General features: G+C 47.0%; 1 protein-coding gene across 1 annotated transcript; it reads right to left on the minus strand.

Moving 5' to 3' along the window:
* Nucleotides 1-3,948: 3,948 nt before the first annotated feature.
* On the minus strand, nt 3,949-115,864 carry LOC139255441 (phosphorylase b kinase gamma catalytic chain, skeletal muscle/heart isoform-like). Its single transcript, XM_070873921.1, has 10 exons — nt 115,735-115,864; nt 95,476-95,629; nt 85,139-85,314; nt 64,929-64,983; nt 28,447-28,512; nt 21,340-21,503; nt 20,295-20,385; nt 19,309-19,462; nt 8,487-8,612; nt 3,949-5,887 (listed from the first exon to the last, which is right to left on the minus strand). Exons 2-10 carry the CDS (start codon nt 95,556-95,558, stop codon nt 5,618-5,620), a joined length of 1,185 nt encoding a protein of 394 aa, XP_070730022.1. The 5' UTR covers nt 95,559-95,629; nt 115,735-115,864; the 3' UTR covers nt 3,949-5,617.
* Between the last annotated feature and the right edge of the window lie 28,315 nt (nt 115,865-144,179).

Below are 144,179 nucleotides of genomic sequence, written 5' to 3' on the forward strand. Positions count from 1 at the left end.
TCCCAGCGATTGGAAGATAGCAAATATAATTCCGCTATTCAAGAAAGGAGGGAGAGAGAAAACAGGGAACTACAGGCCAGTTAAGCCTGATATCAGTTGTCGGGAAAATGCTGGAACCCTTTATTCAGGAAGTGATAACAGGGCATTTCGAAAATCCTAACATGATTAGGCAGAGTCAACATGGTTTTATGCAAGGGAAACAGTGTTTAAGAGAGTTTCTTGAGGACGTAACTAGCAAGGTAGATAAAAGGGAACTTTCCTACTGTCGGAGAGTGGCGGCCAATTTGCACCCAATGGCCGCCATCAGCAAAATTCACCGAGTTGATTTTTCCAGCGGTCCCCACTTCCGCCCCACTGCTGCCGACCGTTCTATGTGCGTCATCAAAGAGCGCTACAAAAATCTGGGCCACCGAGCCATGCCCCTGACAGCTGTTTCTGTTGGTGCACTTTGCTTTCAGTGTGTGTGTGGCGCGGCAGTGCGGCGGCCATTCAAGGGGAGGGCGCACTGCTGCGGCCTCCATTTTTTTTTGTCGGCCGACTGCCAGGTCGGTCCGACAATTATGCCCCCCCCCCCGGGTTCGTCCGGGCCGCCAACAGGCAACTTGGCAACCCTCTTGGGTGCCAGGCCGCTGCTGATGACTGACAGCGACGGAGACTCGGTTCCGCCTCCACTTCCGCCCCTCTGGAGTGCTCACCACCGCACTTCCACCCCCAGTATGACCGACTTCCGGCCCGCTCCAAAATAAATGCCAAAGAGCTGAATTACGCGCAGGAGGCTACCTCACCCACCGCGGCGGGGAAAACACATCAGAAGCTGTAGGTGCGACCCGTTTTGGGCAGCGCTGAATTTCTACCCCACCCAGTGGATGTAGTGCATTTGGATTTCCAAAAGGCATTCAATCAGGTGCCACATTTAAGGTTGTTATGCAAGGCAAGGGCTCATGGGATTGGGGGTATTATGGAAAATGGAGAGTAGGGCTAAAGTGGTCATTTTCCGGTTGGCAGGCTGTAACTAGTGGGGTGCCGCAGGGATCAGTGCTGGGGCCTCAGCTATTTACAATTTAAATTAATGGCTTAGATGAAGGGACTGAGTGCAATGTATCCAAGTTTGCTGATGATACAAAGCTAGGTGGGACAGTAAGCTGTGATGAGGCCCCAAAGAGCCTGCAAAGGGATATAGAGTGGGCAATGAGGTGGCAGATGGAGTATAATTTTGGAAATTGTGAGGTTATTCACTTTGGTAGGACGAATAGAAAAACAGAATATTTTTTAAGTGGTGAGAAACTGTCCTCATACAGGAAACACGGAGCTTTAGCATGCAGGTACAGCAAGCAATTAGGAAGGCAAATGGTATGTCAGCCTTTAATGCCGGGGGTTGGAGCAAGGAAGACTTGTTACAATTGTACAGGGCTTTGCTGAGACCATACCTGGTGCACCAGGTTAATTCCTCAGATGAGAGGGTTGCCCTATGAAGAGAGATTGTGTAGATTGGGCCTATATTCTCTGGAAATTAGAAGAATGAGAGGTGATCTCATTGAAATATAGAAGATTTTGAGGGGGAGTGACAGGGCAGATGCTGAGAGTTTGTTTCCCTTGGCTAGAGAGTCTAGACCCAGGGGTCACAGTCTCAGGTCATTTAAGACCGAGTTTAGGAGGAATTTCTTCACTCAGAGGGTTGTGAATCTTTGTAATTCTCTACCCCAAAGGGCTGTGGATGCACAGTATATTCAAGGCTGAGATAGGTAGGATTTTGGACTCTAGGGGAATCAAGGGATATGGAGATCGGGCAGGAAAGTGGATTTGAGGTCGATGATCAGCCATGATCTTATTGAATGGTGGAGCAGGCTCGAGAGGCCATATGGTCTATTCCTGCTTTAATTCTTATGTTCTTATCTCTCCTCGTAACTTAATCCTTGGAGTCCGGGTACCATTCTGGTAAACCCACGCTACACTCCCTCCAAGGCCAATATATCCTCCCTCAGGTGTGGTGCCCAGAACTGCTCACAGTGCTCCAGGTGTGGTCTAACCAGGGCTTTGTACAGCTGTAGCATAACTTCTACCCCCTTGTATTCTAGTCCGCTAGATATAAAGGCCAGCATTCCATTAGCCTTTTTGATTATTGATTACTTGTCCTGACAATTTAATGATCTGTGTACAGGGACCCTTAAGTATCTTTGGACCTCCACTGTTTTGAGCTTTTTACCATTTAGAAAGTACCATGTTCTATCCTTTTAAGGTCCAAAATGGATGATCTCACATTTACCGATATTGAAATCCATTTGCTACAGTTTTGCCCATTCACTTAATCTATGAATATCTCTTTTATAACTCTGTGCTTCCATCTACACTGCTTACAATGCCACCTGTCGTCGCCAAACTTGTAAATGCATCTCTCTATCCCATCATGTCGTTAATAAATAGTGAATATTTGACGCCTCAACACAGATCCTTGTGGACACAACTCGTCACATCCTGCCAATTAGAGTGCCTATTCTTTGTCTCCTGCCGCTCAGGCAATCTCCGAACCAGGTCAATAATTCGCCCTCAATTGCATGAGCTTTAACTTTAGCTAACAGTCTCTGGGTTCCGCCAGGATCACTTGGCTCCATGACTCAATACAGTCATGGTCCAAACATGGACAAATAAGCTGAATTCTAGAGGTACGATGAGAGTCACCAAGGCAGCATTTGACCGAGTGTGGCATCAAGGAGCCCTAGTAAAATTAAAGTCAATGGGAATCGGCAGAAAACTCTCCACTGGCTGGACTCATACCTAACACAAAAGATGGATTGTGGTTGTTGGAGGTCAATCATCCCAGCCTCAGGACATCGCTGCAGGAGTTCCTCAGGGCAGTGTCCTAGGCCCAACCATCTTCAGCTGCTTCATCACTGACCTTCCCTCCATCATAAGGATGTTTGGCGACGACAGGTGGCATTGTAAGCAGTGTAGATGGAAGCACAGAGTGGGGATGTTTGCTGATGATTGCACAGTGTTCAGTTCCATTCACAACTCCTCAGATAATGAAGCAGTCCATGCCCACATGCAGCAAGACCTGGACGACATTCAGGCTTGGGCTGATAAGTGGCAAGTAACATTTGCACCACACAAGTGCCAGGCAATGACCATCTCCAACAAGCAAGAGTCTAACCACCGCCCCTTTACATTCAACGGCATTACCATCGCCGAATCCCCCACCATCAACATCCTGGGGGTCACCAGGCGAGTGTCTCACCTTCTGACTCCCCAAAGCTTTTCCACCATCTACAAGGCATAAGTCAGGAGTGTGATGGAATACTCTCCACTTGCCTGGATGAGTGCAGCTCCAACAACACTCAAGAAACCATCCAGGACAAAGCAGCCCGCTTGATTGGCACCCCATCCACCACCTTCAACATTCACTCCCTCCACCAGTGACGCACCATCTACAAGATGCACTGCAGCAATTCACCAAGGCTTCTTTGGCAGCACCTCCCAAACCTGTGACCTCTACCACCTAGAAGGACCAGGGCAGCAGGCACATGGGAACACCACCATCTCCATGTTCCCCTCACAAGTCACACACCATCCTGACTTGGAAATATATTGCCGTTCCTTCGTCGCTGGGTCAAAATCCTGGAACTCCCTCCCTAACAGCACTGTGGGAGCACCTTCACCACACAGACTGCAGCGGTTCAAGAAGGCGGCTCACCACCACCTTCTCAAGGGCAACTAGGGATCGGCAATAAACGCTAGCCTTACCAGCGACGCTCACATCCCTAGAATGAAGAAAATGCACTCATTCACCCCAAACATCTCAAATGACCCGTGAATGAATAAAAATAAGGCACACACACAGTCACACAGATCATCGCACGCATACAAACACACGCACAGAGAATCACGCATACAGATATATATCACCTTAGTAAGCGAGAAGAAATATTAGAAAGACTCCACACAGCCTCAAAATTGGTTTATTTTTCTGTTTATTCGGGTCTGAACAGGAAGAGGCTGCACTCCATACAAACAGCCAGCCATAGAGGCCATGCAATGAAAGCACGAATCGTGCACCAAAGGGCAGACCCTATCCATCCCCTGCACATCAGTGGGCTTTCTCCTTGGTTCCTTGCTGCACTGTTCTGTTTAAAGGCGAACTACCTTCACAGACTCAAAGGCAAAGTACGTCTCAGCAAGAAGTCAGTCTGTCGTTCCAGGACACTCCTGGACATCCTGACTTTATCTGGCAGGCCTTTTATATTATCTAGCAGTCTCATGCAATGTTTTACTTTGCAGCAGGCTCTGTTTACCATCCAGTGCTGTGATGGGGTGAGGGCCACTGGCTGTAACCCCCACCTGTCTGTTTCTCTCCAGGACGCTGACTGACCTGCTGAGTATGTGCAGCTTTTCACTTTTTGTGGGATTATAAACCGAAAGCTGCTGTTTACTTTGAGATGTTTCCAAATGCAAACTCGGATTTTCCGACAACAAATCTTTTAGCGTTTAGTAAAAGCCCAAAGCACCAACATTTCCCTGGCAGTTGCTTACTTGCATTTAACTTTGCCACGTGAGTAATGAGTCTCCATTTTAGCACAGATTTTAAGTGGTTGAGTTGAGAATAAGGCGTTTTTAATGTTACACACACGGAGCAGAATGGGACTGAAACAGAGCATGGATCGAGAGCGTCTAAAATTAAAGTGAGGGTCAGCCATGAACTCATTGAATGGCGGCACAGGCTCGAAGGGCCGAATGGCCTACTCCTGCACCTATTTTCTATGTTTCTATGTCCCAGAAAAAAATATGTCTAGAAAAAATGAGAGGTAACTGGGGGAAAGGGCAAAAGCTCACCAGAAATGGAGGAGTGGACGATTAAACAAGAGTGAGGCCAAGAGAGGAAAATAGGGATATATAAAGGGAGCATTGGAGAAAAAAAGAAAAGGGAGCTATTGAAAAAGTCTGCAACAACTTGCATTTATATAACGCCTTTAACATAGAAAAATGTCCCAAGGTGCTTCACAGAAACGCAATCAGACAAAAAATTGATACCGAGTCAAAGAAGATCATATTCAGAGGGGTGACTAAAGGCTTGGTCAAAGAGGTAGGTTTTCAGCAGAGTCTGAAAGGAGGGAAGAGAGGAGGAGAGGTTCCAGGAGGGAACTGCAGAGTTGTGGCCTCGATGGCTGAAGGCACGGCCGCCAATGGTGGAGCGATGGGAGTGGGGAAGCACAAGAGGCCAGAGTGGGAGTTAGTTGGTGTGGCCAGGGGCAGGGAGAGGGCCCTTAGGATGGGAGAGTTGAGTTAGAAAGGGCGGGGGGAGGGGAGGTCGACCTGTGTAGTGGCTGTCAGTTTGCATTGATGAGATAGAGCAGGCACTGTGAGCACAGTACCACTGGAACACCATCATAAAGGCAAGGACCCACACTGATACCCAGCTCTGCACCGAACACTCAGCTCCTCACACATGGCTGCCCTGGATATAATCGTGTTGCTGGGGTCACACTGGTGCTGGCTTTCTATAAGCATCAAATTAGCGATTGGTATTGATAAGGTTACAGAACCCAAAGAGGGAAGCGGGGGTCAGAGGTTATTGCCAGAGACTCACGATGGTTACGCTAAACTATTAGCAATAAATGAAGTGTATCTATTCCACCGGATATTCAGATGCACCATCGAAGTCTGAGCTCAGAGAAAACAGGACGGCTTTTGGAGAATTCTCAAACAAGGCTGCTCGGTTCTGCTGCAAACCTTTCTTCACCCAGTGTCCGTACACCTTAAAGGCACAGCCATCGATCACTTTACGAATCCCCTTAATAGCGTAAGGGTCTCGAATCAGAACCTGCTTGGTGACGGGCTTCGCTCGGCGGTAATTGTAATAAATGCGAACTGAGGCCAGGACAGTCCAGATGATAGTCTAGAAAACAGAATCCAAGAATCCAGAATAGTTATCCCTCGACATACTACACAAAACCCCTCCATTCTCTGCATCTCCTTCCATCCCTCCATTCATAAGAACAAATTAACATAAGAAATAGGAGCAGGAGTCGGCCATTCGGCCCCTCGAGCCTGCTCCACCATTCAATGAGATCATGGCTGATCTTCTACCTCAACTCCACTTGCTGCCCGATCCCCATATCCCTCGATTCCCTTAGTATCCAAAAATCTAACGATCTCTGTCTTGAATATACTCAAAGACTGAGCCTCCACAGCCCTCTGGGGTAGAGAATTCCAAAGATTCACCACCCTCTGAGTGAAGAAGTTTCTCCTCATCTCAGTCCTAAATGGCCGACCACTTATTCTGAGACTGTGATCCCTGGTTCTAGACTCCCCAGACAGAGGAAACATCCTCCGTGCATCTACCCTGTCAAGCCCTGTAAGAATTGTGTATGTTTCAATGAGATCACCTCTCATTCTTCTAAAATCTAGAGAATATCGGCCTAGTGTACTCAATCTCTCCTCATAGGTCAATCCCCCCATCCCAGGAATCAGTCTGGTGAACCTTCGTTGCACTCCCTCAATGGCAAGTATATCCTTCCTTAGGTAAGGAGACCAAAACTGTACACAATACTCCAGGTGCAGTCTCACCAGGGCCCTATATAATTGTAGTAAGAAGTCTTTATTCTTATACTCAAATCCTCTTGTGATAAAAGGCCAACATACCATTTGCTTTCTTAATTGCTTGCTGTACCTGCATGTTAACTTTCAGTGATTCCTGTACAGGGACACCTAGGTCCCTCTGAACACCAACATTTCCCAATCTCTCACCGTTTAAAAAATACTCTGCTTTTCTATTTTCCTACCAAAGTGGATAACTTCACATTTCTCCACATTATATTCCATTTGCCATGTTCTTGCCTATTCATTAGCACCCCACCAGTTACAGCCTGCCAACCCAAAAATGGCACGTTTATTCCTACTCTCTGATTTCTGTCCATTAACCAATCCTCAATCCATGCTAGTATATTATCCCCAATCCTATGAGCCCTAATTTTGTTCAATAACCTCTTGTGTGGCACCTTATCGAATGTCTTCTGAAAATCCAAATACACCACATCCACTGGTTCCCCCCTTATCTATTCTGCTAGTTACAACCTCAAAAAACTCTTAACAGATTTGTCAAACATGATTTCCCTTTCATAAAACCGTGTTGACTCTGCCCAATCCTATTATTATTTTCTACGTGTCCTGTTATCATGTCTTCAATAATAGATTCTAGCATTTTCCCGACTACTGATGTCTGGCTAACTGGTCTGTAGATTCCTGTTTTCTCTCCCCCTCCTTTCTTAAATAACGGGGTTACATTTGCTACCTTCCAATCTGCGGGAACCGTTCTAGAATCTATGGAATTCTGGAAGATGACAACCAATGCATTCAGTATCACACTATAGCCACCTCTTTCAAAACCCCATGATGAGGCTATCTCTGCACCTCCTTCAATCCCTCCCTCTCTGCACCTCCTTCAATCCTCCACACTGCACAGGGGCGGGGGGGGGAGGGGGGGGGAAATTGGCTAAACCCGGAAAGCGGGGGTGGGGACTGCGATGCACAATTAACCAGCGCCCGTTTAGTGCGTTGTGGGTAGCGAGGTAAATTCGTGCTGCCTGCTGCTTTCCACGATTGCTGTGTGCCGCCAGCACTGCCTGCCCTGTTCATTGGCTGCACGCAGCAGCAGGGATATCGCAATTGGCTAGCACTACTTAAAGGCAGCCTGCACCTCTTAAAGGGAAGGTACATTGTGGCTGCAAGAAATGTTGGGAGTCATTAGAAATCTGAATTGGTGCTGATACCTTGAGCAATGGCTGAACATGCGAGAGAGCGGGCACCAAGATTTTCAGACACCGCAGTGGAAGTCTTCGCGGGAGAGGTGAAAGGGAGGTGAGACATCCTGTATCTGCAAGGGGGCAGGAGGCAATGTTCCCTGTAAACCGCTCGGCTGCATGGTTGCTCAGCGCTCCAGGGACCCCGTGCAGCAGGTTTGCCGGCATTACAATGAGAAAAACCGTGCATGGGCGGTATTTTGAATGGCTGATGCAGCCCCTGGGGCTGTGCGGAACAAAACAAAATGACAGGGAACATCGGCAGGACGGCCTTCAGGTACTTGCTCAGGCGATGAGAAGAAGTAGTGCGGAGGTCAATGCCAGGAGTAGTGCAGGAAGAAGTTTAATGATCTCACACGCGTTGTCAAGGTGAGCGAGTTCATCTACCTACACGGTGGTTACATTACAACAGTGACTTCACATCAAAAGTACTTCACTGGCTGTGAAGGTGCCTTGAGACACCCTGATGATGTGAAAGGAGCTGTAGAAATGTAAGTTTGTTTTTTATTTCATTTATGAACGTCTCTTGTGATTGGGCATGGGTGTTCGGGGTCATTGGTCCTCAGAGTTCCAATCTGTTACCTGAGTCAATGGGAGGTCATTGGCAATTTACAGGCTGCAGTCTGGCACTAGCTCTGCTGATTTTGGGTGCTGCTGATGGTGAACATGCTCTGCCGTTATCGCCTCAAACTTTACCTTAAACTTCCTGTAGGGACTGAAATAGCGAACCTCCTCCACCACGTACTGTTGGAAGAATGGGTGTGCCAGGGCCTGATCCGCTGTGAAACGTTCCTCAGGCTTCACCACCAACAGGTGAGAGATCTGTTCATCACAAAAAGAAATGGATAATCATCGTATCACGCACTTCAATACGGCAGCAGTATCACTGCGCTGTAGTTTAAAGTCCTCCTCTCTCTTTACTCCATTCTCCAGCTGAAACTGATCTCAATCTACATCAATTAACCTCTGCCTTATTCTCCAATACGGCTGATGCTCTCTGCTCAGTTCCTGGTTTACCCTCTCAGGCAACGCATTCCAAATCCTAACCACTCGCTGCATAAAAAAGCTTTTCCTCATGTCGCCTTTGGTTCTTTTGGCAATCACCTTAAATCTGTGTTCTCTGGTTCTCGAACCTTCTGCCGATGAGAACAGTTTATCTCTATCTACTCTGTCCAGTACGACTGGAGCTCTCCTTCCCCACTGGTGACCTGGCCTCTGCTCCTCCTCCAACACGTGGTGAGTTCCATGGCTGTGACCCCCCTGACCTCCCACCCTGAACCCCAGTGAGCCACTGACTCTCCCAATGCCTGCCCCCAGCCAGGCCTCGGTCCACCTACCATCAAGGGCGCTACTCAGCGCTGAGCCTGCAGCCAATATCTCACCGTAGGCAACTAGGCCCAAACTGAAGTGCCTGGTCTTCAGTTATCTTGGACCCCCTTGCCACTGGACCAAGACCTTGCTCAGCTAAGCCCGTGTGGTAGCCTGTGTGCAGCGGCCACCCCACATTAAAGGAACTCATGCACAGGCATCTTCCACTCCTCTAACATGAAGTTTGGGACCTGGAACCTGGGACCTGAACAACTCCAGACTCATTTTAAGAATAGAAGCATGTCTCTCGATTCCGAGGGACTGCCTATGATGATGATAATGATGATGACTCTGTCCAGACCCCTCATGATTTTGAACACCTCTATTAAATCTCCTCTCCATCTTCTCTGTTCTAAGGAGAACAAGCCCTGATAGTACGCTCAAACAGGTTAATACGTGTCTGGGGAAATGGTGCAGGAGGGAGGGCTTCAGATTCTTGGGGCATTGGGACCAGTTCTGGGGCAGGACGGACCTGTCAAGGTGGGCGGCTTGCACCTCAACACAACTGGGATCAATGTCCTCACGGGAAGTTTAACTAGCGCTGTGGGGGAGGGTTTAAAGTAATTTGGCAGGGGGCTGGGCACCTGGATGAAACCTAAGACAGGAGAAACAAGGTGCACAGAGAAGTGGGAGAGGCCATTAGAGTAAAGAATGGTTCAGAAATGGGAGGCACCAAACAGGGGCAAATGCGAAGCAGTCTGAGATTGGTCTGGAGTGCCTGTACATAAATGCACGCAGCACGGTAAATAAAGTTGGTGAGCTGCAGACACAAGTCACCACATGGGACTGTGATATAGTGGCATTAACAGAGACCTGGCTCAAAGAAGGGGAGGATTGGGAACTTAATATTTCTGGGTACAAGATATTCAGGAAAGATAAGGAAGGAAAAAAAGAGGGGTGGCAGTACTGATGAAAGAAACTATTGTAGCACTGGAGAGGGATGGTGTAGTTGAGAGGTCAAAGACAGAATGTACTTGGTTAGAATTAAGGAACAATTGAGCTATTAGGCTACTGGGTGTATACTGTAGGCCACCAAACAGTGAGGAGGGGATAGAGGAATACATTCACAAGCAACGTTACAGAAAGGTGCAAGATCTACAGAGTAGTGATAATGAGGGACATCAATTATCCTAATATAGACGGGAATAGTTACAGTGTAAAGGGCAAAGAGAGGGAGGAATTCCTGAAATGTGTACAGAGAATACTTGATCAGTGTGTTTCCAGCCCAATGAGGGAGGGAGCAGTGCGGGATCTAGTTCTGGGGAATGAACTGGGGAAAGTGGAGTATGTTTCAGTGGGGGAGCATTTGGGGGAAACAATGATCATATCATTAGCTTCAGAATAGTTATAGAAAGGACAAGATACAATCAAGCGTAAAAATACTTAGCTGGGGGAGGGCTAACTTCAGAGAGTTGAAAAGGGATCTGGCCTAGGTGGATTGAAATCAAAGATTGATGGCAAAACTGTAACTGAGCAATGCGAGGCCTTCAAATAAGAGATGGTTCGAGTACAGAGTGGACACATTCCTTTGAGGGGGAAAGGAAGGGCATCCAAAGCTAGAGCTCCCTGGATGACTCAAGATATAGGGGTGAAAATGAGACAGAAAAAGACTTGTAACAATTGTAAGCTTAATAATACAGTTCAGAACCAAGCTGAATATAGAGGTGAGCTAAAAGAAAAGAATAAGAGAGGCAAAGAGAGAGTATGAGAATAGATTAATGCTTAACATAAAAGAGAATTCAAAAGTCTTTTATAAATGTATAAATACTAAAAGGGTAGTCAAAGTAAGGGTGGGGCCGATTAAGGACCAAAAAGGAGATCTTCTTGTGGAGGCAGAGACTGAGGTACAAAATGAGTACTTTGCATCTATCATCATTTGAGAACAAGCATTCTGTCAATGCAGCAGTAAAGGAAGAAGCAGTACTGATATTGGATTGGATAAAACAGATAACGTGGATGCACTTCAAAGGTTGGTCGTACTCAAAGTAGAAAAGTTATCCTCGATTACTGAGGGAAGTAAGGGTGGAATTTGGCCACAATCCTCCAACCCTCCTTGGATATGGGGGTGGTGCGAGAGATCGGGAGAATTGCCAATGTTAGAGATGTTTAAAAAAGGGGGAGGGGGGCAATCCCGGCAACTACAGGCCAGTCAGTCTAATGTCGGGAAACTTATAGAGACAATAATTGGGGGCAATGTTCAGTGGCATTTGGAAAAGTATGGGGTAATAAATGAAAGTCAGCAAGGATTTGTTAAAGGCAAATCATATTTGATTAAGTTGATCGAGTTCTTTAATGAATTAAAAGAAAGGGTTGATGAGGGAAGTACAGCTGACGTTGTGTATATGGACTTTCAAAAGGCGTTTGACAAAGTACCACATACTCGGCTTGTTAGCAAATTTAAAGCCGATGGGAATTAAAGGGGCAGTGGCAGCATGGATACACAGTTGGAGAGGGAGAGGAAAGTGATGAAGGGTTGTTTTTCAGACTGGAGAAACGTATGCAATGGTGTTTCCCAGGGGGCGGTATTAGGACCACTGCTCTTTTTGATACATATTAATGATCTGGACTTGGCTGCACAGGGCATAATTTCAGTTTGCAAAATGACACAAAACTCGGAAATGTAGTGAACAGTGAAGCGGATGGTACAGACTTCAGGAGGACATAGACAGACTGGTGACATGGGCGGGCATGTTGCAGGTGCAATTTAATGCAGATAAGTGTGAAGCGGTGCATTTTTGTAGGAAGAATGAGAAGCAATGTAAACTAAATTGTACAATTCTAAAGGGGGTGCAGGAAGTGAGAGACCTGGGGGTAAAAGTGCACCAATCATTGAAGGGTGAGAAGGCTGTTAAAAAAAACATATAAAACATATAAAACATAAAAAGCTTTATAAATAGAGAGATAGAGTATAAAAGGAAGTTATGTAAACCTTTCTAAAACACTGGTTAGGCCTCAGCTGGAGTACTGTGTTGTATTCTGGGCCCCACTTTAGGAAGGTGCCAAGGCCTTGGGGAGGGTGCAGAAAATATTTACTGGAAGGATTCCAGGGATGAGGGACTTCAGTCACGTGGAGAGACTGGAGAAGCTGGGGTTGTTCTCCTCAGAGCAGAGAAGGTTATGAGGCGATTTGATAGAGGTGTTCAAAATCATGAAAGATTTTAATAGAGTAAATCAGGAGAAATGGTTTCCAGTGGCAGGAGGGTTGGTCACCAGAGGACACAGGTTTAAGGAGATTGGCAAAAGAACCAGAGGTGACGTGAGGAAGCGTTTTTTTACACAGCGAGTTGTTGTGATCTGGAACGCGCTGCCTGAAAGGGCGGTGGGAGCAGGTTTAATAGTGACTTTCAAAAGGGAATTGGATAAATACGTGAAAGGAAAACATTTACAGGACCATGGGGAAAGAGCGGGGGAGGGGAATCATTGGAGAGCTCTACCAAAGAGCATGATGGGCCAAATGGCCTCCTTTGCTACTGCATCATTCTATGATTCCATTATTCTCTCTCTCTTGCCTGCATATCCTTCTCTCTCCTGTACATCCTTCTCTTTCTCTATATATATTTCTCTCTCATGTATGTCCCTCTTACTCTCTCCTACATGTCTCTCTCTCTCTTATCTCTTATCGTGGCCGGATCGCGGGAGTGCGTGGGGCTGATGGGGCTGGATCGAGGCTGCTGTCAGGGACCAGCTCACTGGCCTCAGTGCAGAGCCTGCAGCGACGGCCCGTCCCTTTAAGGGAGAGAAGGAGCCTCGGAACACGGCAGTGCTGCACACCCTCCGCCCTGCCTGCGTCCTGTCGTGCTGCAGGAGGGAGCTGGAGCGCTCCACTTCCTTCCCAGAGCCCATCCTGTCATTTTTTTTTAGAGTTGTAAAATATTAGCAGCTGGTGCTAATTTTTTCAACTTTTAAAACTTAACGCCCCAAAGTTCCTGAATTTCTCTCCCAAAACCCATTTGGTTGGAGTTGAGAAACAGTAAAGGAGATATTACGCTGAACCAAATAGCAGGAAGGAGGTAGAGGTGCCGTTTGACAATAGAAATTATTGAGAGATGCAAGAACTATAGAATAGTGATAATGGAAGATGTGGGCTAGAAATTTGGTATTTTCCTGGTTGGGGCGTTAAGCTTTGAGAAGTTGGAAGTTTATCGCCAGGCGCTAATCAATCTCGCTGCCCACTAATTCAGTCTCAGCGCTTAAAGAATGCAGGGGAGCGCTAAATCAGACGCCAATGGCCTTGGTGAGTTGCGTTAGGCACCAGGCGATAACGAATATGAGATATTGTGTAATGGGGAGTGAGCATTGATGAAGGTGCCTTCCAGCCCTTAAAGGGGAGGGTCACTGGAGTCTGCACACCCACCCCCAATGATTTGGGGAGTGAAGTTCGGCGATATGCTGTGGGATGAAAGGGACTTAGGCGTACAGGACACAGTTTCAAAATTTGCAGATGACACGAAACTTTGAAGTGTAGTAAACAGTGAGGAAGATAGTGAGTAATAGAGGTCAAGGAGACATAGGAAGCTGGCAGACACATGGCAGATGAAATTCAACGCAGAGAAGTATGAGGTGATACATTTTGGTAGGAGGAATGAGGAGAGAGAATACAAGCGAAATGGTACAATTCTAAAAGGGGTGCAAGAACAGAGAGACCTGGGGTGTTTGTGCACAAATCTGTAAAGGTGGCAGGACAGGTTAACAAAGCAGTTAATAAAACGTGTCGATCCTGGGCTTTAAAAATGGAGGCCCAGAGCACAAAAGCCAGGAGGTTATGGTAAACCTGTATCAAACACTAGTTCAGCCCCAGCCGGATTACTGTGTTGAATTCTGAGCCCCACACTACAGGAAGGACGTGAAGGTTTTGGAGAGGGTACAGGAGAGATTTACTGGAATGGTTCCAGGGGTGAGGGATTAAAGTGACATGGATATTCTGGAGAAGCTGGGGTTGTTCTCCTTAGAGCAGAGAAAGCAAAGAGGTGATTTGATCGAGGTGTTCAAAATCATGAGGGGTTTAGATAATGACTAAAGAATCGATAACCAGAGGGCACAGATTTAATGTGATTGGCAAAAGAACCAGGGGCGACATGAGGAAAAACCTTTTTACATAAGGAGTGAATTTGGAACTCACTGATAGGGCGGTGGATACAGAGTCAATAGCAGCTTTCAAAAGGAACTGGATAAATACGTGAATGAAAAAGAATTGCAGGGATATGGGGAAAGAGCGGGAGTGGGACTGACTATCGTTCTCCGATGGACTGAATGTCCTCCTTCTGTGCTTTACTATTGTAGGATTCCACGTCCCTCTCTCTCTTTCATGTCCCTCTCTTTCTCTCTCCTGTATATCCTTCTCTCTCTTCTCCTGTATATCCTTCTCTCTCTCCCCTGAATATCCTTCTCTCTCTTGTCTTTCTCTCTCTCTTACTGTCAAGACAGCTCCTGGGTTGGCAGCCCCCCGGGAGCACCACTGCTGTGCAACTCTCTCCTTGGCCATCCTTTCCCTCCCAATCTCCTCTCTTCCACTGTTTCATTTTCCCTGACCCCAATATTGGATGCCTTAACAAGATAAAGCTACACGTTTAAAGTTACCTGGGTCCATCACCCACCCCCCTGACCCTGCTCTTCCCCCGACCCTCCCAGACCCTGCCCACCCCTGACCCTGCCCCCCGACCCTGCCCACCCCCCGACCCCCCCACGCTGCCCTTCCCCGACACCGCCCTTCCCCCGACCCTGCCCTTCCCCCAACCCTGCCCTTCCCCCGACCCTGCCCTTGCCCCGACCCCGCCCACCCTGCCCTTCCCCGACCCTGCCCTCGACCCCGCCGCCCTTCCCCCGACCCTGCCCCGCCCTCGCCCTTCCCCCCCGACCCCCCTGACACTGCCCTTCCCCTCAGCCCCCCGACTCCTCGACCCTGCCCTTCCCCCTACCCCCGACCCTGCCCCGCCCTCGACCCCACCCTTCCCCTTCCCCCGACCCCCCCGACCCTGCCCCGCCCTCCCCCCTTCCCCCCTGACACTGCCCTTCCCCTCAGCCTCCCGACTCCCCCGACCCTGCCCTGCTCTCGACCCTGCCCTTCCCCCTTCCCCCTGACCCCGCCCTCGACCCCGCCCTTCCCCTTCCCCCGACCCCACCCTTTTCCCTTCCCCCGACCCCCCTGACACTGCCCTTCCCCTCACCCCCCCGACTCCCTCGACCCTGCCCTTCTCCCTTCCCCCGACCCCCTGACCCTGTCCTTCCCCGGACCCCCCCCGACCCTGCCCTTCTCCCTTCCCCCCAATCCTGCCCTTCCCCCGACCCCCCCATCCCCCACTAGGCCTGCTCATTGTTTCCATTACTGAGCACTGGGTCTTTGCTCAAATTTGGTTCCTAAAATCTGGGACTTCTCTGCCATCAAGACTAAGCTTCTCCACTTGACTCAACAGTGAGGCTCAGCTGCTGTGTCTCTGATCTTCTATTCAATCATTTAAGTTTTAATGTAACTTTGTCTAGCCCTTTCCGCACTGCTGCTGCTACCTGCTGATAACATAAGAACACGAGAAATAGAAACAGGAGTAGGCCATTCGGCCCCTCGAGCCTGCTCCGCCATTCAATAAGATCATGGCTGATCATCAACTTCAACTCCACTTTCCTGCACTATCCCCATATCCCTCAATTCCCTTAATATCCAAAAATCTAATGATCTCTGTCTTGACTATACTCAAAGACTGAGCCTCCACAGCCCTCTGGAGTACAGAATTCCAAAGATTCACCACCCTCTGAGTGAAGAAATTTCTCCTCATCTCAGTCCTAAATGGCCGACCCCTTATCCTGAGACTGTGACCCCTGGTTCTAGACTCCCCAGCCCCAGGAAACATCCACCCTGCATCTGCCCTGTCAAGCCCTGGAGGAATTTTGTATGTTTTAATGAGATCACCTCTCATTCTTCTAAACTCTAGAGAATATATAGGCCTGGTCTACTCAATCCCTCTTCATAGGACAATACTCCATCCCAGGAACCAGTCTGGTGAACCTTCGTTGCACTCCCTCTGTTGTGTTCCTAACACAGTTGAGACAGCACACAGGGAGGTTAAAGTAACAGTGACCTCAGTCTTTATTAAGACACTCCAGAGTGAGGAACAGACCTTAGGGGCCAGCTTATATACAGTGCTCCCAAGGGATGCTGGGATCCCTTGGGACTTCAGGGGATGCGCTCCCTGGTGGCGGAACATGGGAAAGGATGCTTTACAGATATGCAACACCCTCAATGGCAAGTATATCCTTCCTTAGGTAAGGAGACCAAAACTGTACACAATACTCCAGGTGTGGTCTCACCAGGGCCCGATATAATTGCAGTAAGACATCTTTACTCTTGTACTCAAATCCTCATGTAATAAAGGCCAACATACCATTTGCTTTCTTAATTGCTTGCTGTACCTGCATGTTAACTTTCAGTGATTCGTGTAAAAGGACACCCAGGTCCCTCTGAACACCAACATTTCCCAATCTCTCACCATTTAAAAAATACTCTGCTTTTCTATTTTTCCCACCAAAGTGGATAACTTCACATTTCTCCACATTATATTCCATTTGCCATGTTCTGGCCCATTCACTTAGCCTGTCTATATCCCCTTGAAGCCTCATTGCATCCTCCTCACAACTTACATTCCCACCTAGCTTTGTATCATCAGCAAACTTGGATATATTACATTTGGTCCCCTCATCCCAATCATTGATATAGATTGTGAATAGCTGGGGCCCAAGCACCGATCCTTGCGGTACCCCACTAGTTACAGCCTGCCAACCCGAAAATGACCCGTTTATTCCTACTCTCTGTTTTCTGTCCGTGAACCAATCCTCAATCCATGCTAGTATATTACCTCCAATCTCTGAGCTTGTGACCCGGTTTCTCAGCCTCTGCTACAGGCTGGTTCCTGTCCACAATTTAATTTCCCTGGGCTGCAGTCCATTTCTATGCTGCCTCTGGATTTTATGGTGACGTACAACTTCATCACTGTTTTTCTGCCCCATGATCGATTCTCCCCCCCCCCACCCCCCGGCTCTTCATTACCATGGAAACACCTCCAACAGTGCATCCTCCAATACCTTAACCTTCAAATAACTCTCTCGCTCTCCACACCGGTCTCCGAACCTGGACATCAGTTCTCTGATGCACCAAGCTGTCTCCTCCCTCTCTTCGTTATCTTTCTCTCACCTCTGACTCTAACTCCAGACTCCTTCCTCGTGTCTGCTCTCTATCCCCCGATTATCACCAGGACATATCTATCTAATCTTGCTATGTAACCAGGCATTTCTAAATTGACTTTTGCTGCGTCCGTTCGCAAATGCATGTTGGCTCCAGACCCGAGACCAACACTTCTATTTCAGTACCACGCCTAGTTCCTCACTGGTATCTTCACTGCTTTCCTCCCTCAGTCTCTGCATTGACTGACTTCTCATCTTCAGTCATTTCACCTTCCCTTAATCTCTTCCTCCATGTAAACCTCCCTACCCATAGTCATGGCCACCCCATTGGCCTTCCCATTTCATGTGGCCTATTTACTCCCATTGTGTCAATCACAGATAAGGCCATCTCCAATCACTTCCTGGTCGCTCTCCATCCACGCTCCCTTTTCCCCTCCCAAACCCACTTCCTTCTGTGTCCACCCCTGGAAAAGAAGTCTCTCTTAACTCACTTGCAAAGGCACTTTCAAATTCCGAACAGTCTAGCTTTGGGCCCTGCATCCACCATCACATTCCTGCAGCCACCGATCTGCTCAATCACATGCTCACCTCCATCTTTGATGCCCTTGTCCCCATTAACCATTACTCTCTCTCACCCTGGCTGTTCCCCCTGATATATCCCTCATCTCTGCACCCTTACATCCAAGCGACGCAGACTTGCACATTTCTGGCGGAAAATTAGTTTAGCCATTCATCGCCAGATCTGACTGGACCACATAAAGCATTGTCGGGTCCCGCTCACTTCTGCCAAACTGCTCACTATTCCATGATCATCCCGGAATGCAAAGATAACCCACGGTTTCTCTTCACTAAAAACCATCTTCTTAAACCCTGCCTCCTCCACCCTCACCTCCAACAACGAGCGTGAGGAACTCATGGACTACTTTGTCACTAAGATTGAGACCATCCGCTCAGCTGCCTCTGCCATACCCACCCTCCCCAAGCCCACTGGGCCAAACTTCCCCTGTGGTTCCCCCCGAACTAACACTGAACATGTATCTTTCCCTAGTTTCTCTCCTAGCTTTCCTCGCCAAGCTCATCTTCTCCATGAGATCCTATTCCCACAAAACTGCTGACCACCCAACTTCCCTTCCTGCTCCCCATGTTAGCAGATATTGTTAACGGTTCTCTCTCCTCAGGTACTATCCCCCTCCCCTTCAAATCTGATGTCAACATATCCTCCTCAAAAAAACCTTCCTTTGACTCCTCCGTCCTTGCAAACTACTGCCCCCTTCTCCAACCTCCCTTTCCTCTCCAATGTCCTTGAAAGTGTTGTCATCTCCAAAGTCTGGGCCCATCTTTCCTTCAACTCCATGTTTGAAACTCTCCAATCAGGTTTCCACCCCTGCCACAATACTGAAACGGCCCTTATCAAAGTCACAAGTGACATCCTATGTGGTTGTAACCATGGTAAACTATCCCTCCTCGTCCTTCTCAACCTGTCTGTTGTCTTTGACACAGTTGACCACTCCATCCTCCTCCAACGCCGCTTCTGCATTGGAGGGTGGGGCTCTATGCTTCTCATCACTGTCTATTATATCCCTGTATAGCACATTACACTGTCTGCTTAAAACCTACATCTTTGTCCAAGCTTTTGGGCATCTGCCCAAATATCTCCTTCTGTGGCTTAATGTTATATTTTGTTTGATAATCGCTCCTATGAAGCGCCTTGGGATATTTTACCACGTTAAAGGCACTATATAAATTCAAGTTGTTGTTGTTATATCCCTGTGCTGCACATTACATTGTCTGTGAAAGTGAAAATTTAAAACCCACTTTGATCGTGATTGAGAAACAGTTAGTGAATAAATGAAGTATTTACTGAGACACATTTACAATTGTCGGATTTTATTGGTTGCTCATACGATTTTAAGTTTTGAACATAAATAATTGAGAAAACAGTTGAATAAACATGTCACTATCTAGTCCGTGTAACACCTACCAGATCTTTCACCGTGTCCGATCGATCCTGCCACTCCAGAGAGTCGAAATTGTAATTTCCATCCATGATCATCCTGAGCATCAACATTTGTTTCCGGTGCCAGAACGGTGGTGAGCCACTGAGCAGTGTGTACATGATCACTCCACAGCTCCACCTACACACAACGCACACCGTCACAGCGAGCGCTAACAGCAGGCGCACACCCACCCGATTCCTCCCCCTTTATTATATTTAAAACCTTATTTCCGACATTAGAAAGTTCAGAGAGTGAAAAAATGGGCAGATGTAGTTTAGCTCAGGAAGTATGGCGAGTGATTTACCGTGCCATGTTAGTGGTGTGACAAGGGGCCATGACAGAAAATGAACACTGGAACACCTATTAGAGTGTCAAGTACCAAAAGGGAATCAAACCAGGGATAAATGTAACAGCAGTACAGCAGGAGCGGTGAGGTCGGGGCGAAGGAGTGATGAGAGATTGTAGAGCGATGTGATCGGGGCCCAGGAGAGGCGAGGGCCCAGGGGCAGCACGGGCCAGCCCACACTGCGCTATGTGTGCGCACTAGGCCCGTGCAGCAGAGCAGGTCTCCAATCGTCCTGGTCAATCCTTGCCACTGGACCAAGACCTAGCTCTGTCAAGCCCATGTGGTGGCTGGTGTGCAATGGTCACCACACGTTAAAAAAATCCATCCACAGGTATCTTCCACCCTTCAGGATGTCGTTTGGGACCTGGAATATTAGGTCCTTCATTGAAACACCTGTGTACACATCCCTTTTTGGTGGGTCATCCTCGATACGAGGGATCGCCGATGAAGATGAAGTGTAACAGGTACTTGTGGACATTTTATCATTGAATCTCCATGGGAAATATTTACATAAGAGATTTAATGAAGCGTGTAACCGACATGAGGATTTTAATATGCTGTAAATAGCCATATTATTAAAGTTAAACAATCTTTAATATTTAGCTGTATTTAGTCATTACTTACAAATCCACTTCTTTGCTGTATCCAGGGTGCGTTTCATCCATTGAACACAGTAGAATTTCTGGAGCCAGGTATCCTGGGGTCCCACATAATTCTGTATTAGAGGCGCAGAAGAGAAAGTTTCTGAACAAAAAGCAGAGTGGGTAGCAGCAGATACTTCCACAGTATGGACTGGGGTCCGACACACTGGGATCACACACTGGGGTCACACACTGGGGTCTCACACTGGAGTCACACTGGGGCCCCGACACTCTGGGGTCACACATTGGGCCCGACACACGTGGGTCACACATTGGGCCCGACACACCGGGGTCACACACTGGGGTCCGACACACTGGGATCACACACTGGGGTCCCACACTGGAGTCACACTGGGGCCCGACACACTGGGGTCACACATTGGGCCCGACACACTGGGGTCACACATTGGGCCCGACACACCGGGGTCACACATTGGACCCGACACACCGGGGTCACACACTGGCATCCGACACACTGGGGTCACAGGCACTGGGCCCGACACACTGGGGTCACAGGCACTGGACCCGACACACTGGGGTCACACACTGGGCCCCGACACACTGAGGCCCGACACTGGGGTCGTCACACACTGGGGTCACCACGCACTGGGGTCATCATGCACTGGGGTCACACACTATATCCAACACACTGGGGTCACACACTCTGCAGGTCTCTCGCACTCTTGACCTTTCACTGCCTTTTGGTCTTTCACCTTATCCTCGACTCGCGCTCTATCCTGTTCTGTGACACTCTTCTCATCTCTCGCACTCGCCTGGTCTCTCTCACTCCTCTAAATCCTCCCCTTTCTGTCTGTGACTCAGTCTCTGACTCCCTGTGTCTGATGCTCAGTCACTGCCCCGACTGATGCTCATCGGTTGTTTCCTGGTTGGATGGTGAAGTAATTATTTGTTACTTTTTTTCTTTTCATCAGGTGAACCAGGCCTGGTCAAAGGTCACAAGTTATCTCAGGTTAATCCTTCTCTGAGCCCACTCACCTCGTTCCCCAGATAGGAAGCTCTTTGCTTACCTCGCAATTTCTTGCCTGGGCTAAGTTGTAATGAAAACCCAAAGTCAGACAGCTTGATGTTCATGTCATCATCAAGGAGGACATTTTCAGGTTTGAGATCTCGGTGCACGATGTTCTTGGAATGGAGGAACTGCACCACCTCCAGCAGTGCTCGCATGATGTTCCTACAAGCAGAAATTAGAACTCTTTAATTGTATCAGTGTGCGAGGAGGCCATTTCAGCCCATCATGACATGAGGCTATCCAGCCTAATCCCACTTTCCAGCTCTAGGTCCGTAACCCTGCAGGTTACAGCACTTCAGGTGCACATCCAAGTACTTTTTAAATGTGGTGAGGGTTTCTGCCTCTACCACCCTTTCAGGCAGTGAGTTCCAGACCCCCACCACCCTCTGGGTGAAGACATTTCCCCTCAAATCCCCTCTAATCCTTCTACCAATTACTTTAAATTTATGTCCCCCTGGTTGTTGACCCCTCTGCTAAGGGAAATAGGCCCTTTCTATCCACTATATCCAGGCCACTCAAAATTAGTTTAATGCATCGCCCCTTTAATTGTCCACAATGCCCCATGGCTGTAAGAAGTTGTTAATGCCGACTGTGGATGGGAACTTCACGTCAGAAGCCTCCATTAACGCCACCAAGAGGGTACGTTAGCGCAGTGCTCCACATTGCTAACCCGGAGCGCAAATTTTTCAATGGTAGGTAGCCCTGTGACCATTTTTGGCGGCCCTTAACTCGAGTTGCCGGTGACACCGGCACGCACAAATCCCTCCCCCTGGGCCTCGAGGGAGGGACAAGGGACGTGTTTATTTCCAACAGAAAAATGCTCTGATTGCCTCCCCTTGATCACATGACCTGATTGCTGATTGGGCCCCTTAGAGGATAAGCCACACCCAACCGCCCTACCTATGTCATCAGTGACTTTGCAAAGTGTAATTCGAGCCATTCTGACTGCCGACTCCAGACAGGAGAGAGCTCACAGGTTAAATCCACCCACCCACCCAGCCCAAGTTCCTGACCCCCCAGCCCAAGTTCCTGACCCATCCCAGCTCAAATTCCTGATCGAACCCCCCCCGCCCCCGCCGTGCCATAGATGGGGCATTGTGTGTGAGTCATGGATTGTTAACAGGTTTATTGGCTATGAAGCGAATAGTGACAGTGTCGTGACTTCCGGATTTTGTCCAGCCCAATGATGTCACTTGTCATACACACACTGAGCTTTCCGAGAAATCAACCTGTGGTGCGGGTGTAAAGGGGGTGGGGCTGGAAGAACGTAATCCATCTTTCCTGAGTTCCCCCTCTCTCTCTCTCCCCCGTCCCCTCCCTCCCCAGTCTTTCTCTCTGACCCACTTTCTCTCTCTTCCCCCAGTCACTCTCGCTCTTCCCCCCCACTCTCTCCCCCCCAGCTTCTCTCTCTCTCTCCCCCCACTCTTCCCCCATCCCTCCCTTCCCCCGCCTTCTCCCACCTCCGATTTTTTTCTCTCCCACCGAAGGCCACAAAAATGTTTGTGGATGTTATGTATTGATGCTTGGGGTCACCAGACACCAGAGGGCGCCACTGTCGGAGATCATCGGGCTGTACGGGCGTGTGCACGGTCACTGGTGTATAAACCCGGGTACTATGACATGCGGGCACTTTGGGCGCGAATAAAGTTGGATCAGGTTTACACCTGAGGCCATTTACAGTAACAAGGCTCTTGAGTCATTACATTTGGCGACGAGGTAACTTAAGAACCTTTGCCTGCACAATGGGCACTATTGGAATTCTGGAGAGATTCGCGGATGGCGAGGATTGGGTGGATTTTATCGACCGCCTGGATCAGTATTTTGTGACCAACAAAATGGAGGGGGAGGCTGACGCAGTTCGGCGCAGGGCGGTTTTCCTCACCGTTTGTGGTCCGAAAATTTACAGCCTTATGAAGAACCTTCTCTCGCCTGTACGTCCAACGGACAGAGTACGAGGATTTGTGTGCTTTGGTGCGTGACCACCTTAAGCCAAAAGAGGGGATCATCATCTCATGCTACTACTTCTATACGCATGTTCGTGCTGAGGGGCAGGATGTGTCAAGATTCGTCGCTGACCTGCGACGTCTTGTTGAGCCGTGTAAGTTCGGGAACATATTGGAAGATGTGTTGCGAGCTTTCTTCGTGATAGGCATCAACCATGATGTGATTCTCCGTAAGTTATTAGCCGAAGAGAAGCTGGATTTGAGAAAGGCCATCGCGACTGCCCAGGCATGCATGACGACTGATGATAATTTGAGGCAGATATCATCGAAGAATTGGAGCTCCACGGTAGGTACTATAAACAAGATTGTGTCGTCGTCTGGCAGAGCTGCTTATGGCAGAGCCTACTCGATTGTTTATGTGAAACCTGTAGCTGCTCAAAGTCCGCCAACTGGTACGAATCCGATTTCACCTTGTTGGCGTCGTGGGGGCAATCATCGGCCTCATCAGTGTCGGTTTAAACAGTACTCCTGTAATGGCTGCTCGAAAGTGGGGCATCTTCAGAGAATGTGCCCACAACTGAGCAAGCGTGCTGCTGCTCATCACATTGTTGATGATGACCAGTCCAGTGCTGGCCCAGATACACAACTTGGGGAGGAAATGTATGGTCTGTATTCATTGATGGCAAAGAGCCAGCCGATAATTGTTAATGTGAAGCTGAATGGCTTGCCTGTATCAATGGAGCTGGACACGGGTGCGAGTCAGTGGATAATGAGCCAAAGGACATTCGACAAGCTGTGGGACACTGAGGCTGTGAAGCCGAAGCTGAGTCCAGTCAATGCCAAGTTGTGTACTTACACTAAGGAACTCATACCGGTGATTGGCAGTGCAGTGGTCAAGGTGTCATATGATGGTGTGGTTCATGATCTACCATTATGGATCGTCCCAGGTAATGGTCCAACACTGTTCGGCAGCAATTGGCTTGAGAAAATCAAGAGGAATGACATCAAAGTGTTGTCCTCGGTGGATGACACTTTGTGTGCTTAAATGTTGAAGAAGTTTCCTTCTTTGTTTGAACCGGGCATTGTTAACTTTACAGGAGCCAAGGTGCAGATTCATCTGGACTCCAATGCAAGGCCTGTCTATCATAAAGCTCGGTCTGTTCCTTACATGATGAGGGAGAAGGTTGAAATTGAGCTTGACAGACTCCAACGTGAAGGGATCATATCACCGGTTGAGTTTAATGAGTGGGCCAGTCCCATTGTTCCTGTGTTGAAGAGCGATGGCACTGTCAGGATTTGTGGAGACTACTAGGTTAGGATTAATTGATTTTCGAAACAGGATCAGTATCCATTACCGAAGGCTGATGACCTGTTCGCCATGCTAGCTGGTGGGAAGTCGTTCACTAAACTAGATCGGACGTCGGCCTATCTGACACAGGAGCTTGTCGGCACTTCAAAGAAACTCACCTGCATCAACATCCATAAAGGACTGTTTGTCCTTTTGGAATTCGTTCAGCTGCAGCCATATTTCAGAGGAATAAGGAGAGTCTATTGAAGTCCGTTCCTATAAAACTATTGTGTTTCAAGATGACATTCTGGTCACAGATCGCGGCACTGCTGAACATCTGAACAATCTTGAAGAAGTCCTACAGCGTCTAGACAAAGTGGGACTCAGGCTGAATCGTTCGAAGTGTGTCTTCATGGCACCTGAAGCTGAATTCCCGGGGAGGAAAATTGCTGCTGATGGCATCAGGCCTACTGATTCTAAAACCAAGGCCATCAAAAATGCACCCAGGCCTCAGAATGTAACAGAGCTGCGTTGATTCCTTGGGCTACCCAACTACTTTGGTAATTTTTTACCCGGATTGAGCACTTTACTAGAGCCACTGCACATGCTACTCAGAAAAGGCGACAACTGGGTCTGAGGTGTGTCTCAAGATAGAGCCTTTGAGAAAGCTAAGAATCTGCTATGTTCAAACAAGTTGCTTGTTCATTATGATCCGTGTAAGCGTCTTGTATTGGCCTGTAGTGCTTCATCATATGAGGTTGGCTGTGTACTCCAACAAGCAAATGAGTCGGGTAAGCGACAATTTGTTGCGTATGCTTCGAGAAATTTGTCAAAAGTGGAAAGAGCTTACAACATGGTAGAAAAAGAAGCTTTGGCCTGTGTGTATGGGGTCAAAAAGATGCATCAGTACTTGTTTGGTCTTCGTTTTGAACACGAAACGGATCACAAGCTCTTTTCATTGTTTACGGAAAACAAAGGTATTAATACCAATGCATCGTCCCGTATCTAGAGGTGGGCGTTGACACTGTCTGCCTATGATTATGTTATTCATCACAGACCTGACACTGAGAATTGTGCCGATGCATTGAGTCGTCTGCCTTTGCCTACACCAGATATGAAGATGCCTCAACCTGCAGATCTACTGTTAGTAATGGATGCTTTTGAGAGTGAAGGAACTCCTGTCACTGCTCAACAAGTTAGGATCTGGACCAGCCATGACCCTATTTTATCGGTTGTGAAACGTTGTGTCCTCAGTGGTGATTGGTCTGCCATACCTATGGAGATGTGTGATGAGACCAAACCTTACAACCGTCGCAAAGATGAGCTGTCCATTCAGTTAGATTGTTTACTGTGGGGTAATCGTGACATCATGCCTAAGAAAGGTTGAGAAAAATGTGTACGTGAACTACATAGCACTTATCCCGGTATTGTCATGATGAAAGCCATTGCTATGTCTCATGTATGGTAACCTGGAATTGACTCTGATCTGGAATCATGTGTGCATCAGTGCAATACTTGCATGCCACTATGTAAAGCACTCAGAGGAATCTCCGCTGAGTCTTTGGTTGTGGCCATCTAAACCATGATCGAGGATCCACATTGATTTTGCGGGCCCTTTCCTGGGAAAGATGTTTTTTATTGTGGTGGATGCATATTCAAAGTGGATAGAGTGCATTATTATGTCATCCAGTACATCTACACCTACTATTGAGAGCCTTCGTGTCATGTTTGTTACTCATGGTTTGCCTGACATTGTTGTGTGCGACAACGGACCTTGCTTCACAAGGATTGAGTTTCAGGAGTTCATGAAACTCAAGGGTATTAGACGTGAGGTCAGCTCCATTCAAACTTGCTTCTAATGGTCAAGCAGAGCGTGCTGTTCAAACTATCAAAGTATGAAACGTGTAACTCAGGGTTCACTGCAGACTCGTTTGTCATGTATATTGCTCAGTTACAGGACAAGACCTCATACACTTACTGGGGTTCCTCCTGCTGAAATACTGATGAAGAGAAATCTCAAGACCAAGCTCTCTCTTGTTCATCCTGATTTGAATGATCGTGTTGAAAACAGACGTCAAAAGTCAGCAATGGTGTCATGATCGTGTTGCCGTGTCACATGACATCTCGATCAACGATCCGGTTTATGTACTGAACTATGGTCAAGGTCCAAAGTGGATCGCCGGCACTGTTACAGCCAAGGAGGGTAACAGAGTGTTTATTGTCGTGTTCAAGAATGGGCAAACATGCAGGAAACACCCTGACCAGGTTAAACTGCGGTACACGGATGAGCTGGAACCGAGTGAGGAAGATGTAGTCAGTGACCAACCAACCATTGTTCACTCATCAGAGGACTCTGCTGTCATTATTGAAACTGGATCTCCAGTCTCTGATGTGGTCATTACCACTCCCATCAGATCGGTTACTCAGCCTTCAGTCACAACTGATTCAGAACGCTCGCCTAGAACTAAAGTTGAACTGAGACGATCAACTCGTGAGCGGAAAGTCCCATAACGTCTTAATTTGTAAAGAGACTGATATTAAGATCTTGAAAGGGGGATGTTGTTATGTATTGACACCAGAGGGCGCCACTGTCAGAAGTCATTGGGCTGTACGCACGTGTGCGCGGTCACTGTATATAAGCGTGGGTACTATGTCACGCGGTCACTTTGGGCGCGAATAAAGTTGGATCAGGTTTACACCTGAAGCAGTTTATCGTGACCAGACTCTTGAGTCATTACAGTGGAGATAATCACCGCGATATTTTAGGCAAAAGTTCTGGCGACAATCCAAAAGCTCTGGAAGCAGCTCGAGCGGCGATGAACCCCACAGGGTTCGTGGTTCGGCCGCAATTCCGGCTTCCTTGTAATTGCGCTGCGCAGGCGCGACCGGATCGAGCACGTGGGCAAAAAGGGGGCGCCGGCCAAGGCACGCATGCGCAGAAGGACACAAAATATTCACCCTGAGGGACTAGGCCCGTCAGGGGGGACAGGCCTCTTGCGTTAAAAGAGCGCAGAAGTTTTAAAGGGCCGGAGAGCCGGTGGAAGTTTGCAGAGGACGGTGAGATGGATTTGTGCAGGACGGATGGTAATGTTCAGGGTGGAGCTCAGGAAACAGGCGAGTAGGTTGGAAAGTTTGAGTGGGAAGGTGGCAAAACGATGGGTGGAAGTTTTAGCAGCAGCTACAACAATTTACATTTATATAGTGTACATAAACACCCAAGGCACTTCACATCAGGCAACAATCCCTCCCCCCAAGCCAAAGGATGCGATATTGGGAGGTATGATGAAGGGTCAGTGAAAGAGGTGGGTTATAGGGAGGGTGTAGAAGCTGGAGAGACCGTGAAGGTGATTGAAGGGGCAGAGACCAGCGATGCAGCAAATACCTTTACACTTGGGAAGGCTGGAGAAGGAAAAGTATTTTATTTTAGGAAGAATCAGGTGAAAAGTGCAGAATCTGATAAATGGAGCAACTCAATTATCAAACAAACATTGTAAAGAGGATGGCAAGGTTGGGGAGGTAGCGGGAGATAAGTGGCAGCACCACTTCCCCTGCCCGATATCCAGGTGGTGTGAATTTCTATCTAAACAGATCGGTCAAAGGAGATGCAATCATACTCATGGTGACTGAATATGTCACAATGGCGAGTTACTGGAGTTGATACCAATACTCTGTTATCCTAACTGCCTGCAAATCACTCCACCTCAGACTGTGCTGAGCTCAAGGCAAACGCCAGGCCTTAACGCACCTCGAGTGTTCTCGTGGCAATCCTCACCTGGTGAGTGAGATTCACCTGAGATTCAAACGAGTCTGGTTGATGAAGTGTTCACTGGGATGTTTACATAGGACATTCAGAGAGACAGAGATATTTACTTACCTGGCCTCCTTTTCACTGAAAGTAACTTTCTCAGTCAGGTAGTCAAACAGTTCCCCTCTCTTCATCCTGATAACATAAGAACATTTTAAAGTTGTCACGTTAGAAGTTGGAACATTTCCCTGACCCGGTTACTCCACATACACGAGAGAATACCAACAATAACAATATAGCGCCTTTAACGCGGTAAAACTTCCCAAGGCGCTTCACAGGAGCGTGATCAATCAAAATTTAACACCAATCCATATAAAGAGGCAGATTAACTAACGCTTGGTCACAGAGGTAGATTGGAAGGATTGTCTTAAAGGAGGAAAGAGGTAGAGAGGCGGAGAGGTTTAGGAAGGGAGTTCCAGAGCTTCGGGCCCAGGCAGCTGAAGGAACGGCCACTGATGGTGGAGCGATTAAAATAACAGATACTCTAGAAGCCAGAATTGGAGAACTGCAGATATCTTGGACGGTTGTGGGGCTGGAGGAGGTTACGAGATAGGGAGGGGCAAGGCTATGGAGGGATTTGAAAACGAGGTTGAGAATTTTAAAGTTAAAATACAACTTTCTCAATTCGCCCACTTTCCCGCCGCGGCGTGCACGCACCGGCCCCTTACCGATCGGCAGGTACCCCCTCATGAAATTGCCCCGCAGGAGCGGCGCCACTGACAGCTGTTGCCGTCGGTACACGATCTGTGGCTTGACGGCGCGGCCGCCCTTAAAGGGGAGGTGGCGCTGCCGGCGACCCCATGTTATTTTTTTTCCCGGTTGACTGCCATGTCGGGTCGACAATTATGCTCCAGGGTTTGGCCAGGCCGCTAGCAGGCAGCCTTGGCGCCCCCTCTTGGGTGCCAGGCCGCTGGCCCGGTCAAAACCCTCCCTGGTGGCCCAGTGTTTGCCACTAAAGTGGCTGCAGAGTTCGCAGCGGCCCTCCCCTTTAACTGAAGGGGTGGGATGGTGTGACATGCCAGCGCGATGATGTCATCAGCATGGCGCTGATGACTGACCGCGTCGGCCACTCCGCCCCGCCCACACGATGAGACCACTTCCGCCCCGCTCCAGAAAAATCTCAGAGTGCTGAATTTCGATGGTTAGCCTGTCCCGGTGCATTGGGGCGGCCACAACACATTGAAAGCGGTGGGTGCGCCTCGTTTCGGGCGGTGGGCAATTTCAGCCCCTGTATGTTTTTTTAACCGCTTTCTCAATCTGCCCTGCCATCTTAAACAATTTGTACACATATACCCCAGGTCTCTCTGTTCATGTACCCCTTTAGGATTGTACCCATTAGTTTATATTGCCTCTCCTCGTTCTTCCTACCAAATTGTATCACTTCACACCTTCTGCGTTAAACTTCATCTGCCACGTGTCCGCCCATTCCACCGGCCTGACTGTGTCCTCCTGAAGTCTATCACTATCCTCCTCACTGTTCACTATATTTTCAATTATATGTCATCTGCAAATTTTGAAATTGTGCTCAGTACACGCACGTCCAAGTTATTAATATATACAATAAAGCAGTGGTCCCAGTACTGACCCCTGGGGAACACCACTGTATACCTTCCTCCAGTCCGAAAAACAACCGTTCACCACTACTCTCTGTTTCCTGTCACTGAGCCAATCCCGTATCCATGCTGCCACTGTCCCTTTTATTCCATGGGCTTCAGCTTTAGTGGCAAGCCTATTATGTGGCACTTTATCAAACGCCTTTTGGAAATCTATGTACACCACGTCAACCACATTGTCCTCATCAACTCTCTCAGTTACCTCATCAAAAAACTCCATCAAATTAGTTAAACACGATTTGCCTTTAACAAATCCATGCTGGCTTTCCTTAATTACTTGTCCAAGTGACTGTTAATTTTGTCCCGGATTATCGTTTCTAAAAGCTTCCTAACCATCATGGTTAAACTGTGGCTACAAGAGCAGGTCAGAGTCTGGGTATTCTGCGGCGAGTGTCTCACCTCCTGACTCCCCAAAGCCTTTCCACCATCTACAAGGCACAAGTCAGGCGTGTGATGGAACACTCTCCACTTGCCTGGATGAATACCGCTCCAACAACACTCGAGAAGCTTAACATCATCCAGGACAAAGCAGCCCGCTTGATTGACACCCCATCCACTACCTTCAACATTCACTCCCTCCACCACTGGCGCACCGTGGCTGCAGTGTGTGCCATCTACAAGATGCATTGCAGCAATTTGCCAAGGCTTCTTCGGCAGCATCTCCCAAACCCGTGGCCTCTACCACCTTGAAGGACAAGGGCAGCAGGCACATGGGAACACCACCACCTCCAAGGTCCCCTCCAACTCACATATCGTTCTGACTCGGAAATATATCGCCGTTCCTTCATTGTCGCTGGGTCAAAATCCTGGAACTCCCTCCCTAACAGCACTGTGGAAGCACTTTCATCACACGGACTGCAGCGGTTCAAGAAGGCGGCTCACCACCACCTTCTCAAGGGGCAATTAGGAATGGGCAATAAATGCTGTCCTTGCCAGCGACACCCACATCCCAGGAATGAATAAAAAACTATTATCACTGTTCCCTAAATGTCCCCCTACTGACACTTGTTCCACTTGACCCCAGAACTAGATCCGGCAATGCCTCCTTCCTTGTTGGGCCTTGCTGATCAAGAAAGTCGCCTGAACAAAGTTGAGAAATTCTTCCCCGTCTCTGCCCTTTACATTATTACTATCTCAGTCGAAATTAGGATAATTGAAGACCCCATTATCACTACTCTATAGCTCTTGTAGCTCTCTGTAATTTCTCTGCAAATTTGCCCCTCTATATCCTTCCCACTAGTTGGTGGCCTATAGAATACACCTAGTACTGTAATGGCACCTCCGTTGTTTAACTCCAACCAAACAGGTTCTGTCCTTGACCCCTCCAGGACATCCTCTTTCTCCAGCATATTCTCCTTAATGAATACATAGAAACATAGAAAATAGGTGCAGGAGTAGGCCATTCGGCCCTTCGAGCCTGCACCACCATTCAATATGATCATGGCTGATCATGCAACTTCAGTACTGCCAACGCACCTCCTTTCTTTCCTTCCCTATCTTTCCTGAACACCTTGTATCCAGGAATATTTAGTATCCAATCCTGCCCTTTTTTGAGCCAGGTCTCCGGTATCGCACCATATTCCCATGTGGCTATTTGCACCTGCAGCTCACCAATCTTATTTACCACACTTTGTGCATTCACACACACGCACTGTAAAGCTATCTTAGATCACCTCGTATCCTCTCTTAGTCTGACCCCACCTAATACCGTTCTATTTCTTACTCTAGTGCTATCTGTGAGATTCAATAGTTTTCAATGATAGAAAAGGGTATGAGAAGGGGTTCTGAACAGGCAGGAGGTGTCGAAGACTTCGGGAGAATTCAGGGAATTTGAAAGACTTAGGAAACAAGCCAGGGGTTTTGGGCCAGAAGCATAAACGGGGTAATATAACTCTCAATTATACCTTGAAAACTATTGCTGAGAGGCTGTATACATCCAGCCTCGCCGAATAAAGTTTACTCACTACCACCAATACAGGCCAACGTCAAATCATTGGGTATCAGGGGTTCATCGAAACCGAACAAACTGGCCAATGCTGGTGGGACGTTGACGGACAGTTGATTTATTTTTTAACATATTCAGTGCAAGTGAGTTCCTCGGGCTGGCGTGATTAGCACGACCTTGCCAGATGGGAGGGAACCGTTGGAAGTGTAGGGCAATGCGATCTACCGGTAGTGTTAGGGACAGGATATTAAGAATGGCAAACTTGACTGAAGTCAAGCGTGCCAGAGACAAAGGGGTCGAAATTGGGTAGCGCCTCGTTTGGGGCGGCAAATGTAAAAATGATCGACGCTTTAGTGCCCGGCGAGATGGGCTGCAAAATTGTGGGAAATTGGGGACTTTGCCTTGCGAAATGCAGCGAGGTGGTATCGGAGGCGCTAATGGCCTCAGGGGGGCGCTGCAGGGGCACTATTACCGGGGCTGCACCTAATTTCAGCCGACTTTCATTCACTGATCATTCCAGTTCTTAAAGGGGATGTGGTTTCAGGCAGCAGCTGGTCATTCTCATCATTTGCTCACTTGGCTGAGCTACAAGGAATGGGCGATGGTTGCTGCAAGGCCTTATGCAAGGGCCACTCGGTTCAGCAACCTGGCATTGGAGACATTGGTGGGGGCAGTCGAGGGAAGGAGGGAGGTACTGTTCCCCCCCATCTGGGAGAAGGCCAATGCTACAGGCTTTTAGGGCCATGTGGGCAGAGGTGGCCGCGGAGTGTCAGCCAGCATGGTCGTGGATAGAACCCCCACACAGTGCCAGAAGAAATTCAGCGACCTCAGTCAAGTGGTGAAGGTGAGTACATGTTTGCACAACTCTTGCACAGCAGCCTCTGAGCCTCTGTCTGTGCACATTCTGCAAACCAGCACTTAACCCAGCAGGCAACCACCAACCATCTGTACCTACTCACAGTCACATCCTCATTTCACACTTTGCCTACATTTGCAGGCATATCTTCCACATACATAACTGGACCCATACTCACACAGGTTCCTGCCTTTTGCAGACCAAGATGGCACACAACAGGATGGAGCAGCAGCAGACTGGAGAGGGTGGGAGTGGAGGGGTAGGGAGAGCTGAACTGCGGCAAGTTTCCGACCCAGAGGAGCAAGTGTTGCAGCTCATTGGCCCGCAGGTGGTGGACCCTGGGGCTGCTGGAGACGTCGCTGGGGACAACAATGGTATCTTTATCCCCTTTTCTCATCCCACTTCCCCGTTAAACCAGAAGGCCTTATCACTTTCCACTCCTCATTCTGTCTGCTTTCCTTGCTCCATTCCTGCCCCCTGCCCTCACCTCAACACAACTTTTGTGCCATTTATGCGTTCAGATAACCATGCAGCTGATGACCAGCCTCCCGCAACTGAGTCACGAGGGGGAAGAGGGGGAGGAGCCACTGCGTCACTGCTTCTCCCATCCGCAGGCACCAGCTCAGAGACTGGCACTACGCGGTCCTTAGAGGTTAGTTTCGGACACGGGTCTGCACTGGGTGATGTACTGGGGCCTAGCGGGCCTCGCAGGGTCAAGGGGAAAGGGAACTTCGGGAGCCAGCTCCCCGGGCGAGTTCTGCTCCACAGGACTCAGATCAGGATCTCGACAGGGAGGCGTTCACACAAAGGGTGATGGCCATGCACTCCGACATGATAGGTGCAATAGCAAGGGTGCGGAGAGCCTGTCGGAAGTGGTAAGAAGTGTGGAGGAGTCCGCCTCCAGCATTGCACAGAGCTCCGTGCACACCATGGAGCCTGTCATTGCCAGTGTGCAGGCGATGGTGGACTCCCAGAGAGACCGTGCGGGCCCAGATCTCGTGACTCGTTTCATGGGCGATGTGGCAGCTTCCATTGCGGCACAGGTGGAAGCCACGCAACGTCTTGGTGCTGAAATGGAGTCAGTGGCTCACATGGATGCTCAGACTGCTCTCATGTCTTGGTGCTTGTCATACAGACAGTGACTGCTGCCATCCAGTCTCCGACTGCTCTCACCCAGGCTCAGCATGATGCCACGCAACGTCTTGGTGCTGTCACGCAGTCTCCGCTGGATGCCACGCAAGCTCTGACTGCTGCCTTCGCCGCTGGGTCCACCATAGTCGACCGGGGATCTCACGGTGTCGTAGCAGCCCAGCAATCTGTCCTGCAGCAGACTGGTGGAGATGCTGAGGTGCTGCCCCGGGGCAGTGGCAGTGGGTCAGTGCAGCAAGAACCTGCTGTCCTCTCTCAGGATAACAGCATTCCTGATCCCACCACTGCCACTCCACCATTGCCCTTGTTGCTGCCCGTCACCCAGCCAGCCCAGACTGCCGCCGCCCAGCCTGAGGTGGTGCAGCCTACAGCCGGGCCTTCCAGGCCCAGAGCTGGTCGAGGGCATCCTGCAAGGCCATCTGTAGTCTCTGGCCCTGACACACTGCAGCCTTCCACTAGCCGTGCTGCAGCCACAGGGGACTCGCTGCGGAGGGGTATTAGAATTGGGCAACGAAAGGGAGCAAATAAGGAAATGCACACGGGTGACGAATAAATACACATTTATATATTTTATTGTTTGATAAATGTTGATTGGAATGTTTAATGTTTGCTGTTGACTCTCATTTCAGTCTTGGGGCTTTGGTATGGAAGGGCATATTGATGTGGTGATGGGGGAACGTCCCAAAGAACCGGGAAATGGGATGGAAATCCGTGGGAACGAGCTCCGATGAGATGGTCGCAGACCTCCCTTGCAGGAACTCGATGGACTCACTGCCTCCTCCGTCGCGGCTGCTGCTGCTCCTTCTCCTCCTCATCCTCCTCCACCTCACCCTCCTCATCCTCCTCCACCTTATCTTCCTCCTGCTGATCCTGGTCCTCCTCCTGCTCCTCCTGCTGTTGGTCCTCCTCCATCTCATCAGCTCCTCCTCCTCATCCTCCTGCTCGTCCTCCACCTCATCCACTCCTCCTCCTCATCCTCCTCCTGCTCCTCCTCCTGAGGTTCTTTGGGACAATGCCTGGTGACAATGGCTGTGCCCTCATGATGGTCAGGTTGTGCAGCATGCAGCAGACGACAACGAATAGGGACACCCGCTCAGTCGAGTAATGCAGGACTCCTCCCGAGTGGTCAAGGCAGCAGAACCGTTGCTTCAGCACTCCGATGGTCTGCTCAGTGATGTTCCTGGTGATGACATGGCTCCCATTGTACGAGGCCTGGGTAGGAGCGGTGGGGTTGTGGAGGGGAGTCATGGGCCGGGTGGAGAGCGGATAGCCCTTGTCTCCGAGCAGCCAGCCACGAGCTTCATTTGGGGGCTGGCACACCGGTCTGGCGCAGGATGAAAGCCACGTGGCTGCTGCCAGGATAGCGGGTATTGACGGTGAGTATAGTGTGTGTGGTCGCACACCGACTGATCATTCAATGAGCGGGAGCCTTTGCGGTTACGGAAGATCTCAGGATTGTGATGCACCGTGGGTGCAGTCAATGGCGCCCTGCACCGTGGGGAAGTCCGCTATCCTGGCAAAGCCACATGTCGCTCGAGCTGCTTCTCTCGCTCATGGGGAAGGAGATGTAGTCCCTCCTCCTTCTGTACAGAGAATCTGTGACCTCGGGGATGGAGCAATGCACGGCAAACTGGGAGACGTTGGAGATGTCTCCTGTTGCTCCCTGGAAGGATCCATTGGTGTAGAAATTGAGCGCGATGGTGACCCTGACTGCCACTGAGAGAGCTGTCCTCGCCCTGGTCTGAGGCTCCAGGTCTGGGTGCAGCAGATGGCAGAGCTCTGTGACCACATCCTTGCTGAAATGCAGCCTTCGCACACACTGCTCCTCAGTGACATTGATGCAGGAGAACTGCTGACGGAATACCCGGGGAGGGTAAGGGCTCCTGTTGGTAGCCCTGTGGTGCCCTCGTCCTCTGGCAACATCTTCATGTGCTTCTCCCTGTGGTGCTGGATGTGCTTTTCTGTGCCGCTCCCTATCCCCGTCCCTCTACCCAGGCCTCTTCCCGTGCCTCTCCCTGTCCCCCTCCCCGTGCCTCTCCCTGTGCCTCTTCCTCTCTGTTGTGCCCTTTCTCTCTCCCTCTCTCGATGCCTTGCCCTCTGCAATTGCCGGCGTCGTTGCCTTCGGCGAAGCATCGTCTGACGATGAAGTCGGAGCAGCAGCCAACTCCCAGCACAGATCCCAGGAAGGGCACAAATGGTACAACATCGAGTGATTCAGGGGAAAAGGTAGGAGTCAGAACAATGGTCCAGCAAGAAATCGCTGCGATCGGTTCAGCAGCCACACTCAGTAAAAGTTGTGAACGAAAAATGGGTAATTGCCGACAAAAAAATAAATTGCAAGATGGCGCCTTTAAATAGTGCCTGCGCAACCGCTTCCCGACTGGAATGCGACAGATCAAACTGTCCTCGTCATCAGCAGGCGCTGAGATCGCTGCGTGGGGCAATTTACCTTCCAGGGCGGTAACGGGGCGCTGCGCGTGATGTCATCATCGCCGTGTGCCGCCGAGCGAGGTGCTATCTCCACAAACCACTGGCTCACCGCGCCGGGGGGATTCCCTCACCGCACCGGGGGGATTCCCTCACCGCGCCGGGGGGATTCCCTCACCATGCCGGGGGATTCTCTCACCGCGCCGGGGGGATTCCCTCACCGCGCCAGGGGGATTCCCTCACCGCACCGGGGGGCGATTCTCTCACCGTGTCCAGGCGGAAACCATTTTGCGCCCCATTATTGCCTCCCGGAGGCGATAATGGCTGTCGCTGAAAAGGGCAATTTCGGCCCCAAAGAGTTTGCGAATTCATATGTAACAGATTTAATGACAAGTCCAGATGGCGATCAAATGGATCCAGAGCCAGGTATCTCTGCGAAGGGGTAAGTTCGACAATGGGGTGCGGTTATTGGGCCACGCGGCCCATTTCTGCGTGTGGCACAATGGTATAAAGGTCAATGCCGGGAGCAAGAGGAGGAGTGGACGCTGGAATGGGAGCAGTTGGAGAGTGGAGGTGTACGGTGACCAACTGCAGCCAAGCACTGTGGTAGCGGCTGCACCAGCATTAGGTGCACAGCAAATGGAAGCAAAGAATGAGGTGGTAGAGAAACTAGTCAAGGGGCTATGGGGGGGAGGAACTTAACACAATCACAATCACTAAGGAGGTGTGCTCAGTAAGATAATGGGACTAAAGACGGATAAATCCCCTGGACCTGATGGCTTGCATCCTAGGGTCTTAAGAGAAGTAGCGGCAGGGATAGTGGATGCATTGGTTGTAATTTACCAAAATTTCCTGGATTCTGGAGAGGTCCCAGCAGATTGGAAAACTGCAAATGTAACACCCCTATTTAAAAAAAGTAGGCAGACAAAAAGCAGGAAACTAGAGACCAGTTAGCCTAACATCTGTGATTAGTAATGAACTCCAACATTTTCTCAAAGAAGCAGTAACAGGACATTTGGAAAAGCAAAATTTGGTCAGGCAGAGTCAGCATGGATTTATGAAGGGGAAGTCATGTTTGACAAATTTGCTGGAATTCTTTGAGGATGTAACAAACAGGGTGGAAAAAGGGGAACCAGTGGATGTGGTGTATTTGGATTTCCAGAAGGCATTTGATAAGGTGCCACATAAAAAGTTACTGCACAAGATAAAAGTTCATGGGGTTGGGGGTAATATATTAGCATGGATAGAGGATTGGCTAAATAACAGAAAACAGAAAGTTAGGATAAATGGTTCATTCTCTGGTTGGCAACGAGTAACTAGTGGGGTACCGCAGGGATCGGTGCTGGGACCCCAACTATTTACAATCTATATTAACGAGTTGGAAGAAAGGACCGAGTGTAACGTAGCCAAGTTTGCTGACGATACAAAGAATGGAGGAAAAGCAATGTGTGAGGAGGACACAAAAAATCTGCAAAAGGACATAGACAGGCTAAGTGAGTGGGCAAAAATTTGGCAGATGGAGTATAATGTTGGAAAGTGTGAGGTCATGCACTTTGGCAGAAAAAATCAAAGAGCAAGTTATTATTTAAATGGAGAAAAATTGCTAAGTGCTGCAGTACAGTGGGACCTGGGGGTACTTGAGCATGAAACACAAAAGGATAGAATACAGGTACAGCAAGTGATCAGGGAGACCAATGGTATCTCGGCCTTTATTGCAAAGGGGATGGAGTATAAAAGCAGAAAAGTCCTGCTACAACTGCACAGGGTATTGATGAGACCACACCTGGAGTACTGTGTACAGTTTTGGTCTCCGTATTTAAGGAAGGATATACTTGCATTGGAGGTAGTTCAGAGAAGGATCACTAAGTTGATTCCGTAGATGAGGGGGTTGACTTATGAAGATAGGTTGAATAGGTTGGGCCTATACACATTGGAGTGCAGAAGAATGAGAGGTGATCTTATCGAAACATATAAGATAATGAGGGGATGTTTCCACTGATGGGGGAGACTAGAACTTGGGACATAGTCTCAGAATAAGGGGCCGCCCATTTAAAACTGAGATGAGGAGAAATATCTTCTCTCAGAGGGTTGTAAATCTGTGGAATTCTCTGCCCCAGAGAGCTGTGGAGGCTGGGTCATTGAATATATTTAAGACAGAGATAGACAGATTTTTGAGCGATAAGGGAATAAAGGGTTATGGGGAGCGGGCAGAGAAGTGGAGCTGAGTCCATGATCAGATCAGCCGTGATCTGATTAAATGACGGAGCAGGCTCGAGAGGACAGGTGGCGTACTCCTGCTCCTATATCTTATATTCTTATGATGACCGAGGGGCTGTGCTGTGTGGCGGGGTCAGGTTGGTGGAGGACCTTTGTCTTACGGATGTTTAGCGTAAGGCCTATGCTTTCATACTCCTTGGTGAAGATGTTGATGATGACTTGGAGTTCAGTCTCTTAATGTGCGCAGGCATCTCCAGCATCGAAGCACCGACCACACTCGACCAGCTACGTTGGGCGGGCCACATCGTCCGTGTTATGTATAGAAATATTACCAATGTGTAAGACTTGCCACCAGGGGGTGCACTTGTGGGAGACCCAAGAGTCACCTGCACACCCTGCAGGTATAAAAGGCAGTCTACCATGCTGCCTACTCACTCTGGAGTTACAATAAAGAGAGCAAAGTCACAACAGTTTGAGCTTAAGATGTAGTCTTGTGGAGTTATTCTAAATGTAACAATTGGCGACGAGTAACAGATCATGAACTTTCACGTAGTTATGGCTGCCGTTGGTATTCTTGAGAGATTTGTTGAGGGTGATGATTGGGAAGCCTTCGTTGAGCATCTTGACCAGTACTTCGTGGCCAACGAGCTGGAAAAGGAAGAAACCGCGATCAAGCGCAGGGCGATTCTCCTCACTGTTTGCGGGTCCACGATATATGTCCTCATCAAAAATCTGCTAGCACCGACGAAACCAACGGACAAGACATATGAAGAGCTCTGCACGCTGGTTCGGGAACAGCTCAAGCCGAAGGAGAGCATCTTGATGGCCAGGTATCGCTTTTATACGCACCATCGCTCCGAGGGCCAGGACGTGGCGAGCTATGTCATTGACTTAAGACGCCTTGCGGGACCGTGGGTATTTGCTGGATTTTTGAGGGAAGTGCTGCGGAACTTTTTCGTGCTTGGAATCGGCCACAAGGTCATTCTTTGCAAACTGCTGTCTGCCGAATCCCTAGATCTGAGCAAGGTCCTCACGATAGCCCAGGCTTTTATGTCCATGAACGATAACACTAAACAGATATCATTGCAGCATCGGAACTCACCGGCAAGTACTGTGCATAAAATAACGCATTCAGCAGGCAGAACTGTACATGGCAGGGCCTACACGCCCGCAGAGGACAGACCTAGGATGACTGAGAGTGCGGTGTGAATGCGAATTCATTAGCACCACGTTGGCGCTGCGGGGGTAATCATCGGGCCCATCAATGTCGATTCAAGCACTACGTGTGCCAGGGCTGTGGAACAATGGGGCACCTCCAGCAAATGTGCAGACATACTGCGACTCACCACGTGGCAGAGTTGGCAGAAGATGACCGATCCGGCACAGATCACGCTGAACAAGAGAGGCAACTCAACCCGAGGCTGAAGAGGAAGTGTATGGGGTACAGACTTTCACCACCAAAAGCCCTCCGATAATATTGAAAGTCAAATTAAACAGCATTCCAGTTTCTATGGGGGCGAGTCAGTCAATTTTGAGAAACTGTCGGGCAACAAGGCACAAAGGCCAAAACTAAGTCTGATCCACACCAAACTGCACACTTACACCAAAGAGCTCATACCAGTCATTGGCAGTGCAGCAATGAAGGTATTGTACGATGGAGCTGTGCATGATTTATCACTATGGATTTTACCAGGCGATGGCACAACACTGTTCGTCAGAAGCTGGCTAGGAAAGATCCAATGGAACTGGGACGAAATGTCTTCAGAGGATGACGCCTCGAGCACACAAGTGCTAAACAAATTCCCGTCGTTATTCGAGCCAGGCATCGCAACTTCACAGGTGCCGAAGTGCAGATCCATCTAGTCCCTGATGCACGACCCGTTCATCACAAGGCCCGAGCGGTTCCATGCATGATGCGAGAGAAAGTCGACATTGAGCTGGACAGACTTCAAAGAGAGGGGATCATATCGCCAGTCGAGTTAAACGAGTTGGCCAGTCCAATTGTTTGATGGTCAGAATCTGCGGGGACTACAAGGTAACGATCAACCGAGTCTCGTTACAGGACTAGTACCCACTACCCAAAGCAGATGACCTGTTTGCAACGCTAGCAGGGGGGAAGTCGTTCACCAAGCTGGACCTAACCTCTGCTTACATGACACACGAGCTGCTGAACCTTCGAAAAAATTGATGTACATCAACTGTTCATATACCACAGATGTCCCTTTGGGATTTGTTTGGCAGCAGCCATCTTCCAGAGGAACATGGAGAGTCTGCTGCAATCGGTTCCGCGCACCGTGGTGTTCCAAGGCGACATCTTGATCACTGGCCGCCGAACACTTGCACAACCTGGAAGAGGTTCTAAAATGACTGGACAGAGTGGGACTCAGGCTGAAACGTTCCAAGTGTGTTTTCCTGGCGCCAGAGGTCGAATTTCTGGGGAGAAAGATTGCGGCGGACGGCATCAAACCCATGGACTCCAAGACGGAGGCCATCAAGAATGCACCCAGACCACAGAATGTGATGGAGCTGCGTTCGTTCCTGGGACTCAACTATTTTGGTAACTTTCTACCGGGGTTGAGCACTTTGCTGGAACCATTGCATTTATTGCTACGCAAGGGTGACGACTGGGTTTGGGGTAAAGCTCAAGAGACAGCCTTTAACAAGGCCAGAAACCTGCTACGTTCTAACAAGTTACTTGTATTGTATGACCTGTGCAAACGTTTAGTACTAGCTTGTGATGCATCTTTGTACTGGGTCGGTTGTCTGTTACAGCAAGCCAATGGGTCAGGCAAACTGCAACCGGTTGCATATGCGTCCAGAAGCTTAACTAAAACTGAAAGAGCCTACAGTATGGTTGAAAAAGAAGCATTGAATGCGCGTACGGGGTTAAGAAAACGCACCAATACCTATTTGGGCTCCGGTCCGAGCTCGAAACCGACCACAAGCCACTCATTCGTTGTTCTCAGAAAGCAAAGGTATTAACACCAATGCTTCGCCCCGCATCCAAAGATGGGCACTAACGTTATCTGCGTATGATTATGTAATCCGCCACAGACCAGGCACGGAGAACTGTGTTGATGCCCTCAGTCGGCTACCATTGCCCACCACCGGGTTGGAAATGGCGCAACCCGCAGACTTGCTCCTTGTAATGGATGCTTTTGAGAGCGAGGGTCACTTGTCACGGCTCGCCAGATCAGGACCTGGACTAGCCAGGACCCTGTGCTATCACTAGTAAAGAGCTGCGTCCTTAATGGGAGCTGGTCGGCGGTCCCAGGGGAAATGAAAGACGAAATTAAGCCGTTCCACCGATGCAAGGATGAAATGTCCATCCATTCGGACTGTCACCTATGGGGGAATCATGTAATTTTGCCAAAAAAAGGCAGGGAAACATTTATACGCGACCATCACAGTACCCACCCAGGCATAGTCATGATGAAGGCTATTGCCAGGTCGCATGTTTGGTGGCCCGGCATTGACTCAGAATTGGAGTCACGCGTACACCAATGCAACACTTGCTCACAGTTGAGCAAAGCACCAAGGGAGGCCCTATTGAGTCTGTGGTCATGGCCCTCCAAACCGTGGTCAAAGGTCCATGTAGATTTCACTGGCCCCTTTCTCGGAAAAATGTTCCTAGTAGCAGTGGACGCTTACTCTAAATGGATTGAATGTATAATAATGTCGTCATGTATGTCCACTGCCACCAGTGAAAGCCTCTGGGCCATGTTCGCCACCCATGGTTTGCCCGACGTCCTTGTTAGTGACAGCTCGGAATTCAACGAGTTCATGACCCGCAATGGCATCAAGCATATCAGGTCTGCGCCGTTTAAGCCCGCATCCAATGGTCAAGTGGAACGGGCAGTCCAAACCATCAAGCAGAGCTTGAAACGCGTGACGGACGGTTCCCTGCAGACCCGGCTATCTCGGATTCTGCTCAGCTACCGAACGCAACCCCACTCGCTTACCGGGGGTCCCCCTGCAGAATTGCTAATGAAGAGAGCACGCAAAACCAGGCTCTCCTTTGTCCAGCCGGATCTCAATGATCATGTAGAAACCCGGCGTCACCGGCATAACATGTACTATGATCGCGCGGCTGTATCACGTGACGTTGAGGTTAATGACCCTGTGTTTGTCCTTAATTATGGTCATGGTCCCAAATGGGTTGCTGGCACTGTGTTAGCCAAGGAGGGGAATAGAGTGTTTGTTGTCAAACTTTTGAACGGACAAACGTGCAGAAAGTACTTGGATCAGACCAAACTGCGGTTCACTGACAACCAAGAACAGTTTGAAGAGGACATTACCATCATTGATCCACCAACACACACCCAACAAGCAATCGATCTCGCTGTCAACCACAAGGATGAACCCACCATGCCCGACAGTCCGATCAGACCAGCCACACCGCAGTGCAGCAATGATCCGACCGACTCACCTATGCCAGGACTTCAACTCAGGCGATCAACCCGGGAATGCTGAGCCCCGTATCGCCTCAACTTGTAAATAACTTGTATCTAAGACTTTTGGGGGGAATGATGTTATGTATGTAAACATTACCAATTTGTAAGACTTGCCACCAGGGGGCGCACCTGTGGGAGATCCAAGGGTCAACTGCACACCCCGGGCAAGCAGGTATAAAAGGCAGTCTACCATGCTGCTTCCTCACTCTGGAGTTACATTAAAGAGACCAAACAGTTTGAGCTTAAGATATACAGTCTTGTGGAGTTATTCTAAACATAACAGTCCGCATGTCCAATACGAGTTTCCCAAAGCAAGTGCTCTACTCGGAACTCCTACATGGCAGTTGAGCACCAGGTGGGCAGAGGAAACGTTTCAAAGATACCCTCAAAGCCTTCTTGATAAAGTGTAACATCCCCACCGACACCCGGGAGTCCCTGGCCAAAGACCGCCCTAAGTGGAGGAAGTGCATCCAGGAAGGCGCTGAGCACCTCGAGTCTCGTCGCCGAGAGCATGCAGAAATCAAGCGCAGACAGCGGAAAGAGCGTGCGGCAAACCTGTCCCACCCACCCTTTCCCTCAACGACTGTCTGTCCCACCTGTGACAGAGACTGTAATTCCCGTATTGGACTGTTCAGGCACCTGAGAACTCACTTTTAGAGTGGAAGCAAGTCTTCCTCGATTTTGAGGGACTGCCTATGATGATGATGATGACTAATGACTACGGTAGCGTAGCGTACGAGAGCATGGGCCTTACACTAAACATCCGTAAAACAAGGGTCCTCTATCAACCTGACCCCGCCACACAGCACCGCTCCCCGATTATCAAAATCCATGACAAGGCCTTGGACAAGATGGACTATTTTCCATACCTCGGGAGCCTACTATCAGCAAGTGCAAATGTCGATGACGTGATCCAACACCGCCTTCAGTGTGCCAGCGCAGCCTTCGATCGTCGAAGGAAGAGAGTGTTCGAAGACCAAAACCTTAAAACCGGCACAAAGATACAGGGATGGTGCCAGAGGATTGGAGGATTGCAAATGTTACACCTGTGTTCAAAAAAGGTGAGAGGGATAAACCTGGCAGTTACAGGCCAGTCAGTTTAACGTCGGTGTTGGGGAAACTTTTAGATTGGGAGAAAATTACCAGCCACTTGGGCAAGCATGGACTGATAAAGGAGAGCCAGCACAGGTTTGTTAAGGGCAAATCGTGTTTGACTAATTTGATTGAGTTTTTCGACATCCAGCCCTACCTCTCCACCACTTCTCATGACCCTGCCACAGTCTCTAAATTGTCAGACTGCTTGTCCCACATCCAGTTCTGGATGAGCCGAAATTTTCTCCAATTAAATATTGGGAAGACTGAAGCCATTGTTTTCAGTCCCCGCCACAAACTCCGTTCCCTAGCCACTGACTCCATCCCACTCCCTGTCTGAAGCTGAACCAGACTGTTCGCAACTTTGAAATGAGCTTCCGGCCACATATCCGCGGCAGAATTAAGACCGCCTATTTCCACCAGTGTAACATCACCCGTCTCCACCCTTGCCTCAGGTCATCCGCTACTGAAGCCCACATCCATGCCTTTGTTACCTCGAGACTTGACTATTCCAACGCACTCCTGACTGGGCTGCCACATTCTACCCTACGTAAACTAGAGGTGATCCAAAACTCAGCTGCCCGTGTCCGAACTCGCACCGAATCCCATTCACCCATCCTGGTTTTCAAATGCCTCCATGGCCTCGCCCCTCCCTATCTCGGTAATCTCCTCCAGCACAACCCCCCCCCCCAACCCCCGAGATATCTGCACTCCTCTAATTCTGGCCTCTTGAGCATCTCTGATATAATCGCTCAACCATCGGTGGCCGTGCCTTCTGTTGCCAGGGTCCCAAGCTCTGGAACTCCCTCCCTAAACCTCTCCGCCTCTTTACCTCTTTCCTCATTTAAGACGCTGCTTAAAACCTACCTCTTTGACCACTTGGTCACATGTCCTAATTTCTCCTTATGTGGCTCGGTGTCAATTTTTCTGTGTTATAATATTGTATAATGTCTTATAATGTGAAGCGCCTTGGGACATTTTACTACGTTAAAGGTGCTATATAAATACAAGTTGTGTTTTTTGATGAAGTAATAGAAAGGGTGGATGAAGGCAGTGTAGTTGATGTTATGTACATCGACCTTCAAAGTACATTTGATAAAGTACCACATAATAGGCTTGTTAGCAAAGTTGAAGCCCATTAAAAGGGGCAGTAGCAGCAAGGACACAGCATTGGCTAGGGGATAGAACAGAGAGTTGTGGTGAATGGCTGTTTTCCAGATTGGAGAGAGGTATACAGTGACATTCCCCAAGGGCCAGTACTTGGACCACTGCTGTTTTTGATATACATTAATGACTTGGACTTGAGGGTACAGGGCACAATTTAGAAATTTACAGATGACACGAAACTTAGAAGTGTAGTAAACAGTGAGGATGACAGTGATAGACTTCAAGAGGACAAAGAGAGGCTGGTGGAATGGGCAGACACATGGCAGATGAAATTCAACGCGGAACAGTGTGATGTGATATATTTTTTTATTTGTTCACGAGATGCGAGTGACACTGGCAAGGCCGGCATTTATTGGCCATCCCTAATAGCCTTCAAGAAAGTGGTGGTGAGCCGCTTTCTTGAACCACTGCAGTCCGTGTGGTGAAGGTGCTCCCACAGTGCTGTGAGGGAGGGAGTTCCAGGATTTTGATCCAGCGACGATGAAGGAACGGCGATATATTTCCAAGTCAGGATGGTGTGTGACTTGGAGGGGAACGTGGAGGTGGTGGTGTTCCCATGCGCCTGCTGCCCTTGTCCTTCTAGGTGGTAGAGGTGGCGGGTTTGGGAGGTGCTGCTGAAGAAGCCTTGGTGAGTTGCTGCAGTGCATCGTGTAGATGGTGCACACTGCAGCCACGGTGTGCCGGTGGTGGAGGGCATTCCAATGAAGCGGGCTGCTTTGTCCTGGATGGTGTCGAGCTTCTTGAGTGTTGTTGGAGCTGCACTCATCCAGGCAAGTGGAGAGTATTCCCTCACACTCCTGACTTGTGCCTTGTAGATGGTGGAAAGGCTTTGGGGAGTCAGGAGGTGAGACACTCGCCGCAGAATACCCAGACTCTGTCCTGCTCTTGTTGCCACAGTATTTATGTGGCTGATCCAGTTAAGTTTCTGGTCAATGGTGACCCCCAGGATGTTGATGGTGGGGGATTCGGCGATGATAATGCAATTGAATGTCAAGGGGCGGTAGTTAGACTCTCGCTTGTTGGAGATGGTCACTGCCTGGCACTTGTGTGGTGCGAATGTTACTTGCCACTTATCAGCCCAAGCCTGAATGTTGTCCAGGTCTTGCTGCATGTGGGCATGGACTGCTCCATTATCTGAGAAGTTGTGAATGGAACTGAACACTGTGCAATTATCAGCGAACATCCCCACTTCTAACCTTATGATGGAGGGAAGGTCATTGATGAAGCAGCTGAAGATGGTTGGGCCTAGGTCACTGTCCTGAGGAACTCCTACAGCGATATCCTGGGGCTGAGATGATTGACCACCAACCACCACAACCATCTTCCTTTGTGCTAGGTATGACTCCAGCCAGTGGAGAGTTTTTCCCGATTCCCATTGACTTCAGTTTTACTAGGGCTCCTTGGTGTCACGCTCGGTCAAATGCTGCCTTGATGTCAAGGGCAGTCACTCTCACCTCTCCTCTGGAATTCAGCTCTTTTGTCCATGTTTGGACCAAGGCTGTAATGTGGTCTGGAGCCAAGTGGTCCTGGCAGAACCCAAACTGGGCATCGGCGAGCAGGTTATTGGTGAGTAAGTGCCGCTTGATAGCACTGTTGACGACACCTTCCATCACTTTGCTGATGATTGAGAGTAGACTGATGGGGCAGTAATTGGCCGGATTGGATTTGTTCTGCTTTTTGTGGACAGGACATACCTGGGCAGTTTCCCACATTGTTGGGTAGATGCCAGTGTTGTAGTTGTACTGGAACAGCTTGGCTAGAGGCGTGGCTAGTTCTGGAGCACAAGTTTTCAGCACGACGCCGGGATGTTGTTGGGACCCATGGCCTTTGCTGTATCCAGTGTGCTCAACCAGTTCTTGATATCACGTGGAGTGAATCGAATTGGCTGAAGACTGGCTTCTTGATGGTGGGGACCTCGGAGAAGGCCGCTATGCATTGTCCACTCGACACTTCTAGCTGGAGATGGATGCAAACGCTTCAGCCTTGTCTTTTGCACTCATGTGCTGGGCTCCGCCATCGTTGAGGATGGGGATGTTTATGGAGCATCCTCCTCCCGTTAGTTGTTTAATGGTCCACCACCATTCACGACTGGATGTGACAGGACTGCAGAGCTTTGATCTGATCCGTTGATTGTGGGATCACTTAGCCCCGTCCATAGCATGCTGTTTATGCTGTTTAGCATGCATGTAGTCCTGTGTTGCAGCTTCCACGGGTTGGCACCTCATTTTTAGGTATGCCTGGTGCTGCTCCTGGCATGCTCTCAATGAACCAGGGTTGGTCCTCTGGCTCGGTAGTAATGGTAGAGTGAGGGATATGCTGGGCCATGAGGTTACAGATTGTGGTGGAATACAATTCTGCTGCTTCTGATGGCCCACAGCACCTCACGGATGCCCAGTTTTGAGCTGCTGGATCTGTTCTGAACTTATCCCATTTAGCACGGTGGTAGTGCCACACAACACAATGGAGGGTGTCCTCAGTGTGAAGATGGGACTTCATCGCCACAAGGACTGTGCGGTGGTCACTGCTACCAATGCTGTCATGGACAGATGCCAGCTCAGTCAGTAGTGGTGCTATTGAGCCACTTTTGGTGATGGACATTGAAGACCCCCACACTCTGTGCCCTTGCTACCCTCAGTGCTTCTTCCAAGTGGTATTCTACATGGAGGAGTATTGATTAATCAGCTGAGGGAGGGCGGTAGGTGGTAATCAGCAAGAGGTTTCCTTGCCCATGCTTGACCTGAATCCATGAGACTTCATGGGGTCCGGAGTCAATGTTGAGGACTCCCAGGGCCACTCCCTCCTGACTGTATACCGCTGTGCCACCACCCCTGGTGGGTCTGTCCTGCCGGTGGGACAGGACATACCCAGGAATGGTGATTGCATTCCCTAAAGCACATCAGTGAACCAGATGGGTTTTTATGACAATCTGATCGTTTCCTGGTCACCATTACTGATACTAGCTTTTTATTCCAGATTTATTTACCTGAATTTAAATTCCCAGCTGCCATGGTGGGATTTGAACTCATGTCTCTGGATCATTAGTCCAGGCCTGGGGATTACTGCTCCAGTAACATAACCAACTACCATTCCTGAGACAATGGAAGGAGTTCAGCATTTCCTGGTCCTGCACGATAACCAAGTGAAGGTTTGTTGTTGTTGTTGTCTTGGGGACGACCATCTTGTAAGAAGCTGCCCAGACCTGTACTGTTATAACCTGTACGGCGAGTCGGGACACATCGCTCGGAGCTGCAGGGCGGAGAGCTGTGGGGTGTGTCACAAAGGACCCACCCGCTGTGAACTTGAGGCAGAAGGAAGCCCCTTAAGTGACGAGGAGATCGAGAAGGAGCAGGAGATGAGAGAGGAGTGGCCGGAGGAGCGGAGCAGGCAGAGGACACAGCCGGCGAACGGAAGGAGAAAAGAGCACAGGAAGAGGCAAAAATTGCAGAGCAGAGAACAGGATGGAGAGGATGGAAAATACACCGAGTGTGGTGGAAAAGGGCAGAGACAGTGCAGGGGAGCGCGGGTCGAGGGCAGAGTCGGGCCACAATATGGCTTGGTTCACCCTAAAGAATCTGGTGTCTGCGGGGGGAGCGGGGTGTGGGGTGTGGGGTAAGTGTAAGTACTCCATAGAAAGACGGAGGGTCTGACATCTCGGGGAGCAGGAGGGGGCAAGACAAGGAGAGGGTGCAAGAACATAAGAAATAGGAGCAGGAGTCGGCCATTCGGCCCCTCGAGCCTGCTCCACCATTCAATGAGATCATGGCTGATCTTCTACTTCAACTCCACTTTCCTGCATATCCCTATATCCCTTGATTCCCTTAATATCCAAAAATCTATCGATCTCTGCCTTGAATATACTCAACGACTGAGCATCCGCAGCCCTCTGGGGTAGAGAATTCCAAAGATTCACCACCCTCTGAGTGAAGAAGTTTCTCCTCCTCTCAGTCCTAAATGACCGACCCCTTATTCTGAAACTGTGACCCCTGGTTCTAGACTCCCCAGCCCCAGGAAACATCCTCCCTGCATCTACCCTGTCAAGCCCTGTAAGAATTGTGTATGTTTCAATGAGATCGCCTCTCATTCTTCTAAACTCTAGAGAATATCGGCCTAGTCTACTCAATCTCTCCTCATAGGACAATCCCCCCATCCCAGGAATCAGTCTGGTGAACCTTCGTTGCACTCCCTCAATGGCAAGTATATCCTTCCTTGGGTAAGGAGACCAAAACTGTACACAATACTCCAGGTATGGTATCACCAGGGTCCTATATAATTGCAGTAAGACGTCTTTACTCTTATATTCAAATCCTCTTGTAATAAAGGCCAACGTACTATTTGTTTTCTGAATTGCTTGCTGTACCTGCATGTTAACTTTCAGTGATCCGTGTACAAGGACACCCAGATCCCGCTGAACACCAACATTTCCCAATCTCTCACCATTTAAAAAAATACTCTGCTTTTCTATTTTTCCTACCAAAGTGGATAACTTCACATTTCTCCAATTATATTTCATTTGCCATGTTCTTGCCCACTCACTCAGCCTGTCTATATCCCCATGAAGCCTCTTTGCATCCTCCTCACAACTTAATCATTGAATTAAGCACCGATCCATGCAGTACCCCACGAGTTACAACCTGAAAATGACCCGTTTATTCCTACTTTCTGTATGTTAACCAATCCTCAATCCATGCTAGTATATTACCCCCAATCCCATGAGCCCTAATTTTGTTTAATAATCTCTTGTGTGGCACCTTATCGAAAGCCTTCTGAAAATCCAAATACACCACATCCACTGGTTCCCCCTTATCTATTCTGCTAGTTACAACCTCAAAAAATTCGAACAGATTTGTCAAACACGATTTCCCTTTCATAAATCCGTGTTGACTCTGCCCAATCCTATTATTCTTTTCTAAGTGCCCTGTTACCACGTCCTTAATAATAGATTCGAGAATTTTTCAAACTACTGATGCCAGGTTAACTGGTCTGTAGTTCCCCGTTTTCTCTCTCTCTCCTTTCTTAAATAGCGGCGTTACATTTGCTATCTTCCCATCTGCGGGAACCGTTCCAGAATCTATGGAATTTTTGAAGATGACAACCAATGCATGCATGATGTCTATAGCTAACTCTTTCAAAATTGAATTGGCTAGGATAGACTAGCAAATGATACTTAAAGGGTTGACAGTGGATAGGCAATGGCAGACATTTATAGATTACATGGATGAACTTCAACAATTGTACATCCCTGTCTGGAGTAAAAATAAAAAGGGCAAGGTGGCTCAACCGAGGTTAACAAGGGAAATTAGGGATAGTGTTAAATCCAAGGAAGAGGCATATAAATTGGCCAGAAAAAGCAGCAAACCTGAGGACTGGGAGAAATTTAGAATTCAGCAGAGGAGGACAAAGGGTCTAATTAGGAGGGGGAAAATAGTGTATGAGAGGAAGCTTGCAGGGAACATAAAAATTGACTACAAAAGCTTCTGTAGATATGTGAAGAGAAAAAGATTAGTGAAGATCAACGTAGGTCCTTTGCAGACACAATCAGATGACTTTATAATGGGGAACAAAGAAATGGCAGACCAATTGAACAAATACTTTGGATCTGTCTGCCTTCTGGAAATACTAGGGGTTCGAGGGTCTAGCGAAAAGAAGGAACTCAAGGAAATCCTTATTAGTCAGGAAATTGTGTTAGGGAAATTGATGGGATTGAAGGCTGATAAATCCCCAAGGCCTGATAGGCTGCATCCCAGAGTACTTAAGGAAGTGGCCCGAGAAATAGTAGATGCATTGGTGATCATTTTCCAACATTCTATCAACTCTGGATCAGTTCCTATGGACTGGAGGGTAGCTAATGTAACACCACTTTTTAAAAAAGGAGGGAGAGAGAAAACGGGTAATTATAGACTGGTTAGCCTGACATCAGTGGTGGGGAAAATGTTGGAATCAATTATTAAAGATGAAATAGCAGCGCATTTAGAAAGCAGTGACAGGATCGATCCAAGTCAGCATGGATTTATGAAAGGGAAATCATGCTTGACAAATCTTCTGGAATTTTTTGAGGATGTAACTAGTAGAGTGGACAAGGGAGAACCAGTGGATGTGGTGTATTTGGACTTTCAAAAGGCTTTTGACAAGGTCCCACACAAGAGATTGGTGTGCAAAATCAAAGTACATGGTATTGGGGGTAATGTATTGACGTGGATAGAGAACTGGTTGGCAGACAGGAAGCAGAGAGTCGGGATAAACGGTTTCTTTTCAGAATGGCAGGCAGTGACTAGTGGGGTGCCGCAAGGTTCTGTGCTGGGGCCCCAGTTGTTTACATTGTACATTAATGATTTAGACGAGGGGATTAAATGTAGTATCTCCAAATTTGCGGATGACACTAAGTTGGATGGCAGTGTGAGCTGCGAGGAGGATACTATGTGGCTGCAGAGTGACTTGGATAGGTTAGGTGAGTGGGCAAATGCATGGCAGATGAAGTATAATGTGGATAAATGTGAGGTTATCCACTTTGGTGGTAAAAACAGAGAGACAGACTATTATCCGAATGGTAACAGATTAGGAAAAGGGGAGGTGCAACGGAACCTGGGTATCATGGTACATCAGTCATTGAAGGTTGGCATGCAGGTACAGCAGGCGGTTAAGAAAGCAAATGGCATGTTGGCCTTCATAGCTAGGGGATTTGAGTACAGGGGCAGGGAGGTGTTGCTACAGTTGTACAGGGCCTTGGTGAGGCCACACCTGGAATATTGTATTCAGGTTTGGTCTCCTAATCTGAGGAAGGACGTTCTTGCTATTGAGGGAGTGCAGCGAAGGTTCACTAGACTGATTCCCGGGATGGCGGGACTGACATATGAGGAGAGACTGGATCAACTGGGCTTGTATCCACTGGAGTTTAGAAGAATGAGAGGGGATCTCATAGAAACATATACAATTCTGACGGGATTGGACAGGTTAGAGGCAGGAAGAATGTTCCCGTTGCTGGGGAGTTCCAAAACCAGGGGTCACAGTCTAAGAATCAGTGGTAAGCCATTTAGGACCGAGATGAGGAGAAACTTCTTCACTCAGAGAGTGGTTAACCTGTGGAATTCTCTTCCGCAGAAAGTTGTTGAGGCCAGTTCGTTAGATATAGTCAAAAGGGAGTTAGATATGGCCCTTACAGCCAAAGGGATCAAGGGGTATGGAGAGAAAGCGGGATCTTATTGAATGGCGGTGCAGGCTCGAAGGGCCGAATGGCCTGCTCCTGCACCTAATTTCTATGTTTCTAAATCCCTTGGATGTAGGCCATCAGGTCCAGGGGATTTACTGACTTTCAGTTCCATTAATTTCTCCAATATTATTTTTTTTACTAATACTAATTTCTTTCAGTTCCTCATTCTCACTAGACCCCAGGATTATTTTTGTGTCTTCTTCCGTGAAGACAGACACACAGTATTTGTTTAATTTCTCTGCCATTTCCTTATTCCCCCATTATAATTTCTCCTGTCTCAGCCTATAAGGGACCCACATTTACTTTCGCTAATCTTTTCCTTTTTACATACCTATAGTAGCTTTTACAGTTTGTTTTTATGTCTCTCGCTAGTTTACTTTCATATTCTATTTTCCCTTTATCAATTTCTTGATCCTCCTTTGCTGAATTCTAAAATCCTCCCCATCCTCAGGCAACATTATAAGCCTCTTCCTTTGATCTAATACTGTCTTTAACTTCTCTTGTTAGCCAGTTGGACTTCTTTTCCTGTGGGGTTTTTGTGCCTTAAAGGAATGTATATTTGTTGTAAATTATGTATTAATTCTTTAAATGCTCGCCATTGCTTATCTACCATCGTACCTTTTAATGTAGTTTTCCAACCTACCGTAGCCAGCTCGCCCCTCATACCTACGTAGATTCCTTTATTTAGATTTAAGACCCTAGTTTTGGATTTAACTAAATCACTTTCAAACTTAATATAAATTTCTATCATATTATGGTCACTCTTCCCTCAGGGCCCCTTTACTACAAGGTTATTAATTCACCCTTTCTCATTGCACAATACTAGATCTAAAATAGCCCGTTCCCTCGTTGGTTCCTCAACATACTGATCTAGAAAACCATCTTGTATACATTCCATGAATTTGTCCTCCACACTATTACTGCAAATTTGGTTTGCCCAGTCTATATGTAGACTAAAGTCCCCATGATTACTGTATTACCCTTGTTACATGCGCCTCTAATTTCCTGATTTATACTGTGCCCTACATTACCACTACTGTTTGGGGGCCGATAAACAACTCCCACCTGGAGCATTAAAGGGGCAGGACAGGAGCGGGGAGACAAAGACGCCAGAAGGGAGTGAGAAAAGTGAAGATGACCATTGTCCCAGAGAGAGGGGGAAAGGGTCAGCGATGGAGGGGAGGCCGAAGGGAGCGGCACTGTGGGAGAAACCCCCATAGCAGGAAGATTCTCCAAGGGAGATTCTGTATCTGACGGGGAGCAGGGACGGGAGGCTACAGAAAAGCGAGAGTGAGGAATCAGAGGGGGACGGAGACATGGAAGTGGGGGGTGGGGTGGCATCGAGTGGAAAGGGAGAGATTAGTGAGGGGCAGATCGATGGAGAAGGGGTTGCCCCTCGACCCAAATCTAATGTAAGGAAGAGGCTGAAACTGCAGGGAATGTTCAAACAGGAGGTGAAAAAGAGTCGGAAGCTGCTGGAGAAAGGGGCTGGACTGTGGACAACAGCTGCCCGGGGAGGAGCATGAGAGGAGGGAAGGGCCGGAGATTAAATGATGGGGGGGATTATCAGGCACACTTCCTTTATTCTGAGCCATGATTATATTGGTCCCGATTAATGTCAAGGGACTGAGGGGGGAGAAGAAATTGCAGCAGTTGTTGCAGTGTTTGAAAGGCACTGACCAGTTGTGTCTGCAAGAAATCTTTCAGGTTGAGGATATCCCAGAAAGGGTTAGGAAGGGAGAGGTGTTTACAAGTTGTGCAAACAATAACCGGAGATGGGTGGCTGTTTTGGTGAGTCCATCCATAAAAGAGAGCATTACCTTGGAGGGCAAGGACTCTGAGGGGAAATTTTTATGGCTAAAATTAAAAATGTAAGAATTTAATTGCGATCTCTTTAATATTTATGCATCGAACGACCGTTGTAAGTGTTGTGAGTTTTTTCAATGGTTATTCATAGGAAGCGGCAGAGGCGGAAAACCCTTGTATAGTGGGGGATTTTAATGTATTTTTATCTCAGATGGACATTTCAGCTTAAAGAACATTAATGGATGATAATTTCAGAGGGATGATTGTAAAAATGATGGTAAATTTAAATTTGAGAGACTTATGGAGAGATCAGAACCCCATAAATAGGGAGTTCTCCAGAAGTGCTTGGGTGGCTGAAGAGAGTTTGTGTCAATGCAGGAAGGGTTAAGTCCTGAGCTGATGGGGAGTTATTACACACAAGTATTTTTAGTGACCACTCGGCTTTGGTTCCTAGAATTAGGAACAGCAGAGTGAAGAGCGGTCGAGGGGTGTGGGTTTTAAACAACCAATACCTGAAAGGAATTGCTTACACAGAAGGGATTTTAAATATAATAAAGAATGCTCAGAAGGAACCTTTATTCTTGAAAGAAAGAGTTTGGCGGGACAACTTCAAATATGAGTTAGAAGTTTTCTCGCTACGTTATGGGAACGAGAGAGCGGCAGCTAACCGGCATCGAGAAGAGAATATAAACAGAAGGTTTACGGATATCTGACGGAGGGGATAAGGAAGCAGAGACTAAGTGGGTGGTTTTAAAGGAAGAGTGGGAATTATTGCAAGCTGTAAAATGCAAGGAGGCCATTCTCCGTGCAAAGGCTAACGATGTGCTGGAGGGAGAAAGATGCCCCAGATACTTTCTAGAGCAAGAGAAGCTGCGACAAAGATTATCATTAATTGCAGAGTTGCAGGTTGGGGAGAAGATCATTAATGAAAGTGGGGAGATTGTAGAGGCACCCAATAGCTTTGAAACAAAAGAAGATATTTCCAAATTGGCGATGGAGAAGATAGCGCTTTGATTGAAAAGGGTTTAAAGGAGGATGTGAGAAGCATGTGTGACAAAGAAGTAGGATTAGCAGAAATAAAAGTAGCAATGTGGAATGAAGGGGGAGGGGGGAGAGGTAAGCTCAGGGTCCGATAGACTAAGTGCAGAATTTTATAAAGAATATTTAGAGATTTTAAGCCCATCTCTCTTAGAGGTTTTTAAGGAGATTAAAATTGTGGGAAAGCTTGGCTCTATCTATGTACATCCAAGTATTTTCCAATGCAGGGATCAGTGAGACAGGTTTGCCCCTGGTCCCCATTGCTGTACACATTGGTTGCAGAACCATTAGGTTACATGATGCAGAAAGAACAATGCGCAGTCAGGATTGCGGTTCCCAGTTCCGGGCGGGTGTCGGTGATACACCAATATGCAGATGACACAACCTTAACGTTGGGATGGGGAGTCAGTGAAGAAAGCTATGGGAGTAGTAGAGGAGTATTGTTGAGTGAACTATAGTCAGTCTCAATGTCTGGTTGTGGGAAGGGGTGGGGGCAGTGGTTGGGGGAAAGCCCTTTGAGGTGGCGGAGGTTTTGAAAGTTCTGGGGGTGCATATGGGGTGTATGAAGGACAGGGAGGGAGTGAATCGATTAAATTGGGAACCAAAGGTTATGAAAATTAAAAAGATTTTGGAAAGGTGGGAAAGGTGTTTGAAAGTGCAAGGAAGAGCGACAGTGGGTCAGCTCTCCTGCTATCCAAACTATGGTCCATATTGATGGTGGAGGGTATTCCTGAGTGGGCAGATAAGTCCATTCAAGAGGCTTGTGTGGGGTTTTTATGGGAGGGGAAACCAGCCTTGGTTGCTTAAAATACCATCATTGGACGGAGAATCAGGGAGGACTCAATTTCCCAGATATTGAAGAAAAAATCCTTTAGAATCAAATGGGTGAAGAGATTTCTTCAGAAATCAAATCCAAGTTTCTGGAAGCGCCATTTTGAGCATTTATTTTATACTAAGTGGGATGGGAGGGCAGGGATAATTTATATGGAATACAATAATATGTTTTTGAAATCGACTAAACCTCTCCCTCGGTTTTATAACTGGATTATAGAGACTTGGGCCTAACTTTTTTTTTTAAAGTGTGCCTTTTATGCCCGAGGGTTCTGAGGAATTTTTTGAACAGCCCTTATTTTTGAACAGGTGGGTAAACATTGAAGGTGAGGTATTATTTAATGAAGCTTTTATAACAGCTGGTATTATATGTGAAAGATGTATTACATGAGGTGATTCCCGGTTGGTTGTGGGAAGCGGTAGTGAGGGACATGGTCTGGGAGGAGGATCAGGAGGTAGAGGAAAAGACGGTAAGCGTCATGTATGAGACAATTGTGAGGGCAATGCCACAGGATCGGATGGAGGAAATAAATGGACAAATCTCCAGAGGAGGTAAAATGCGTCCCGCTTTTCCAAACTTTCTGTTGGAGAAAGCGGAGGAGTTGGTCCAATTTGTCGCCTGCAATACTCGAGATTTCTATCGGGTATATGGAGAATGGTCAGGTGTTTCAGCAGAGTATATACCCACAGCTGGACTTTTACGGGAAGGGAGTGTGGGTGAATTTTAAATGTCCAGAGTAGATTGAACTGGATTTCAAATTGGATCAGAAGTGGATTGTTACCGGGACTGTCCTGTGTAAGATTGGGCGAGTGGAGGTGGCAACTTGCCCAGTGTGTGGGACACAGGATGGGACTCTGACCCATTTACTGGTGTTATGTCCGCAGTTAAATGATTATGAGCACTATGTTCGATGGATGTGTGAGGACCGAAGAGCGGGAATGGGAATCCTGTGGGATTCAATTCTGAGATGGGGATTGCTGGAGAGTCTGCCCGAGTCTAGCGGAGCGGCGATTAATTTAATGTTCAGCTTGGCTCGATTCATGAGTGTGGAAAGAAGGAATGCTCTGTTTTATAACGGGAGGGGAATAAACCTAAAAGGGTATTTTAAATACAAGCTAAAGGATCATTATATGGCTCTGTGGTTGTTTTATTAACAAAGAAATTTATAGATATTTTATGATCAATTTGTAAAGTACAATAGATGAGTACAGGTTGAACCTCCCTTAGCCGGAACACTCGGGACCTGGCCTGTTCTGGATAAGGGATTTTTCCGGACGAGGGTTGGTCACGTTAAATTGGATGGTACAGATACTGAGCAAGGGGATATCGGGGCTGGTTGGCTTGGGGCTGGGAGTGCAGCAGAGATATCATGGCTGGGGGGGTGGATCTCGGGGTCAGGCCAGCGATTGCGGGAGTCGGCAGCGAGGAAGGACTTCAATTTGTTCATGTTGGAGTTCTGCGCATGCGCCACCTGGTGGCCGGGAACGGTTCTGGATGAGGGGTGGTTCCGGATAAGGGAATTCTGGATAAGGGAGGTTCATCCTGTATATGTCATGGGAGAGAAATTAAACTTCAGTTTTTGATGTTAATATGTGGTGGAGGAATGACTGTGCAGAGGCACGGAATAGATTTGGATGATACAATGGAATGATTATGTTGTTGTAAATGTTTTTAATGTTCCACAAGTATATATTTTTTTAAAGTGAGTAGCAACCTCGCCTCTGGAGTCAGAAGGTTGTGGTTTCAAGTTCCAGGCCAGAGACTTGAACACAAAAATTTAGGCTGACACTCCAGTGCAGAGCTGAGGGAGTGCTGCACTGTCAGAGGTGGCGCCTTTCGGATGAGACGTTAAACCGAGGCTCCGCCTGCTCTCAAGTGGACGTAAAAGATCCCACGGCACTATTTTGAAGAAGAGCAGCGGAGTTAGCATAGAATCATAGAATGCTTACAGTACAGAAGGAGGTGTGGTTTGGGGGGGGCGGGTGAGGTGTTGGGGGGGGAGGCGGGTGTGGTGTTGGCGGGGTGGGCGAGGTGTTGGCGGGGCGGGCGAGGTGTTGGCGGGGCGGGCGAGCTTTCGAGGGGCGGGTGAGCTTTCGAGGGGCGGGCGAGCTTTCGAGGGGCGGGCGAGGTGTTGGCGGGGCGGGCGAGCTTTCGAGGGGCGGGCGAGCTTTCGAGGGGCGGGCGAGGTTTGGAGGTTTGGAGGGCGGGTATAACTTGCTTTTGAACCTCTAACCAGTCACTGATCCTCGATCCGGTGCGCTGCCCATGTGACCATTAATGGACGGAAGGTTTCACGTTGATTTGCTGTGTGCTCTGCTCCTCTTCATTCAAATTTGTTTATTCAAATTATCTAATAATTCAATTTTGTTTATTCCTAAATTTCCATTTTACTGTGCTTAACTCAAGCTTTTTAGTACACACTTTGAATTTTCAGAAGACTGTTATCCATCTGTGTGAACGCTGCAAAAATAAAGGCCAAAGTTTGACACTATTTTTAAACTGGAGCTTTGCGAGAGTGGACGGAACTGGATAAGAGCAGTTCCCGAGTACATGACACCTTGGCCAACCTTTAATAGCACCACACACATCTATAAAAGCTTATGATTGGTATAATTCAATTTGTGGTGCAAATAATGATACAAACTTTGGGCAGTGGGGCCGGGCAGTGGGGCTGGGCTGTGGGCAGTGGGGCCGGACAGTGGGCAGTGGGTCCGGGCAGTGGGGCCGGGCAGTGGGCAGTGGGGCCGGGCAGTGGGGCCGGGCAGTGGGCAGTGGGTCCGGGCAGTGGGTCCGGGCTGTGGGCAGTGGGGCCGGGCAGTGGGCAGTGGGGCCGGACAGAGGGCAGTGGGGCCGGACAGAGGGCAGTGGGGCCGGACAGAGGGCAGTGGGGCCGGACAGTGGGTTGGAGATGGCCATGTGACAAGTGCGGTTGATGAGAATGGCGGTCGCCCCCCCGCCCCTCGGGGCTATCAGCATGTTTACCAGAGGAGATGCAGACTCACACAAGGTACCTTTCGAGTACTTGGCCTCAGTTCCACTCATTATGGGAGCTACAAACCCCGCTGTTACTTCCCGTCATTCACTCATACTCCAGCCCCGGAGTGTGGGTGTGTTCTCCAGTATGTTATAGAAACATAGAAAATAGGTGCAGGAGTAGGCCATTCGGCCCTTCGAGCCTGCACCACCATTCAATATGATCATGGCTGATCATGCAACTTCAGTACACCATTCCTGCTTTCTCTCCATACCCCCTGATCCCTTTAGCCGTAAGGGCTACATCTAACTCCCTTTTGAATATATCTAACAAACTGGCCTCAACAACTTTCTGCGGTAGAGAATTCCACAGGCTCACAATTCTCTGAGTGAAGACGTTTCTCCTCATCTCGGTCCTAAATGGCTTATCCCTTATCCTTAAAACTGTGTCCCCTGGTTCTGGACTTCCTCAACATCGGAAACATTCTTCCTGCATCTAACCTGTCTAATCTCGTCAGAATTTTATATGTTTCTATGAGATCCCCTCTCATTCTTCTAAATTCCAGTGAATATAAGCCGAGTCGATCCAGTCTTTCTTCATATGTCAGTCCTGCCATCCCGGGAATCAGTCTGGTGAATCTTCGCTGCACTCCTTCAATAGCAAGAATGTACTTCCTCAGATTAGGAGACCAAAACTGAACACAATATTCAAGGTGAGGCCTCACCAAGGCCCTGTACAACTGCAGTAATACCTCCCTGCTCCTATACTCAAATCCTCTCGCTATGAAGGCCAACATGCCATTTGCCTTCTTCACCACCTGCTGTACCTCCATGCCAACTTTCAATGACTGATGTACCATGACACCCAGGTCTCGTTGCATCTCCCCTTTTCCTAATCTGTCACCATTCAGATAATATTCTGCCTTCCTATTTTTACCACTAAAGTGGATAACAAAACATTTATCTACATTATACTGCATCTGCCATGCATTTGCCCATTCACCTAACATGTCCAAGTCACTCTGCAGCCTCATAGGATCTTCCTCGCAGCTCACACTGCCACCCAACTTAGTGTCATCCGCAAATTTGGAGATACTACATTTAATCCCCTCGTCTAAATCATTAATGTATATTGTAAACAGCTGGGGCCCCAGCACAGAACCTTGCGGTACCCCACTAGTCACTGCCTGCCATTCTGAAAAGTCCCCATTTACTCCTACTCTTTGCTTCCTGTCTAATGACAACCACTTCTCAATCCACGTCAGCACATTACCCCCAATACCATGTGCTTTAACTTTGCACACTAATCTCTTGTATGGGACCTTGTCAAAAACCTTTTGAAAGTCTAAATACACCACATCCACTGGTTCTCCCTTGTCCACTCTACTAGTTACATCCTCAAAAAATTCCAGAAGATTTGTCAAGCACGATTTCCCTTTCACAAATCCATGCTGACAGAAAACAGGGAGCAGGGGTGAGACTGGAGGGAGGTACAGAGTGGTGTTCCCCGGGGCAGTGTTAGGGCCCACTGCCCTTTTGCTATATATTGTATCCGTCAAAGCAGAACATGTCACATGGTCAACCAAATCCTGTGCTCGAACTCACCCAGTCCCCCAGTCCCTCCACCCAGGTCCCCCCCCTCCCCCAGTACCCCCCCTCCCCCTGCCCCCCCTCCCCCAGTCCACCCCTCCCCCTCCCCCAGTCCTCCCCCAGCCCCTCTCCCTCTCCCCCAGTCCCCCACTCCCCCTTCCCCAGTCCTCCCCCCTCCCAGTCCCCCCCTCAGTCCCTCCCGCTCCCCCAGTCCCCCCTCCCCTTCCCCCAGTCCTCCCTCCTCCCAGTCCTCCCCCCCTCCCCCTCCCCCAGTCCCCCACTCCCCCTTCCCCAGTCCTCCCCCCTCCCAGTCCCCCCTCCCCAGTCCCCCCTCCCCCCAGTCCCCCTCCCCAGTCCCAGTCCCCCCCTCCCAGTCCCCCCCATCTCCTCCCCCAGTCCCCTCCTCCCCTTCCCCCAGTCCTCCCCCCCTCCCCTCCCCCACATCCCCCGTCCCCCCATGCCCCTCTCCCACATCCCCCTTCCCCCTCCCCCAGTGTCCCCCCTCCCCCTCCCCCCATTCCCCCATGCCCCTCTCCCACATCCCCCTTCCCCCAGTCTAATTTTAAGATTGCTCCCCCTTGTTCTGGATCCCCCAACAGTGGAAATAATTTAGATAGAGATAAACTGTGGGAGGGGAATGTGGGACTTGGGGAGGGGCATTCCGAGACTGACCAACCGTCAGTGAAATTTGCAGCCTTTGACAGAGCTGTGTGTGTCTGATATCCCCAGGGCTGGGCACCACGTGTGAAAACCCAATCAGAGTGGGTCAGAAAATGCTGCCTGATCCATCCGATACCATGAACCTACCCTGATGAAATTACACTCACTCTCAATGCTCCAGGTTAAAAATAGTGCTGAAAGTAGGCCTGTATTTTTAAGCTTCCCAAGTAAAATGTCACTCGCTGTCCCAAAGGCTGATTACAGGCAGCAGGCATCTTCAGCATGTCTTGGAGCAGTTCCAGTGGTGAAAACCTTTGCCCTTCACTCAGCTCTGTGTGGGGTAGCATTGCTGGTTAAAGAGGAGATTAATGCAATAGTAAGGAAGGACATTAGCTTGGATGATGTGGAATCTGTATAGGTAGAGCTGCGGAATTCCAAAGGGCAGAAAACGCTGGTGGGAGTTGTGTACAGACAACCAAACAGTAGTAGTGAGGTTGGGGACAGCATCAAACAGGAAATTCGGGATGCATGCAATAAAGGTACAGCAGTTATCATGGGTGACTTTAACCTACATATTGATTGGGCTAACCAAACTGATAGCAATACTGTGGGGGAGGATTTCCTGGAGTGTATAAGGGATGGTTTTCTCGACCAATATGTCGAGGAACCAACTAGAGAGCTGGCCACCCTAGACTGGGTGATGTGTAATGAGAGGGGATTAATTAGCAATCTTGTTGTGCGAGGCTCCTTGGAGAAGAGTGAACATAATAAGGTAGAATTCTTCATTAAGATGGAGAGTGACACAGTTAATTCAGAGACGAGGGTCCTGAACTTAAAGAAAGGTAACTTCGATGGTATAAGACGTGAATTGGCTAGGATAGACTGGCGAATTATACTTAAAGGGTTGACGGTGGATAGGCAATGGCAAACATTTAAAGATCACATGGATGAACTTCAATAATTGTACATCCCTATCTGGCGTAAAAATAAAACGGGGAAGTTGGCTCAACCGTGGCTAACAAGGGAAATTAGGGATAGTGTTAAATCCAAGGAAGAGGCATATAAATTGGCCAGAAAAAACAGAAAACCTGAGGACTAGGAGAAATTTAGAATCCAGCAGAGGAGGACTAAGGATTTAATTAAGAGGGGAAAAATAGAGAACGAGAGGAAGCTTGCCGGGAACATAAAAACTGACTGCAAAAGCTTCTATAGATATGTGAAGAGAAAAAGATTAGTGAAGACAAAATGTAGGTCCCTTGCAGTCAGAATCAGGTGAATTTATGGGGAACAAAGAAATGGCAGACCAATTGAACAAATACTTTGGTTCAGTCTTCACTAAGGAAGACACAAATAACCTTCTGGTAATACTAGGGGACCGAGGGCCTAGCGAGAAGGAGGAACTGAAGGAAATCCTTATTAGTCAGGAAATTGCGTTAGGGAAATTGATGGGATTGAAGGCCGATAAATCCCAGGGCCTGATAGTCTGCATCCCAGAGTACTTAAGGAAGTGGCCCTAGAAATAGTGGATGCATTGGTGGTCATTTTCCAACAGTCTATCGACTCGGGATCAGTTCCTATGTAACACCAATGTTTAAAAAAGGAGGGAGAGAGAAAACAGGGAATTATAGACCAGTTAGTCTGACATCGGTAGTGGTGAAAATGTTGGAATCAGTTATTAAAAATGTAATAGCATCGCATTTGGAAAGCAGTGACAGGATCGGTCCAACTTGGATAGTGACTTGGATAGGTTAGGTGAGTGGGCAAATGCATGGCAGATAAACGTGAGGTTATCCACTTTGGTGGTAAAAACAGAGAGACAGACTATTATCTGAATGGTGACAGATTAGGAAAAGGGGAGGTGCAACGAGACCTGGGTGTCATGGTACATTAGTCATTGAAGGTTGGCATTCAGGTACAGCAGGCGGTGAAGAAGGCAAATGGCATGTTGGCCTTCATAGCGAGGGGATTTGAGTACAGGGGCAGGGAGGTGTTGCTACAGTTGTACAGGGCCTTGGTGAAGCCACACCTGGAGTATTGTGTACAGTTTTGCTCTCCTAACCTGAGGCAGGACATTCTTGCTATTGAGGGAGTGCAGCGAAGATTCACCAGACTGATTCCCGGGATGGTGGGACTGACCTATCAAGAAAGACTGGATCAACTGGGCTTGTATTCACTGGAGTTCAGAAGAATGAGAGGGGACCTCATAGAAACGTTTAAAATTCTGACAGGTTTCGACAGGTTAGATGCAGGAAGAATGTTTCCAATGTTGGGGAAGTCCAGAACCAGGGGGCACAGTCTAAGGATAAGGGGTAAGCCATTTAGGACCGAGATGAGGAGAAACTTCTTCACCCAGAGAGTGGTGAACCTGTGGAATTCTCTACCACAGAAAGTAGTTGAGGCCAATTCACTAAATATATTCAAAAGGGAGTTAGATGACGTCCTTACTACTAGGGGGATCAAGGGGTATGGCGAGAAAGCAGGAAGGGGGTACTGAAGTTGCATGGTCAGCCATGAACTCATTGAATGGTGGTGCAGGCTAGAAGGGCCGAATGGCCTACTCCTGCACCTATTTTCTATGTTTCTATGTCCCTTTGCCAATTCCAAATCCAAGCTGCCACTGCCCCTTTAAGTCTATTATGTGCCAAACTATCAAACACCTTCGCCAACCCTCTCCGTTACATCATCAAAAAACTCAATCAAGTTAGTCAAACGCAATTTGCGTTTAACAAATCCATGCTGACTTTCATTTATTAGTCCATACTTTTCCAAGATACAATTATCTCAGATTATTGTCTCTAAAAGTTTCCCATCCCCAATGTTCCTCTGCCTGGCGTGTCATTGCCAGATTTACCCTTCTCCCTTGTTATTGAACAGGGATGTAATATTTGCAGTCCTGCAGCCCTCCAGCACATTCCCATATCCAAGGCAGATTGGAAGTTTATGGCCAAAGCCTCTGCGATCCCCACCCGTACTTCCCTCAGCAACCAAGGATGCATCCCATCCGGACCAGGTGCCCTTTCTACTTTGAGCGCTGCCAACCTTTTCAGTACCTCCTCTTTATCTATTTTTATCCTGCTCAATTTCTCTACAACCAGCTCCTTTACTGGGACCATGGCAGCATCCGCTTCTTTGGTGAAGACAGATGCAAATTACTCGTTAAGTACCTCAGCCACGTCTCTGCCTTCACAAAGATAGCGCCTTTTTTGTCCCCAATTAGCCCCAACCTTCCTCTGACTAGTATTTTACTATTGATATGTTTGCATGTGGATTCCCTCTTCTGTTAGCCGTTAATCTATGGTCTAGTCTAATCTCTCTTTGCCCCTCTTACTTCCTTTGTCTGTTCCCTTCTGTTCTTTGTTTAATTCTCAACTGTTTTATGAGGCTGACATTTATCATAAGCCTCCTTTTTCTGTTTCATTTTAATCTCTATCTTTATTCATCCATCAGTGGATGCCCTTCCTGTTCCCTCGTGGGAATGTGTCTACTCTGCACCCGAACCATCTGCTCCTGGAGGCCTCCCATACTCACAGATCAAACACCAAGAAGTAGAAGCTTGACGATTCATAGCAGTCATTTAGTGAAACTGTAACAGAGAAAACAATTGTGTAACTAACCGACTGATCAAGAGGCAAGATACAGCAGATGCAAGAAATCTGAAATCCTACAAGGCTGTTAGTTTGGCAAGTTCTTTCCACAGACTATGCCTGACCTGCAGAGAGCTTCCAGCATTTTCTATTCTTATTATTGGTTGATTGATTTTCTTCTCTTCCCCTCCCGAAGTCTCCCTGGACTACAGCCGTCTGCAGCTCACTGCGAAACCAGCCACCAGTGCCCGTTCCCTGAGAACGTTCCTTCTCTCCGCCCCTCGTGTCTGTGGCACAGCTGAGATCAATAACCCATCTGTGCTTGGCGAGTCTTCAGGGCGCACACTGGGACACACTGGGCTTGCAATCCGACAAACCCCCCCAGAATACAGTCACGAGTCGCACTATGAAGTCTGTCAGGTATGATGTTCCTTAGTGTGAGATTAAATCCCCCAAAATAGCAAGGTCTTTTCTACCACGACACACACAGTCACATTGCAGCTGCTCATTGCCTGGGCTGAGATGTGGTTCAGGGTCACTGTATTTACTGCATTGTTTGTGAGACAATATCTTAATACAGTTTGTTGCAATGGGAAGCTTTTGTTGTGTTCCTCATTTTATCTTAAAGCAGGCTGGTGTTATTCTTGGACACAGTGTGCCTGGTGGCCCAGTGTACCTGTGAACCATAGAAATGACAGCACGTTCTGCCAGTGATCTGCACAGAGTGTCTTAACCAGAGTGTTTTATTTGGGAATTTGGAAAGAGTGGGAAGTCGGAGGAGAGCGGGAAGGACCTAATTGGAGGAGGTATCACCGGCGGCGGAACCTTCAACAATTTCCAAAAACCACAAGGACAGCAGGTAGGTGATTGGTTGGTGAGTATTAAGTTTTTTTATTCTCTCCCTCTTCAGTAATCTCGGACTGTGGTTTAAACTAGGTGCAGGAAACTATAAAGTACTGTATTAAATTTATAGCTTAACTAGTTAAACTAATTAATATAACTATAAATAATCATTGAATAAAGACTTTAACTAATTAAATAAATAAAATAAGGCTAGACTGAGACATGGCAGGGCAGGTTGTGTGTCGGGACTACAGTATGTGGGAGTTTGTGGACAGCGAGTCTGCCCCGAGCGAACATGTCTGCAGGAGATGTCTCCGTCTGGAATCTCTCTGGCTCAGAGTCATTGAGCTGGAGTGCGACTCAGAGACGCTCTGACACATAAGGGAGGGGAGGAATTTCTGGACAGTTTTATCCAGAATACAGTCACACCCTGGAGGAAAGCACAGGTTCAGGAAAGGGAGGGTGTGATGGTTAGGGAGCCGGGTAGCAGGGATTGAGGACAGGTTGAGAAGGACGTCCCACAGACACTGGTCCTGGCCAACAGGTACAATGTACTTGCTACCTGTGAGGACAAAGGGAAAGACTGCAGGGAGGACAGCCACAATGCAGACCAAGGCACTGTGGCTCAGGAGGCTGTCCGGAGGTGGGGGAGAGCAGAATAGAAATGTGTTAGTGATGGGAGATTCGATAATAAGCTAGCGTCCTCTGCAGCTAAGAACAAGAATCCCAAAGGGTGTGTTGCCTACCCGGTGCCAGGGTAAGGGATATCTCACGGCAGCTGGAGAGGAACTTGGAAAGGGAGGGGGGTAAATCCAGTGGTCCATGTAGGAACAAACGATATCGGTAGGAACAGGGAAGAGGTCCTGCTGAAAGAGTATTGGGAGTTAGACTCTAAATTACAAAGCAGGACTTCAAGGGTAATAATCTCTAGATTATTGCCCGAGCCACATGCAAATTGGTATAGAAACAGTCAGATCAGGAGAATTAACACGTGGTTAAAGGGCTGGTGTGGGACAGAGGGGTTTCATTTCATGGGACGCTAGCACCAGTTCTGGGACAGGAAGGAGCTGTACCGATGGGACGGGCTACACCTGAACCGGGCTGGGACCAGTGTCCTAGCGGAAAGGGTATATATGGAGGTGGCAAAGACTTTAAACTAATAAGATGGAGGTAGGGATCTACAAGAAACAAAACTAGCCTAAATATAAACAAAACAGGAATAGGGAGCATAGGAAAGAATAAACTAAGGGAGGACACTGATGGCAAGGGAATAAATAGAATTATAGAACAGGAGCCTAAAAAGATAGTTAAATATAAACTGAGAAAAATTTCTATTAAAATGAGTTAAACGGTCTGTACAGAAATGCACACAGTGTTCGTAATAAAACAGGGAACCTGGAGGCAAGCATGTGTTGTGAGGAATCAGACATAGTAGGGATTACTGAGACATGGCTACTGAAAAATCAGGACTGGGAATGAAGCATTGCAGGGTATAACATATTTCGAAATGATAAGAGAGGGAAAGGGGAGGCGGAGTAGCTGTACTTATTAGGGATAACAATCGCAGTAGAAAAAAGTAACGCAGCTATCAGCAAGACTAAAATAGAACCCATATGGATAGAGATAAAGGATGATAAAGGATCGATCACACTGATAGGTGTAGTCTACAGACCACCGAATAGTGGAAGGGAGGTGGCGGAAGAAATATGTTAGGGAAATGAGCAAAAAACATAGCATAATAATCACGGGGGATTTCAACTATCCTGATATTAATTGGACAGAAGAAGTAGGTAAAGGGGATAAGGGAATGGAGTTCCTACAATGTGTATAGGACTCCTTTCTAACCCAGTATGTAAAAAGCCCAACAAAGGAGGATTCGCTATTGGATCTAGTAATGGGAAATGAACCAGAGCAGATAAGAGAATTAAAAGTAGGGGAACATCTAGGCAATAGTGACCATAATATAATACACTTTAAGATGATAATTGAGAAGGACATAAGTACGATGAAAACCAGGGTAATAGATTGGAGAAAAGCTGATTGTGAGCGGCTGAGAATAGAACTTGGGAAAATAAAATGGGCAACAGTATTGGCAAAAAAGATGTAGAACAGCAATGGGAAACATTTAAAACCATGTTCAACAGAGTGCAGGAACATTATATTCTGCTAAAAGGAAAGAACAAACGAAACACTAATAAGACTCCATGGATGAATAAAGCCATAAGGGAACAATTGAGGGTAAGGAAAGAGGCGTAGACAGCATGTTAAGGGAGAATATGAAAAGATTAGAAAAGAAGTAAAAAAAAACACACTTGGAAGGCAAAGAGGAACGATGAAATTAAATTATCAAGGAACATAAAACAAAATAGCAAAATATTTTAAAGGTACATCAATAAAAAAGTACGGTTGGGATGGGAGTAGGGCCATTAAATGATAGACAGGATAATGCCACAGGTAACGATAGAGCGATGGCAGAAATATTTAATCATTATTTTGCTTCAGTATTTACCAGGGAGATTGAACAGGTGGACATGACATGGGATAATGAGATTTGTAATGAGATAACTGCATTTAAAATAAAAAGAGGAGATATATTAAATAAACTAATCAAACTTAAAGAGGATAAAACTCCTGGTCCGGATGGATTGCATCCACGCATTTTAAAAGAATCTAGGGAAGAGATAGCAGAGGCATTACTACACATATTTAATCATTCATTAGAAGCTGTAGTGCCAGAGGACTGGCAGATAGCTAACATAATACCTATAATTGAGAAGGGGATAGAACATGTCCAGGGAATTATAGACCAGTCAGTTTAACATCAGTGGTCGGAAATCCTTACTAAAGGAGAAAATAGAAAAACATCTCGAAACTAAAAATATAATAATGAATAGTCAGCATGGATTTCAAAAGGGAAAGTCTTTTTTGACCAACCTCATTGAATTTTTTGAAGAGGTAACAAAGAGAGTAGACAAGGGTAATGCAGTAGATGTAATTTATCTGTATTTTCAAAAGGCCTTCGATACGGTACCACATAATAGACTGATGAACAAGATCAAAGAATGCGGAGTCAGGGGACAAGTCGCAGAATGGATCGCTAACTGGCTGCAAGACAGAAAGCAGAGAGTTGGAGTAAAGGGCAGCTATTCACAGTGGCAGAAGGTGGGTAGTGGTGTTCCACAAGGATCAGTGCTGGGACCACTGCTGTTCACAATTTATATTAATGATTTAGATTTGGGAATCAGAAACACAATTTCTAAATTTGCAGATGGCAACAAATTGGGGGATAGTCAATACTGAGGAGGACTGCAACAAATGACAGGAGGACATGAATAAACTTGCAGAGCGGACATATAATTGGCAAATGAAGCTCAACACAGATAAATGTGAGGTATTACATTTTGGTAGGAAGAATAGGGAGGTCACTTATTACTGGGAGGGTGAGAGTCTGGGTGGGGTAGAGGAACAAAGGGATCTCGGAGTACAAATACACACATCACTAAACGTCGCGACACAGGTTAACAAGGTCATAAAAAGCAAACCAAGCACTAGGGTTTATTTCTAGAGGGATAGAATTAAACAGTAGTGAAGTTATGCTAAACCTGTATGGAACCTTGGTTAGACCACACTTGGAGTACTGCGTACAGTTCTGGTCGCCATATTATAAAAAGGATATAGAGGCACTGGAGAGGGTGCAGAGAAAATTTATGAGGACGATACCAGAAATGCGAGGGTATACATATCAGGAAAGGATGAACAGGCTGGGTCTCTTTTCTCTTGAAAAAAGGCTGAGGGGTGACCAAATAGAGATCTTTAAAATTCTGAAAGGTTTTGATAGAGTGGATACAGAGAGAATGTTTCCACTTGTGGGGAAGAGCATAACTAGAGGCCATCAATATAAGATAGTCACCAAGAAATCTAATGGGGAATTCAGAAGAAAATTCTTTAAGCAAGACTGGTGAGGGTGGTTGAAGCGAATAGTATAGATGCACTTAAGGGGAGGCTAGACAAGCATATGGGGGAGAAGGGAATAGAGGGTTATGCTGACAGAGTTAGATGAGGAAAGACAGGACGAGGCTCGATTGGAGCATAAATGCCAGCATGGACTGGTTGGGCCGAATGTCGCATATCCTTTTGTAATTCATTGGGAACCAGTGCTAGCTCTTCTTTAGCCAGTATGTAACAAGCCCAACAAGGGAGGGGGCGGTTCTGGACTGGGTTTTGGGGAATATAGAGGGGCAGGTGGAAGGGGTATCAGTGGGAGAGCATTTTGGTGCTAGTGATCATAATTCAGTTAGATTTATGGAGAAGGACAAAGGTGGACCAGGAAAAAATGTTCTCAATTGGGGTAAAGCTAATTTTGCTGAGCTGAGATGGGATTTGGCCAAAGTGGACTGGAAACGGTTATTTGATGGTAAATCAGTGTCAGAGCAGTGGGAGGCATTCAAGGAGGAGATTCTGAGGGTACAGAGCAAGTATGTTCCCTTAACAAAAAAGGGCGGGGTTAAAATCTAGAGCCCCCTGGATGTCAGGGGACATACAGGGTAAGATAAAGAATAAAAGGGAAGCTTATGACAGATACCGAGACTCAATACTGCAGAAACTCTAGAGGAGTATAAGAAATGCAGGGGTGCAATTAAAAAAGATATCAGGAAAGCTAAGAGAGAGCATGAAAGAATGTTGGCAAGTAAAATCAGGGAAAACCCAAAGATGTTTTATAAATACATTAAGAGCAAGAGGATAACTAGAGAAAGAATGGGGCCTATAGAGACCATAAAGGAAATCTGTGTATGGAGGCAGAAGATGTGGGTATGATTCTTGATGAATAATTTGAATCTGTTTTCTCAAAAGAGAGGGGTGATGCAGACTTTGCAATGAGGGAGGAGGAATGTGAAATATTAGAAACATAGAAAATAGGTGCAGGTGTAGGCCATTCGAGCCTGCACCACCATTCAATATGATCATGGCTGATCATCACCTCAGTACCCCTTTCCTGCTTTCTCTCCATACCCCTTGATCCCTTTAGCCATAAGGGCCATATCCAACTCTTTCTTGAATATATCCAACGAACTGGCATCAACAACTCTCTGCGGTAGAGAATTCCACAGGTTAACAACTCCCTAAGTGAAGAAGTTTCTCCTCATCTCGGTCCTAAATGGCTTACCCCTTATCCTTAGACTGTGTCCCCTGGTTCTGGACTTCCCCAACATCGGGAACATTCTTCCTGCATCTAACCTGTCTAGTCCCGTCTGAATTTTATATGTTTCGATGAGATCCTCTCTCATCCTTCTAAACTCCAGTGAATACAGGCCCAGTCGATCCAGTCTCTCCTCATATGTCAGTCCTGCCATCCCAGGAATCAATCTGGTGAACCTTCGCTGCACTCCCTCAATAGCAAGAATGTCCTTCCTCAGATTAGGAGACCAAAATTGAACACAATATTCCAGGTGAGGCCCCACCAAGGCCCTGTACAACTGCAGTAAGACCTCCCTGCTCCTATACTCAAATCCCCTAGCTATGAAGGCCAACATGCCATTTGCCTTCTTCACTGCCTGCTGTACCTGCATGCCAACTTTCAATGACTGATGTACCATGACACCCAAGTCTCGTTGCATCTCCCCTTTTCCTAATCTGCCACCATTCAGATAATATTCTGCCTTCCTGTTTTTGCCACCAAAGTGGATAACCTCACATTTATCCATATTATACTGCATCTGCCATGCATTTGCCCACTCACCAAACATGTTCAAGTCACCCTGCAACCTTTTAGCATCCTCCTCACAGCTCACACTGCCACCCAGCTTAGTGTCATCTGCAAACTTGGAGATATTATACTCAATTCCTTCATCTAAATCATTGATGTATATTGTAAATAGCTGGGGTCCCAGCACTGAACCCTGCGGCACCCCACTGGTCACTGCCTGCCATTCTGAATAGGACCCGTTTATCCCGACTCTCTGCTTCCTGTCTGCCAACTAGTTTTCTATCCACGTCAGTACATTATCCCCAATACCATGTGCTTTAATTTTGCACACCAATCTCTTGTGTGGGACCTTGTCAAAAGCCTTTTGAAAATCCAAATACACCACATCCACTGGTTCTCCCTTGTCAAATCTACTAATTACATCCTCAAAAAATTCTCGAAGATTTGTCAAGCATGATTTCCCTTTCGTAAATCCATGCTGACTTGGACCGATCCTGTCACTACTTTCCAAATGCGCTGCTATTTCATCTTTAATAATTGATTCCAACATTTTCCCCACTACTGATGTCAGACTAACCGGTCTATAATACCCCGTTTTCTCTCTCCCTCCTTTTTTAAAAAGTGGTGTTACATTAGTCTACCCTCCAGTCCATAGGAACTGATCCAGAGTCGATAGACTGCTGGAAAATGATCGCCAATGCATCCACTATTTCTAGGGCCACTTCGTTAAATACTCTGGGATGTAGATTATCAGGCCCTGGGGATTTATCGGCCTTCAATCCCATCAAGTTCCCTAACACTATTTTCTGACTAATAAGGCTATCTTCGGTCCCCTAGTATTTCCGGAAGGTTATTTGTGTCCACCCTCGTGAAGACAGAACCAAAGTATTTGTTCAATTGGTCTGCCGTTTCTTTGTTCCCCATTATAAATTAGATGAGATAAACATAATGAGAGAGGAAGTATTAAGGGGCTTAGCAGCTTTGAAAGTGGATAAATTCCCAGGCCCAGATGAAATGTATCCCAGGCTGTTAAGAGAAGCAAAAGAGGAAGTAGAAGAGTCTCTGACCATCATTTTCCAGTCCTCTCTGGCTATAGGCATGTTGTCAGAGGACTGGAGGACTGCTAATGTTGTACCTTTGTTTAAAAAGGGAGAAAGGGATAGACCGAGTAATTACAGGCCAGTCAGCCTAACCTCAGTGGAGGGAAAATTATTGGAAAAAATCCTGTGGGACAGGATAAATCTTCATTTGGAAATTAATCGAGGACAGTCAGCGTGGATTTGTTAAGGTAAGGTCGTGTCTGAGTAGCTTGATTGAATTTTTCGAGGAGATGTTTCAGGCCTCCAAGCAATGGTTGCCGGGACGACCATTACACTGAAGTGGGACAAGTAGGGCTGGGCTAACACTACAATAGCTTGCTTGAATTGTTAGTAAAGTGCATCTTTGAAATAAACGCTGTAGATGGTAATGGTTCTTCAACGAGGCATGCTGGGATACTTGAACACAGGTATCTGTAGAGACGGCTAGCTTATTTAGAAGCTTGGGAAAATTACTCATTGCTATGTGCAGAACGAGAAGATAGGGAGACTGAAGGCCAAAATAGGAGTTGCCACGGGAACGGGAGTCCAAGGCTAGAAGGAGTTACGGTAACGGGAGACACTGCTGGACTTGAATAACTTCATTGATGTGGTATAAGTGTTGAAACAGTAGTGATTTATGACTGTCGCAAACAACCCAAATTGCAGTAACTTGTGTATTATAAAAGTATGCTGCAAACGCTGTCATGTTGCGTGTGGTATCTCAGGCAACTGAGGATCACTCCCTTGTATGTGCTCGAATAAACTCTTTACTTGCTGGACTCAGTAGACTCTAGAGTGGTTATTTTTACCACCAGCCAGGAGGGTCGATGAGGGCAGTGCGTATGATGTAATTTAGATGGATTTTAGCAAAGCTTTTGAAAAGGTCCCACATGGCAGACTGGTCACGAAAGTAAAAGCCCATGAGATCCAGGGCGAAGTGGCAAGTTGGATCCAAAATTGGCTTAGAGGCAGGAAGCAAAGAGTTACGGTTGATGGGTGTTTTTGTGACTGGAAGGCTGTATCCAGTGGGGTTCCGCAGGGCTCAGTGCTGGGTCCCTTGCTTTTTGTGGTATATATATCAATGATCTAGACTTGAATGTTGGGGGTATGATTAAGAAGTTTGCACATGATACTAAAATAGGCTGTGTGGTTGATAATGAGAAGAAAAAAGCTGCAGACTGCAGGAAGGTATCAATGGACTGGTCAGGTGGGCACAACAGTGGCAAATGGAATTCAATCCCGATAAGTGTGAGGTAATGCATTTGGGGAGGGCTAACAAGGCAAGGGAATGCACGCTAAATGAAAAGTGTAGAGGAACAAAGGGATCTTAGGGTGCAGGTCCACAGATCCCTGAAGGTAGCGGGCCAGGTAGATAAGATGGTTAAGAAGGCATATGGAATACTTGCCTTTATTAGTCGAGGCATGGAATACAAGAGCAGGGAGGTTGTGCTTGAACTGTATAAAACACTGGTTAGGCTGCAGCTGGAGTACTGTGTGCAGTTCTGGTCACCACATTACAGGAAAGATGTGATTGCACTGGAAAGGGTGCAGAGGAGATTTACAAGAATGTTGCCTGGACTGGAGAATTTTGGCTATGAGGAAAGATTGGAGATGCTGCGACTGTTTTCTTTGGAACAGAGGAGGCTGAGGGGAGACCCGATTGAGGTGTATAAAATTATGAGGGGCCTGGATAGAGTGGATAGGAAGGACCTCTTTCCCTTGGCAAAGGGGTCAACAACCAGGGGACATAGATTTAAAGTAATTGGGGGGAGGTTTAGAGGGGATTTGAGGGGAAATTTCTTCACCCAGAGGGTGGTCGGGGCCTGGAACTCACTGCCTGAAAGGGTGGTAGAGGCAGAAACCCTCACCACATTTAAAAATACTTAGATGTGCACCTGAAGTGCCGTAACCTACGGGCTTCGGACCAAGAGCTGGAAAGTGGGATTAGGCTGGATTGCTCTTGGTCGGCCGGCGCGGACACGATGGGGCGATATTACCTCCTTCCGTGCTGTAAATTTCTATGATTCTTAGCTGGAGCTACATTTTCTAATCCTATCTCAGTGGGCAGGTTTGTGAAGTTAGATTGTCCAATTCTCTCAATAAAGAGAAGAGGACAAGAATTCTGAGAAGATTTCTGGGATGAGACTAGAAAAGTTTCTTCCTTGAGTAAAGGAATTTGTCAAACATTCGTTCTAAACAACTTTTAGCTGAGGAAATTCACATTCTAATAATGTAAGTGTATGAAACCACTGAACACAACAGACCATGTGTATGTAAAGCAAAATACTGTCGATGCTGGAAATCAGAAATAAAAACAGAGAATTCTGGAAATACTCAGCGGGTCAGGCAGCAGCTGTGGAGAGAGAAACAGAGTTAACGTTTCAGGTCAATCGCCTTTCTTCAGAACTGGAAAAAGTTTGAGCTATAACAGTGGTTAAGCAAGTGCAGAAGCAGGGAAAGGGGGAGGGGAGGATAGAACAAAAGGGAAGGTCTGTGATAGGGTGGGAGGCAGGAGAGATTTGAGATACAAAAGGGATGATGGTGAGAAGCAAAAGGAGATGGTAATGGGACAAGTAAAATAACAAAGATGGGTCTCGAAGAGGTGTAAATGAGAATAGCAAAACTATCAACAGCTGCCTCCAAAAGAATAGGGGCAGGGGTTATGGTCTGAAATTGTTGAACTCGATGTTGAGCCCAGAAGGCTGTAAAGTTTCTAATCCAAAGATGAGATGCTGTTCCTCGAGCTTGCGTGGAGCTACATTGGAACAGTGTAGGAGGCCGAGGACGGAGAGGTCAGAGTGGGAGTGGAGAGGGGAATTAAAGTGACAGGCCACTGGAAGCTCAGGGTCATGCTCGCAGACTGAACGGAGATGTTCCGCAAAGCGGTCACCCAATCTGCGTTTGGTCTCCCCAATGTAGAGGAGACCGCATCGTGAGCAGCGAATACAGTATACTGAATTGCGAGAAGTACAAGTAAATCGTTGTTTCACCGAGAAGGTTGTACTCCTGTGCTTGAATGTGCCGTGGGAAGGGGAGGGATTGCTGGGGGTGATTGAGGAGCGGGCCAGGGTGTCGCGGAGGGAGTGGTCCCTTCGGAATGCTGAGAGGGGAGGGGAGGGGAAGATGTGATTGGGTGGTGGGATCACGCTGGAGGTTGCGGAAATGGCGGAGGATGATCCGTTGACTGTGGAGGCTGTTGGGGTGGAAGGTGAAGAAGACAAGGGGATCCCTATTTTACTGGGTGAGAAATAGAACATGGTTGAGGACCATATGTGTGTGTGTATATCGTGGGCCACCCCGACCTGCGAGAGGACACCACCGCAGGTCGGGAGTATAAAGAGCTGGAGCACGGCCACTACAGCTTCCACCGTGAGTCGTCCCAGGTGTGCAACGACTGTGAGGAGGGTGACTAGGTGACGTCATCAAGACCCAGGTCGCCGGTTAGAGTGTGGGCAGGAGCATCGGCTGGGTCCAGGCACAGCGAAGGAGTGGGAAGGTCATAGCGGAAGTGCGGCAAATGAGGGTGCGGGGCCCAGAAGAGCCGAAGGCCCAGGGGCAGCACAGGCCAGCCCATACTGCGATATGTGTGCGCACTAGGTCCGTGCAGCAGAGCAGGTCTCCAGTCGTCCTGGTTAACCCTTGCCAATGGATAAAGGCCGAGCTCTGTCAAGCCCGTGTGGTGGCTGGTGTGCAACGGTCACCACACGTTAAAAAAATCCACGCACAGGCATCTTCCACCCCTGGAGCTCAGGACTGGAACATCGGGTCCTCCATTGAAACATCTGTGAACTCAACCCTTTTGGTGTGGAAGCAAGTCATCCTTGTTCAAGGGACTGCCTATGATAATGATGATGTATGTATATAGATGGATAAAGGTTGGATAGATGATTGAAGGAAAGAGTATACAGGGATATGGGATGAGCTCATGTGGACAGGCTGGGGAAACGACCCATTTCCAAGCTGTAGTTTCTATTTAATTCCAGGTTATTCATAAATACATAAATGGAACAAACCTATTCATAATTAGATACAGCACAAGATGTTCAACCAAGGGCGATTTATTGATCAAAGGTGATTTATTGATCAAGGGTGGTTTATTGATCAAGGGTGGTTTATTGATCAAGGGTGGTTTATATTGTGTTCTATTCAGTGACAATGTTGCCATTTTTGCAATGACTAACCCACGGCACAAATTCACCCAGCGGCAGTTTCAACATTCAATCAAATGCGTTGTTGTAACTTAAGTTGCTTCTTGTATCCCCTTGCTTTTTTTTAAGTTACTGACATTCCCTCTCTCTGTATTAAGCTTACAGCCTCCAATATGTCATCTACATTCAGTAATTTCATCATGATCCAGGCCTTTGATTCACTGCACTGCAGACTGGTTTCCAGGGTCAAATACTAAGGGCAGGCTTGTGTTCCTCTGACCCAGTTGCGGTTTTTAAGAGGATTAAAGGATTTGAGAGGGTAGAGAGAGAGGAACTATTTCCTCTGGTGGGGAACATAATTTTAGAATTAGAGCCAGGCCGTTCAGGGGTGATGTCAGGAAGCACGTCTTCACACAAAGGGTGATGAGAATCTGCACTCGAGTCCCCAGAAAGCTGTTGAGGCCGGGTGAGTGAAAAATTCAAAACTGAGACTGATAAATTTGTGGTAAGGGTAGTGAGGGATATGGAACCAAGGCAGGTAGATGGGGTTAAGTCACAGATCAGACATGATCTAACTGAATGGCAGAACAGGCTCAAAAGGCTGAATGGCCTCCTCCTGATCCTAACCCGGTGAAGCTACAAAATAGGACAACAGTCATTAAAAACAACATAAGCAGCATGCTATAGGCAGAGTTAAGAGCAGATTCTCGAGGATGTTGCCTGGACTGGAGAATTTTAGCTATGAACTAAGTTTGGATAGGCTGGGGTTTGTTTTTTTGGATCAGAGGCGGCTGTGGGGGAAGACAGTGAGGTGTATAAAATTATGAGGGGTCTAGATAGAGTGGACAGAAAGGGCCTATTTCCCTTAGCAGAGCGGTCAATAACCAGGGGGCATAGATTTATAGTAATTGGTAGGAGGTTTAGAGGAAAGTTATGGGGAACTTTTTTCACCCAGAGGGCGGTGGGGGTCTGGAACTCACTGCCTGAAAGGGTGGTATAGGCAGAAACTCTCATCACATTTAAAAAGTACTTGGATGTGCACCTGAAGTTCCGTAACCTACAGGGTTACGGACCAAGAGTTAGAAAGTGGGATTAGGCTGGATCGCATTTTTTCATCTGGCTTAGATACGATGGGCTGAATGGCCTCCATCTATCCTGTAAATTTCCATGATTCTATGACTTAAGCGATTCTACAATCAACGAATCAGATCCAAGCTCTGCAGTCCTGCCACATCCAGTTGTTAATGGTGTTGGAAAATTAGAGATAGTAAGGGGAAAAAGTCACTGGGGGCGTAGTTTATAGGCCCCCAAATAATAACTTCACGGTGGGGCGGGCAATAATCAAGGGAATAATGGAGGCATGTGAAAAAGGAACGGCAGTAATCATGGGGGATTTTAACCAACATATCGATTGGTCAAATCAAATCGCACGGGGTAGCCTGGAGGAGGAATTCATAGAATGGATATGGGATTGTTTCTTAGAACAGTGTGTTACAGAACCTACAAGGGAATAAGCTATCTTAGATCTGGTCCTGTGTAATGAGACAGGAATAATAAATGATCTCCTAGTAAAAGATCCTCTCGGAATGAGTGATCACAGTATGGTTGAATTTGTATTACAGATTGAGGGTGATGAAGTAGTGTCTCAAACAAGCGTACTATGCTGAAACAAAGGGGACTACAGTGGGATGAGGGCAGAATTGGCTAAAGTAGACTGGAAACACAGACTAAACGGTGGCACAATTGAGGAACAGTGGAGGACTTTTAAGGAGCTCTTTCATAGTGCTCAACAAAAATATATTCCAGTGAAAAAGGGCGGTAAGAGAAGGGATAACGAGCCGTGGATAACCAAGGAAATAAAGGAGAGTATCAAATTAAAAACCAATGCGTATAAGGTGCCCAAGGTTAGTGGGAAACTAGAAGATTGGGAAAATTTTAAACGACAGCAAAGAATGACCAAGAAAGCAATAAAGAAAGGAAAGATAGATTACGAAAGTAAACTTGTGCAAAACATAAAAACAGATAGTAAAAGCTTTTACCGATATATAAAACGGAAAAGAGTGACTAAAGTAAATGTTGGTCCCTTAGAAGATAAGAACAGGAATTTAATAATGGGAAATGTGGAAATGGCTGAGACCTTAAACAATTATTTTGCTTCGGTCTTCACTGTGGAAGACACAAAAACCATGCCAAAAATTGCTGGTCACGGGAATGTGGGAAGGGAGGACCTTGAGATAATCATTATCACTAGGGGGGTAGTGCTGGACAGGCTAATAGGACTCAAGGTAGACAAGTCCCCTGGTCCTGATGAAATGCATCCCAGGTTATTAAAAGAGATGGCGGAAGTTATAGCAGATGCATTCGTTATAATCTACCAAAATTCTCTGGACTCTGGGGTGGATTGGAAAGCAGCTAATGTAATGCCTCTGTTTAAAAAAGGGGGCAGACAAAAGGCAGGTAACTATAGGCCGATTAGTTTAACATCTATAGTGGGGAAAATGCCTGAAGCTATCATTAAGAAAGAAATAGCGGGACATCTAGATAGGAATAGTGCAATCAAGCAGACGCAACATGGATTCATGAAGGGGAAATCATGTTTAACTAATTTACTGGAATTCTTTGAGGATATAACGAGCATGGTGGATAGAGGTACACCGATGGATGTGGTGTATTTAGATTTCCAAAAGGCATTCGATAAGGTGCCACACAAAAGGTTACTGCAGAAGATAAAGGTACACGGAGTCAAAGGAAATGTATTAGCATGGATAGAGAATTGGCTAGCTAACAGAAAGCAGAGAGTCGGGATAAATGGGTCCTTTTCGGGTTGGAAATCGGTGGTTAGTGGTGTGCCACAGGGATCGGTGCTGGGACCACAACTGTTTACAATATACATAGATGACCTGGAAGAGGGGACAGAGTGTAGTGTAACAAAATTTGCAGATGACCCAAAGATTAGTGGGAAAGCGGGATGTGTAGAGGACACAGAGAGGCTGCAAAGAGATTTAGATAGGTTAAGCGAATGGGCTAAGGTTTGGCAGATGGAATACAATGTCGGAAAATGTGAGGTCATCCACCTTGGGAAAAAAAAACAGTAAAAGGGAATATTATTTGAATGGGGAGAAATTACAACATGCTGGGGGTCCTTGTGCATGAATCCCAAAAAATTAGTTTGCAGGTGCAGCAGGTAATCAGGAAGGCAAATGGAATGTTGGCCTTCATTGCGAGAGGGATGGAGTACAAAAGCAGGGAGGTCCTGTGAGGCTGCACCTGGAGTACTGCGTGCAGTTTTGGTCACCTTTCTTAAGGAAGGATATACTAGCTTTGTAGGGGGTACAGAGACGATTCACTCGGCTGATTCCGGAGATGAGGGGGTTACCTTATGATGATAGATTGAGTAGACTGGGTCTTTACTCGTTGGAGTTCAGAAGGATGAGGGGTGATCTTATAGAAACATTTAAAATAATGAAAGGGATAGACAAGATAGAGGCAGAGAGGTTGTTTCCACTGGTCGGGGAGACTAGAACTAGGGGGCACAGCCTCAAAATACGGGGGAGCCAATTTAAAACCGAGTTGAGAAGGAATTTCTTCTCCCAGAGGGTTGTGAATCTGTGGAATTCTCTGCCCAAGGAAACAGTTGAGGCTAGCTCATTGAATGTATTCAAGTCACAGATAGATAGATTTTTAACCAATAAGGGAATTAAGGGTTATAGGGAGCGGGCGGGTAAGTGGAGCTGAGTCCACGGCCATATCAGCCATCATCTTGTTGAATGGCGGAGCAGGCTCGAGGGGCTAGATGGCCTACTCCTGTTCCTAATTCTTATGTTCTTAAATAATTAATGGGAGGAGGCGGCTCCATGCACATGCCCATCCTCAGTGATGGTAGAGCCCAGCTCGAATGCAAAAGACAAGACTGAAGCATTCATAACGTCTGCAGGCAGAACTGCCCAGTGGATGAGCCTTCTCGGTCTGCTCCTGCGGCCCCCAACATCACAGATGGCAGTTTCCGGAAATTTATATCAAGAAACGGCTGAGCGCACTGGATACAGCAAATGCTACGGGCCCCGACAATATCCCGGCTGTAGTGCTAAAGATCCGTGTTCTAGAACTAGCCGTACCTCTAGCCAAGCTGTTCCAGTACATTCACAACACAGGCATCTACCTGATAATGTAGAAAATTGCTTAGATATGCCCTGTCCATAAGGAACAGGACAAATCCAACCCAGCTAATTGTCACCCAAATCAGCATCTCTCTAACTAATGGAAGGAGTCATCGACAGTGCTATCAAGCAGCAACAACCTACTCACTGATGCTCACTTTGGGCTCCACCAGAACCATTGAAGTACAGAGGTGAGACAGGAGTGACTGCCCTTGACTTCAAGGCAACATTCAATCAAGTATGGCACCAAGGAGACATAGTAAAACCACAATCAATGAAAAATCAGGGGTGAAACTCTCCACTGGCTGGAGTCATACCTAGCACAAAGGAAGATGGTTGGTATTGTTGGAGACCAATCATCACAGCCCCAGGACATCGCTGCAGGGGTTCCTCAGGGCAGTGTCCTAGGCCCAACCATCTTCAGCTGCTTCATCAATGACCTTCCCTCCATCAAAAGGTCAGAAGTGGGATGTTTGCTGATGATTGCAGAGTGTTCAGTTCCATTCGCAACTCCTCAGATAATGGAGCAGTCCATGCCCGCATACAGCAAGACCTGGACAACATTCAGGCTTGGGCTGATAAGTGGCAAGTAACATTCGCACCACACAAGTTCCAGGCATTGACCATCTTCAACAAGAGGGAGTCTAACTACCGCCCCTTGACATTCAACGGCATTACCATCGCCGAATCCCCCACCATCAACATCCCAGAGGTCACCATTGACCAGAAACATAAAGGCCCTGACTACTAGAGCGGGTCAGAGGCTGGGTATTCTGCAGCAAGTGGCTCACCTCCTGATTCCCCAAAGCCTCTCCTGCAAGGCACAAGTCAGGAGTGTGATGGAATGCTCTCCACTTGCCTGGATGGATGCAGCTGCAAGAACACTCAAGAAGCTCAAAACCAGGCCGCTTGATCAGCAATCCATCACCACCTTAACCACTCCCTCTACCACCGGCGCACCGTGGCTGCAGTGTGTACTATGTACACAATACACTACCGGAACTCGCCAAGGCTTCTTCAACAGCACCTCCCAAACCCACAACCTCCACCCTCTAGAAGTACAAGGGCAGCAGGTGCATGGGAACACCATCCTGATTTAGAAATATATCGCCGTTCCTTAATTGCCGCCGGGTCAAAATCCTGGGACTCCCTCCCTAACAGCACTGTGGGAGCACCTTCACCACACGGACTGCAGCGGTTCAAGAAGGCGGCTCACCACCACCTTCTCGAGGGCAACTAGAGATGGACAATAAATAAATGAGATGCCCAAGGAATATTAAAAACAAAAGTGAAATGCCAGAATAAGAGAATTGAGACAGAATGCTGGAAAGGGTGTAGGAGGAGGCGAGAAGGATAACTGGGAACATAGGAACAGGAGGAGGCCATTCAGCTCCTCCGAGCCTGTTCTGCCATTCAGCCAGATCATGGCTGATCTGTATCTTAACTCCACCTACCCGTCTTGGTCTCCATAACCTTTAATACCTTTACCCAACAAAAATCAATCAATCTCAGCTTTGAAGCCTTCAATTGACCCCCAGCCTCAACAGATTTCTGTACATGGACCCCTAAATCTCTTTGCTCATCAACAATTCCTAGTTTCTCACTTTTCAGAAAATACTCTGATCTATCTTTCTGAGGTCAAAAGTAGATGACCTCACACTTCCCCACACTGAACTGCATCTGCCACAGTTTTGTTCACTCACTTAATCTATCAATGTGACTTTCTGCTCCCATCTACAATATTTATTGTGCGACGCGTGCTGCTGCAGTGCGGGCAGGTGCAGCAGAAGCAGCGAGGTTGGGGCGAAGGAGCGACAAGAGTTCATAGAGGGATGCGATCGGGGCCCAGGAGAGGCGTGAGTTCGGGGCCCAGGAGAGGCGAGGGCCCAGGGGCAGCACGGGCCAGCCCACACTGAGATATGTGTGCACACTAGGTCCGTGCAGCAGAGCTGGTCTCCAGTTGTCTTGGTTAACCCTTGCCACTGGATAAAGGCCGAGCTCTGTCAAGCCCGTGTGGTGGCTGGTGTGCAACGGCCACCACACGTTAAAAAAATCCACGCACAGACATCTTCCACCCTTCAAGATGTAGTTCGGGATCTGGAATATTAGGTCCTTCATTGAAACACCGGTGAACTCATCCCTTTTCGGCGTAGAAGCAAGTCATCCTCGATACGAGGGACTGCCTATGATGATTACTTTGACACCTAACTTAGTGTCATCACCAAACATGGATATACAGATCTCTAGTTCTTCATTTAAGTTATTGATAAATATAGTGAAAAGCTGAGGCCCCAGTACAGATCCCTAGAGGTCACCATTAGTCACATGATGCCAACTGGAGTACATGCCCACTATCCCTACTCTCTGTCTCCTACCTCCGAACCAATTCCCTACCAACATGAACAGGTTGCCTCCAAATCCATGCACTCTCAGTTTTGCTAACAGTCTCTTGTGTGGAACCTTATTGATTGTCATCTTGAAGTCCATATAAATAACATCCATAGACACTCCCTATCTAGCACGTTAGTGACCTCCTGAAAAAATTGAACGAGGTTTGTTAGATATGTTGAGCGGTGATCTCATTGAAACATACAAAATTCTCACAGGGCTCGACAGAGTAGATGCAGGGAGGATGTTTCCCCTGGCTGGGGAGTCTAGAACCAGGGGTCACGGTCTCAGAATAAGGGGTCGGCCATTTAGGACTGAGATGAGGAGAAACTTCTTCACTCAGAGGATGGTGAATCTTTGGAATTCTCTACCCCAGAGGGCTGTGGAGGCTCAGTCTTTAGGAGTATATTCAAGACAGAGATTGATAGATTTTTGGATATTAAGCGAATGAAGGGATAGGGGGACAGTGCAGGAAAGTGGAGTTGAGGTAGAAGATCAGCCATGATCTTATTGAATGGTGGAGCAGGCTCGAGGGGCCGAATGGCCGACTCCTCTTCCTAATTCTTATGTTCTTATGACTGACCCATTACATGTCCATGCTGGCTCTCTGGTCAGCTTAATTTGTCCCAAGTGCTCAGTCATTCTGTCCCACAACTGACATCAGACTAATAAGTCTATAATTTCCTAATTTCTTGCGCCCACCATTCTTAAATAGTGAAGTGACATTGGCAATTTTCCAATTCAAGGTGAGAATGTCTGAATTGAGGGTGATGTGGAAGATCATGAGTGAAATATCTGCAATTTCTTCCCCTATTTCATTTAATTCCCGGGGTGGGAACCATCAGGAGCTGGAGATTTGTCAATCTTCATTCTCATTATTTTCTCCATTACCATTTTTTAATTTATATTAAATCTAGTTAGTTTGTCTCTTTGATTTATTTTTAATTGTTCTCATATCTCTGGTACTTTATCCTCTGTTTAGATATGCCTGGTGCTGCTCCCGACATGCTCTTCTACACTCCTCATTGAACCAGTATTGGTCGTCTGGCTTGACGGTAGTGGTAGATGAGGGATATGCCGGGCCATGAGGCCATGATTGTGCTGGAATACAATTCTGCTGCTGCTGATGGCCCACAGCGCCTCATGGATGCCCAGTTTTGAGCTGCTAGACCTGTTCTAAATTGGACCCAGACAACACGATGGAGGGTGTCCTCAGTATGAAGACGGGACTTGGTCTCCACAAGGACTGTGGTGGAACTACCGAGCCTCTTGGTGAAGGACATTAAAGTTCCCCACACAGAGTACATCCTGTGTCCTCACTACCCTCAGTGTTTCCTCCAAGTGGTGTTCCTACATTACGACACTTCAAACAAAAAAGGTACTCCGTTGACTGTAAAACGCTTTGATATGTCCTGAGGTCGTGGAAAGTGCTATATAAAGGCAAGTCTTTCTTTTTCTTTCAACATGGAGGAGTACTGATTCATCAGCTGAGGGAGGTCCCCTTCCCATGTTTGACCTAGTAACAAGAGACTTCATGGGGCTCAGAGTCGATGTGCAAGACTCCCAGGGCAACTCACACCCGACTGTGTATCACTGTGCTCCCACTTCTGGTGGGACTATCCTGCTAGTGGGACAGGACAGACCCAGGGATGGTGATGGAAGAGCCTGGAATGTTGGTTTATAAGTATGATTCTGTGGGTATGATTACATCAGACTAGTCTGTGGGACAGCTCTCCCAGATGTTAGTGACTCTCTGCATATAATCATGGCCTCTACTCATTGCTTTGAGCTGTGCTCTATGTAGTCCTTCAGTAGCCTGAATGAGCTTTACTCACTTATATGTGGATGCCCTGACACCTCCTTGAGGATGCTGATTTCCTGGACTGTGGATGTGTAGATCTCTTCCAGCTCCTCTGGAGTCAGCTGCTCAGATGTGATGTCAATAATCTTCACAGCATATTCTATATCTGTCTTCTTCTCAATGCAGCGCCTGACTACACTGCTTACACCCCTGGAAGGAGAAGAAAAAGAACTGTAAATAAATAAACTCCAACTGGTCTCATCCAAGGTTTATAAACTCCACAGACTGACCTTGGGAATAGTCATTGTCCGGATCTGTGAATGGAGTGTGATAGTGAACAGCATCTGCTGTGCTGCGACAAATGGCCTCTCTGTTCGGACAGTTTGAACAGAGTAAATGCAAGTGTGGGCTTGTTGAAAGGTCTGAAGATGCCTGCCCCCCTCAATGGGAGTACTTTAAAATGTGTTAATGTGGGAGCGAGAGCCCGTATTTCCCGAACACCTTGCTTTCGGTGCAGCCTGAGATGACACACGCTGGGTTAAAAGTTTAAGCAGCTTTTCTGATGAGCATGGATTGTAAATTGAAGTTTAGATTAAAGCAGAGAATGTCTCAACAGGAAAGGAGACGCTAGAAGGTGTGAGAGTCATTCTGCCATATTCAAATGTATCAATTGGGTCACCTGTGTGTTATAGTAATAAATTCATGGCCAGAGTCGACTGCGGCATTAACCAATTTCAGGACGTTGAGTGGTTGGTTCTTTACTTTACATTGTCAGTCTGTTGGAATCTGTATGTAGTTTTGCTGTAATATGATTTATTGACAATATGCATGGAGTGTAGAGTTTAAAGATGTTGTATAAGAGATGTGAGTGAACACAGTTTTAACAGACACTGGAAAACAGAACGTGTGTGTCTCACAAGCAGAGAGCACACACTGGGTTTGTGAAGTGTATGTCTCAGTAACTTGCATACTGATTTTTGCGTCGTATGAATGTTTAAACATAGAAAATAGGTGCAGGGGTAGGCCATTCGGCCCTTCGAGCCAGCACCACCATTCAATATGATCATGGCTGATCATGCAACTTCAGTACCCTACTCCTGCTTTCTCTCCATACTCCCTGATCCCATTAGCTGTAAGGGCCACATCTAACTCCCTTTTGAATATATCCAACGAACTGGCATCAACAACTTTCTGTGGTAAAGAATTCCACAGGTTCACAATTCTCTGGGTGAAAAAGTTTCTCCTCATCTCAGTCCTAAATGGCTTACCCCTTATCCTTAGACTGTCATCCCTGGTTCTGGACTTCCCCAACATCGGGAATATTCTTCCTGCATCTAACCTGTCCAATCCCGTCAGAATTTAATATGTTTCTATGAGTTCCCCTCTCATCCTTCTAAATTCCAGTTTAAATGAAGACCTAATCGTGCCATTACTGCCACTGAGTGAGTGTGTAATCTGACGTTTAAAGCAATGAAACAAAGAACAAGGCGGCAGTCCAACATTAGCCTTTACAAACAGCAAAGATTTTACACAGGGCAGTTAACGTTTTCCCATCCGGTTTTCTATCTGACCTCCCCTGGAAGTGTTGAGCTACAGGACTGTTTCATGGCTCACGAATCACCTTTGTGATTCAGTCCAAGCTCACGACACACACACCTACTGCAACATACTTGGGGAACAAGTAATGGCCCCCAGTACCATCCTGGTTCAGATCAGATCACTCAACACAAGCTGTAACTTCATGCCTTGAGTGACTCGTTACTATACTGCCGATGGCTCCAATTCTCACCGAAACATTGAGAAATCCGGGCCATAGAAAATCTCCATACAACAGTCTGGACAGGAGACTTTGGGGGAGTGAATGCTCTGGGAAATGTATGTGATGAGCAGGCGAAGTGAGAGACCAAGGGCACAAAACTGGAAAACTCTCCGTTATTTAGTGAAAATGGGAAGTCTTTTGCTTCAAAATCACACTGATTGTATGATTTTCCAGTACAGAGTAAAAGTGAATATTGTATTCCCAGAATTTTTGAAAAGGTCATAAAATCACAAACCACACCAAGAGTACACCGGGGCGCAGAAGTGACAATCTTATCGGTCATGCCCCCCCGGATATCGAATAGTTTTATTCCCCCCATCCCCTACCCGTTCGTTCACACCTTTCCTCTCTTACATCACCATCATTGCAAGTGTTGCTGCTCCTGCCTCCTGTGTGGGGGGGCTACCCACAGTCTGACTGGGGGAGAGGCACTGCCCACGGTCTGACTGGCGGGGGGGGGGGGGGGGGGCACTGCCCACGGTCTGACTGGGGGGGGCACTGCCCACGGTCTGACTGGGGGGGGGCACTGCCCACGGTCTGACTGGGGGAGGGGCACTGCCCACGGTCTGACTGGGGGAGGGGCACTGCCCACGGTCTGACTGGGGGAGGGGCACTGCCCACGGTCTGACTGGGGGGGGAGGGGGGCACTGCCCACGGTCTGACTGGGGGGGAGGGATGGGGGGCACTGCTCATGGTCTGACTGGGGGGGAAGAGAGTGGGGCACTGCTCACGGTGTGACTGGGGGGAGGGAGTGGAGCGCTGCCCACGGTCTGACTGGGGGGGGGGGGCAGTGGAGCGCTGCTCACGGAGTGACTGGGGGGGGGGGCGGGGGGGAGAGTGGGGCACTGCCCACGGTCTGACTGGGGGGGGGGGGGGGGAGTGGAGCGCTGCCACGGTCTGACTGGGGGGGGGGGGGGGAGTGGGGCACTGCCCTCGGTCTGACGGGGGGGGGGCACTGCCCACGGTCTGACTGGAGGAGGGGGGGCACTGCCCACGGTCTGATGGAGGGAGGGGGCACTGCCCACGGTCTGACTGGGGAAGGGGGGCACTGCCCACGGTCTGATGGAGGGAGGGGGCACTGCCCACGGTCTGATGGAGGGAGGGGGCACTGCCCATGGTCTGACTGGGGGGGGCGTGGGGGAGAGTGGGGCACTGCCCACGGTCTGACTGGGGGGGGGGGGGAGAGTGGAGCGCTGCCCACGGTCTGACTGGGGGGGAGTGGGGGAGTGGGGCACTGCCCACGGTCTGATTGGGGGGGGGGGGGAGTGGGGCACTGCCCTCGGTCTGACTGGGGGGGGCACTGCCCACGTTCTGACTGGGGGGGGCACTGCCCACGGTCTGATGGAGGGAGGGGGCACTGCCCACGGTCTGATGGAGGGAGGGGGCACTGCCCACGGTCTGACTGGGGGAGGAGGGTGCACTGCCCACGGTCTGATGGAGGGAGGGGGCACTGCCCACGGTCTGACTGGGGGAGGTGGGGGCACTGCCCACGGTCTGATGGAGGGAGGGGGCACTGCCCACGGTCTGACTGGGGGAGGGGGGCACTGCCCACGGTCTGATGGAGGGAGGGGGCACTGCCCACGGTCTGATGGAGGGAGGGGGCACTGCCCAAGGTCTGACTGTGGGGGGGGCACTTCCCACGGTCTGACTGGGGGAGGGGGGCACTGCCCACGGTCTGATAGAGGGAGGGGGCACTGCCCACAGTCTGATGGAGGGAGGGGGCACTGCCCACGGTCTGACTGTGGGGGGGGGGCACTGCCCACGGTCTGACTGTGGGGGGGCACTGCCCACGGTCTGACTGAGGGAGGGGGCACTGCCCACGGTCTGACTGTGGGGGGGCACTGCCCACAGTCTGACTGTGGGGGGGGCACTGCCCACGGTCTGACTGGGGGAGGGGGGCACTGCCCACGGTCTGACTGTGGGGGGGCCCTGCCCACGGTCTGACTGGGGGAGGGGGGGCACTGCCCATGACCTGACTGGGGGAGGGAGGGACATAGGAACAGGAGAAGGCCATTCAAAATGATCATGGCTGATCTGCGACCTAACTCCAAATACCCGCTTTAGCCCCATATCCCTTAGGTTAACAGAAAGCTATCAATCTCAGATGTTAAATCAACAACTGATCAAGGATCAATTGCTGTTTGCAAAAGAGAGTTCCAAACTTCTACCACCCTGTATGTGTAGAAGTGTTTCCTCATCTCGCTCCTGAAAGGCCTGGCTCTAATTTTTAGACTGTGCCTCCTGGTCCTCAACTCCCCAACCAGTGGGAATAGGTTCTCTCAATCTACCCTATCTGTTCCCCCTAATATCTTGAAAGGTTTGATCAGATCACCCCTTAACCGTCTAAATTCTAGGGAATATAACCCAAATTTGAATAATCTCTCCTCATAACTTAACCCCTTGGAGTCTGGATATCATTCTGGTAAACGCTCGCTGCCCTCCCTCCAAGGCCGATATATCCTCCCTCAGGTGTGGTGCCCAGAACTGCTCACAGTGCTCCAGGTGTGGTCTAACCAGGGCTTTGTACAGCTGCAGCATAACTTCTACCCCTTGTGTTCTCGTCCTCTGGATATAAAAGCCTTTTAAACTATTCTCTGTACCTGTTCGTGATATTTTAATGATCTGTGTACCTGGACTCACAAGTCTCTTTGGCCCGCCACTGTTTCTAGCCTTTCTCCATTTAGAAAGTGCCCTGTTCTATCCTTTTTAGATCCAAAGTGGATGACCTCACATTTGCTTAATTCACTTAATCTGTCGATATCCCTGTGTAATTTTATGCTTTCATCTACACTGCCTGCAATGCCGCCTATCTTTGTGTCATCGCAAATTTGATTTTATGACTTTCTATGCCCTCATCTAAGTCGTTAATAAATACTGTGAATAGTTGAGGCCCCAACACAGATCCCTGCGGGACAGCACTAGTCACATCCTGCCAATTCGAGAACCTCCCTATTATCAAGACTGCCTGTCTCCTGCCACTTAGCCAGTTCCTAACCAGGTCAGTAATCCGCCGCAATTCCATGGGGTTCTACCTTAGTAAACAGACTCTTATGTGGGACTTTACCAAATGCCTTCTGGAAGTCCATATAAATAACACCCATAGACATTCCCCTGTCCATTACTTTAGTCAACTCTTCAAAAAAATGGAGTCAGGTTTGTCAGGCATGACCTAGCTTCCACAAATCCATGCTGACTCTCTCTGAACAACTGACAATTGTTGAGGTGTTCAGTCACTCTATCCTTAATTCTAGACTCTAGCTATTTCCCCACAACCGATGTTGGGCTAACTGGTCTATAATTCCCTGGGTGTTCTCTCACCATCCTTAAATAGCGGAGTGACATGCACAAATTTCTAATCTAAAGTAACGGTTCCTGAATCGAGAGAACTTTGGAAGATTATAGTTGGGGTATCTGCAATGTGCTCATCTCCTTCCTTTAAACCCCTGGGATGGAAACCAGCTGGTCCTGGGGTTCTGTCACTCTTCAGTGCCAATATTTTCTTCATTTCTGTTACTTTACTGACATTAATTTTATTGAGTCTCTGTCCTTGATTTAGTTCCCTTGGGAGTTCTGGCATGTTTCCCCTTCCTCTACTGTAAATACTGACACAAAGTAATTACTCAACATGTCCGCCATTTCCTAATCATTGACAATATCACCATTATCAGTTTTCAAGGGGCCCACATTGCTCCTGACCAACCTCTTTTTCCAAATATAATTGTAAAAAAAGTTTGTATTGATTTTGATATTCCTTGCAAGTTTCCGTTCATACTCCCTGTTTATAGATCTTACTGTATGTATTGTGAGCCTTTGCTGCTCTTTGTATCTTTCCCATTTACCAGGATCTGGGCTATTTCTGTCTGCTTTTTCTTTGAGTTTTGTGCTGTCCCTCACTCTTTAGTCGTCCAAGGCTGTTGTTTTTGGCAAGTAGAGCTCTTGCCCCTCAGGGATATCACATTACATTATTTTTTGAACATCTCCCACTGATCTTCTGTGGATTTACCTATTAACAGATTTGCCCAGTTTTCTGTGGACAGTCTGTGTCTCATCGCTTTAAAGTCAGCCTTACCCAAATCTAGAATCTCAGTGGCTGATTCACGTTTCTCCCTTTCAAACGTTACGTTGAACACAATCATGTTATGACCGTTATTGGATAAATGTTCACACAGTTAGGCTGTTAACTAAATCTGACTCATTACTCAATCTAATGTGCCATGCCCCCTTGTTGCCTCTAGAACATATTGTTGTAGAAAACTATTCCGGACACACTTGAGAAATTCACTGCCTTTCTGACAGCTTATCCCAATCTATATGAACGTTAGAATCCCCCATTAAAACCACTCTGCCTTTACTACACGCTTGTCTAATCTCTGCATTTATACAATCTAGCACTTCACAGCTGCTCCCAGGGGGTCGATACACAACTCCCACTACAGTCTTAACTCCTTTCCTATTTCTTTATTTTCCCCATAAAGTCTCCAGTGCCTGCTTACCTCTCGTTATATCCTCTCTTATCATTGAAATGATTTCATCCTTAATCATTAAGGCTACCCCTACTCCTCTACCATTTCCCCATCTGTTCTGTAGATCTTATAACCGGATATATTTAGTTCCCAGTCCTGACCATCTTGCAGCCATGTCTCAATAATGACGACCATGTCATACCCTCCAAGTTGAATTTGCGCCTGCAGTTCATTTGATGTATTCCTTATACTCTGTGTGTTTGTATAAAGAACGTTTATTTGGGCCACACACCCTCGCCTGTCCCTCAGATGTTGCCTGACTTGCTGAGTATTTCGAGCATTTTCTGTTTTTATTTCAGCTTTGCCGCCTGCACAATATTTTGCTCCAGTCTGTCCCCCTGGAGTCTGTTACTATCCTTCTTATTGTTTACTACATTTCCGAGTTCGGTGTCATCTGTAAACTTTGGAATTATGTCCTGTATACCCAAGTCCAGGTCATTAATATGTATCAAAGAGCAGTGGTCCCTGGGAAACACCAATGTACACCTCCCTCCAGTCGGAGAAACCACCCCTCACCACTACTCTCTGCTTTCTGTCGCTTAGACAATTGCATTTCCACGCTGCCACTGTCCCATGGACTTCAATTTTCTAACAATCTTGGAATTCTTGAACAAATGTAGAAATCAGCATTGTGACTGTCCAGAAAACTTCAGCATGTCACGATGGTTACTGACACTGAATGCCAAGGGTGGAGAATGTGGCGAGGAGCTACCCCACATACAGTGAATTGACTCTAAGCCGCTTTACAAGAACCTTGCTTAACAACACAGTCTGAGTTCTGGGAATGGGATTCCGGCATTGCTGACTCAGGGGTCAGAGGATACACAGCCATGAGAGAAACATAGAAAATAGGTGCCGGAGTAGGCTATTCGGCCCTTCGAGCCTGCACCGCAATTCAATAAGATCATGGCTGATCATTCACCTCAGTACCCCTTTCCTGCTTTCTCTCCATACCCCTTGATCCTTTTAGCCGTAAGGGCCATATCTAACTCCCTCTTGAATATATCCAATGAACTGGCATCAACAACTCTCTGCGGCAGGGAATTCCACAGGTTAACAACTCTCTGAGTGAAGAAGTTTCTCCTCATCTCAGTCCTAAATGGCCTTCCCCCTTATCCTAAGACTATGTCCCCTGGTTCTGGACTTCCCCAACATCGGGAACATTCTTCCCGCATCTAACCTGTCCAGTCCCGTCAGAATTTTATATGTTTCGATGAGATCCCCTCTCATCCTTCTAAACTCTAGTGAATACAAGCCCAGTCGATCCAGTCTCGCCTCATATGTCAGTCCAGCCATCCCTGGAATCAGTCTGGTGAACCTTCGCTGCACTCCCTCAATAGCAAGAACGTCCTTCCTCAGATTAGGAGACCAAAACTGAACACAATATCCCAGGTGAGGCCTCACCAAGGCCCTGTACAATTGCAGTAAGACCTCCCTGCTCCTATACTCAAATCCCCTAGCTATGAAGACCAACATACCATTTGCCTTCTTCACTGCCTGCTGTACCTGCATGCCAACTTTCAATGACTGATGTACCATGACACCCAGGTCACGCTGCACTTCCCCTTTTCCTAATCTGCCGCCATTCAGATAATATTCTGCCTTCGTGTTTTTGCCCCCAAAATGGATAACCTCACATTTATCCACATTATACTGCATCTGCCATGCATTTGCCCACTTACCTAACCTGTCCAAGTCACCCTGCAGCCTCTTAGTGTCCTCCTCACAGCTCACATCGCCACCCAGCTTAGTGTCATCTGCAAACTTGGAGACATTACACTCAATTCCTTCATCTAAATCGTTAATGTATATTGTAAAGAGCTGGGGTCCCAACACTGAGCCCTGCGGCACTCCACTAGTCACTGCCTGCCATTCTGAAACGGACCCGTTTATCCCGACTCTCTGCTTCCTGTCTGCCAACCAGTTCTCTATCCACGTCAGTACATTATCCCCAATACCATGTGCTTTGATTTTGCACACCAATCTCTTGTGCGGGACCTTGTCAAAAGCCTTTTGAAAGTCCAAATACACCACATCCACTGGTTCTCCCTTGTCCACTCTGCTAGTTACACCCTCAAACAATTCCAGAAGATTCGTCAAGCATGATTTCCCTTTCATAAATCCATGCTGACTTGGACCGATCCTGTCACTGCTTTCCAAATGCGCTGCTATTTCATCCTTAATGATTGATTCCAACACTTTCCCCACTACTGATGTCAGGCTAACCCGTTTTCTCTCTCCCTCCTTTTTTAAAAAGTGGTGTTACATTAGCTACCCTCCAGTCCATAGGAAGTGATCCAGAGTCGACAGACTGTTGGAAAATGATCACCAATGCATCCACTATTTTTAGGGCCACTTCCTTAAATACTCTGGGATGCAGACTATCAGGCCCCGGGGACATATCAGCCTTCAATCCCTTCAATTTCTATAACACAATTTCCCGCCTAATAAGGATATCCTTCAGTTCCTCCTTCTCACTAGACCCACTATCCCCTAGTACATTCGGAAGGTTATTTGTGTCTTCCTTCGTGAAGACAGAACTGAAGTATTTGTTCAATTGGTCTGCCATTTCTTTGTTCCCCATTATAAATTCACCTGAATCCGACTGCAAGGGACCTACATTTGTCTTCACTAATCTTTTTCTCTTCACATATTTATAGAAGCTTTTGCAGTCAGTTTTTATGTTCCCGGCAAGCTTCCACTTGTTCTCTATTTTTCCCCTCTTAATTAAATCCTTAGTCCTCCTCTGTTGAAGTCTACATTTCTCCCAGTTCTCAGGTTTGTTGCTTTTTCTAGCCAATTTATATGCCTCTTCCTTGGTTTTAACACTATCTTAATTTCCCTTGTTAGCCACGGTTGAGCCACCTTCCCCATTTTATTTTTACTCCAGACAGGGATGAAAATTGCTGAAGTTCATCCATGTGATCTTTAAATGTTTGCCATTGCTTATCCACCGTCAACCCTTTAAGTATCCTTTGCCAGTCTATTCTAGCCAATTGACGCCTCATACCGTCGAAGTTACCTTTCCTTAAATTCAGGACCCTACTTTCCGAATTAACTGTGTCACTCTCTATCTTAATAAAGAATTCTACCATATTATGGTCACTCTTCCCCAAGGGGCCTCGCACAACAAGATTGCTAATTAGTCCCTTCTCATTACACATCACCCAGTCTAGGATGGCCAGCTCTCGAGTTGGCTCCTCGACATATTGGACTAGAAAACCATCTCTAATACACTCCAGGAAATCCTCCTCCACTGCATTGTTACCAGTTTGGTTAGCCCAATCAATATGTAGATTAAAGTCGCCCATGATAACTGCTGTACCTTTATTGCACACATTCCTTATTTCTTGTTTGATGCTGTCCCCAACCTCACTACTATTTGGTGGTCTGTACACAACTCCCACTCGCGTTTTCTGCCCTTCGGTATACCGCAGCTGCACCCATACCGATTCCACATCATCCAGGCTAATGTCCCTCCTTACTATTGCATTAATTTCCTCTTTAACCAGCAACGCCACCCCGCCTCCTTTTCCTCTCTGTCTATCCTTCCTAAATGTTGAATACCCCTGGATGTTGAGTTCCCAGCCTTGGTCATCCTGGAGCCATGTCTCCGTGATGCCAATTACATCATATCTGTTAACTGCTATCTGCACAGTTAATTCGTCCACCTTATTCCGAATACTCCACGCATTGAGGCACAGAGCCTTCAGAATTAACAAATTAAACAAAACAAGAAGATGAGAGGGGTCTATACAGAGTCAAACCTGATGTGATTAATCTCCCGGTTAGTGATAAAAAGCTTGGTTTTGGTCTCATCCATCTCCCATTTAAAGTACATTTTTTCCAGATAAAAATTGACTTATTCTCAGCTCCGTAGGAGATGGAAGGAGGAATGTGTACGATCAGGACTATAAAGAACTCTGCAGTTCTCACTGTTTGCCGAGTGCAGAATTTGATGATACAATTACTGGGACACATTTTACTGCAGTGTTATGCAACACATGGAACAAAGCCCGAGAGCATTACCGGCCGAGAATATCCTTTGCGTCGTATTTGCTGTAAAATTCCTGGGCTCCTTCCCAATCCGGCATCTCTTCCTCACGCGTCATGGTGTCCTGCTCCTGTCAGTTGCTATGCTCGAGGTCAGCAGCTGTGATATCCTTATCGTGGCATCAATTAACTATCAAAGAATTTTAAAATCAAGCACATTAAAGAACATCAACAGTGCAGGTGACTGTATGCATCGAGCAAGGCAACAGCTCATAACAGAACAGTCCATAACATCTTCTCACCAGGCATTGTGGTATGTGTGTGAGAGTGAGAGAGTGAGAGAGTGAGAGAGTGCGAGAGTGCGAGAGTGCGAGAGTGCGTGAGAGTGAGAGAGAGAGCAAGAGAGAGAGTGCGAGAGTGTGAGAGAGTGAGAGAGTGAGAGAGTGAGAGAGTGAGAGAGTGCGAGAGTGCGAGAGTGCGAGAGTGCGAGAGTGTGAGAGAGTGAGAGAGAGCGAGAGTGCGTGAGAGAGTGCGAGAGTGCGAGTGTGCAAGAGTGCAAGAGTGCGAGAGTGCGAGAGTGCGAGAGTGCGAATGTGAGAGAGAATGCGAGAGTGAGAGAGTGAGAGAGTGAGAGAGTGCGAGAGTGCGAGAGTGTGAGAGAGAGAGAGAGTGCGAGAGTGAGAGTGTGAGAGTGTGAGAGAGAGAGAGAGTGCGAGAGAGAGTGAGTGTGAGAGTGAGAGTGAGAGTGAGAGTGAGAGTGAGAGAGTGAGAGTGAGAGTGAGAGAGGGAGAGGGAGAGTGAGAGAGGGAGAGGGAGAGTGTGAGAGTGAGAGTGAGAGAGTGAGAGAGTGAGAGAGTGAGAGTGTGAGAGTGTGCGAGTGCGGTTTAAAGTAGTTATGGAAAGGGTCAAAAATAAACGGTGGAAGAGAGCCAATCTCAGTGATTTGAGGAGGAATTCAGTGCAGGTGGAGGCAACGACTGGCCAGGAACACGTGAACACAAAAGGGAACCCAAAAATCTTTTATAAACATATAAAAAGTAAAAGGATAGTGAAAGGAATGGTGTGGACAAGAAAATAAATTATCTTGTGGAAGTAGAGGCCATGACTGAGGTTCTAAATGAGGACTTTGTATCTGTCTTCACAAAAGAAGACGAAGCCTTTGGCCTTCCATTCACCATGACATTTCTGCAGCCACCGATCTGCTCAACCGCACCCTCACCACCACCTTAGGTGCCCTAGTCCCTGTCAAAATAATTACTCTCGCTCACCCTGGCCGTTCCCCCTGGTACATCCCTGATCTTCGCTCCCTTCAGTCCAAGGGACACAGACTTGAACGGATATGGTGGACAACTGGTTTAGCCATTCACCGCCAGATCTGGCTGGGCCACATAAAGCATTATCGGGTCCTGCTCTCGGCTCCCAAAACTGCTCACTATTCCACAATCGTTCTGGAATGTGAAGATAAATCCCGGCTATAAATCCCCTCAACGGCTTCTCTTCCTACTCCTGCACCATTACCTCTGGTGTCCCCCAGGATCTATCCTTGGCCCCCTCCTATTTCTGTTGCCCCTTGGCGACACCATCCGGAAATACAGCATCAATTTCCATCTGTACACTGACGACACCCAGCTCTACCTCACTGCCACTTCTCTCTACCCCTCCACGGTCTCTAAATTGTCAAACAAGCAGCTCTGGATGAGCAGAAATTTTCTCCAATTAAATATTGGGAAGACCGAAGCCATTGTTTTCGGTCCCAAACACAAACTCCGTTCCCTAGACACTGACTCCATCGCCTGTCTGAGGCTGAACCAGACTGTTCGCAACCTTGGTGTCATATTTGACCCTGAAATGAGCTTTCAACCACATAACTGCAGCATAACGAAGACCGTCTATTTCCTTCTCCGCCCTTGTCTCAGCTATCCGCTGCTGAAACCCTCACACGTGCCTTTGTTACCTCTAGACTTGACTATACCAACGCACTCCTGGCTGGCTTCCCACATTCTACCCTACGTAAACTAGAGGTGATCCAAAACTCGGTGCGCATTAGGACATGGGGAGCCAAGTCCCGCTCACCCATTAAGCAACGCCTCGATTTCAAAATTCTTATCCTTATTTTCAAATCCCTCCATGGGGTCGCCCCTCCCTGTCTCTGTAATCTCCTCCAGTCCTGCAAACCCCCACCCCACCCCCCCCCCCCCCCCCGAGATGTCCGCGCTCCTCTAATTCTGCCCTCTTGAGCATCCCTGATTATAATCGCTCAACCATTGGTGGCCGTGCCTTCTGTTGCCTGGGCTCCTAGCTCTGGAACTCCCTCCCTAAACCTCTCTGCCTCTCTCTCCTCCTTGAAGACGCTCCTTAAAACGTACCTCTTTGACCAAGGTCACCTGCGCTAATTTCTACTTATATGACTCGGTGTCAAATTCTTTATCTCATAATACTCCTGTGAAGCGCATTGGGACGTTTCACTACGTTAAAGGCGCTATATAAATACAAGTTGTAGTTGTTGTTGTTAATGTTGGAGGAGAGAAAGGGAGAGTAGAGATATTGGATAGGATAAAAATAGATGGCGAGGAGGTGCTACATAGGTTGGCATCACTCAAAGTTAACAAGCCATCCACTCCAGATGGGATGCATCCTAGTTTGCTGAGGGAAGCTAGGGTGGAGATAGCAGAAGCTCTGACCACAATCATTCAATCCTCCTCCATGTCAGCAGCGAGAGGATAGAGAGCGGCCCGAGAGCGGGTCTGTAATAAAGCAGCGGGACTGGCGAGAGGATAGAGAGCGGCCCGAGGGCGGGTCTGTAATAAAGCAGCGGGAGTGGCGAGGCTCCGAGTCACAGGAGAGCAGGTAGGTGATTGGTTGGTGAGTATTACAGCTTTCTTTTGTGGAAGGGAGTTAAATTAAGAGCCGAGAAACTGTAACTTGCTAGTACTTATTAAATTAATAACTTAAACTAGGTAAAACAATCAAACAATAAAACTAAAATATCGATTGAATAAAAGCTTTAACTAATTAATTAATAAATAAAACAAGGTTAGAGATGGCCGGGCAGGTGGTGTGTGCCAACTGCAGAATGTGGGAGTTTGTGGAGAGCATCGTGATCCCGAGTAACCACATCTGCAGTAAGTGCCTGCAGCTCAAGGAGCTTCGGCTCAGAGTTGTTGAGCTGGAGTATGAACTGCAGACATTGTGATGCATCAGGGAAGGGGAGGGTCACCTGGACACTTCGCTCCAGGAGCCGGTCGCAACCTTTAGGTTAAGTAGTACTTTAGAGTTAGTCAACGGTCAGGGACCGGAGGGTGTGACTGTGAGTCAGGAAGGTATGGGGACCCAGGATGCAGTGATGGAGGAGCCTCGACCCTTGACCCTGCCCAACAGGTACGAGGCACTTGCTCCCTGTATGGATGAGGAAAAGGACTGCAGGGAGGATGGGCAAACTGAGCACGACACCGTGGTACAGGGGCCATCCAAGTGGGGGGAGAAGGATGTAAAGTAGTTGGGGACAATATAGTCAGAGGGATAGATATTGTTCTCTGCAGCTACGATAGGGAGTCCCGAAGGTTGTGTTGCCGGCCTGGTGCCAGGGTTAAAGATATCTCCTCGCAGTTGGAGAAGAACTTGGAATGGGAGGGGGAGGATCTAGTTGTCGTGGTCCACGTAGGAACCACTGACATAGGTAGAACTAACAATGAGGTTCTGCTGTGGGAATTTGAGAAACTAGGGTCTAAATTAACAAGCAGAAATTCAAGAGTAATAATCTCTGGATTGCTACCTGAGTCTCACACAAATTGTCATCGAGTCAAGCAGATCAGAGAGTTAAATGCGTGGCTCAAAAAGTGGTGTGGGAGGAAGGGGTTTCAATTCATGCGGCACTGGCACCAGAACTGGGGTAAGAGGGAGCTGTTCCGTTGGGACGGACTTCACTTAAACCGGGCTGGAACCAGCGTGCTGGCGAATCGAATAACTAGGGCTGTAGATAGGGCTTTAAACTAAAGAATGGCGGGGGCGGGGGGGAGTCAGGTGAGGTAAAATTTAGATATCTAATGAGAAAGGTCAATGCCATGGAGCAGCTTGGCAATTTGGGTAACACTATGCAGAGTGTGACTGGCAGGGACAGAGAGTTTAACAGTAACAGTGCAGCAGAGAAGGTCAAAGCAGGGAATAATGGTAGAAAAATTAAATGAAAGGATCTTTATCTGAATGCACGAGCATTCGGAACAAGATAATGAAGTAGTGGCACAAATAGAAATAAATGAGTTTTATCTAATAGCCATTACAGAGACGTGATTGCAAGGTGACTAAGGTTGGGAACAAAATGTTCCAGGTTACCTGACATTTAGAAAAGACAGGAAGTAGGATCAGTATGGGTGGGGATAAGGAATAACAAAGGGCATAAAACATTGGTGGGAGCAGTATACAGGCTCCCTAACAGTAGCTATACCATTGGGACAGAATATTACTCAAGAAATAGTAGGGGCTTGTAACAAAGATAATGCAATAATCGTGGGGGACTTTAATCTTCATATAGACTGGGAAAATCAAATCGGCAAAGGTAGTCTGGAGGACGAGTTCATGGAATGCATTCGGGACAGTTTCCTAGAACAATATGTCATGGAACCAATCAGGGAGCAGGCTATTGTAGATCTTGTATTGTGTAATGAGACAGGGTTAATTAGCAATCTCATAGTAAAGGATCCTCTGGGGCAGAGTGATCATAATATGATGGAATCCCACATTAAGTTTGAAGGTGACTTGCCTAAGTCCGAAACTAGAGTCTTAAACTTAAATAAAGTCAATTACATAGGTACGAGTTGGCTAAGGTAGATTGGAAAAATAGATTAAAAGGTATGGCGGTAGATAAGCAGTGGTTAGCATTTAAATAAATATTTCATACGTCTCAACAAAAATACATTCCATTGAGAAAGAAAAACTCCACAGGAAAAGTGATCCATCGCTGGCTAACTAAAGAAGCAATAGATTGAAAGAAGAAGTTTATAATGTTGCGAAGAATACTAGTAAGCCTGAGGATTGAGAGAGTGTCAGAGACCAGCAAAGGGTGACCAAAAAATTTATAAAAAGGGAAAAAATACAATGAGAGAAAACTAGCAAGAAATATAAAAACTGATTGTAAGAGCTTCTACACGTATGTAAAAAGGAAGAGAGTAGTGAAAGTAAATGTTGGTCCTTTCGAGGCTGAGACAGAAATTATAATGGGAAATAAGGAAATGGCAGAGATGGTAGATACAAAATATTTATTTGTCTTCACTGTAGAAGGTGCAAGAAGCATACCTAAAATGGTGGGGAATCCAGGGCCTAATGACGGCGAGGAACTTAAATAAATCAATCTAAGTAAAGATGTTGTGCGAGAGAAACTAATGGGACTAAGAACATAAGAAATAGGAGCAGGAGTAGGCCATCCAGCCCCTCGAGCCTGCTCCGCCATTTAATGCGATCATTGCTGATCTGATCATGGACTCAGCTCCACTTCCCTGCCCACTCTCCATAACCCTTTATTCCCTTATCACTCAAAAATCTGTCTATCTCTGTCTTAAATATATTCAATGACCCAGCCTCCACCTCTCTCTGGGGCAGAGAATTCCACAGATTTACAACCCTCTGAGAGAAGAAATTCCTCCTCGTCTCAGTTTTAAATGGGAGACACCTTATTCTGAAACTATGTCCCCTAGTTCTAGATTCCCCCATGACGGGAAACATCCTCTCTGCATTTACCCTGTCGAGCCCCCTCAGAATCTTATATGTTTCACTAAGATCACCTCTCATTCTTCTGAACTCCAATGAGTATAGGCCCAACCTACTCAAACTTTCTTCATAAGTCAACCCCTTCATCTCAGGAATCAACCTAGTGAACCTGCTCTGAACTGTCTCCAATGTAAGTATATCCTTCCTTAAATAAGGACCTGACGGCCTACATCCTAATGTTTTAAAAGAGGTGGCTGCTGAGATAGTGAATGCATTGGTTTTGATCTTCCAAAATTCCCTAGATTCTAGAAAGGTCCCAGCGGATTGGAAGGTAGCAAATGTAACCCTGCTATTCACGAAAGGAGGGAGAGAGAATACAGGGAACTACAGGCCAGTTATCCTGACATCAATCATCAGGAAAATGCTGGAATCCATTGTTAAGGAAGTGGTATCAGGCACTTAGATAATCATAACATGATTAGGCAGAGTCAACACGGTTTTATGAAAGGGAAATCGTGTTTGACAAATTTAATAGAATTTTTAGAGGATGTAACTAGCAGGGTAGATTAAAGGAAACCAGTGGATGTAGTATATTCCAAAAGGCATTCGATAAGGTGCCACATAAAAGGTTACTACACAAGATAGGGGCTCATGAGATTGGAGGTAATGTATTACCATGGATAGAGGATTGGTTATTGGACAGAAAGCAGAGAGTCGGGATAAACAGGTCATTTTCGTGTTGGCAGGCTGTAACTAGTGGGCTGCCGCAGGGATCAGTGCTGGGGCCTCAGCTATTAACAATCCAAGTTAATGACCTAGATGAAGGGACCAAGTGAAATGTATTCAGGTTTGCTGACGATACAAAGCTAGGTGGGACAGTAAGCTGGAGGAGAACACAAAGCATCTGCAAAGGGATATAGATAGACTGAATGAGTGGGCAGTAAGGTGGCAGATGGAGTATAATGTGGGGAAATGTGAGGTTATTCATTTTGGTTGGAAGAACAGAAAAACACAATATTTTTTAAATGGTGAGAAACTTTTAAATATTGGTGTTGAGAGAGATTTAAGTGTCCTTGAGCAAGAAACACAGAAAGATAGCATGCAGGTACAGCAAGCTATAAGGAAGGCAAATGGCATGTTGGCCTTTGTCGCAAGGGGGTTGAAGTACAAGAGAAAGGAAGTCTTGCTACAATTGTGCAGGGCTTTGGTGAGACCACACCTGGAGTACTGTGCACAGTTTTGGTCTCCTTATCTTGAAGGTGGTGCAACGAAGGTTCACTAGATTGATTCCTGGTATGAGAGGGTTGTCCTATGACGCGAGATTGTGTAGAATGGGCCTATACTCTCTGAAGTTTAGAAAAATCAGAGATGCGCTCACTGAAACATACAACATTGTGAAGGGGATTGACAGGGTAGATGCTGGAGTGTCTCGAACTAGAGGGCACAGTCTCAGGATAAGGGGTAGATCATTTAAGACCAAGATGAGGAGGAATTTCTTCACTCAGAGGGTTGTGAATCTTTGGAATTCTCTGCCCCAGAGGACTGAGAATGCTGAGTCTTTGAGTATATTCAAGGCTGAGATATAGATTTTTGGATTCCAGGAGAATCAAGGGATATGGAGATTGGGCAGGAAAGTGGAGTTGAGATGGAAGATCAGCCATGATGTGATTGAATGGCGGAGCAGGCTCGAGGGGCCGTATGGCCTACTCCTGCTCCTATTTCTTATGTTCTCCTTGAATATGGGAGTGGCGCTGGAGGATTGCAAATGCTACACCCCTATTCAAAAAAAGGAAAAGGGATAAACCTGTAACTACAGGGCAATCAGTCTAACGTCAGTGATGGGAAAACTACTGGAGACCATTGTCAAGGACAATTAATTCGCATTTGGGAGGTGCATGGGTTAAAGGCAAACTTTGTCTGACTAACCAACTGTGTTCTTTGATGAATTAACAGAGTGGGTTAGAATCATAGAATGCTTCAGCACAGGAGGCATTAGGCCCATTGTGCCTAATGGATCTTTGGTCGAGTTATCCAATTAGTCCCACTCCCCTGCTCTTTCTCCAAAGCCCTGTAACATCACCCGACTCCACCCCTGCCTCAGCTCATCTGCTGCTGGAACCCATTGTTACCTCTAGACTTGTCTATTCCAATGCTCTCCTGGCCAGCCTCCCATGCTGTACCCTATGTAAACTTCAGGTCATCCAAAACTCTACTGCCCGTGACCTAACAGGCACCAAGCCCTGTTCACCCATCACCCCGGTGCTCGTTGACCTACTTCGGCTTCCTGTTAAACAACGCCTCGCTTTCAAAATTCTCCTCCTTGTTTTCAAATCCCTCCCTATCTGTATAATCTCCTCCAGCCCCACAACCCTCTGAGATATCTGTACTCCTCCAATTCTGGCCTCTTGCGCATCCCCAATTTTAATCACTCTACCATTGGTGGCCGTGCTTTCAGCTGCTAAGGCCCTAAGCTCTGGAATTCCCTCACTAAACCTCTCTACCTTTATACAGTCTTTCAAGCCTTACTTTTTGACCAAGCTTTTGCTCATCTGCCCTAAGATCTCCTGTGGCTCAGTGTCAAATTTTGTCTTGTGAAGCACCTTGAAATGTTTTAATACATTAAAGGCGCAATATAAATAAGGTTGTTGTAATATTTTTCTCTTCAAGTATTTATCCAATTCTCTTTTGAAAGTTACTATTGAATCTGCTCCCACCGCCCTTTCAGGCAGCGCGTTCCCGATCACAACAACTCGCTGCGTTTAAAAAAAAAACTTTCCTTATGTCGTCTCTGGTTCTGTTGCCAATCACCTTAAATCTGTGTCCCCCACCACTGGAAACAGTTTCTCCTGATTCACTTCAATAAAACATTCATGATTTTGAACACCACTATCAAATTGCCTATTAACCTTCTTTGCTCTGAGGGGAACAAGCCAAACTTCTTCAGTACTGAAGTCCCTCATCCCTGGAACCATTCTCGTAAATCTCTTCTGCACCCTCTCCACAGCCTTCACATCCTTCCTAAAGTGTTTTCTTTGGAACAGAGGAAGCTGAGGGGAGACCTGATTGAGGTGTATAAAATTATAAGGGGCCTAGATAGAGTGGGTAGGAAGGAGCTGTTTCCCTTGGCAGAGGGGTCAACAACCAGGGGACATAGATTTAAAGTAATTGGGGGGAGGTTTAGAGGAAATATGTACACAATACTCCAGCTGAGGCCTAACCAGTGATTTAGAAAGGTTTAGTATAACTGCCTTGTTTTTGATCTATGCCTCTGCTTATAAAGGCAAGGATAGAATCTTAGAAATTTACAGCACGGAAGGAGGCCATTTGGCCCATCATGTCCGCGCCGGCCGACAAAGAGCTATCCAGCCTAATCCCACTTTCCAGCTCTTGGTCCGTAGCTTTGTAGGTTATAGCACTTCAGGTGCACATCCAAGTATTTTTTAAATGTGGTGAGGGTTTCTGCCTCTACCACCCTTTCAGGCAATGAGTTCCAGACCCCCACCACCCTCTGGGTGAAGAAATTTCCCCTCATATTTCCTCTAAACCTCCCCCCAATTACTTTAAATATATGCCCCCTGGTTGTTGACCTCTCTGCCAAGGGAAATAGGTCCATCCTATCCACTCTATCCAGGTCCCTTATAATTTTATACAACTCAATCAGGTCTCCCCTGAGCCTCCTCTGTTCCAAAGAAAACAGACCCAGCATCTCCAATCTTTCCTCATAGCCAAAATTCTCCAGTCCAGGCAACATTCTTGTAAATCTCCTCTGCACCCTTTCCAGTGCAATCACATCTTTCCTGTAATGTGGTGACCAGAACTGCACGCAGTACTCCAGCTGCGGCCTAACCTGTGTTTTATACACTTCAAGCACAACCTCCTTGCTCTTGTATTCCATGCCTCGACTAATAAAGGCAAGCATTCCGTATGCCTGCTTAACCACCTTATCTACCTGGCCTGCTACCTTCAGAGATCTGTGGACCTGCACTCCAAGGTCCCTTTGTTCCTCTACACTTTTCAGTGTTGTTCCATTTAATGTGGATTCCCTTGCCTTGTTAGCCCTCCCCAAATGCATCACCTCACACTTCTCCGGATTGAATTCCATTTGCCACTGTTCCGCTCATCTGACCAGTACATTGATATCTTCCTGCAGTCCGCAGCTTTCTTCTTCATTATCAACCACACAGCCGATTTTAGTGTCATCTGCAAACTTCTTAATCATACCCCCAACATTCAAGTCCAAGTCATTGATATATACCACAAAAAGCAAGGGACACAGCACTGAGCCCTGCGGAACCCCACTGGATACCGCCTTCCAGGATCTCATGTTTTTAAACAGCCTTGTCAACGTGTCATGCCAGCTTCAAAGCTTTGTGTACATACAACGGCAGGTCACTGGTCCTGCACCCACTGTATAATTGCACCGTTTCATTCATATTGCCTCTCCTCATTCTTCCGACCAAAATGTTACATTCCATCTGCCATGTGTCTATCCGTTTCACCTGTCTGTATGTCCTCCTTAAGTCTATTACTATCCTCTTCATTGCTTACTACATTTCTGAGTTTCATATCATCTGCAAACTGTGAAATGATACCCTGTATACCCAAGTCCAGGTCATAATATATATCAAAAAGAGCAGTGGTCCTAATACCGCCCCCTGGGGAAATCCATTGTACAAGAACATAAGAAATAGGAGCAGGAGTCGGCCATTCGGCACCTTGAGCCTGCTCCACCATTCAATGAGATCATGGCTGATCTTCTACCTCAACTCCACTTGTCTGCCCGATCCCCATATCCCTCGATTCCCTTAATATCCAAAATTCTATCGATCTCTGTCTTGAATATACTCAAAGACTGAGCCTCCACAGCCCTCTGGGGCAGAGAATTCCAAAGAGTCACCACCCTCTGAATGAAAAAATTTCTCCTCATCTCAGTCCTAAATGGCCGATCCCCTATTCTGAGACTGTGACCCCTGGTTCTAGACTCCTTCTAGACAGGGGAAACATCCTCCCGGCATCTACCCTGTAATCATTTTGTATGCTTCAATGAGATCACCTCTCATTCTTCTAAACTCTATGGAATGGAGTCTAGTCAATCTCTCCTCATAGTACAATCGCCGCCCGCCCCATCCCAGGAACCTTCGTTGCACTCCCTCAATGGCAAGTATATCCTTCCTTCACTAAGGAGACCAAAACTGTACACAATACTCCGGGTGTGGTCTCACCAGGGCCCTATATAATTGCAGTAAGATATCTTTACTTTTATACTCAAATCCTCTTGTAATAAAGACCAACATAACATTTGTTTTCTTAATTGCTTGCTGTACCTGCATGTTAACTTTCAGTGATCCATGTACAAGGGCAGCCAGGTCCCTTTGAACACCAACATTTCCCAATCTCTCACCATTTAAAAAACTCAGTTTTTCTATTTTTCCTACCAAAGTGGATAACTTCACATTTCTCCACATTATATTCCATTTGCCATGTTCTTGCCCACTCACTGAGCCTATCTATATCCCCATGAAGTCTCTTTGCATCCTCCTCACAACTTACATTCCCACCTAGCTTTGTATCATCAGCAAACTTGGATATATTACATTTGGTCCCCTCATCCAAATCATTGATATAGATTGTGAATAGTTGGGGCCCAAGCACCGATCCTTGCGGTACCCCACTAGTTATACCTCACTCCAGTCTGAAAAACAAGCATTCACCACTCCTCTCTGTTTTCTGTCCCTTAGCCAATTTGGATCCTTGCTGCCACTATACCATTAATCACATGGGCTTTTATTTTGCTGACAAATCTATTATGTGGCACTTTGTCGAACTCCTTTCAAAAGTCCATGTACACAACATCAACCACACTATCGTCATCAAGCACCTCTGTTACCTTCTTATCAAAGCACTCAATCAAGTTAGTCAAATACATTTTGCCTTTAACAAATCCATGCTGACTTTCATTTATTAGCTTATAGTTTTTCAAATGCCAATTAATTTTGATCTAGATTATTGCCTCTAAAAATTACCCGTCACCGACGTTAGGCTGACTGGCCTGCAGCCACTGGGTTTATCCCTCTCCGCACAGGGGTGTGACATTTGGAATTCTTCAGTCCTCTGGTACTACCCCTATATCCAAGGACTGTTGGAAGATTGTGGCCAGAGCCTCTGCAACTTCCACCCTTACTTCCCTCAGCAACCTGCATCCCAGCGGACCGGGTGACTTTTCTACTTTGAGGACTGCCAGCCTTTTCTGTTTCCTCCTCCTCCATTTCTATTTTTATCTTATCCAATATCGCTACTGCCTCCTCCTTTACTGCTACATTGGCAGCATCCTCTTTAGTGATGACAGATTCAAAATGCTCAGATTCAGTGCCTCAGCCTTGCCCTCTGCCTCCACAAGAAGATCTCCTTTTTGGTCCACAATTGGCCCCACCCTGCCTTTGACTACCCTTTAACTATTTGTTTTTATAAAAGACTTTTGGGTTCCCTTTTATGTTAGCCGCTAATCTATTCTCATACTCTCTGTTTGCCCCAGTTATTCCCTTTCTTGGGTCGCCTCTGTACTTTCTATATTCAGCGTGGTTCTGAACTGTATTATTAACCTTACAATTGTTATAAGTCTCCTTTTCACCCCTATATCTTTAGTCATCCAGGGAGCTCCAGCTTTGGATGCCCTTCCTTTCCCTCTCGGGGAATGTGTCTATTTGGTGCAGGGAGTGCAGTTGTATGAACGGACATTCAAAGGCCATTTGATAAAATACAGACTTATTTGGAAAATAGAAGCACATATTATTAAAGGGACGGTGGTAACGTGGGTATATAACTGGTTGAAGGGTAGGAGGCAGAGAGCAGTGATTGACAGATGTTTTTCTGACTGGAGGGAAGTGTGCAGTGGGATCCTCTCGGGGTCACTATTAGGACCATTGCTTTTCTGGACGGGTACAGGGAGTACAATTTCAAAGTTTGTGGATGATACTAAACTTGCCAATGTAGTAAATAGTGAGCAGGATAGTCGCAGACTTCAGGAGGATAGAGATAGACTGCTGAAATGGGCAGATGCACTTTTAAGTATGAAGTGATGCACTTTCGGAGAAAGACCATGGAGACGCAGTATAATCTAAATGGTAATATTTTGAGGGGGCTGCAAGAGCAGAGGGACCTGAGACAGAGGGGGAAGAATTTCTGCATAGATTTCTCCAGAGTACAGTCACACTGTGCATATTCACAAATCTTTGAAGGTGGCGGGGCAGGGTGATAAGGCAGTTAAGAAAGTGTATGGGATACATGACTTCGTAAATAGGGGCATTGAATATAAAAACAAGGAAGTCACGCTAAACCTTTACAAATCACTAGTTATTGTGTGTTGTATGTGTGTGTATGCGTGGTGTGTGTGTGTGAGCGTGTGTTTGCAATACCTGAATTAGAATGGGACCAAAGTCATACTGGAAAGGATCAGTTGAGCTGTGGATGTGTGCGTGGGTGTCTATTTGTTGTGTGGTTGTGTATTGTTGTGTGGGTGTGTATTTGTTGTGTGCAGATATGTGTGTGTGTATGTGTGTATTTGCGTGTGTGTGTCAATAGTTGAACGGGACTGACATATCAAGAAAGACTGGATCAACTGGGCTTGTATTCACTGGAGTTCAGAAGAATGAGAGGGGATCTCATAGAAACGTTTAAAATTCTGACGGGTTTAGACAGGTTAGATGCAGGAAGAATGTTCCCAATGTTGGGGAAGTCCAGAACCAGGGGTCACAGTCTAAGGATAAGGGCTAAGCCATTTAGGACCGAGATGAGGAGAAACTTCTTCACCCAGAGAGTGGTGAATCTGTGGAATTCTCTCCCACATAAAGTTGTTGAGGCCAATTTACTAAATATATTCAAAAAGGAGTTAGATGTAGTCCTTACTACTAGGGGTATCAAGGGGTATGGCGAGAAAACAGGAATGGGGTACTGAAGTTGCATGATCAGCCACGAACTCATTGAATGGTGGTGCAGGCTCGAAGGGCCGAATAGTCTACTCCTGCACCTATTTTCTATGTTTCTATGTTTCTAACTGGAAAGGGGAAAAGTCTGAGCAGAAAGGATGAATTGTGTGTGGCTGTACATATGACTGTGTATGTGTTTCTATATGTGTATGCGCACACGTATGTATGTGTGTATGCAATACCTGAACTAGAATGGGAGCAAAGTCATACCAGAATGATGAATTGGGCTGTGGATGTGTGTGGGGTTTGTGTGGCTAAAGCTCAAGGAACTGAGGACAAACTATTGACCTGGTTAGGAGATTGGCTGAGTGGCAGGAGACAGAGAGTGGGGATAATGGGCAGGTTCTCTAATTGGCAGCGTGTGACTAGTGGTGTCCCCAAGGATCTGTATTGGGGCCTCAACTATTCACCGTATTTATTAAGAACATAAGAAATAGGAGCAGGAGTAGGCCATACGGCCCCTCGAGCCTGCTCCGCCATTTAATACGATCCACTTCCCTGCCCGCTCCCCATAATCCCTTATTCCCTTATCGGTTAAGAAACTGACTATTTCTGTCGTAAATTTATTCAATGTCCCAGCTTCCACAGCTCTCTGAGGCAGCGAATTCCACAGATTTACAATCCTCAGAGAAGAAATTTCTCCTCATCTCAGTTTTAAATGGGTGGCCCCTTATTCTAAGATTATGCCCCCTAGTTCTAGTTTCCCCCATCAGTGGAAACATCCTCTCTGCATCCACCTTGTCAAGCCCCCTCATAATCTTATACGTTTCAATAAGATCACCTCTCATTCTTCTGAATTCCAATGAGTAGAGGCCCAACCTACTCAACCTTTCCTCATAAGTCAACCCCCTCATCTCCGGAATCAACCTAGTGAACCTTCTCTGAACAGCTTCCAAAGCAAGTATATCCTTTCGTAAATATGGAAACCAAAACTGCACGCAGTATTCCAGGTGTAGCCTCACCAATACCCTGTATAACTGTAGCAAGACTTGGATGACGGGATAGAGAGCCACGTATTCAAGTTTGATGATCACAAAAAGATAAACAGCATTGTAAGCAGTGTGGATGGAAGTATAAAATTACAAAGTGATATTAATAGATTAAGTGACTGGACTAAACTGTGGCAAATAGATTTCAATATAGGCTTTCTAAATGGTGAAAAGATAGAAGCAGTGCAGGTCCAAAGAGTTTTAAGGGTCCAGGTACATAGATCATTAAAATGTCATAGACAGGATAGAAAATAATCAAAAAGGCTTATTTAATGCTGGCCTTTATACCTAGAGGACTGGCACACAAGGGGGTAGAAGTCATGTTGCAGCTATACAACCTATGAAGGACCTTGGCAAAGGCGGGTATATGGAGTCAGGTCACACGTCAGCGTGTACACATTACCTGAAATAGACTGGGACCAAAATCCTATTGGAAAGGTTGAACTGGGCTGTGGATGTGTGTGTGTGTATATGTGTGGATGTATGTGTGCGGGTGTGTGTGTGTGTTTGTGCGTGTGCATGTGTGCGTATGTGAATGTGTGTGCGTGTATATGTGTGGATGTATGGGTGCGGGTGTATGGGTGCGGGTGTGTGTATGTGAATGTGTGTGTGTATGTGTGTGGGTGTGTGTATGTGGATGTGTGTGTATATGTGTGGATGTATGTGTGCGGGTGTGTGTGTGTGTGTGTGTGCGTGTGCATGTGTGCGTATGTGAATGTGTGTGCGTGTATATGTGTGGATGTATGTGTATGTGGATGTGTGTGTATATGTGTGGATGTATGGGTGCGGGTGTATGGGTGCGGGTGTATGGGTGCGGGTGTATGGGTGCGGGTGTGGGTGTACGTGTGCGTGTATGTGTGTATATGTGTGGATGTACGTGTGCGGGTGTGTGGATGTGGATGTGTGTGTATATGTGTGGAAATATGTGTGCGGGTGTGTGTATGTGAATGTGTGAGTGTGTGTATATGTGTGGATGTATGTGTGCGGGTGTGTGTATGTGTATGTGTGTATATGTGTGGATGTATGTGTGCATATGTGTGGATGTATGTGTGTGGGTGTGTGTATGTGAATGTGTGTGTGTGTATGTGTATGTGTGGATGTATGTGTGCGGGTGTGTGTATGTGAATGTGTGTGTGTGTATATGTGTGGGTGTATGTGTGCGGGTGTGTGTATGTGAATGTGTGTGTGTGTATATGTGTGGGTGTATGTGTGCGGGTGTGTGTATGTGTATGTGTATATATGTGTGGGTGTATGTGTGCGGGTGTGTGTATGTGAATGTGTGTGTATGTGTGTGTGTGTGTGTGTGTGTGTGTGTATATGTGTGGATGTATGTGTGAGGGTGTGTGTATGTGAGGGTGTGTGTATGTGAATGTGTGTGTATGTATATGTGTGGATGTATGTGTGCGGTTGTGTGTATGTGATGTGTGTGTATGTGAATGTGTGTGTATGTGAATGTGTGTGTATGTGAATGTGTGTGTATGTGAATGTGTGGATGTATGTGTGAGGGTGTGTGTATGTGAATGTGTGTGTGTGGATGTATGTGTGCGGGTGTGTGTATGTGAATGTGTGTGTGTGTATATGTGTGGGTGTATGTGTGCGGGTGTGTGTATGTGTATGTGTATATATGTGTGGGTGTATGTGTGCGGGTGTGTGTATGTGAATGTGTGTGTGTGTATATGTGTGGATGTATGTGTGCGGGTGTGTGTATGTGAATGTGTGTGTATGTGTGTGTGTGTGTGTGTATATGTGTGGATGTATGTGTGAGGGTGTGTGTATGTGAGGGTGTGTGTATGTGAATGTGTGTGTATGTATATGTGTGGATGTGAATGTGTGTGTATGTGAATGTGTGTGTATGTGAATGTGTGTGTATGTGAATGTGTGTGTATGTGAATGTGTGTGTATGTGAATGTGTGTGTATGTGAATGTGTGGATGTATGTGTGAGGGTGTGTGTATGTGAATGTGTGTGTGTATATATGTGTGCGGGTGTGTGTATGTGAATGTGTTTGTGTTTTTTACATAGGGCTGATTTCAGCGAATTGAAGAATGATCTGGCCAGGTAAAAGAAAGACTTGGATTTATATAGCGCCTTTCACGATCTCTGGACATCTCAAAGTGCTTTACAGCCAATGAAGTACTTTTGGAGTGTGGTCACTGTTGTAATGTGAGAAATGTGGCAGCCATTTTGCACACAGCAAGCTCCCACAAAAGCAATGTGATAATGACCGAGATAATCTGTTTTTTTGTTATGTTGATTAAGAGATAAATATTGGCCAGGACACCGTGGATAACTCCCCTGCTCTTCTTCGAATTTACGTCCACTTGAGAGAGCAGGTTTAACGTCTCATCCTGAAAGACGGCATCTCCGACAGTGCAGCGCTCCCTGGTAAATTGGAGTCAAAGACTGGCAGGCAGAAATGTAATGGAGTATTGGGAGGTCCTTAAAAAGGAGACGTTTTGGGTACAGTCTGGGTATACTCCCACATGGCGCAAAGGAAAAGCCAGAGCTCACTGGATGACGAAGGAGTTGGAGAGTAGGATGGAGCAGACAAAGGGGTGGATGTCAGCTTGATAATACAAGTGAGAATGAGGCTGCGTATAAAACGTACAGAGGAGACGCGAAAAAGTAAATAAGAGGGGCAAAGAGACAGCACAAGAATAGTTTGGCGGCGAACGTAAAAGGGAACCAAAGTTCTATCGGCACATTAACAGTAACAGGGTTGTCAGGAGCGGTGGGGCCTATTAGGGACCCAAATGGAGGTGAGGCAGAAGGCATGGCTAAGGTATTAAATCAGTACATTGCATCAGTGTTTACCAAGGAAGAGGAGTTTACCAAAGCTAAGGTAAACAAGGAGATTGTCAGGATAAAAGTAGTTAAAGAGGATGCACTAGACAGGCTGACAGGACTGAGAGTGGATATAGCATCAGTCCGGACGTATGCATCCTCGGTTGCATTAGTAGTAAGGGTAGAAATTGCAGAAGTGCGAACCACAATCTTCTCCTTAGATACAGGGCTGGTGCCAGAAGACTTGAGGATAAACCTGGCAATTACAGGCCAGTCAGTTTGACGTCAGTAGTGGAGAAGCTTTTAGAAACAATAATCCGGGAGAAAATTAAAAGCCACCTGGACAAGCATGGACTAATAAAGGAGAGCCAGCATGCATTTGTTACAGGCAAATCTGCTAATGGGCTAACGTGCTTGAGTTTTTTTGATGAGGTAACAGAAGGGTGGATGGGGGCAGTGCCAATTGATTGTTTTTTAATTCACTCACGGGATGTGGGCATTTATTGCCCGTCCCTAATTGCCCTCGAGAAGGTGGTGGTGAGCCGCCACCTTGAACCGCTGCAGTCCGTGTGGTGAAGGTGCTCCCACAGTGCTGTTAGGGAGGGAGTTCCAGAATTGTGACCCAGCGACGATGAAGGAACGGCCGATATATTTCCAAGTCAGGATGGTGTGTGACTTGGAGGGGAACGTGGAGGTGGTGGTGTTCCCATGCGCCTGCTGCCCTTGGTGGGTAGAGGTCGCGGGTTTGGGAGGTGCTGCCGAAGAAGCCTTGGCGAGTTGCTGTAATGCATCTTTTAGAAGGTACACACTGCAGCCACGGTTAGCTAGTGATGGAGGGAGTGAATTTTTAAGGTGGTGGATGGGGAGCCAATGAAGCAGGGTGCTTTGTCCTGGATGGTGTCGAGCTTCTTGAGTGTTATTGGAGCTGCACTCATCCAGGCAAGTGGAGAGTATTCCATCACACTCCTGACTTGGGCCTTGTAGATGGTGGAAAGGCTTTGGGGAGTCAGGAGGGGAGACACTCGCCACAGAACACCCAGCCTCTGACCTGCTCTTGTTGCCACAGTATTTATGTGGCTGGTCCAGTTATGTTTCTGGTCAGTGGTGACCCCCAGGATGTTGATGGCGGGGGATTCGGTGATGGTAATGCCGTTGACTATCAAGGGGAAGTAGTTAGACTCTCTCTTGTTGGAGATGGTCATTGCCTGGCACTTGTGTGGCGTGAATGTTACTTGCCACTTATCAGCCCAAGCCTGAATGTTGTCCAGGTCTAGGGACTTTTAGCAAAATTGAAGCCCATGGGATAAAAGGGGCAGTAGCAACATGGACACAAGACTGGCTAAAGGATAGAAAACAGAGAGGGACATATCCAGTGGTGTTCCCCAAGGTTCAGTGCTGGGACCACTGCTGTTTCTGATGTACATTAATGATGTGGAATTGGGATACAGGGCACAATGAGTGGCCCTGAAATTCCGGTCGAGCTCTTCCCGCTTGATGAAATGAAAGAAAAAGAGAAAAAAGATGCGCATTTATCTGTTGCCGCTGCGCCCGTTGGAACTTCCGAGCCTGAGGCCTCCCGTGACTGCGTGTCGCAGCGCGTGCACGTGGGGACGTGCGCAGGCCAGGAGCTGGAGACAGCAGCCAATCAGGTGTAGTATAGATTCTCATTCATAGTAACAGGAGTTCCATAAGTCCGGAACTCCTATTACTATGAATGAGAAACCCTCCCCAAAAACACAATAAAAAATAGAAAATAAACTACATATTTAACATTCATTTAAATTAAAGTTGTTATAAAAAAAATATTTTCCTGACTTTTTAAAAACTTTTTTAAAATTAAGCCTTAAAGTAAATTTACCATAGTGGGGAGGGTTTTTAAACAATAAAATGTGTTTTTATAACTTTACTTTAAAATGTTTTGTGTATTTTAAACACTTGCGTCTGTAACAGTAGCCTATACGCCTGCTTTTTCAGGCACAAGATTTTAAAGGACATTTGCAGGGTAAGATATTGGTACATATCGGAAATCTTGCCCCGCAAGTGTCCTCGCTCCCGAGATACGGAGGATCTGTCGAGCCAGAAACTTGACAGATTGGAAAATCCGGTTTTCAACGCATGCGCATTGCACGCTGACACCCGGCTTTTCCGATGCCTTCCCGGGTCCGTAGAAACTTCGTACGGGCCCGGGACATTGGAATTTCAGGGTGAATTCAGGAGGGAAGACAGGCTGATGGAAAGGGCAGACACATGGCAGATTAAATTTAACACAGAGAAGTGTGTGGTGATACATTTTGGTAGGAAGAATGAGGAGCGAGAATATACATTAAAGGGTGCAATTCTAAAGGGATGTAAGAACAGAGCGACCTGGGGGTGTTTGTGCTCAAATCTCTGAAGGTGGCAGGGTAGGTTAACAAAGCAGTTAATACAGCGTGTCGATCCTGGGCTTTATACATGGAGGCCGAGAGTACAAAAGCCAGGAAGTGATGCTAAACTTGTATCAAACACTGGTTCGGCCCCAGCTGCAGTATTGTGTCCCATTCTGGGCCCCACACTTTGGGAATGGGAGAGGTTTACTGCAATGGTCCCAGGGGCGAGGGACTGGGGAAGCCGAGGTGCGGGGAGTGTCCGTGGTGTCGGGTCCAGGTCCGGGTGTGGGGCGTCCGGGAGCGGCGGGAGACAGGCGCGGGGCGCGGGTTGTGGCAATACCTGAACTGGAGGCGGGCACAGTCCTCCCGGACACCGCACCGGCCCCCGGCCTCAGTGGAAGCCCGGTGTTGGGGTTCGGTGTCCGGGGCTCAGTTACCGAGCGGGGTTCGGTGGGGCCGGGGCCCGGTGTCCTACCTGCCGAGGCCTCAGTCTGCGCCGCCGCTGCTCCGACTAGGAGAGATAAATATGGCTCCGAGCGCCCGGCGGGGGAGGTGGGGAGAGACTGCAGCAGATCCCACACTAACCACTAGATCCCTGGCACACACCGCGCTGCCAGTGGATCCCTGACACACTGCGCCGCCCAGTGGATCCCTGACACACTGCGCCGCCCAGTGGATCCCTGACACACCGGTACCGCGCTGCCAGTGGATCCCTGACACAATGCGTCGCCCAGAGGATCACTGGCACACTGCATCGACCAGTGGATCCCTAGCTGCCAGTGGATCCCTGACACGCTGCTTCGTCCATAGGATCCCTGGCATGCTGCTTCGTCCATAGGATCCCTGACACACTGCATCGACCAGTGGATCCCTGGCACACACCAAGCTGCCAGTGGATCCCTGACACGCTGCTTCGTCCATAGGATCCCTGGCACGCTGCTTCGTCCATAGGATCCCTGACACACTGCATCGACCAGTGGATCCCTGGCACACGCCGCGCTGCCAGTGGATCCCTGACACACTGCACTGCCCAGTGGATCTCTGACACGCTGCATCGTCTAGTGGATCCCTGCCACGTTGCACTGTCCAGTAGATCACTAGCACACGCTGAACCATCCGGCAGATCCCTGGCACAAACTACACTGACCAATTGATCCCAGGCACACACTGCACTGCCCAGTAGATCCCTAGCACACACCACACTACCCATATGATTCCTGCTAAAGACTGCACTGTACAGTCGATCACTGGCACACTCTGCACCATCTATCAGATCTCTGGCAAAGACTGCACTGTCCAGTAAACCCCTGGCTACAGCGCACCGCCCATCAGATCCCTGGCAAATCCGTGAAAGGAGGGAGACAGAAAGCAGGAAACTATAGAGCAGTTAGCCTAAATGCTGAAGTCCATTATTAAGGAAGTAGCAGCACGACATCTAGAAAATCATAATACAGTCAAGCAGAGTCAGCATGGTTTTATGAAAGGGAAATCATGTTTGACAAGTTTGCTGGAGCTCTTTGAGGATGTAATGAGCAGAGTGGATAAAGAGGAACCAGTGCATCTAGTGTATTTGGATTTCCAGAAGGTATTCGATAAGGTGCCTTAGAAAAGGTTACTGCACAAGATAAGAGCTCACAGCGTTGGGGATAATATATTAGCATGGATAGAGGATTGGCTAACTAACAGAAAACAGAGTCGGGATAAATGGGTCATTTTCAAGCTGGCAAACTAACCAGTGGAGTGCCACAGGGATCAGTGCTGGGGCCTCAACTATTTACAATCTATATTAATGACTTGGATGAAGGGACCGAGTGTAATATAACCACATTTGCTGATGATACTGTCACCTGCTGTTTGTAGCCACCAGATGGTGTCATTGTTGGAGGCCACTGAGCAGCATGCACATGGTGCTGCTCTGGTATAAAAGGCCAGCCATTTTGTGAGTTAGGCACTTTGGGCCGTAATAAAGCAGAAACAAGGTTGTACCTTGTTCAATTAAACAGTACTCAGTTTGTACCTTCATTGCATACATAACATTTGGTGACAAGAATACAAGAACCTTTGCAAAATGAGCACGATAGGATTTTTAGAGCGATTCGTGGAGGGAGAAGATTGGGAAGACTGTGAGCTGTTTGAACCAGTACTTCGTGGCCAACAAAATGAAGGGGGTCGATGATGCAGATTGGCGCTGGGCCATGTTCCTCACTGTGTGCGGTTCAAAGATCTATAGTCTGATAAAGAATCTACTCATGCCTAATGATCCAACAGAGAAAACGTACGAGGAGTTGTGTACATTGGTACGGCATCATCATCTCGAGATACAAGTTTTATACACACGTTCGATCGGAGGGCAAGAGCGCGGCAGAATTCATTGCCAACCTGAGACATCTAGCGGGATTGTGCAAGTTCGGGACAGTGTTGGCAGACATGCTGCGGGACTTCTTTGTTATCGGTATCAATCACAAGGTGATCTTGCGCAAACTTCTGGCCGGTGGAGGAGTTGGATTTAAAAAGGGCTATCCAGATCGTTCAATCATTTATGACGACGGACAGGAGTTTAAAGCAAATATCGGTGAAGAAGTGAGCCTTGGCAAAACATAGAAAGTAGGTGCAGGAGTAGGCCATTCAGCCCTTCGAGCCTGCACTACCAATCAATAAGATCATGGCTGATCATTCAACTTCAGTACCCCATTTCTGCTTTCTCTCCACACCCCTTGATCCCTTTAGCCGTAAGGGCCACATCTCCCTTTTGAATATATCCAATGAACTGGCCTCAACAATTTTCTGTAGTAGAGAATTCCACAGGTTCACAATTCTCTGAGTGAAGAAGTTTCTCCTCATCTCGGTCCTAAATGGCTTACCCCTTATCTTTAGACTGTGACCTCTGGTTCTGGACTTCCCCAATATCGGGAACATTCTTCCTGCATCTAACCTATCCAATCCCGTCAGAATTTTATATGTTTCTATGAGATCCCCTCTCATTCTTCTAAATTCCAGTGAATATAAGCCGAGTCGATCCAGTCTTTCTTCATATGTCAGTCCTGCCATCCCGGGAATCAGTCTGCTGAACCTTCGCTGTACTCCCTCAATAGCAAGAATGTCCTTCCTCAGATTAGGAGTCCAAAACTGAACACAATACTCCAGGTGTGGCCTCACCAAGGCCCTGTACAATTGTAGTAACACCTCCCTGCCCCTGTACTCAAATCCCCTCGCTATGAAGGCCAACATGCCATTTGCCTTCTTCACCGCCTGCTGTACCTCCATGCCTACCTTCAATGACTGATGTACCATGACACCCAGGTCTCGTTGCACCTCCCCGGCGTCGGCGGCAGTTCGAGAGCAACAGCTGGAGGAGGAGCAGCGGTGGCCCATAAAGGCTCAGCGACAGTCCGGGGTCGGCGGCAGTCGGGAAGCAGCGGCCGTAGGAGGAGCAGCCAGCTGCAACAGGGTCAAAAGTAAGAAAGAAGTAAAAAGTAATCGAAGGGTGACGTCACACCGAAGAGGGTAAGTGATTGGCTGGTTGAGTGGCGAGTAGTTTTCTTTTTCTTATCTCTTGTTCTTAGCAGTAAGAAACCTTTGGCATTGTTGCCAAATTAAGTAATTTAAGGGTTAAGTCATGGTAGGTGAGCCCAGACCCGTGTCATACTCCTCCTGTGCTATGTGGGAAGTCAGGGACGCTTCCACTGTGTGTGCAGGAAGTGTATCCAGCTGCAGCTCCTGACAGACCGCATTGTGACACAGGAGCTGCGCATGGATTCACTCTGGAGCATCCGTGATGCTGAAGATGTCGTGAATAGCACATTTAGTGAGTTGGTCACACCGCAGGTAAAGGTTACACAGGCAGATAGGGAATGGGTGACCATTAGGAAGAGCAATGGAAGGAAGGTAGTGCACGGGTCCCCTGCGGGCATCTCCCTCCAAAACAGATACACCACCTTGGGTACTGTTGGAGGAGATGACTCATCAGGGGAAGGCAGCAGCAGCCAAGTCCATGGCACCAGGGGTGGCTCTGCTGCACAGGAGGGCAGGAAGAAGAGTGGGAGAGCGATAGTGATAGGGGATTCGATTGTAAGGGGAATAGATAGGTGTTTCTGTGGCCGCAAATGAGATTCCTGGATGGTATGTTGCCTCCCTGGTGCAAGGCTCAAGAATGTCTCGGAGCGGCTGTAGCGCATTCTGGAGGGGGAGGGTGAACAGCCAACTGTCGCGGTACATATAGGTACCAACGATATAGGTAAAAATGGGATGAGGTCCTACAAGATGAATTTAGGGAGCTAGGAGTTAAATTAAAAAGTAGGACCTCAAAGGTAGTAATCTCAGGATTGCTACCAGTGCCACGTGCTAGTCAGAGTAGGAATTGCAGGATAGCTCAGCTAAATATGTGGCTTGAGGAATGGTGCAAGGGGGAGGGATTCAAATTCCTGGGACATTGGAACCGGTTCTGGGGAAAGTTGGATCAGTACAAAACCAGACCGTCTGCACCTGAGCAGGACCGGAACCGATGTCCTAGGTGGAGTGTTTGCAAGTACTGTTGGGGAGGGGTTAAACTAATATGGCAGGGAGATGGGAATCTATGCAGGGAGGCAGAGGGAAGTAAAAAGGGGGCAGAAGCAAAAGGTAGGAAGAAGAAAAGCAAGAGTGGAGGGCAGAGAAATCAAAGACAAAAATCAAAAAGGGCCACATTACAACATAATTTTAAAGGACAAAGAGTGTTAAAAAACAAGCCTGAAGGCTCTGTGTCTCAATGCGAGGAGCATTCGTAATAAGGTGGATGAATTGACTGCGCAAATAGCTGTTAACGGATATGGTGTAATTGGGATTACGGAGACATGACTCCAAGGTAACAAGGCTGGGAACTCAACATCCAGGAGTATTCAACATTCAGGAAGGACAGACAAGAAGGAAAAGGAGGTGGGGTAACGTTACTGGTTAAAGAGGAGATTAACACATTAGTAAGGAAGGACATTAGCGTGGATGATGTGGAATCTATATGGGTAGAGCTGCGAAACACCAAAGGGCAGAAAACGTTAGTGGGAGTTGTGCACAGACCACCAAACAGTAGTAGGGAGGTTGGGGATGGCATTAAACCGGAAATTAGGGATGCGTGCAATAAAGGTACAGCAGTTATCATGGGTGACTTTAATCTGCATATTGATTGGGCTAACCAAACTGGTAGCAATACTCTGGAGGAGGATTTCCTGGAGTGTATAAGGGATGGTTTTATAGACCAATATGTAGAGGAACCAACTAGAGAGCAGGCCATCCTAGACTGGGTCTTATGTAACGAGAAAGGAATAATTAGCAATCTGGGGAAGCGTGACCATAATATGGTAGAATTCTTCATTAAGATAGAGAGTGACACAGTTAATTCAGAGAATAGGGTCCTGAACTTAAAGAAAGGAAACTTTGACGGTATGAGACAATAGACTGGAGAATGATACTTAAAAGATTGACGGTGGATAGGCAATGACAGACATTTAAATATCACATGGATGAACTACAACAATTGTACATCCCTGTATGGCGTAAGAACAAAACGGGGAAGGTGGCTCAACCGTGGTTAACAAGGGAAATTAGGGAAAGTGTTAAATCTAAGGAAGTGGCATATAAATTGGCCAGAAAAAGCAGCAAACCTGAGGACTGGGAGAAATTTAGAATTTAGCAGAGGAGGACTAAAGGTTTAATTAGGAGTGGGAAAATAGAGTATGAGAGTAAGCTTGCAGGGAACATAAAAACTGACTGCAAAAACTTCTATAGATATGTGAAGAGAAAAAGATTAGTGAAGACTAATGTAGGTCCCTTGCCGTCAGAATCAGGGGAATTCATAATGGGGAACAAGGAAATGGCAGACCAATTGAATAAATACTTTGGTTCTGTCTTCACTAAGGAAGACATGAATAACCTCCCGAAAATACTAGGGGACCGAGGGTCTAGCGAGAAGGGGGAACTGAGCAAAATCCTTATTAGTCAGGAAATGGTGTTAGGGAAATTGAAGGGACTGAAGGCCGATAAATCCCCAGGGCCTGATAGTCTGCAGCCCAGAGTACTTAAGGAAGTGGCCCTAGGATGCATTGGTGGTCATTTTCCAACATTCCATGGACTCTGGTTCAGTTCCTATGGATTAGAGGGTAGCTAATGTAACCCCACTATTTAAAAAAGGAGGGAGAGAGAAAACAGGGAATTCTAGACCAGTTAGCCTGACATCGGTAGTGGGGAAAATGTTGGAATCAATTATTAAAGATGAAATAGCAGCGCATTTGGAAAGCAGTGACAGGATCGGTCCAAGTCAGCATGGATTTATGAAAGGGAAATCATGCTTGACAAATCTTGTAGAATTTTTTGAGGATGTAACTAGTAGAGTGGATAAGGGAGAACCAGTGGATGTGGTGTATTTGGACTTTCAAAAGGCTTTTGATAAGGTCCCACACAAGAGATTAGTGTGCAAAATTAAGGCACATGTATTGGGGGTAATGTATTGATGTGGATAGAGAACGGTTGGCAGACAGGAAGCAAAGAGTGGGAATAAACAGGTCCTTTTCAGAATGGCAGGCAGTGACTAGTGGAGTGCCGCAGGGTTCAGTGCTGGGACCCCAGGTATTTACAATATACATTAATGATTTAGACGAAGGAATTGAATGTAATATCTCCAAGTTTGCAGATGACACTAAGCTGGGTAGCAGTGCGAATTGCGAGGAGGATGCTAGGAGGCTGCAGGGGGATTTGGACAGGTGAAGTGAATGGGCAAATGCATGGCAGATGCAGTATAATGTGGATAAGTGTGAGATTATCCACTTTGGTTGCAAAAACAGGAAGGCAGATCATTATCTGAATGGCGACAAGTACTGTAAATGCGATTGATTCAGCGTTCGGCAGAGTGGCACATGGCAGGGCCTATCCGGCTGCGTTCGCGAAACCTGTGGTTGCCCAAAGTCCACCAGCGGGAATGGATCCGACTTCTCCGTGTTGGCGTTGTGGGGGAAATCATCGGCACCAGCAATGCCGATTTAAGCAATATAGTTGCAAAGGCTGTCTGAGAGTGGGGCATCTCCAGCGCAAATGTCCGCAGATGAGCAAGTGTGCTGTGACACATGTCGAAATCTCGACCTCCGAAAAGAATGACTCCGACACTTACAGCTCCGGTAGAAGTTTCTTTAATTTACTTGCTAGCAAGGGGCAGGTTACACTCAGTCAAGGGCTAAGTGAACACCTCCGAAATGGTTCAGTTTAACAAGATATTTATACAGTAAAACCCTAGTTATGGCCTCTCCCTGTGTATTGCTCTGTCTCAGTCAGTGAATACAGATAAAGAGTTAATTACTATATCCTGGTCCTGACATGGTTTACAGATATTTCCTTTTGTCAGGGTTATCAGTTGGCCAGCCGGCCATTACTCCATGAGTCATAGGTAATGGGCTATCACCTGTCTTGTATTGTGTCAGGATAGTTCAATTTCCTGGTCAGTTTATCTGTTTGCATCAAATGGATGAGGTCTCTTCAAGAGATAATGGCTAGAGGATAAGGGTGGGGTGACATGGAACTGGTGTCGTGTAGACAATAGGAAAGCACCATGGGGGGGTACTTGTCTCAGCATGACTTGTCTCCTAGCTGTCTGATGGCCATCAGCCATCTCAAACCAGGTTTAGCTGTTTATGCAAGCTGACTGCTAAAATGCAGAAAGTTCTGGAAGGGCCAGGACTCCATTTTGATATATATATTGCAAAAGGTACACAAATACCGTATGGTATCAGCTTAGATAAAAATACATTTCCACATTCCCCCATTTTGTCCTTCACAAGGACAACTTAATCCATTCTGATCTTGTACAGTCTCTCCATTTCCATTTCCACACAAGAGCCTTCAGCAGTTGTTGCTACCATAACTCTAGCCGTGGACTCGGTAGGTAACATAGTTTCTCCCACCCTGGCACAGCAACACTTAACGACGACAAATAATAGATACAGGGCAAAGACTATCAGCAGAAATATGATCAAACCCTGTACCACAGATTTCCCCAGGGCTCCCAACCATCCTGATGCCCAACCCCACAAGGTGATACCGTCCTAGCCAACTGTCTATTTATACTCTATTACCTTTTTCCTGATGTTTTCAGCTAGACTGCCGATATCTTCTGATTTATCTGGGATATACGTACAGCATTCTTCACCTATTAATGCGCATGTTCCTCCCTCCTTGGCTAGGAGATAATCTAAGGCCATACGATTTTGGAGAGCCACTATTCGAATAGCTACCATTTCGTCATTTATCTCTTCAAAGGCTTGGGAAGTTGCGTTGGCTACTGATTCGACTAAGTTAGCCAGTTCCCGTAACTGCCATTCGGTCGATGCTATTCCATAGGGTGGCACCATTACCTTGAATATTCCGTTTAGCCACGTCAAATCCCGTTTAAATCTATGACTTCCATAGGCCTCCCTTAGAGTCCTTACTGATCTGATAAGGGGTACCACATATCCTAAGTAACAGGATCCTGTCCAGTTGGCTGGTAACCATGGGTAGGCTTTATGGCCACAAATAAAGTAGGTGCAATTATAGGACGTCAGCTCCTGGTCCTTTTGCACTATCCCTACTCGAGTGGTCTCACCTCCCCACCCTTCACCTGGGGCTTTGTTATGGACCGTTGTCCAGCCAACGGTTGCTATCTTTCTCTCAGTGGGATAAGTTGTGGCTTGCCATTTAATCATTTGGGAACACTTGCTGCGTCCCATTTCTGGTCCTTTAGTCTCATTACTCACTCGGCATATTATACCTTCAGGATTTCCTATTCTGGGAGTAATGCTTAGGAAGGGAGGCTGATGGTTATTATCATAATTGGGCTGGTACCATCCCTGGAAGGCTGTAAGTTTATACCCTGCCGACCTCCATTCTGTTTGCTCCTTCGTTTCTGGCCCCTTAGTTAGTTTTGTCCTATTTTGCACTGTCAACCAGTCTACCATTTCTGATTCGTTAAAGGGGACAGATCTCAGGGAAATACCCCCCCTGGAGTGGACAGGTACATGGGAACATATCCAACAACTCGACAAGTTTCTTTCTTGAGCATACCTATGACTCAGTGCCATAAATACGTTTACGTGCAATTCCCTTCGGTGGCGGGTCTGTACCCCTGGTGTAATCAATAATGTGAAGTAAAACCCTGTCAAGCCCAGCACCATCAGTCCCCATAGTCCATACAGTTCCTTATTCAGTCTTCCTTTTTCTGTTCCTCTGATTCCTTCATCCCTTCCTCCTGGTCGGGTGGCCGTTTGCAATGGGATGCGTGGATCCATGTTGGTCTTTCCTTTACCTTGATTGCAGTATTGGTCACCAGCAAGACCTGGTATGGTCCTTCGAATCTTGGCTGTAGACTGCTTTTTCTTTTAAAAATCTTGATGTAAACGAATTCCCCTGGCTCCAGGTTATGACACTTCCCTTCCGCTGGCTTGACTTGGGCTTCCTTTACCTGTGAATGAAAGCTGGAAATACATTTGGTTAGTGCAATACAATAATTCAACATATTTTCCTCCATTTTGTGGATGTCCATCTGTTTTGCAGTAAATAGTGCTGTAAAAGGTAGTCGTTGGGGACGTCCCATAACTATCTCATGCGGTGACAGGCCTGTTGTTCTGTTGGTTGTAGATCACATTACCATCAAAGCTAAGGGCAGCAGTTCTGTCCATTTCAGTCCAGTGTCATTGCATAGTTTTGCCAGCTTATTTTTAAGCATTCCATTATATCTTTCAACAAGTCCAGCTGATTGTGGATGATAACTGCAATGAAAACGTTGATTAATCTGCAAAGCTTTACACATTTCTCTTATAACAGTTCCCGTGAAATATGACCCGTTATCACTAGAAAGCTTAGCAGGAATTCTGAAGCGCGGTACGATTTCTTTTAACAAACATTTAGCAACAGTAGTGGCATCGGCCTTTTTACATGGAAAGGCTTCAATCCATCTCGAGAACACATCTACAATAACTAATACATACTTGAACCCCATACACATAGGTAATTCAATAAAATCCATTTGTAAATGTACAAAAGGCCCGACTGGATTTGGGTGGGAGGCAGACTCTACTTTTTCCGTCTTACCCGGATTCATTGTCTGACAGGTAACACAATTTTCACAGATTTGTTTTGCAATTGCCGAAATACCTGGTGCATACCAAGTTGCCAAAATATAATCTGCCAATCCCCCTTTGCCTGCATGTGTGAATGTATAAACACATCGGGCAATCCATGGAAGTAAGGATCTGGGGGCCACCACGCGGCCGTCGTGGTGAACCCATATTCCTTCTGGATTTTTATAACATTGATCCTTCGTCCAGGTCACCACCTCCTCCGTACTGGCCTGTGTCTGAAAGGCCAGCACGTCATTAATAGTGGGTGGCGGGTCTGAGCAATTATTTTTCCTTAGTGGGAACAATGACACCTGCATCCCCCCTTTTGACAGAGCTGCTGACTTAGCTGCATTATCAGCTCTGGCATTCCCAAGTGCCACCTCATTCGACTGGCCTGTATGTGCTTGGCATTTGATAATGGCAAGTTTCAAGGGGCATTGAATGGCTCGCAGAAGATTTTCCACTTGTTCTGCATTTTTGATAGGGGTTCCTGAAGAAGTCAGGTACCCGCGAATCTTCCAAATTTGTCCATAGTCATGTGATACCCCAAAAGCATACCTGGAGTCAGTGTAGATATTAACTGTGTGTCCTTCAGCCAGAATACAGGCTCGAGTTAACGCAAACAATTCGGCTTGTTGGGCTGAAAAAGAGTCTGGAAGAGAGGCTGTTTCGACAACATTAAACTGAGTTACAATTGCATAAGCCGCTCTAGGTTGGCCCCTATCATTTCGTAGGGCTGATCCGTCAACATAGTACACTAGATCAGGGTTACACATTTACATCTGTTAAATTGATACGTGGTTTAGTCACTAATTCGGTTACCATTTCACATGAATGGGGTTCGCCGTCTTCTTCCGTGAGGAGTAGAGTGGCTGGATTTAAGGTAGTGCATCTTTTGATGATAAGGTTCGGATTTGATAACCTCGTATTTAGTGGTGCTTGTGGAGGTTAGGTGTTGGGTGGCACATTTAGTAAGTAAAATCTCGACAGAGTGTGGGACATATGAAATGGTCTGATGATTTAGAGTTATTGTCTGAGCCTGTTGCATAGCATAATAAACTGCTGCCAACGAAGGAAGACATCCTGGTAGTCCGCGTGCCACTGGGTCTAGTTGGGCACTGAAATATGCTACCGGTCGCTGCCTGTCCCCATGTAACTGAGTCAAAACAGATTGTGCAAAACCCGACTTGTGATGCACAAATAAGTTGAATAGCTTAGTGTAATCTGGTAATCCCAAGGCAGGTGCTGAAGTGAGGGACTGCTTAAGACTCTGGAAAGCATTCCGGGATACTTCATTCCACATCCTTTAAGCATTGTGAGAATATAGTAGATTCATTCACAGCTCGTAGGTCATGGACAAACCTCCATTTGTGTGGGCTTCTGAACTGGACGAATCTGTGTGTTACACGGACTTCTCATTTATGCTTATAGTGATTCACAGATCACAGAATGTAAAGTACTTGTTTTCTAATCTTATTAAAAGGCTTCCAAACCCAAGATTTTTCCAATACACCCAAAATGTTGATCAAGGAGATCACCTGAAATATCTCAAAATCCCAATTCAACTATTGTACTGCCACTCTTTATCTAAAAAAAACAAATCCTCTGACTGAGCTAGAAGCTTTTGTACCAAGATTTTACACCAAGGACAATGAGAGTGTACTCCCCCAGCCTGCACCTCGAGAGACCCACAAAGGCTTTTTAAAAAAAAAGGTCATTACAACTTTTAACCACCGGGACCATGTCTCAACAAACCTATCTTTGTGCATTTCCTAGCTCCGTAACCTCTCATCGGAATAAATCCACACCTGCGCTTCTAACTTAAAATGTCTTAAACTTCCCACATACAGAACAACACTATGAAGGGTTAAAAAAAAACTTCACTTTGTTTGAAAAAGTGGGTGGAGCTAAAACAAACAGGCGGCTCCACAACCTTTCCAAACAGGTTTCCAGACACAAGGAAAAAACACAGAAGCACTCTCATTCAAAGACAAGACATTCACGCACTCTCATTCAAAGACAAGACATTCACAAAAGTCTCTCTCCATTCAATAAAGCTTTTTTTTTTGGCTAGCTTTATTTTTTTTTGAATCCATAAGTCACTATCAGGTTCTTTTTTTTTTACATTTGTTTTACTTCCTCTGTTAATTTTACATGGGCTTGAAGAATCGGAACCCAGGCCTTTTCCATTAATTTCCTTTTTTTTTTCTACCTGGATCTCTGTTTATAAGACACTCCTCTAGACATGTTGTTCTCTCTAAATTAAATGAACCATCGGGTGGAAATGGCCACTTTACCGTTTTTGTTTCTTTGGTCAATTGAAGACTGACCACAATTCTGGAGCATGACATAGGCTGGTGTGCCTTTTGTGGTGTTTTAACTTGCTCCGGCACCGATTCTGGATGATTTAAGATTTTCCACAGTTTCTGATCTCACAATCCTTTCGGCCAACCGAGTTCTCTACGCCCACTTCTCCTGGCCGTTACGTGGCCTGAAAAGGCTCTTAATTCGGGCTCAGTCTGGGTGTGTGAGATATGTTGGCACGAACCAACCGTAGTTGATCAATCTAAAGTTACTGTTTCTTTTCTTAATCAATCCTTGTGTTTTTTTTTCCGAATCACAACTTTCCCTAGTGACTCTTCCCATTTCTCTAATGGCAATGACTCATAAAGGTATTGCACACAACAGTAATACAAGGACAACAAACAATATTCTCAGTCTGCATTGTACGCCACTACAGACCGAGTCCTTAACTTATCCTAATAAAAAAACTGATAAAACTTATGGTTCCATACCCAAACTCTTATAACATAAGAACCTTTAATCGATTGCGCTTTCTTTTTTTTTCTGTACTCTTATCACATAAGAATCCCTTCCGAATTAAAAACAATATAAATCTTATCACATAACAACCTTCGATCGATTAGCGCTTTCTTTTTTTTTCTCGTCTTATCACATAAGAACCCCTTCCGAATTAAAAACAATAAAAATCTTATCACATAAGAACCTGGAACCCTTTTCGATCGACTAGCGCTCCCTTACCTACTGAAACCTTCCCCGGGCTGTTTCGAGATTTTTCCAGAACCTGTTTTCTTCTGCTGGCGAGCTGAGAAAGAAATGGTTATAAAAAATACCTTTAACTTTTAAATGCCGAGTCTTGTAGATTGCAGTACCGCCCCTGTGGACAACAAATTACATATGCGATTCAACAGTGAAGAAACCTCTTGTGAGCAAAAGGCTCACCTTGTTTGGCCACTGAAGCCTTTCACTGGAGAGGCACTATGCCTGTATCCGTTTTACTCACAGGACAGAGAGTATGCATCTCAGTGGAACCTCCAAGAAGTAACTGTCGAAATCTCGACCTCCGAAAAGAATGACTCCGACACTTACAGCTCCGGTAGAAGTTTCTTTAATTTACTTGCTAGCAAGGGGCAGGTTACACTCAGTCAAGGGCTAAGTGAACACCTCTGAAATGGTTCAGTTTAACAAGATATTTATACAGTAAAACCCAAGTTATGGCCTCTCCCTGTGTATTGCTCTGTCTCAGTCAGTGAATACAGATAAAGAGTTAATTACTATATCCTGGTCCTGACATGGTTTACAGATATTTCCTTTTGTCAGGGTTATCAGTTGGCCAGCCGGCCATTACTCCATGAGTCATAGGTAATGGGCTATCACCTGTCTTGTATTGTGTCAGGATAGTTCAATTTCCTGGTCAGTTTATCTGTTTGCATCAAATGGATGAGGTCTCTTCAAGAGATAATGGCTAGAAGATAAGGGTGGGGTGACATGGAACTGGTGTCGTGTAGACAATAGGAAAGCACCATGGGGGGGTACTTGTCTCAGCATGACTTGTCTCCTGTCTGATGGCTATCAGCCATCTCAAACCAGGTTTAGCTGTTTATGCAAGCTGACTGCTAAAATGCAGAAAGTTCTGGAAGGGCCAGGACTCCATTTTGATGTATATATTGCAAAAGGCACACAAATACCGTATGGTATCAGCTTAGATAAAAATACATTTCCACACACACCACGTGGAGGATGCGAGTCAGACGAGCGCGGATCCGGATACGCAATCCGAGATGCCAGAGGAGGAACTGTATGGATTAAAGAGTAAACCAATTTTGATTAATGTGAAGTTTAACGATATACTGGTATCGATGGAACTGGACGCAGGGGCGAGTCAATCGATCATGAACGAGAGGGCATTTAATAAGCTGTGGGATACTAAGACTGTGAGGCCCAGGCATAGCCCTGTTAACGCCAAGCTGCGCACGTACACCAAAGAACTGGTAAAGGTGATTGGCAGTGCACAAATGAATGTGTCATACAAGTTACCACTGTGGATCGTTCCAGGCAATGGCCCAATGCTGCTCGGCAGGAGCTGATTGGAGAAAATCAGATGCGACTGGAACGACATAAAGGTGTTGTCGTCGGAGGAAGATACATGTGCCCAAGTATTGAGCAAGTTCCCCTCGCTGTTCGAACAGGGTATCGGCAACTTCACGGGAGCCAAGGTGCAGATCCACATGGACTCAGATGCAAGACCCATCCATCATAAAGCTCGGACAATGCCGTATATGATGAGGGAGAAGGTCGAAATTGAACTGGACAGACTCCAGCGTGAAGGGATCATATCACCGGTTGAATTTAATGAATGGGTCAGCCCCATTGTTCCTGTGATGAAAAGTGATGGCACAGTCAGAATCTGTGGAGACTACAAGGCTACAATCAACAGGGTTTTGGAACAAGATCAGTACTTGTTACCGAAGGCTGATGACTTTACAACGCTAGCCGGAGGGAAGTCGTTCACAAAACTGGACTTGACGTCGGCCTATATGATGCAGGAGTTGGTCGAGAAGTCAAAGAGACTTACGTGCATTAACACGCACAAAGGACTGTTTATTTACCACAGGTGCTTGTTTGGAATTCGCTCGGCTGCAGCAATATTCCAGAGGAATATGGAGAGTCTACGGAAGTCCATTCCCAGAACTGTCGTGTTCCAAGATGACATCCTGATTACTGTTCTTGACTCCAAGGAACATCTGAACAACCTGGAAGAGGTTCTACTGCGTTTGGGCAGAGTGGGACTCAGACTTAAATGCTCAAAGTGCTTCTTCATGGCACCGGAGGTCGAATTCCTCGGTTGGAAAATCGTCGCTGAAGGCATCAGACCTACTGACGTGAAAACCAAAGCCATCAAGAATGCACCCAAGCCACAGAACGTGACGGAGCTGCATTCGTTTCTGGGTCTACTCAACTACTTTGGTAACTTCCTACCTAAATTGAGCACCTTACTTGAACCACTGCACATGCTATTGAGAAAAGGAAAAAACTGGATGTGGGGCGCATTGCAAGACAGAGCTTTTGAGAATGCCACCAATCTGCTTTGCTCGAACAAGCTGCTGGTACATTATGACCCATGTAAACGTTTAGTTTTGGCCTGTGACGCATCGTCATATGGAATTGGTTGCGTGTTACAACAAGCCAATGAGTCGGGGCAACTTCAACCTGTCGTGTATGCATCCAAAAGTTTGTCTAAAGCAGAAAGAGCCAACAGTATGGTAGAAAAAGAAGCCTTAGCGTGTGTATACGGTGTTAAGAAGATGCATCAATACCTGTTCGGTCTGAGGTTTGAATTAGAGACTGATCACAAGCCGCTCATTTCATTGTTTTCCGATAGCAAAGGTATCAATACCAACGCTTCATCCCGCATCCAAAGGTGGGCGCTGACATTATCTGCCTATGATTATGTCATTCGCCACAGACCTGGCACACAGAATTTTGCCGATGCTTTGAGCCGGTTGCCGTTGCCCACGCCGGAGGTGGAAACACCACAACCGGCAGATCTAATGTTAATCATGGATGCTTGAGAGTGAAGGTACCCCTGTCACGGCTCAACAAGTTAAGACCTGGACCAGCCAGGAACTGATATTACCGGTGGTAAAGGGTTGCATCCTCAAAGGGGATTGGTCTGCCATACTTAATCAAATGTGCGAGGAGGCCAAACCGTACATTCGTCGCAAGGACAAACTGTCTATTCAAGCAGATCGCATATTGTGGGGCAGTCGAGTTATAATGCCTAAGAAAGGGAGAGAGAAGTTTGTGCGTGAGTTACACAGCACACATCCTGGTATTGTGATGATGAAGGCCATCGCCAGGTCCCATTTATGGTGGCCAGGAATTGATTCTGAGCTGGAAGCATGCGTGCATCAGTGCAACACCTGCATGCAGCTCAGCAAAGCACCAGCAGAATCGCCATTGAGTCTGTGGTCATGGCCATCCAAACCTTGGTCCAGGACCCATGTATATTTTGCAGGTCCCTTCATGGGCAAGATATTTTTAGTGGTAGTGCTTATTCAAATTGGATAGAATGCATAATCATGTCATCCAGTACGTCGACGGCAACCATAGAGAATCTCAATATCATTTTCGCGACACATGGCCTGCCTGACATAGTGGTGAACGACAATGGGTCGTGCTTCACCAATCAGGAGTTTCAGGAGTTTGTAAAACTTAACGGCATAAAACATGTAAGGTCAGCACCGTTCAAACCTGCGTCCAACGGGCAAGCAGAACGTGTAGTAAAAATTATCAAGCAAAGCATGAGGAGAGTATCATAGAAACATAGAAAATAGGTGCAGGAGTAGGCCATTCGGCCCTTTGAGCCTGCACCGCCATTCAATAAGATCATGGCTGATCATTCCCTCAGTACCCCTTTCCTGCTTTCTCTCCATACCCCTTGATCTCTTTAGCCGTAAGGGCCATATCTAACTCCCTCTTGAATATATCCAATGAACTGGCATCAACAACTCTCTGCGGCAGGGAATTCCACAGGTTAACAACTCTCTGAGTGAAGAAGTTTCTCCTCATCTCAGTCCTAAATGGCCTAAACCCTTATCCTAAGACAATGTCTCCTGGTTCTGGACTTCCCCAACATCGGGAACATTCTTCCCGCATCTAACCTGTCCAGTCCCATCAGAATCTTATATGTTTCTATGAGATCCCCTCTCATCCTTCTAAACTCCAGTGAATAAAGGCCCAGTTGATCCAGTCTCTCCTCATATGTCAGTCCAGCAATCCCTGGAATCAGTCTGGTGAACCTTCGCTGCACTCCCTCAATAGCAAGAACGTCCTTCCTCAGATTAGGAGACCAAAACTGAACACAATATTCCAGGTGAGGCCTCACCAAGTCCCTTTACAACTGCAATAAGACCTCCCTGCTCCTATTCTCAAATCCCCTAGCTATGAAGGCCAACATACCATTTGCCTTCTTCAATGCCTGCTGTACCTGCATGCCAACTTTCAATGTCTGATATACCATGACACCCAGGTCTCGTTGCACCTCCCCTTTTCCTAATCTGCCGCCATTCAGATAATATTCTGCCTTCGTGTTTTTGCCTCCAAAATGAATAATCTCACATTTATCCACATTATCCTGTATCTACCATGCATTTGCCCACTCACCTAACCTGTCCAAGTCACCCTGCAGCCTCTTAGCCTCCTCCTCACAGCTCACACCACCACCCAGTTTAGTGTCATCTGCAAACTTGGAGATATTACACTCAATTCCTTCATCTAAATCATTAATGTATATTGTAAAGAGCTGGGGTCCCAACACTGAGCCCTGCGGCACTCCACTAGTCATTGCCTGCTATTCTGAAAAGGACCCGTTTATCCTGACTCTCTGCTTCCTGTCTGCCAACCAGTTCTCTATCCACGTCAGTACATTACCCCCAATACCATGTGCTTTGATTTTGTACATCAATCTCTTGTGCGGGACCTTGTCAAAAGCCTTTTGAAAGTCCAAATACACCACATCCACTGGTTCTCCCTTGTCCACTCTACTAGTTACACCCTCAAAAAATTCCAGAAGATTCGTCAAGTATGATTTCCCTTTCATAAATCCATGCTGACTCGATCTGATCCTGTCACTGCTTTCTAAATGTGCTGCTATTTCATCCTTAATGATTGATTCCAACATTTTCCCCACTACTGATGTCAGGCTAACTGGTCTATAATGACCCGTTTTCTCTCTCCCTCCTTTTTTAAAAAGTTGTGTTACTTTAGCTACCCTCCAGTCCATAGGAACTGATCCAGAGTCGATAGAATGTTGGAAAATGATCACCGATGCATCCACTATTTCTAGGGCCACTTCCTTAAGTACTCTGGGATGCAGACTATCAGGTCCCGGGAATTTATCGGACTTCAATCTCATCAATTTCTCAAACACATTTTCCTGCCTAACAAAGATATCCTTCAATTCCTCCTTCTCACTAGACCCACTATCCCCTCGTACATTTGGAAGGTTATTTGTGTCTTCCTTCGTGAAAACAGAACCAAAGTATTTGTTCAATTGGTCTGCCATTTCTTTGTTCCCCATTATAAATTCACCTGAATCTGACTGCAAGAGACCGACGTTTGTCTTCACTAATCTTTTTCTCTTCACATATTTATCGAAGCTTTTGCAGTCAGTTTTTATGTTCCCTGCAAGCTTCCTCTCGTACTCTATTTTCCCCCTCTTAATTAAACCCTTAGTCCTCCTCTGTTGAATTCAAAATTTCTCCCAGTCCTCAGGTTTATTGCTTTTTCTAGCCAATTTATATGCCTCTTCCTTGGTTTTAACATTATCCTTAATTTCCCTTGTTAGCCACGGTTGAGCCACCTTCCCCATTTCATTTTTTCTCCAGACAGGGATGTACAATTGCTGAAGTTCATCCATGTGATCTTTAAATGTTTGCCATTGCTTATCCACCGTCAACCCTTTAAGTATCCTTTGCCAGTCTATTCTAGCCAATTCACGCCTGTCAAAGTTACCTTTCCTTAAGTTCAGGACCCTAGTTTCCGAATTAACTTAATCACACTCCATCTTAATAAAGAATTCTACCATATTATGGTCACTCTTCCCCAAGGGGCCTCGCACAACAAGATTGCTAATTAGTCCCTTTTCATTACACAGCACCCAGTCTAGGATGGCAAGCTCTCTAGTTGGTTCCTCAACATATTGGATGAGAAAACCATCCCTAATACACTCCAGAAAATCCTCCTCCACCGCATTGCTACCAGTTTGGTTAGCCCAATCAATATGTAGATTAAAGTCGCCCATGATAACTGCTGTACCTTTATTGCACACATCCCTTATTTCTTGTTTGATGCTGTCCCCAACCTCACTACTACTGTTTGGCGGTCTGTACACAATTCCCTTTGGTATTCCGCAGCTCCACCCATACCGATTCCACATCATCCAGGCTAATGTCTCTCCCTACTATTGCATTAATTTCCTCTTTAACCAGCAACGCCACACCGCCTCCTTTTCCTCTCTGCCTATCCTTCCTGAATGTTGAATACCCCTGGATGTTGAGTTCCCAGCCTTAGAAACATAGAAAATAGGTGCAGGAGTAGGCCATTCAGCCCTTCTAGCCTGCACCGCCATTCAATGAGTTCATGGCTGAACATGCACTTCAGTACCCCATTCCTGCTTTCTTGCCATACCCCTTGATCCCCCGAGTAGTAAGGACTTCATCTAACTCCCTTTTGAATATATTTAGTGAATTGGCCTCAACTACTTTCTGTGGTAGAGAATTCCACAGGTTCACCACTCTCTGGGTGAAGAAGTTTCTCCTCATCTCGGTCCTAAATGGCTTACCCCTTATCCTTAGACTGTGACCCCTGGTTCTGGACTTCCCCAGCATTGGGAACATTCTTCCTGCATCTAACCTGTCTAAACCCGTCAGAATTTTAAACGTTTCTATGAGGTCCCCTCTCATTCTTCTGAACTCCAGTGAATACAAGCCCAGTTGATCCAGTCTTTCTTGATAGGTCAGTTCCACCATCCCGGGAATCAGTCTGGTGAATCTTCGCTGCACTCCCTCAATAGCAAGAATGTCCTTCCTCAAGTTAGGAGACCAAAACTGTACACAATACTTCAGGTGTGGCCTCACCAAGGCCCTGTACAACTGTAGCAACACCTCCCTGCCCCTGTACTCAAATCCCCTCGCTATGAAGGCCAACATGCCATTTGCTTTCTTAACCGCCTGCTGTACCTGCATGCCAACCTTCAATGACTGATGTACCATGACACCCAGGTCTCGTTGCACCTCCCCTTTTCCTAATCTGTCACCATTCAGATAATAGTCTGTCTCTCTGTTTTTACCACCAAAGTGGATAACCTCACATTTATCCACATTATAATTCATCTGCCATGCATTTGCCCACTCACCTAACCTATCCAAGTCACTCTGCAGCCTCATAGCATCCTCCTCGCAGCTCACACTGACACCCAACTTAGTGTCATCCGCAAATTTGGAGATACTACATTTAATCCCCTCGTCTAAATCATTAATGTACAATGTAAACAGCTGGGGCCCCAGCACAGAACCTTGCGGCACCCCACTTGTCACTGCCTGCCATTCTGAAAAGTACCCATTTACTCCTACTCTTTGTTTCCTGTCTGACAACCAGTTCTCAATCCACGTCAGCACACTACCCCCAATCCCATGTGCTTTAACTTTGCACATTAATCTCTTGTGTGGGACCTTGTCGAAAGCCTTCTGAAAGTCCAAATATACCACATCAACTGGTTCTCCCTTGTCCACTTTACTGGAAACATCCTCAAAAAATTCCAGAAGGTTTGTCAAGCATGATTTCCCTTTCACAAATCCATGCTGACTTGGACCTATCATGTCACCATTTTCCAAATGCACTGCTATGACATCCTTAATAATTGATTCCATCATTTTACCCACTACTGAGGTCAGGCTGACCGGTCTATAATTCCCTGTTTTCTCTCTCCCTCCTTTTTTAAAAAGTGGGGTTACATTGGCTACCCTCCACACGATAGGAACTGATCCAGAATCAATGGAATGTTGGAAAATGACTGTCAATGCATCCGTTATTTCCAAGGCCATCTCCTTAAGTACTCTGGGATGCAGTCCATCAGGCCCTGGGGATTTATCGGCCTTCAATCCCATCAATTTCCCCAACACAATTTCCCGACTAATAAAGATTTCCCTCAGTTCCTCCTCCTTACTAGACCCTCTGACCCCTTTTATATCCGGAAGGTTGTTGGTGTCCTCCTTAGTGAATACCGAACCAAAGTACTTGTTCAATTGGTCTGCCATTTCTTTGTTCCCAGTTATGACTTCCCCTGATTCTGACTGCAGGGGACCTACGTTTGTCTTTACTAACCTTTTCCTCTTTACATACCTATAGAAACTTTTGCAATCCGCCTTAATGTTCCCTGCAAGCTTCTTCTCGTACTCCATTTTCCCTGCCCTAATCAAACCCTTTGTCCTCCTCTGCTGAGTTCTAAATTTCTCCCAGTCCCCGGGTTCACTGCTATTTCTGGCCAATTTGTATTTCACTTCCTTGGCTTTAATACTCTCCCTGATTTCCCTTGATAGCCACGGTTGAGCCACCTTCCCTTTTTTATTTTTACGCCAGACAGTAATGTACAATTGTTGTAGTTCATCCATGCGGTCTCTAAATGTCTGCCATTGCCCATCCACAGTCAACCCCTTAAGTATCATTCACCAATCTATCCTAGCCAATTCACACCTCATACCTTCAAAGTTACCCTTCTTTAAGTTCTGGACCATGGTCTCTGAATTAACTGTTTCATTCTCCATCCTAATGCAGAATTCCATCATATTATGGTCACTCTTCCCCAAGGGGCCTCGCACAATGAGATTGCTAATTAATCCTCTCTCATTACACAACACCCAGTCTAAGATGGCCTCCCCCCTAGTTGGTTCCTCGACATATTGGTCTAGAAAACCATCCCTTCTGCACTTGGTCACCCTGGAGTCATGTCTCTGTGATGCCAATTACATCATATCCGTTAACTGCTGCCTGTGCAGTTAATTCGTCCACCTTATTCCGAATGCTCCTCGCATTGAGGCACAGAGCCTTCAGGCTTGTCTTTTTAACACACTTTGCCCCTTTAGAATTTTGCTGTAATGTGGCCCTTTTTGTTTTTTACTTTGGGTTTCTCTGCCCTCCACTTTTACTATTCTCCTTTCTATCTTTTGCTTCTACCTCCATTTTATTTCCCTCTGTCTCCCTGCATAGGTTCCCATCCCCCTGCCATATTAGTTTAACTCCTCCCCAACAGCACTAGCAAACACTCCCCCTAGGACATTGGTTCCAGTCCTGCCCAGGTGCAGAGCTGGTCCCACCTCCCCCAGAACCGGTACCAATGTCCCAGGAATTTGAATCCCTCCCTTCTGCATCACTCCTTAAGCCACATATTCATCTGAGCTATCCTGCTATTCCTACTCTGAATAGCACGTGGCACTGGTAGCAATCCTGAGATTACTACTTTTGAGGTTGTACATTTTAATTTAGCTCCTAGCTCCCTAAATTCATCTCATAGGACCTCATCTCGTTTTTTACCTATATCATTGGTACCTATATGCACCACGACAACTGGCTGTTCACCCTCCCTTTTCAGAATGTCCTGCACCCGCTCCGAGACATCCTTGACCCTTGCACCAGGGAGGCAACTTACCATCCTGGAGTCTCGGTTGCGGCCGCAGAAACGCCTATTTATTCCCTGTAAGGGTCGAAAATCCAGTGCTACACTATAAAAAAAAACGGGCACCCGGTAACAAGGAAACAGAGCATGGGATCATCCTCTAATCGAACTTTGGCCAAGGCATGCCACAGGAAGAAAGGCAGGCTGGGAAGGATGTCTGTGGCCAGACACTATGTGAATTCGAGGGCCACAGGCAGGCTGAGAAGCCAGCCAATCCCGGGAAATGCATCCTGGGCCGGCCAATCAGTGAATTGAGCCAGGCCAGAAGCAGGGAAATCGTCGACCAATGGGGAATACCCGGCCCATTTTGTAAAGAACAGCTTACCTGGATCTAATCAAGGAGATGGGCCTATTACCAGCCCATTACCCATGTACATAAAGACAATGGGAAAGCCTCACACCTCAGTACATCCCGACCCTGACACAATAGCCAGCCAGACGATTAGGCACCGTGATGCACAAGAAACAATGCTTTACATTTAACACCTCATCCCCACCTCGACTCAAACAATGAGACATTGATTCCGTTTGGGCGCAAAAGGGTCCGGAACCGAACCGGATATAAAGGCAAGAGCAAGAAGGACACACAGGCAGAGAAGGAGACGCACACAAGAAGGACACACACTCAGAAGGAGACACCCTCAGACAGAGACAGAGACCTGACGACACCTCGAAGAAAGAGAGAGGGACTCAGCCTCGCAGCAGATAAAACCTCCGAGGACGACTGGAGAAGCCGATTTAAGGTGGGACCCACTATACCTGTCAAAAGGGAAACTGTGAGTATCACCCTGGAGTCTTTTCCCAACTGTCAGCTTAGGCTAGTTAGGTGTAAAGGAGGGGGTGGGTGATAGAGTGGGTGTAAGGATTTTAAACTTGTGTAAAACTTTCGATGTGTCCGTTCCTCCCATTGACCTTTCCTTAGTTCAAGGTGGTTCAACAAGCCAGTGCGTCGACCTTGTATTTCACTTGGTCCACACTTTGGGGGCTCGTACCAAATATACATGTGTGTATTAGCCTTTGTTTTAGCAATGTAACCTTGTTTAAACGCTCACCTGGGTTTTAATAAAGTAGGACTTAGCTGAATTTTCCAGGAACATTTCTTGTCTTTTGCATCTCTGAGTGTTTTATTGTGGGAAGCTCACTATCCACCTAAATTCTGAGGTCAGAACCAGATAGGGGTACAGGATGCCTCAAAAAAGTCAAGGTTGCAATTGGATATAAGCGGCCGCAGACATATTGGTGATATCAAACATATCACTAAGCTGTAATTGGATATAAGCAGCCTCAGTCATATTGGTGGTATCAAACATATCACTAAGCTGTAATTGGGTATAAGCAGGAAAAGACAAAGGTCCACTGGTGATAGCAACTCAAATCACCATAGTCTGAAGGTTGCGCCCGGTCACCAGCAACCGTAGAAGGAAAAACCCCTACATCCCCTTACAATAGAATCACCTATCACTATAGCTGTCCCACTCTTTTTCCTGCCCTCCTGTGCAGCAGAACCACCCACGGTGCCATGAACTTGGCTGCTGCTGCTCTCCCCTGATGAGTCATCCCCCTCAACAGTACCCAAAGCGGTGTATCTGTTTTGCAGGGGGATGACTGCAGGGGACCCCTGCACTACCTTCCTTTCACTGCTCTTCCTGTTGGTCACCCATCCCCTATCTGGCTGTGTACCCTTTACCTGAAGTAAGAACAACTCGCTAAACATGCTATTCATGTCATTCTCAGCATTGTGGATGCTCCAGAGTGAATCCACCCGCAGCTCCAGTGCCGCAATGTGGTCCGTCAGGAGCTGCAGGCGGACACACTTCCCGCACACGTAGTCGTCAGGGACACTGGAAGCGTCCTTGACTTCCCACATATTACAGGAGGAGCAGAACACGTGTCCGAGCTCTCCTGCCATGTCTTAACCCTTAGATTAACTTAATTTGGCAACAATAATGCTAAAGGTTACTTACTGATAAAGAAAAGAAAAAAGAAAAACTACTTACCAATCACCAGCCAATCACTTACCCCCTTGGCGGTGACGTTACCTTTCAATTTCTTTCTACTTCTTTTTTGCTTTCTCACCCTGCTGCAGCTGCACCAGCTGGGCCTTTGTAGGCCTCCCCACACTGCTCCCTGGACTCCCGCCGCTCCGACTCACAAACTCCTTGAGTGTGGGCCTTTATAGGCCTCCACCGACTCTGCTCCCTGGACTCACGCCTCTCCGACTCACGAACTCCTCGAGTATGGGCCTTTATAGGCCTCTGCCGACTCTGCTCCCTGGACTCCTGCCTCTCCGACTCAAGTGTCACTGCAGACCCGCTTGTCTTGCATAATGCTGAGTTACAGTTCAAGACCCTACACACTCACAGGGGTCTCGTCTGCTGAACTCATGATGAAAAGAGGCCTTAAGAGCAAGTTATCTCTTGTTCACCTGGATTTAAGTAATCACGTTGAATACAGAAGACAGAGTCAACAAGGGTACCATGATCACGCAACTGTGTCATGCGAGATTTATGTTAATGATCCTGTATATGTGTTGAATTATGGTCAGGGTCCCAAATGGATTGCTGGTACGGTCATTGCCAAGGAGGGCAACAGAGTATTTGTTATTAAGCTCAAGAATGGGCAAACTTGCAGGAAACACATGGATCAAACAAAGCTGAGGCACACAGACGAGCTAGAGCAGTCGGACGAAGAAACCGTCGATGAACAACCAACCTACCAGCAGCCTTCAGTGGACTCGAGGGTCATCAGTGAACCCGGAATTTCCATCACGGACCTGTTCAATAAAAATGGACTTGCAATTCCTGACATGGCCACTGCCACCTCCAACAAGTCAGTCATCCAGCCATCAGCCACAACAGACCCCGCACACTCACCCAAGGCCGGATTCGAACCCGGGAGCGCAAAACACTGGACCGTCTCAACATGTGAAAGACTGTGATAAGATCTCAGAGGAGGGTATTGTCATGTATGTACATGCTGTTCGTAGCCACCAGATAGTGTCATTGTTGGAGGCTACTGAGCAGCACGCACACGGTGCTGCTCAGCTATAAAAGGCCAGCCATTTTGTGAGTCAGGCACTTTGGGACTAAATAAAGCAGAAACAAGGTTGCACCTTGCTTAGTTAAACAGTACTCAGTTTGTTCCTTCATTGCATACATAACAGATACAAAGATAGGTGGGAAAGCAAGTTATGAGGTGGATGCAAATAATCTGCAAAGGATAACGGTAGGGTAAATGAATGGGCAAAAATTTGACAGATGGTGCATAATGTGGAAAAATGTGAGGTTATCCACTTTGGTAGGAAAAATAAAAAAGCAAATGATTATTTAAATGGGGAGAGATTACAAAATGCTAAGGTACAGAGGGATCTGGGGGTCCTTGTACATGAAATACAAAAAGTTAGTATGCAGGTACAGCAAGTGATCAGGAAGGTAAATGGAAAGTTGGCCTTTATTGCAAGGGGGATGGAGTATAAAAGTAGGGAAGTCTTGCTACAACTGTACAGGGGATTGGTGAGGCCACACCTGGAGTACTGTATGTAGTTTTGGTCTCCGTATTTAATGAAGGATATACTTGCATTGGAGGCAGTTCAGAGAAAGTTTACAAAGTTGATTCCTGAGATGAAGGGGTTGTCTTATGAAGAAAGATTGAGCAGGTTGGGCCTGTACTCATTGGAGTTTAGAAGAATGAAAGGTGATCTTATTGAAACGTATAAGATTCTGAGGGGGCTTGACAGGGTAGATGCAGAGAGGATGTTTTCCCTTGTGGGAGAATCTAGAACTAGGGGGCATAGTTTCAGAATAAAGGGTCTCCCATTTAAAACGGAAATGAGGAGGAATTTCTTCTCTCAGGGGGTCGTGAATCTGTGGAATTCTCTGCCCCAGAGAGCTGTGGAGGCTGGGTCATTGAATATATTTAAGGTGGAGATAGACAGATTTTTGAGCGATAATAGAGTCAAAGGGTTATAGGGAGCGGGCAGGGAAGCGGAGCTGAGCCCATGATCAGATCAGTCATGATCTTATTGAATGGCGGAGCAGGCTCGAGGGGCTAAATACTCGACTCCTGCTCCTATTTCTTATGTTTATGCAGCAGATACCTGGCACTCACTGCACCGTTCAGCAAATCCCTGACACACATTTCACTATCCAGCCGATCCCTGACACACATTGCACTGTCCAGTAGATCCCTGGCACACATTGCACTGTCCAGTAGATCCCTGGAGCACACATGGTAATGTTCAACAGCTCCCTGATACATATTGCACCATCCCGAAGATCCCTCGTGCATGCAGCACAGTCCAGTAGATTGCTGGTACATGCACTGTCCAGTAGATCCCTGTCACACTCTACATATTCTGGACTTTTTAACATCCCTGATTTTAAATGCCCCTCCATTGGTGGTCGTACCTTCAGCTGCCTAGGTCCTAAGCTCTGGAATTGCCTACCTAAATCTCTCTTCCTCTCTATTTCTCTTTCCTAATTTACGACTCTCTTTAAAACTTACCACTTCAAGCAAGCTTTTGGTCATCTGTCCTAACATCTCCTTATATAGCTCTGTGTCAGAATCTACCTGTCGCAGATGCATCTGTCCATGACAGTGTTGGTAGCAATGACTACCGCACAGTCCTTGTGGAGACGAAGTCCTGTCTTCACACTGAGGACACCCTCCATTGTGTTGTGTGGCACTACCACCGTGATAAATGGGATAGATTCAGAACAGGTCTAACAGCTCAAAACTGGGATCCATGAGACGCTGTGGGCCATCAGCAGCAGCAGAATTGTATTCCACCACAATCTATAACCTCATGGCCCAGCATATCCCTCACTCTACCATTACTATTGAGCCAGGGGACCAAGCCTGGTTCATTGAGGAGTGTAGCAGAGCATGCCAGGAGCAGCACCAGATGTACATAAAAATGAGTAGCCAACCTGGGGAAGATGCAACACAGAACTACATGCATGCTGAACAGCGGAAGCAGCATGTTATAGACAGAGCTAAGTGATCCCACAATCAACGGATCAGATTAAAGCTCTGCAGTCCTGCCACACCCAGTTGTGAATGGTGGTGGACAATAACAACTAACAGGAGGAGGAGTAGTCTTTATGAACAACCCCATCCTCAATGATGGAGGAGCTCAGCATATGACTGCAAAAGACAAGGCTGAAGCGTTTGCAAAAATTTTCAACCAAAGGTGACGAGTGGATAATCCATCTTGGTCCCCACCATCACAGAAGCCACTCAACAGCCAATTCAGTTCACTGGACTAACTTGATTTAATTTTTCAAGGAGATAACCAGGAGGGTTAATGAGGGCAGTGCGTATGATGTAGTGTATATAGAAACATAGAAACATAGAAATTTACAGCGCAGACGGAGGACATTTTGGCCCATCGTGTCCGTGCCAGCCGACAGGGAGCCGCACGGCCCTTGGTCAGCAGCCCTAAAGATTACACATAAACCTATGAACAATGACGGAAAGGCAAAGAGCACCCAGCCCAACCAGTCCGCCTCACACAACTGTGACACCCCTTATACTGAAACATTCTACACTCCACCCCAACTGGAGCCATATGATCTCCTGGGAAAGGCAAAAAACAGATAAAAACCCAGCCCAATTTAGAGAGAAAAAATCTGGGAAAATTCTTCTCCGGCCCATCCAGGCGATCGAAACTAGTCCAAGAGATCACCCTGGCCGTATTCTATTCCCTGAAGTATTTACCATTATATCTGCGCCGACCAACAAAAGGTCATCCAGTATAATCCCAATTACCAGCTCTCGGTCCGTAACCCTGCAAGTTACTGCACTTTAAGTGCCCATCCAACCATCTCTTAAAAGTGGTGAGGGTTTCTGCATCCACCACTCTGCAGGGAGCAGCGCGTGCTGCTGCAGGAGGGCGATGGCTGCGAAGCCAGGTCGCTGATTGCAGTCGGGCAGGCACAGCAGGAGGGGCGAAAGAGCAGCAAGAGATTGTAGAGGGAAGTGACCGAGCCCAGGAGAGGTGTGAGTTTGGGGCCCAGAAGAGGCGAGGGCCCAGGGGCATCACAGGCCGGCCCACACTGCGATATGTGTGCGCACTAGGTCCGTGCAGCAGAGATGGTCTCCAGTCATCTTGGATAATCCTTGCCACTGGACCAAGACCGAGCTCTGTCGAGCCCGTGTGGTGGCTGGTGTGCAAAGGCCACCACATATTAAAAAAATCCACGCACAGGCATCTTCCACCCTTCAACATGTTGTTCGGGATCTGGAATACTAGGTCCTTCATTGAAACACCTG

Source organism: Pristiophorus japonicus, unplaced genomic scaffold, assembly GCF_044704955.1.
Source record: "Pristiophorus japonicus isolate sPriJap1 unplaced genomic scaffold, sPriJap1.hap1 HAP1_SCAFFOLD_608, whole genome shotgun sequence".
Taxonomy (NCBI): Eukaryota; Metazoa; Chordata; class Chondrichthyes; family Pristiophoridae; genus Pristiophorus; species Pristiophorus japonicus.

Bases quoted from the DNA above. Each gene is read 5' to 3' on its own strand.
- LOC139255441 (XM_070873921.1), bottom strand. From the start codon at position 95,558: ATGACGCGTGAGGAAGAGATGCCGGATTGGGAAGGAGCCCAGGAATTT. The intron at 85,315-95,475 runs GTAATGCTCTCG...TTCTCCTTCCAG, and splicing joins GCAAAGGATATTCTCGGCCG to GGGTGTAAGCAGTGTAGTCA. The intron at 19,463-20,294 runs GTAAGTAATGAC...CGTTGTGTGTAG, and splicing joins TACAGCAAAGAAGTGGATTT to GTGGAGCTGTGGAGTGATCA.